Raw genomic sequence first — 144,179 nt, 5'->3', positions numbered from 1 at the left:
CGGTCACCTCTGGTCCCAGACGCTCAATAGTGTTTCAGGATGGGTTCGTTTATCAGAGAATTCACTTCATTCTGGGAACGGTTTCATTATGTTCCTTTCTCCTAAAAATAATGGAGTCCTTTTTAGCACCTCGTGGCAGGTGCCCAGAAACGAGTGTAGCGGAAAGACCCTTCGCCTCTGGGAACACGTGTACCCCAGCTGGCCTGGGATCAGATCTGAGGAAGAGCCTTGTCACTCGAAACATTACTGCCTAATACAAATTCCTTCAACGGGGGCTATTCGGTGTGAGGATCTACTTGTTCGTATCGTAACGTGTTTATGTGAATCCAGCGCCCGTCCTATTCGCTTGTTAAGTCGTGACGTATCGAGCTTCCTGTAAACCGTTTCCGAGGCCAAGCTTCCTGCGTCTGGTCTTTTCAACAGGACTCGTGTCCCTTGTTGTTTTAATAGATCTGAGTCATTAAAGAACTGTTTGGTGAACGTGCTCCTAGTATCTCCTGCTGTCTGGAGCGGAGTGTTTGGCCCCTGGACATGAATAATCATCACACGTGGCGCCAGACTTGACAACAGAATTGGGTATTGATTGGGATGCGTGTCTTTTCTCAAATTCACTACTGGGCTCAGATCCCAGCATATTAGGGGTGGGACGATACATCGATCCAGATCGATACATCGATGTAATTATCAACAATCGAATCGGATCGATGCGATGTAATAAGATCGATTCATATCGATACTCTTATTTTGAAAATCCTGTGGCGAGTCTCATATCCGCCCAAGAACAACAGCAGTAGCTCCGTGTGTGTACTAGATGTTACAGCATAGCATTCTCCCTTTCTGTGTGTGTGTGCGCGCGTCTTTGGAAAGACCAGATGAGGTCAGAGGAGTTTGATGTTTAAATGTTATTTAAACATAAACAATATAATACATAATAAATGTAGGCCTATACATGATCATGCAACATCAACAAATTGTTGTAGGAACGGTTTGGGAGAGGGAGGTAGGGAGGGGTTTTAGGTTGTAAGTTTTGAGTTCCAAAAAATTTTGCTTAAAGTTTAAAGCTCAATATATCAAAACGTGGCACTTTACAGTGAACAGGAGGTCTATTTGTATTAAAAACAATAGATTGATTTTCCTTTAAATGTCTGGAAGAGCTCAAAAATACAAATGTCAAATGATATTTTCATTACCTTTTTTTTGTTGATCTAAATGTTACTGATTGTGTTAAATGGGCATATGATATCATCTCATATCGATCGCAGGCACCTGAATCTAATCGTATCGTATTGTATCGTGAGAGACTTTGTGTTATCGGCAAATATCGTATCGTTGTCCAAAGAATCGATATCGTATCGTATCATGATGAAACTGGTGATTCCCACCCCTACAGCATATCCTTCTCTCCTGTGTCTCCGCTACTCTGCCTTCCTACTGTATCACAAACGTTTGTTTTACAAATGTAAACAAAGATATTGTCGAGTGGGGATTACCTAGTAAAACTGTATTATTATTATTATTATTATTTTTTTTTTAGCCATTGCAAGAGTAGATTGAAAGACTAGGCTTAGATATGACATTTGTTAATTGGTTTAACAATTTTACAATTTACCAAGGTAGGTGTTTCTCACTACAGCTTGTTTTCAGTGAGAGCTAGTGACCTGTGGCCTCCTCTCACACCACTCTGTTTACATAGTGATGCACTGAAATTAGGTCAAACGACTCTTTCTGGTGCCAGAGTACCAGCGTGTGTGTGTGTGTGTGTGTGTGTATATGTAACCAGAGCGCCTGATGGAGCGTGACGCCCAGATCGTGCAGAGCCTGACGGAGAAGCTGCAGATCTTCGCAGGCTTCGCGGAGGCCATGACGGGGCTTGAGGCCCCCCCCTCCAGACTGCTGCTGCGAGGAGACGCCTCCGACCTCCAGCAGGGGGAGACGCTGCTCAAAGGAGCCATCACAGAGGGTGGGGGGAGCGCACATACACACACACGCATACATATACACGCACACACACACACACACACACACGCATACACCCACATGCACACACCCACACACACACACACACATATACACACACACACACACACACACACACACACACACACACACACACACACACACTCACTAGGGCTGAGCCCAAGCGTTCAAACCTTCTTTCGTTACGTTGGCATTCGAATTCTAAATCAACATTCGATTTTTTCCGAAAATAATAATAAAACTTATATATATATATATATAAAAAAAAAAAAAAGTCTAGTCATTCTGTTTAAACCAATGTGGTTTTTCTTCACAGTTGCAGATAAACTACAGGCTAATATTATAGTATTAAAATAAACTGATGAGTTATATTCATTAGAAAGTTGAGTTAGTTGGGGTGGGGCTTCTCCCTGGGCTGGGTCTGGAGCTGGAAAGTTTATTTAATAATTTTTTTTTAAAAAGACAAATTTAATCAGATTAATCACTTCAAATTGAGGATTTAGTTTGAGGATATTTCTAAAAAAAAAAATAAAAAAAAAAAAAAAATGTAATCTACTTTTCTCACAATTTTTTTTGTATTTTTCTCCCATCCCAATTTAGTCGTTATGCCAATTCCCTTCCTGGTCGTTGCACGCATTTTCCCCCCACTTGCCGGTCTAGGGAGGGTTGATAGATACTATCGCATGTCTCCTCCGATACACCTGACAGCGAGGGCTCTCACTGGGGGAGCGTAACGCGTGGGAGGATCACACTACTTCCCCCAGTTCCCCTCCCTGCTGAACAGGCGCCCTGACCGACCAGTAGGAGTCGCTGTTTACAACGACCAGGACACATACCCCACCGGCTTCCCACCCGCTAACACTGCCAATTGTGTTAGTATGGACAACCGACCAAGCCGGAGGTACCGCTGACCGCTGGATTCGATACCAGTGTCTGTGGTGGTAGGCAGACGCTTAGTCCGCTGCGCTACCCAGCCGCCCTGTTGACGGTTCACTTTAAATATTAAATCAAATAAAAATGTAAGAAGGAAACTGAAAATAGCCTATTGGTTCCAGTCCAGAGGTAGATCTGAATAGATTAAGGTTGAGTTCAGTACGTTTGATAGAAAATCCACTTCCTGTGTAAATGTAATTATCATATAATGACTGTAAATAAAAACATAATTGATAATAATACAATTAAAAAGATATTGTCAAAAAACGTGTTCCGGCTATTAGTCCTGTAACAGTTAAATGCATCAATCTGGTGCACTTTGAGAGCAAAATAAAGAGGCTAGATCTATGATGAACTTTGTGCTCAAAACACAAAATCGACTAGACTAGTGCTTTCTCCCTGCAGCCTTTTCCTCAGGTCAGTCTTTTACATTAAGCACCCCCCACAGCCCAAATTAAATGATTAAAAAATAAAAAATATTATTCTAATTTTTTTTTTGTATATATCAAAGCGCAGCGCCGCTGCTGAATGCATATAGGGCAGGGGTCTCAAACTCAATTTACCTGGGGGCCGCTGGAGGTAGAGTCTGGGTGAGGCTGGGCCGCATCAAATATTCCACAAAAAAAAGGGTTTCAAGTATTCAAAGAAAAAGTACAACTGATCCAATCTTCTCAATCTTTAGCAATAACATTTCAGAACATGAACAGTTCTTCAGAACATGAACGGTTCTTCAGGCTTCTCAGTGGTGTCAGTGGACTCATCCACAGCTATGGAAATGCACTGTGCATTTTTTTTTATTATATCACAAAGCTGTTTGTAAAAAAAATCTATAAATAAATGCCCCAAATTTTTTTATAGATTGGGGGCCCCACATTTTTTATTAGATTGGGGGCCCACAATCTCCAGCTACGCCCCTGGCTGGGACTTTTTCCGTCCATTCACCTTTGAATTGCAGTCGACTTTTCTTTTACTGACCATCTTTGAAAATGCCATTTTTCTGCTGGCTGCCTGCTGGCGAAAATAGGCTAATAGCTACATTTATCTCACAGAGATAAAACGGAGTGAGTTTACTGTATGCGCTTTCAACTCTGCTCCGATTTGAACTGAAAGAGAGAGACGACATGCAGTCCGTGAAGACCCGCCCTACTCCCCTACTCTGCCTCTGATTCGCAGACTGTGGCTGAGAGGGAAAAACGCTGACGGGACGCGTATGTGATTGGACCAGACCCGTATACACAGACAGACTGGCAGTGCAGGCGGACAGCGCGCAGCACTGCTCGCAGAGGAGAGATAGCGAGGATGCATTTGCTTCCACTTTACTTGATATCATATCACTCCGGAATCACGTTTCAACCAAGTCACTAACATAACGTTGCTGTCATGAGCCTGCGCTATGGTAGCCTACAAGTGATCAAATAAATAAAACGTCCAACTCTCGCGCAACGACTCGGCAAACAGTAGTGCACGGGCCGCATTAACACTACACTTTGATGTCCAGTAGGGGGCCGCAAAATATCATCCCACGGGCCGCAATTGGCCCGCGGGCCGCGAGTTTGAGACCCCTGATATAGGGGAAACACTGCCATTGAAAGGATCTCTAGAGTGTTGTGGGTGTTTATGTTTAACACTTGCCAGCGTGGCGTGCACTATTTATCGTTGAATGCCACCACCCACTTCAATGATAGCGCTCTAAACGCATAATCTATGTCTTAAATTATGGCTATGTGTCTAATCTGCCCGTCGCTTATCAATGACTTGTTTGCAGTCAACATTGTTGAAACGGATTGTTTTTTAATCGGTTCATTTCCGTTTGATAGCATTTTGAAAAGCCCTCGTTTTCTTGAAAGTTTCAGGAAAATATATAGATTCCGTGATAAACGGCATTTACTGGAATATTCTGGAATACACAAAAAACGTTGTAATTTTTTGGCCTATTTATGAATAGTTTTCAAATAAACGCTAGATTATCGATAGTATATGTGTACTTATGCACGCTAGAGAAGCGGGCTGAAAAATATATTCTCATTTCCTGATCAGCACACACACACACACACACACACACATGGGGCAAACGCTGATACCGGTATATAGGTGAAAACAGATCCGATTACCCCAAGACTGGTAAAATAAATTGCTTACCTCAGATCAGATGTTCTCCAAAAAGATGATTCCAATTCCTGATCGCCATTCCAAATATCGATCGCGTTTATTGATTCAGCGCTGGGTACTGTAAATATGTATTCCACGTTGTTTTGCGGCTCGGCAATCACTTCGATCCCTCAGTTGGCTTGACGGAAAAGTAAAATGAGGAAACTGGACCCCCCCCCCCCCATCAGTCTAATCCAATGGGGTGCAGTACCACAGGGAGAGACGATAGGGGTATTTTCCCAATGGAGCTCAGAGAGAGTCTGCAGCACTAGCGTGAGGCTTGATTGATGAAATATGAATTCAAATCGCTAATAAAAAGAAATGCGACAAACAAACGCTATATAGCATTGCTGGCATTCAACTGGCGGCATGAACTAACGACAAAAAGCGTCCGTGGCACTCAAAGTGTTGATGTTCTGTAAATGTTTTGATAATGTTTGTAAAGTAAAAAATGCTAATAAACTGATTTATTTAAAAAAAACATTCAGTGTAGGATAATGTTATTGTGGTTTTGTATCTTGTGTCACAGTGGAGAACCTTCAGAACATGTTGCTGTGGGGTATGAGAGACTCCAACCCCCCTCAGGAGGAGAGCCAGGGGGCGGAGGGGGCGCTCCGCAGGGCCGAGACCTTTGGAGGATTTGACAGTAACCCCGCCGTCACCCCCGAAGACGGTAAGACGGGCTCTAACCACTTGAGCTGATAGTGGCCTGATATGCATCCTCCATGGTGTGTAGAAGATGGGACAGTGCTGATATGCTCACACGGGAGCACAGGAGTGGAATGAGTTGCCTTTGACTATCAAACAGGACTTGAACCTGTATATAGTTTCAAGGTGAACGTTAGGAAACGGCTCCTAGAAAATGTCCCAGAATAACTCCGGAGACGGGACAGTGGAGGGAGGGCTTCCTGCTTTAGTGTATGAGATCTGTACATTTTGTACATTATTTTATTAACAATGTATTTAACTTTTAAAAATTTTACTTTTAGCAATATACTGTGTAGGCTGATGATGATACTGTTTATGTAAATACCATGTGCTGCTGAGACCAAGGACCACAATGGAAATAAATATTTTTGTGCCATCCTTTATAATTCTAGGATGCATGACTTGTATTTTAATAATTGTCAAATAAACTAAACTAAACAGTGGTTCAGGGGGTAGAATGGTCGTCTGGTAATCTTAAGATTCCGGCTCCTCCTGGCAACGTGTCGAAGTTTCTTTGAGCAAGACACCGAACCCCTAACTGCTCCCGATGAGCAGGGGTGGCACCCTGCATGGTTGCCTCCGCCATCAGTGTGTGAGTGAATGGGTGAACGTGAGGCATAAGTTATGAAACTGTATATAAATGCAGTCCATTTACCATACAACCTGTGTGAACTGATGCATTGCTTACCTTTAGGCGATGCTGTAAACATTGTTCTACTTGGGCTACACGCCGTGTGATCAGCCGTGTTCATGGTGTGTTTTCTCCAGATGAAGATGGAGAGGTAGACGAGAGGCCGGCCAGCGGCGACGGTCGTCCCCTAGAGGGCGCTCATCGCTCCTCCTCTGACCCCCAACTTCAGGAGCTGGACATCTCGGAGGGCCTGGAACAGTCTGTGAGTGACAGGGAGGGGGCGGACCCTAGTGATACACGACTCCTACATTTCTGGAGTCGACCGTGACTCCTTGACTCAAATGATCAAAGTGGGCACATTATTGGCTGTTTTGGTTACAAAGCTGCTACGGACTTGACCATATTCACACGGTGGCCATTTTTGCTCTCATGTCATGCTCTGGTTGGGATTCCTTTCCATCCAAGGTGGAATCCCAACCTGAGCATGACACAAGTGCAAAATGTCACTAACCAGGAATGGAGCCTGACTCTCTGGACTCCAGTCACTAACCAGGAATGGACTCTCTGGACTCTAGTCACTAACCAGGAATGGACTCTCTGGACTCTAGTCACTAACCAGGAATGGACTCTCTGGACTCTAGTCACTAACCAGGAATGGACTCTCTGGACTCTAGTCACTAACCAGGAATGGACTCTCTGGACTCTAGTCACTAACCAGGACTGGACTCTCTGGACTCTAGTCACTAACCAGGACTGGACTCTCTGGACTCTAGTCACTAACCAGGACTGGACCCTGACTCTCTGGACTGCAGTACTGTAGGACTTAAGGACTCGTTGGGTCGACCTCCCACCACTAGGGGAGCCTGGGTGCCGTTGATCATAACGGTAATGACGGGTGTAGTAATCCTTCTTCTTCTGTTCCCAGGCTGATGAGGAGACACTGGTGTCCAACGTGAACCCAGCCTCCTTCAACCCCTTCCCTGACGCGGAGGTAAGCCTCACCATCCTCATCCATGCTGAGTGTATAACAGCGCAAACACACAAGCCGCGCTCTCATGCACGCACGGGTTTCGTGCGAGAACGCACGCGTGGCCGGGCACACCGAGTCCGACTTCAGAGCGGGTGAGAAGTGCACGGAGGAAGGCACATTTACATTGGAACAGCTGCAAATGCCTAGTCCATATGCGAAGTCAGTCCCTGTTTGAAGATCTTTTTTAAGATTTCCAGTTCCAGTGTTCTATTGTCCATTTTGCATGTATAACCAGTTATTATATAATAAATTAGAATGTTAGAATTCATTTTAGAATGATGATCAGATCAGTGTGACTGTACTCCTGAAAAAGTATTAGTAATATGGTTTATTTGTATTGGGAAAGATACAGACACATTAGCTGGTTGAACAACATCTATCTGTGTGGTAATTATGCAGATATTGAGTGCATTTCTGTGAAAATGCGTGTGGCGCACGCCTCTGAATCCAACCAAAGCAAAAACGATCGCTTCCAGCCCTGCGAGTCGCGCGCCCGCTTGCGGCCGGTGGGCACAGCTACGTCCGTTTACATGGGAGCGAAAGTGAAGTGCTGGTCGCCCGCCCGCCTGCCTTTTGTGCGCGGCTGGTGTGTCTGCGCTGTAAGAGGGTGCCGTCATTAGAGCCTGAGGTTTGTTAAATTTTGTAATCATTGTACAAAGTGTCCAAATAACCTTGGAACTCTTGTCATCCGTTCACAGTTCTTTGACCGGGTGCTGCTGCTCTCACACAGGCTGTACAGTCTGCAGGTAAGACACCGTCCTCAGCCACACGGTGACACACTCGGCCCCTCAGAGATAATAACATAAGATATTTTTTTATTGATCCCCTTGGGGAAATTCGGGGGTCATAGCAGCATGGGGGAGGGGGGAGAGGAGGTACATGTGCAGGGTAATAGTAGAAAGACGTAAATATAGGCAATGCAATTGTAATAAAAATATACAGTACTGTGTGAACAATACAATTAACTCAGAATATGATAAAGTAATCTGTGTAAACAAAGGCGCAGATGAGGGTCTGTAATACCGTATGTTATATAATACGTTACAATGAATATGGGAAATAAAGAATTAGAATCTGAAAAAGTATATATATACTATGAGTAAAGTAAACGGTATACACCGGTGCAGTATAATACACAAGGTGCCCTAACTGGCATGATATACGTCCGAGAGTTTCCTGGGTTTAACGGTTGGTCTCGACTCTTCTGCCCCGCTCCCCCCCAGGCCTTCGTCTCCCAGCAGGACAGCCAGATGGAGCTGCAGCGCGCCTCCCTGTCGGACCGGGACCGGCCCTCCCGCCACCGTGGCAACGTGCTGCTGGAGCAGGAGAAGCAGCGCAACCTGGAGAAGCAGCGGGAGGAGATGGCCACCTTCCACAAGCTGCAGGCGCAGCACCGGCAGGAGCAGCAGCGCTGGGAGAAGGAGAGGGAGCGCCAGAGGGTCCAGGCGGAGGGCCTGGAGGCCCGGCTGCTGCAGAGGGAGGACCAGTGCCACGGCCTGGAGAGGAGGCTGGCGGAGGAGCGCGAGGAGCTGGACGGGCAGCGGGAGACCTACCAGCAGGACCTGGTGAGGCTGAGGGAGGCCATGCAGAGCGTGGAGCGGGAGAAGGAGCGGCTGGACATGCAGCAGAGGTTCAAGAAGCCCAAGACAGTCTCCAGCGCTTCCAACCGCCTCCGACACTTCAGAGAGGAGGACAACGCACCGGTGGGGCATCGGTCTGCTGGCTGTTTAGGGTTACATTGGATTAGATGAAAATACATTAGATTAGATTTGATAAATACATTGTATATATTAGATGAAAATACATTAGATTAGATTTGATAAATACATTGGATTAGATGAAAATACATTAGATTAGATTTGATAAATACATTGGATATATTATATGAAAATACATTAGATTAGATTTGATAAATACATTGTATATATTATATGAAAATACATTAGATTAGATTTGATAAATACATTGGATTAGATGAACATACATTAGATAATAATTAGATGAAAATACATTAGATTCGATTTGATAAATACATTGGATTAGATGAAAATACATTAGATATATTAGATGAAAATACATTAGATTAGATGAAAATACATTAGATTAAATGAAAATACATTAGATGAAAATACATTAGATTAGATTTGATAAATACATTGGATTAGATGAAAATACATTAGATAGATTAGATGAAAATACATTAGATTAAATGAAAATACATTAGATGAAAATACATTAGATTAGATGTAAATACATTATATTAGATTAGATGAAAATACATTAGATTAGATTCAAATGTATTGTCATCATACAGCACAAGTACAGTACAACAAAAATAAGTTTGGCATCCAACCAGAGTGCAAATGTAACACTAAAGTGCAACAGTAATATAAAATATACAGGTGATTAAACTGGGTATAAAATATATAAATTAGTACTACTGAGTATAGGCCTAATCAGATGTATGTACAGAGGTATAGTATTAATATGTACAGTGATACAGGTATAAAGACACTATGGTAGTAAGTCATACTGGCCAGCAGCGTAACTAGTAAGAGTAGGTAAGGGATATGTACAGATATAGATATAGTATCTATAGATATGTAAAAAGGATTATATGCATGTATGTACAGACTGATTTGGATATATATATATACGGTAAGAATAAAAAGATATATACGGTATATATAGCACTATTTTACATGCCATCATACAGAGTTCTATGGTTAGACTATAGTATGAGGTAGTTGTGATTGTTATGATGGAATCATCCAGTCAGCAGTACATCGTATCTGGTCAGTGGGCTGACAGTTTATCAGCAATTTCATACATATAGGCACAATAAATAAGAATAAACAATAAGAAATCGGCTAAGACGGTTACAAGTCGACACACAGTGGTCGGAGATCATACTTTTAAATGCAGCAAGAGAAGGAAGAACCTTCAGCTTCAGAGTCAGTCGGAGGGCATTCCAGGTGTTGGAAGCATCAAAGGAAAAAGCAGTTTTTCCTAGTTCAGAGCAAACTGGAGGAACCCTAAGAACCAACCAGTCATTTGAACGAGTAGAATATGTTCCAAGATTCCATTCCGACAGTGTTGTGAGGGAAGTTTACCAATAAGGGCTTTAAAAATAAACGAATACCTATGATGGTTACGCCTTTCAACCAGAGAAGGCCATCCAACCTTTTCATAAACGACACAGTGGTGGGTATCATACCTGTCGCCAGTAATAAATGTGAGTCCAGAGGTTTAAGAGTTGAAGTTGTCTATAAATCACATCAAATGACTGCAAATGACTGCCACATCAAGTGTACTCCTAAAGTGTACTACTACTAGGGGTGTAACGGTATGTGTATTCGTCCCGTCACGGTTCGGTACATCCAGCCATACGACGAATACGTCTCATATGACACTAGTTGAAACATTTTAAAAATGTATGCTCAATATCTTTACTTTACACTGGCTTACTTTGATCTTTAACGTTTAATATCAAGCTTGTATTGCCACATTTAATTGATGAATAAATGTTGACAAGCCAGCAGAACAATTTAACAACGTCGCACTCATGCACTGGGCTGTTTCTCCCCTCCTCCCCTCCCCCTTACTACATGTGTCCCTGAAACAAAACCATGAATGAATGGTAACACACAGGGTGATTACAATAGGCTGAACATTTCCTAAATAATGTTGACCAATGGAAAGACACACACACACACACACACACACACCAACCTTCTTCCACGCTACTTTCCCCTCACAGCCCCTCACAAAAAGAAATGCGCAAACGTACTTTTGTTGATCTGGACTGGTCCTCTGAGCTCCTCTCCAGTTGCTGCGGTGTTTAAATCCAAAATATTTATAAATCCTCTGCCATTGTTGTGTAACATGTAATCTCTTCTCTATAGTCTTCTATCTCTGCTTCATGTGAAGTTAAATCTAATCTAGAAGTGAAACTGAAACTTAAAAAGCATACACAGTGGGGGGTGGGGGCAGTAGGCAATTAATTTACTCAGTGGATTCTTGAACACATTAACACCGTTATCACTGACTGGCTACCACGGCAAGCCTAGGTGGAACTAAGTATAACTTAATAAAAAATTATTATATTTAATAATAATAAATATATAATCATTATAAATATGTGACCCCAAAACCGAGGTACGTACCGAACCATGGCTTCTGTGTACCGTCTTCAGGGTGCCCCGCCCCCAGTCGATCTTCAAGACAAGTTTTTCCACAAAATATGAACCACCGGTATTAACATTGAAGTTCATATAATCTACTTGTATCCTCAGTACCACCCGGTGTCCTACTCTCAGTCCCTCCGAGTCGACGTCAGGGGGAGCGGAGGAGACCTGATCATGAGCCCCAAGCCCAACATCCGGCCCAGCCTCAGCCCCATCCTTGACGCCTCCACCTCCGCCATCAGCGAAGAGCCCCCCATGGTGCCTCCGCGCAGGGAGAGCATCAGCCCTCAGCCGGTCAAGGCCGAGGTCCCCATCCACCTGATCAGCACCACCAACCAGGCCCACAAGCCCGGGGCGGTCCAGCAGCAGATCCCCACCAAGCTGGCGGCCCTCAGCAAGGGCAAGGACAAGGACAAGGGCTCCAAATACAAGGGCTCCCACCAGAGAACACACAGCGCAGGTCAGCTGGAGCTAATAAACCTTTCCCTGTTCACATTCTAAATCTAAGCAGTCTGAAATGAAGGGAAGGCAAGATACATTTAAGGGCTTGGGCCAACATCTGGATTTCAGGATTCACTGCGTCAAAATGACATCCGTCCTGTTTTCAGAAATAACGCCCGCGGATTGATGATGTCATTTTGACGTAGTGACCTCGATACCCGCCCGGTGGTTCTGCAGCCTGTCTGTTAGCCGCTAGCTATCTCGCTACTTTGTGGGTCCCCTCCAGCCTCAGAAGAGGCTGGAGCTCTCTGCTTGATATCGGTCCGTCTCGCTCGCTTCCCAAACTCTTCTGCCTCCCGGAAGAACCCACGGCTTAAGTAGCTCTCTGTCTGTGTGTCTGTGTGTCTGTCTGTCTGTCTGTCTGTCTGTCTGTCTGTCTCTCTCTCTCTTCCCTCCCCCCCTACGGCACTCCCGGCTATCTCGTCACCCTAGCAACCCTAGTTTATCTACTAAGGAATGTTGTTTTTACCTGCTTCTACAGAGACTGAAATGTCTGTCTTACTGTAGATTTTAACACACACAGGGTCCTATAGATATTCACATACATGCTGTTATAACCATATGAATACCAGTGACATCCTTCACAAGGTTCTACTAAATGAAATCTATGTTTTGTGGTGTCCTTCCTCGGATGTCTGTCCAAAGGAGGAAGATTAAGGATCTAATGAAAATCCAAAAGACTTCTTTGATGTCCATCTGTAGACCTGCTGTAGCACTGAGCCCGTCCTAATGTCCATCTGTAGACCTGCTGTAGCACTGAGCCCGTCCTAATGTCCATCTGTAGACCTGCTGTAGCACTGACCCCGTCCTAATGTCCATCTGTAGACCTGCTGTAGCACTGAGCCCGTCCTAATGTCCATCTGTAGACCTGCTGTAGCACTGACCCCGTCCTAATGTCCCTCTGTAGACCTGCTGTAGCACTGAGCCCGTCCTAATGTCCATCTGTAGACCTGCTGTAGCACTGACCCCGTCCTAATGTCCCTCCATGTCCAGCATCTATAGACATGACCCAGATGTCGCCCATACGAGCGACTGGGAAAGAGGGCGGCAGTCTGAGGGCCATGCGGGCCGCCAGCCCCCACCGCCTCATCCCCCCCTCAGGTACAGTGAGACCAACAGGAACCTCTTATGTTTACATTTGTGACCAGAAGCTTGGAGCTGTTTCTGTTAACAGTGCATGCTGCGCTACTTTACCCAAGGGCCATTGCAATACACATAAGCCCTCACCCACCTCCCAGGTGAGCTTCAGCAGAGCAGCCTGGCTTTGTTCTTATGATGAGAGAGATATCTCTCTTATTGTGATCTTATACCCCAACTACAGGATAAAGGAAAATAGAAAAGTAGTCCAGATTCAAGATTTTATCATTTAAAATAAAATACAAAATAGAGCTGGCTCATATTATAACTAGGGCTCTCAGTTTATTGCGTTAATTAGATTAATGAATTACACAGCTAATTATCGCGTTATGAAAATGAACTCAAAATTAATTACAAAAAAAATAATATAATAATAATAATAATTTTTATTTTTATCTCATTCATTCCATAAGAACGTAGAATACACAGTTACAGTTTTTTTTTAATATGGTCCATTTGCATGTTCTTGGTATCTGAATCTAGGGACATCTATGGATCTCAGGGAATGTATTCCCAGTGTCAGAAATTCTGTGTCTGTTACTAGGCTTGAGTAAATTGTAATGAACCAAATGAGAATATCAATAAAAAATGTTTTATCTTTGACTGTGAATAACACCATGCTCAAATTGACCAGACCTGAAAAATCTAAGCAAATTAATAGATGGAAGATGATTAACACTTTGACTGCCCATCACAAGTTTTCTCGTATTTTCTTGTTTTTTTTATTTATTAGCGATCTGAAATCATATTTAATCAACCAAGTCTACCGTTGGAAAATCAACCACTCCAGGCGCTCAGATGTGAAAAAAGCGCCCCCTATCGTCTCCCAGATGGTAATTCACCCTTTTGGATTGAACTCAATGAAAATGAATGAGGGAAAAAAAAACGGAATCCACGTTTTACTTCTCACTCATGCAACCGCCGTCGACCAGTTTCACTCAGGAGCTTCAGAGCAGCGGAGATTATGTGTTTTTACACTATACTCGGTGGATCAATAAAATGATAGATTTTTTCGAATGGCGATCAGGAATTGGAATAATCCATTTGGATACCATCTGATCTCAGGTAAGGAATCTATGTTACCAGGCTTAGGATAATCAGATCCGTTTTCACGGAGATATACGCTTTTATGTGATTACGTGATATGGCTGTTTCACTGTGCGAGCGGTCAGTAACTAGGATAATCGATTTTCAGCTCGCGGCACGAGCGTGCATGCGCACACATATACTATCGTTAATCTAGCGTTTATTTTAAAACGATTAAATAGGCCGAAAAATGACAACGTTCTAGAATATTCCAGTAAAGGTCGATTATCATAGAATGTCTTCTTTTTTCCGTGAAATCGAGTGCTTTTCAAAATGCTATAAAACGGAAATGAACCGATAAAAAAACAATCTGCTTTGACAATGTTGACTGGAAAATGAGTCTTTGATAAGCGACGGGCAGATTAGACACATAGCCATCATTTAAAACATAGATTAGGCGATATTAACGCTAACATTGAAGTGGTGCTGGGCATTCAAGGGGGTCAAATGGAATTAAGCTTGGGCAATCAAAGTGTTAAACAGAAGGTTTTGTAGATACAGTACTGAATTCTGCCATCCGGACACATGCAATTTGAAATATGATTATAGAATATAGAATATCAGGCATAAAATGGTTATGCGATTAAAATGCGATTAATTAGATTGATTAATTACACACAAAAAATGTATCGCCTGACAGCACTAATTATAATAAATGTGACCTGTATTAACAATAGCTCAGATTGACCACATGGTACTGTAAGACCAAACACTGAGCTGCAGGAGAGCAATCATGTGGCTTTGTTATGATGTGATGATATGAGAGACCGTTTGCAGCCTTTATTTATTGTAACTTATATTATAACCGATTGGGCACACAGACCCTCATCTGCATCTTTTCTCATATTTTTATATTAAAATAAAATGTTATTGCCTATAATCATGTCTTTCTACCATTACCCTGCCCATACCTGTACCTCCCCATGCTGCTATGACGCCCAGATTATAAATGAAGGAATATTGTCTTGTCTTATCTCTGTAGGACATTTCTACCCTCCAGGGTGTGTCATCTCTAACGTCAGGTACTCCCAGTCCTTCATGACGCACAGGAGGGGCAGCGACGACTCCCCACCAGAGCCGCCTCCGTTCCCCAAAGACGTGCTCAAAACAGACAAGGAACGCGTGATATTCCTGTAAACACAAACCACAGACTGCGTTCCGGGAACGACGACTTGGCGAGGAACTGTCCTCGACGCAATGAAGGACGACGGACCTTGAAATCCTTGTAATCGGTTGTCAGACTTGTTTGCAGACGACTTGATTCAAAAGAGATGTGTGTGGAAAGAAGAGCTGGGAAGAGGCCAGTGATGCATCCTCTCTGCTGAACGTGAAGCTGAAGCAGATGACTTCTTGTTGCACACATGTTTCATGAAGCACATCTTTTTACTGTGCACGACATTGTTATGCTATAAACGCATCTTTTTAGTGTGCACGACGATGTTATGCTATAAACGCATCTTTTTAGTGTGCACGACATTGTTATGCTATAAACGCATCTTTTTAGTGTGCACAACGATGTTATGCTATAAATGCATCTTTTTAGTGTGCACAACGATGTTACTGTATAAACGCATGTATTTAGTGTGCACGACGACGTTATGCTATAAACACATCTTTTTAGTTCATGACGCCGTTATGCAAGAAACACATCTATTTAGTGTGCACAATGACGTTTTGCAATAAACACATCTATTTAGTTCATGACGCCGTTATGCAAGAAACGCATCTATTTAGTGTGCACAATAACGTTTTGCAATAAACACATCTATTTAGTTCACGACGGCGTTATGCAAGAAACACATCTATTTAGTGTGCACAATAACGTTTTGCAATAAACACATCTATTTAGTTCACGACGGCGTTATGCAAGAAACACATCTATTTAGTGTGCACAATAACGTTTTGCAATAAACATCTATTTAGTGTGCACAACGATGTTATGCAACAAACGCATCTATTTAGTGTGCATGACGACGTTATGCAAGAAAACCGATCTATTTGGCACAACGACGTTATGCAATGAACACATCTATTTAGTGTGCACAGCGACATTATGCAAGAAAAGCAGACAATTGTGCTCAACATACAAGGGGATAGAATGTCGTTTTTCTGTTTTCCTTTACTAAGAAAATGCTAATGTTTTTAAAGATTTTGCTATTGCTCTTGTATTGCCAAAGACTTCCAAGAAGTGCTTGTCATTGAACATGGGTCATGGCCCCTTAGTGCATAACCCCTTAGGTCATAACCCCTTAGGTCATAACCCCTTAGCACTCAAAAGTCTTATCTTTGATAGCTTTGTTTTATTTCCTGAACGCTACGAAGCGTTGTGAGGAAACCACAGGTATCGTTTACATCTGCAGATCCCAAGTGCCAAGCGTTTGATTTTAGAACACATGAGACGCTCTTTTAATCTGTAAAGCAGACCTACTGCCGTCTTAATCACATAATAGAATCTATGGAAGAAGATGTATTTTATCTGTAGAGGGTGGGTTGGTAAAGGGGAGAGTTTGTAAATATGTTCCACTAATGGAAGACGACTAAATGAAGCCATTTCTGCTGTGGTACCAGTTTGTGCACTTCTTAATACAGTTGATACGAGTCGGGTTTTAGATTCACTGGACCAGCAGACGGGTTGTGTAGAAGAGAATGTAATGGGATTACTGAGCTAAAGGCTTGTTGTTAAACTTCTTAAACAAAGGCTGTAAATAATCTATATTATTCTATTGGGAGGAATGCATTAGATACTGTCGACACTTTGGTGCTTCTGTTTTGAAAAGCTACTAAAGCTACTGATGATATCCTGTTGACTTTCCCATCCCTGGCTGACGGGTTATGGAATAAAAAGATGATAGATTATGAAGTTGTTGTTGTTTTTTTTTACATTTTTTATCATGAATTGTGCGATTTAAGGAAAGTCACCGACGAGGTCTCAACCTCGTCATTTAATCAACTGCAGAAGGAAAAGAGGATTCACATGGCATATAAGGCAGGCTCCCAATGCACTGGGTCAAATAACACAGAACCAGGCTCCCAAAGCACTGGGTCAAATAACACAGAACCAGGCTCCCAAAGCACTGGGTTAAATAACACAGAACAAGGCTCCCAAAGTAAATAATGGTGCGATAAAAACCACCTGCAGCTAAATGTGGCGAAGACCAGGGAACTGGTGGTGGAGCTGGGGAGGAGAAGTGCACGTGTAACCCCCGTTTCCATCAGGGGAGTCGATGTGGACATGGTTGAGGAGTACAAATACCTCGGTGTGCACATCGACAACAAACTGAACGGGTCAAAACACGCAGAGGCACTGTACAAGAAGGGCCAGAGCCGACTCTACTTCCTCAGAAGGCTGAGATCCTTCAATGTCTGTACAAGGATGTTGAGGATGTTCTATGAGTCGGTGGTGGCGGGCGCCTTCTTGTACGCTGTGACCTGCTGGGGCAGCGGACTGAGAGCAGGGGACACAAACAGGCTGGATAAGATGGTCAGGAAGGCCAGTAGCGTGGTTGGGGTGGAGCTGGACTCCCTAGCGAGGGTGGCGGAGAGGAGGAGCCTTGCTAAGCTCCAGGCCATCAGGGAAAACCCCTCCCACCCACTATACACAGACTTGGCTGACAGGAGGAGCATGTTCTTTGCTAGGCTCACACTACCTAAATGCAGCACTGAACGGCACAGGAAGTCCTTCATTCCAACAGCCATCAGACTATACAATGCATCACTGTGCATCACTGAGCACAGAGTGACAGTTACCATCTTCCTGGACTCGGGACTCTTACTTTTGAAACGGCACTGTGCAATATTACACCTACTGTAGACTGTATATTTTATTCCATTTTTATTCTATTCTTATTGTAACTGAGGGGTACAATTCCCTGACTGTATTGATAAGTATGGTATCATTAAACCACTACCGCTTTATGTACTTTAACTACTGGCCACACAGTACATGATATAGATATGATGAACACTTTCCCACCATGAAACCAAGTCCACACAAATGTATAAGTCGAATATTTAATATATAGCAAAGGGTATATACAACGTTCACTTAATGACATTTATGATTTGAATGCACTTGTAAGGCAAATGAGTATTCGTAGGCAAATCAACATTGAATGTCCAATCTCTGGTTACGCAGGAAGCAAGTATACAACCTGGTTCTTTAGGGAACTATAGCGATGGTACTTAATGATTATAGCTGGATATACTAAAGGGGGGTCCTGCTGGTTGTAAGTCAGTAGGGGGGGGGGGGTTAGGAGAGCCGCCGGCGATATCCCATCTGGCCAACGATTTCTTGGGAGAATTCAGAGTGCTGAACACGGTGCCCACAGAACCTTGGTCCACAGATGAATACAGTTGGGCCCTCTTGTAGACGGTAGCTGCCGGTCCACAACGAAGAGACGTGAGGCGACCTCACTCGGGGTAGAGCGCCGTCTCACCTGGACTCCTCTCGGGGGGTAGTTCCAACACTCACCAGTGTTGGCTGTTATCCATGGCATAAATCAAAGCACCCAAAGCAAGTAGATAATCCAAGCCGTGTAGGGCTCGCCGTCGTCCGGGTAAGGTAATCCAATGTGCAGGTCCACTCGTCCTAGCCCAGAACTCCTCGGATGAAAGCACCACACGTGGTCTGCCCAGCCTGGTTAAGACTCTAGATAACGCGAGGAAACGATGGGGGTACTACTCACTGTATAACTCTAACCGAACGATGCACCATACATAATAGACTATTATTAACTTAATAGAAATACGTCCCACTCGACGGTATAGTGCCAAACTATGACAATCCAACTATTAATCCACACGATGTCTCAATGCCATTCTGAGGCCAAGTTGACCATACTGCACCACACGTGTATCGTGGGTGAGGCTTAACGTCTTGCCACTAGGTTGGAGGGTAAAGAACTAAGGGCTAAGGGACTAAAAGAAAGTTCTACTTTACTTGCGCCATATATATATGCGCTGTGAACAAATAGTACCATTCGTATTTCGCCAGACGTATTCCTACGCGGAACCGGGCTAGTAACGACATGTTCGTCGGCACGATTGAACTTGAACCAAGGGGCTTGGCTGCTGGCGCCAAGTTCTTGTCCAATGAGAGAATGAAACTATTATGGGCTGTTAGTAGACTAAAGGGATATTCAGTGTATATGTACAAGGAATATACAAGGGATATCAAACGATATACAAATACTATTAAATATATATCCATAAATAAATATATATATTCGGTTTAATCTGATCCTTCACAACAGCCGCCCCCTAATTAGTCCCACCTAATTAGCTAAGCAGAGACCGATTAACCGCACTGTCTACCACTCAAGGTCCGCTGTAAGGGTCAGTCAACTCACAAAGTCGTGGGGTCATGGTCATCATCGATAGTGTCTGGGAGTCTGGGCAGTTCTATTAGCCTCGCCACGGGTCGTGTGTAAGTTCGCCCTTGGACGAGCACCTCAGCTGCTCGGACCTTGCCATCGGCACCGGTGATCACTTTGCTTACGCGGCCAGCCGGCCACATAGCTCTGGGTAGTGACTGGTCGATAATCATGACGACTGTTCCTTCTGTCAAATTGTCTCTCTCTTTTACCCACTTCTGGCGGGTCTGTAGAGACGGTAGGTAGTGGAGTAGAAAGCTGTTCCAAAACTTGTCAGCTAGTACTTGACTGTACCTCCACATTCTTCGGCCATTCGCTTCTTCAGGCCTGTACATTGTCTGGGGTAGCGCGGGGTCCAGCCGCCCCATCAAGAGTGTGTTGGGGGTGACTGGGTCGACATCTGCTATATCACTGGAGACGTAGCCGAGGGGCTTGGAGTTCAATACTCCCTCGATCTCCGTGAGGACTGTCATTAAGACTTCTTCCGCTACAGTCTGGGCCCCAAGCACGGCGTACAGGGCTGTCTTTATAGAACGTACTTCTCGTTCCCAGGTTCCACCGAAGTGGGGTGCGTTCGGGGGATTAAACTGGAAGTCAATCTGGGATGGAGCGAGGTGGGTCTTAAGTTCTGGGCCCATAGCTTGGAAGCTCTCTCTCAGCTCTCTTTCTCCACCTTTGAAGTTTGTCCCGTGATCAGACAACAATGTAGACGGTTTTCCTTTCCGTGATGTGAATCTTCGGAAGGCCATAAGGAATGAGTCTGTGCTCATGGTTGGAAGGAGTTCGATATGTATCGCTCTGGTGGTCATGCATTTGAATACAATACCCCACCGCTTCTCGGTTCCTCTTCCTTTCTTTATATACAACGGGCCAAAACAGTCCATGCCTGTGGAGTGGAATGGCTTGTCGCCGAGTCGGAGGCGACAGGGAGGTAGGTCAGCCATCCGGGGTATGCTGGGCTGCGCGCGCCACTTTCGGCAGTCTAGACAGGTTCGCTGGAAGCGTCGCACTGCTTCTCTTCCTTGAAGTATCCAATAGCGACGTCTGATCTCCGCGAAGACTCTCTCTGCTCCTGCGTGGTGTACATCCTCGTCGTATTTCTTTATGATCAGCTCTGTGACCTTGTGTCGGCTGTTCAAGACTATCGGGTACTTAACGTCATCCGGTAGATTGGGGGCCCTCCGCAGACGACCACCCACTCTGATGAGATTATGGGCGTCGCTCTCGGGTGCAAGGTGGAGCAATCTGCTGTCTGATGGGACGGGCTTTCCTCCCTGTAGACAGTCTAGCTCGTCGGGGAACGAGTCTCTCTGGGCTCGTTGTAGTAGAAGAAGTTCTGCTTCTTCGTAGTCAGCTGCTGAAATGTCGGCAGTGGGCTGAATCTCTGGGTGGTGCCACAGAAATGTCTTTAGTTGCGCACTCTGTAGGGTGAGGCAATCATCTATGTTGGGGTCTGTGGAGGCGACTGTGCTCAGTCCACAGAACATAGGTTTCTTGTTCTCAGCCTCCTCTTTACTCGCCTCCCGTGGGGTGGGCGTAGGCCACTCTCCTTCCGGGAGCTTGAGGAACTCTGGTCCGTCACTGTAGATGTTGTGACGGGTGAGGTCATCTAGGGACATTCCCCGGGTGATGACGTCAGCTGGGTTGTGTTTGGTGTCCACATACCGCCAGCTCGCTGCTTCTGTTAACTCTTGAATCTCTGTGACTCTGACTCCCACGAAGACCTTGTATCTGCATGAATCAGACTTGATCCATGTGAGTACTGTCGTGGAATCTGACCACAAGATTGTTCTGTGCACCGGAATGGTGAGTTCACGTTGGATTAACGTGGCTAGATGCGCTCCTGCTAGGGCTGCGCAGAGCTCTAGACGCGGGATAGATTGTTGCTTTCGTGGGGCTATTCTTGAGCGAGCCAGGATGAAGGCGGTGTGTATCTCTCCTCCCTTCTCTTGGGCACGCAAGTAGGCCACTGATCCATAGGCTACTTCGGAGGCGTCGCTGAAGACGTGTAGATCCATCTTGCATGTCTCTGGCCTCACTGTGGGTGGGAAGTAGCTGCGGCGTATATTGACGCCTGGGAGTGAGCGGAGTTCCGTCTCCCACTCTCTCCATGTGGAGGCAAGGGGTGCGGGTATTGGGTCGTCCCAGCCCTGGTCCTTGTCCCATAGTGCTCGTACAATCATCTTTGCCCTGGTGGTGTAAGGTAGAATACATCCCAACGGGTCATATTGTCTGGCGAGTGTTCTGTACACACTCCGTCTGGTGGTCGGTATCGCCGTCGACCTTCCCTGCTCCGTGGTCAGGGGTTTGTGTCTATAGTGGAGCGAGTCTGTTTTGAAGCGCCAGACTATTCCTAGTGTCATTTCTTGGGCTTCTCCTGGGATTGTCGCCATCCAGGTCTCGCTGCTGGCAGCCTTGTCCGCGGGGGAGAGGTTGCGCAATACGTGCGGGTTGCTGCTGGCCCACTGCCTGAGATCAAAGCCGCCTTTGATCAGAGAGGCGCGTAGCTTGAGTAGGAGAGCCTCGGCTTCTTCTTGAGTCGAAACGCTTTGTAAACAGTTGTCCACGTAGAAACTGTTCTTCACACTGTGTCGGACCTCTTCATCTGCTGCTGGGTCCTCTGCGACGTGTTTCTGTAGTGCAAATGTAGCACAGCACGGGCTGCATGTAGTTCCGAAAGGGAGGACTTCCCATTGATAGATGGCGGGGTGCTCATCTCCGATCCTCTCTCTCCATAGGAACCGCAGCAGGGGCTTGTCCTCCTCCACTAGTCTCACCTGCAGGAACATCCCTTTGATATCCCCGCTGATAGCCACCTTGTCCTGGCGGAAGCGTAGTAGCACGCCTAGTAGAGAGGGGCCGAGTGTGGGGCCGGGCAAGAGCTCTTTATTCAGATTTTGGGATCCGATCTGGTAGCTGCAGTTAAACACAATGCGATCCTTGCCGTTGTGGTGGACCTTGTGGTGCGGCACGTACCATGATTCGGTCGTCTGATCGGCCTCTTTAATGTCAATCTTTGTCACGTGTCCCGCTGTGATTAGCTTCTCAATCTCAGCGCGGTACACACTCTCTTGAGCGGGGTCTTTGGCTAGGCGCCGCTCTGTGTTCAATAGATACCGCTCCGTAGCGTCTTTCTTTGCGTGAAAGGTGGGCATTCCCTCCCGCCTCAGGAGTGGAGTTGCGTATCTCATCACTCCGCTGACTGTGACTCTCTTTGTCCCCTGCTCGAGGAGGTTTATGGCGTAAATGTCTTCTTTAGAACGAATGTCTTTCTTTTCGTTCTTAAAGGGCATTGTCTCTAGTGTCCATAGCCTCTCGACATGCTGCAGGAGAGTGGTGTCTTCTTCTGTCACTCTGGAGTGGAGGCAGCTAGTGGCTGCTGTTCGGTTAAGAGATTTAGCGAGGGGGCCTTGTAATGTCCATCCTAGGCGGGTCTCGACTGCTGCAGGACAGCCTCTGGGTCCTGTATGGACCCGGTCTATCGGGACTATGAGGTCTGCATGGTCGGAGCCTATCAGCAGGGTCGGGGTGGCGCCGTCTATGAGCGGGATAGGTAGTTGACGCAGGTGCACATATTTATCCATCAGTTTGGCGATGGGGTAGGTGTACTGTGATAGTCCTATTTCTTGGCTGGTGAAAGCATTTGTAATCCTATACCGTCGCTCTGGCTGCCCGCTTGCTGCGATAGTGAAGGAGACATTCTCGCCTTTTATCGTCTTTAAATCTCTTCTTATTGTCCGAATCGTCATTTGGTTCTCGCTCCCCCGCAGTCCCAGCTGGGCCGCAGCGGACGCGAGCAGAAGGGTCTTCTCTGACCCGTCATCAAGGACGGCGTAAGTGTCCATGACTTTATCTTGGTAGCTCAATGTTACACGGACTACCTTTAAGAGCACTTGGGCGCCGCTGCTGCTGGCGGGGTCAATGTACATGACACTTGCCTTTGTGCTGCTCGATGGTGCAGGTGCAGGCTTTCTTCTGTTACTGTCGTGTAGGACATCTAGGTGGGCTCCGTCACACCGACTGCACCTCTTCTTTAGGCGGCACTCGGCTGCCATGTGACTGCGCGCACATCGGTAACGGCGCCTGTTGGACTTTATCCATTGACTCACTTCTTCTGCATTCATCTTTGTGAACAGGTCACATTGGGACAGCCAGTGTTCCTTCTCGCAGTACGGGCACACCATCTTCCACTTCTCTTTTCTCGAGGGGGTACTGTGGTTCTTACTGCTCGGTACTGATTCTGATTGGTGCATGACAGTCACCGATCTTCTTCCATCGTTTATTCTCCTGGGTCCCTCTCTGGAGCTTGGTGTGCTCCGCACAAACGTATCCAGTCGTAGGCTGCTGACTTCTCTCGCCAGGAAGTCGGCTAGATCGAGGAGGGATGGTTCGGGACCGTTAGGATCACGGTGGTCTCTCTGCCGCCTGAAGCGCTCTTGTCTGGCGGGTGGCAGCTTCTCTAAAATCCTCTCGACGTTAGAGTTGGCGTATAGCTCGTGCATACCCTTTTCTCGTTGCGCTCCCAGCATCCCTACCAGGGACTGCACTTTTATAGACAGGTCGTCTAATGAGCGATTGTCTGTTGCTGGGGGTAGGCGGTCAATATGCCTTATCTCTTGGATTACGTAATCCCATATACGTCCATATCTCTGGTCCAGCGCTGCTAGAGCCGCGGTGTATGGGGTCGTAGAGGTGGCATAGGCTAGCGCTATATTGTGCGCTCGGGGTACTTTCAGGTGCTTCAGTAATATTGCATACTTGTGGCGTTCATCAGCGACATCCACCATCATTGTCTCTAAGCACATCCGGAGCTCCGTGTACTGTGCTCGATTCTCATAGGTGAAGTCTGGAAACGTCGGTGTGCCAATGTATGACGCCGTGGATGGCTGATACATCGGCGAGCGTTGGGGGAGAGGCCTCCTAGGCGAGTCTCCTCTTGCGCCTCTCTGTGGGCTGGTACCGGCAGGGTACCATGGCCCGCTGGTCCAGGTGCTATTCCTCGGGGCTGGTCGTGCGTCATGCTCACCCGTGAATAGAGTCGGGGGTCTGTAGCGCAGCGCCGCGGGGGTATAGCCTGGGCTGTACTGGACCTCCTGGTCCGGTGGAGTACTGTGCTGTCGTCGGGCTTGGTTCTCCTCCTCTCCCTCTTCTTCTTCTATCAGGTCCTCTAGATCCTGTAGTCGTTTATTTAGCTTCTCCGCAGTGTATGCCGCTCCTTCCTTGTAGCTGGGTCTCGCTTGGACCGGTCGGGGAAGGGGGTCTGCGGGGGGTATAGGCTTGGTCTGTTGGTCAAGTTCAGGGTCGCTTGCTCGGTTAGGGGATGCTGCCCTTGACTGTTGTCTCGACGAGTTCCTTGAACCCCTGGCGGAGGGAGAGGGTGTTGCCTTGGTGATCAGCTGCTCCATTAGCTGCGCTTGTAGTCTGTCGCGCTCGCCCTGTAGTCTGTCGCGCTCGGTTTCGCGCTGGATGAGAGCGAGGTCGCGCTCTGCCTCTCTTTGGGCACCGTCAGCGGCGCGCTGGGTGTCTGCTCGGTCTCTTGCCATATTCTCTTCCGTCTGAAGGCGTCTCATCTCCAGGCGTATGTGCTCTTCTTCGCTCCGTTGCTGCGTCTGGAGTCGATCGCGTTCACCCTGAAGTCGATCGCGTTCACCCTGGAGTCGATCGCGTTCGGTAGAGGCTGTCAGGCTGACGAGGAACGCCTGTGATAGCATCCTCTCCGCTTCGCTGGGGGAAGACGGTTGTAGAGGTGAGCCGCTCCTGGCTGTACTCGTTGAGGAGTCCTGGAGCTCTATCTCCTCGGCGCTCTCCTCATCTTGTTCCGTGCAGAGTTCTCTCTCTGTAGGGTTGTCTTCCTCCCGGGGCTGGTCGGGGACTACTTCTTCGGTATTGGCGGGGGGTAAAGGCATGTCAGCTCCCTCCTGGTCCCCACCGTGAGCTTGGTCAGTTACATTAGAACCCACTAGGGCCTCTGTGGTCGGGGTAACCTGGTCGTTAAGGTCAGACATAATTTTACTTTCTACTTTTACCGCGTTTACCGTTTGTCGAAGGCTAGGTAGTTGACTGACAGCGTAATCCTCTAAGTACTGAGGTGTCTGTCGTCTGCGCCGCGGGCGTTCTACGTTAGGAGGACCGTTTCGTGGAGTGTTCATCATAGGCCATTTCAATATTAATAACACTATATTAATATTACACTAGTTACCCATCCGGCTCGAAGGACCAATTGTAACTGAGGGGTACAATTCCCTGACTGTATTGATAAGTATGGTATCATTAAACCACTACCGCTTTATGTACTTTAACTACTGGCCACACAGTACATGATATAGATATGATGAACACTTTCCCACCATGAAACCAAGTCCACACAAATGTATAAGTCGAATATTTAATATATAGCAAAGGGTATATACAACGTTCACTTAATGACATTTATGATTTGAATGCACTTGTAAGGCAAATGAGTATTCGTAGGCAAATCAACATTGAATGTCCAATCTCTGGTTACGCAGGAAGCAAGTATACAACCTGGTTCTTTAGGGAACTATAGCGATGGTACTTAATGATTATAGCTGGATATACTAAAGGGGGGTCCTGCTGGTTGTAAGTCAGTAGGGGGGGGGGTTAGGAGAGCCGCCGGCGATATCCCATCTGGCCAACGATTTCTTGGGAGAATTCAGAGTGCTGAACACGGTGCCCACAGAACCTTGGTCCACAGATGAATACAGTTGGGCCCTCTTGTAGACGGTAGCTGCCGGTCCACAACGAAGAGACGTGAGGCGACCTCACTCGGGGTAGAGCGCCGTCTCACCTGGACTCCTCTCGGGGGGTAGTTCCAACACTCACCAGTGTTGGCTGTTATCCATGGCATAAATCAAAGCACCCAAAGCAAGTAGATAATCCAAGCCGTGTAGGGCTCGCCGTCGTCCGGGTAAGGTAATCCAATGTGCAGGTCCACTCGTCCTAGCCCAGAACTCCTCGGATGAAAGCACCACACGTGGTCTGCCCAGCCTGGTTAAGACTCTAGATAACGCGAGGAAACGATGGGGGTACTACTCACTGTATAACTCTAACCGAACGATGCACCATACATAATAGACTATTATTAACTTAATAGAAATACGTCCCACTCGACGGTAGTGCAAACTATGACAATCCAACTATTAATCCACACGATGTCTCAATGCCATTCTGAGGCCAAGTTGACCATACTGCACCACACGTGTATCGTGGGTGAGGCTTAACGTCTTGCCACTAGGTTGGAGGGTAAAGAACTAAGGGCTAAGGGACTAAAAGAAAGTTCTACTTTACTTGCGCCATATATATATGCGCTGTGAACAAATAGTACCATTCGTATTTCGCCAGACGTATTCCTACGCGGAACCGGGCTAGTAACGACATGTTCGTCGGCACGATTGAACTTGAACCAAGGGGCTTGGCTGCTGGCGCCAAGTTCTTGTCCAATGAGAGAATGAAACTATTATGGGCTGTTAGTAGACTAAAGGGATATTCAGTGTATATGTACAAGGAATATACAAGGGATATCAAACGATATACAAATACTATTAAATATATATCCATAAATAAATATATATATTCGGTTTAATCTGATCCTTCACAACACTTATCCTAGGCTATTTGATTTGTTATTCTTATTCGTGACCTGTTCTATCTAAATGTTTAATGTTGAGCGATTTGCAGTGTCAAACTTCCCTCGGGATAATAAAAGTACTGTATTTCTATTCTATTCTAAAGCACTGGGTCAAATAACACAGAACCAGGCTCCCAAAGCACTGGGTCAAATAAAACACAACCAGGCTCCCAAAGTGCTCCCAAAGGAACCCCAGCCCAGTGCATGAGATCAAGTGCATTAGACTTCCATTTGCTTGGCCTCGGTTAGCTTCATTAAGCTTGGTCATCGCTCATCGGGAAGAGCAGTGGTGCTGCGGAGCTAATGTGACATGATAAGATAAGATAAGATATTCCTTTATTGATCCCCTTGGGGAAATTCAGGCATCATAGCAGCATGGGGGGGAGGGGTACAGGTAGTAAAACAACACAGTATACAGGTAGTAAAAGACAACACAGGCAGTGTAAACAATTTGATCAATATGGTCAATATAATTTACTATCTGACTAGCTGAGGAATATTCACATTATTCACAGTGTCACATGAGGTGCAGTATGCATGAGGTAGTGTTATAATTTACTATCTACTGAGTATACATTAATCAAAGTACCAGGGTAGTCTACTTTGTCCCCCTTGGGTTCCTATAAGTCCCAGGTCAATGTCTGGTAGCAGTCGCTGTCGCTGCCCCCTGTTGTGGGGCCTGGAGGCTGCTAGTCGCTGCCCACTGTTGTGGAGCCTGATGGCCGCTGGTATGAAGGACTGTCCGAGGCGGTTAGTTGAGTGTCGGGGGGGGGATGAGTCTGTGGCTGAACGAGCTTCTCATCTTGACTAGCTCGTCGTAGAGGGGGTGGTAGGGGTTCTCCATGATGGCATCCAGCTTCCTTATCATCCCCCTCTCTACCATCACCTCAAGTCTAGGTAGCTCGACTCCCACCACGGAGCTAGCCTTCCTCACCAGCTTGTTGAGCTTGTTGGTGTCCCTTGAGTTGATGTAGCCTCCCCAGCATGCCACAGCATAGAAGAGGATGCTGGCCACAACAGACTGGTAAAAAGACTGCAGCAGTTTGTTGCACACATTGAAGGACCTGAGTCTCCTCAGGAAGAACAGCCTGCTCTGTCCCTTCCTGTAGAGGGCCTCTGTGTTGTCCGACCAGTCCAGTTTATTGTTCAGGTGTACCCCAAGGAACTTGTATGAGTCCACCATCTCCACATCCACCCCTCGGATGGAGATGGGAATCGGGGGGGGCCTCTTCTTGCCCCTCCGGAAGTCCACCACCAGCTCCTTGGTCTTACTGGTGTTGAGTTGGAGGTGGTTGCTGTCGCTCCACCCCACGAAGCTCTCCACCAGGGCTCTGTACTCCTCCTCATCATCGTCGGTGATGTAGCTTACGATGGAGGAGTCGTCTGAGAACTTCTGCAGGTGGCACCCGCTGGAGTTGCGGCAGAAGTCTGAGGTGTAGAGGGTGAAGAGGAAGGGTGACAGCACAGTTCCCTGGGGGGCGCCGGTGTTGCTCACCAGTACGTCAGACTGACTGTCCTTTAGTCTGACGTACTGTGGCCTCTCAGTGAGGTAGTCCTTGATCCAGGCCACCAAGCCGTGCTCCAGCTGCATCGCAGAGAGCTTCTCCGCTAGCAGTGACGGCTGGATGGTGTTGAAGGCGCTGGAGAAATCAGCTACTAGGGCCTGTTCAGACAGCACCACAGCCTGTTCAGACAGCACCAGGGCCCGTTCAGACAGCACCACAGCCTGTTCAGACAGCACCAGGGCCCGTTCAGACAGCACTAGGGCCCGTTCAGACAGCACCACAGCCTGTTCAGACAGCACCACAGCCTGTTCAGACAGCACCAGAGCCCTCGCTCGTACAGCTCAGTCTGTCATCCATGCGCTCACTCCCCCTGAAAGGAGTCGGGGCTTATTCAAATGTTGGCTCTACTGTGTGATTTAAAGGGACGTTCTAACGAGTCTTTGGGAAACATGCGAGCTGGAGGTCAGAGATGTGGAACTATGATATTCTTCCACAGCGCTCTACTCCGAGTGACCGACTTGTGTCCCTTTATGAAGCTACAGGAGTCTCTTTGTGAGGCTGGCGTTTAAACGCCAGTCGACCGACTGGAAGACCGGACTGAATGGAATTTCAAAGCCAACAGTTTGCCCCAAACCACAGCAAAAGGCCAAATCATACTGTGCGCCAGTGAGAAAACACTTAACATTGGTGGTTTTGTTTTTCAGAGGGCCCTGTTGAGTTGATGAGAACTTGTGTTCAAGTCACTTCCACAATGTTAAGCAAAACTAGTTTATATTTAACCTACTATAGGCTACTGGCCTGCAGAAGCTAACCGCAGTAACTATACTGGCCTGCAGAAGCTAACCCCAGTAACTATACTGCCCTGCAGAAGCTAACCGCAGTAACTATACTGGCCTGCAGAAGCTAACCCCAGTAACTATACTGCCCTGCAGAAGCTAACTGCAATAACTATACTTCCCTACAGAAGCTAACCACAGTAACTATACTGCCCTGCAGAAGCTAACTGCAGTAACTATACTTCCCTACAGAAGCTAACTACAGTAACTATACTGCCCTGCAGAAGCTAACTGCAGTAACTATACTTCCCTACAGAAGCTAACCACAGTAACTATACTGCCCTGCAGAAGCTAACCGCAGTAACTATACTGCCCTGCAGAAGCTAACCCCAGTAACTTTCACAAGAAAAAAAAACTATTGTTGTAAACTTATAACTTAAAGACACCATAATAAATAAACACCACGTAGTCGAATACATAGTTTCTTTATTATACTCAAGTCCTCAACAGAGGCACTAAAAACCCACTTGGTGACATCAAACTAGCATATACTGGTGAATAATCTCATCCCGGAAAACATTGTGCTCTGTTGAATGAGTGAGGACGACACTCACCCAGACAAGTCGGCTGCTTTCTTTCACCTCTTGAGACTAAGCTCTTTCACCTTAAAATTTTTGATAATGAGCATTAGAACTGAAAGAACCAAAGAAATCACAGATCTATAATCCTGGACCTTCTTCCTACTGGAACGTATCTATTCTATACCCATTTGACTAAGAGCATGAAGTATATTGCACCATACAGTATGTTACAAATGAAAAATCTTTGGGTCACAAAGGAACAAAGGTAAAAAATAAAATAAAAAAATAAAGCTTAAGGAATACCATATACATTGATGCCATTAACTTCAGTTTCTTCAAATCTGATGGGTAAACGGATATAGAGACAAGAATGAACCAACATAGTCATGTTAGAAGAGGTGCACCGATACCAGGCTAATATACTCGTACCCGGTATCGATGGACAGCTACAGATACCAAGAACTGAGTACTAGCACAAAAACATATGTGACGATAATGACAGTTTGTCAATTCCATCACAAAATAAGACATGGGAGGTTGGGATTTGATAAGAAATGCAGTCGAACACGATTAATATCGTTTTTCGGTACTTGGTATCATTGAGTACTCAAAATGAAAGGTGCTATAGATAAGATTCAGCTACTAGATGTTGCACTAGAGCACCAGCAGTTGTCATTTATCCAATCGGGTACATTTCACCTGGGGGACAACATGGCTGAAACATGTAAACATTCATTTTGGATCCGCAAGTTTTTTTTTTTTTTAAATGATAACTTCATTCATTAATAGTTTTTTTTGGGGGGGGGGGGGGGTACTTTTATTCCGCACCTTCTAAAAACATTTTTTTAAGATTACTCTACAAAAGTGTTACCTATAGCAGCACCTTAAGTACTCAATACTTTTACTTCAGCAAAAAAGTGGTATCGGTGCACCATGACTCATCAGCCTCGTCAAGTAAGAATATTGTGCAAATGTTGAATACAAATTTAACTAAGAGTTCAGGACCACTGGTCACAGATCAGCCATTCACTCCTCTGCTGCTCAGACGCATGTCAAGCTGCAGCACATAGTTTTGAGTAACAGTACTCGTGTTTTTCAATAGTCATTTTTACACAAACACATACTATCTCCAACCATGGACACAGTTAAGGCCAAAACCACATTTCTTTTAAGACAAAATGATGTAACAAAAGAAATCTACTGGAGTAAAACATTTCTAAAAAGAAAAATGTGCAGGGCAACATTGTATCCGTCGCTCCGCCTGTACAGTATAGAACATAGATCACACACTGTATTTAGAATATGTTTAAAAACCAAACTTATAGCATGCAAAACAAAATATATCCAAAGGTAGGAGAAAAGGAGAATACCTAATAATGCTTTAGGTACAAAAAAAACTGATACCTTTTTGGCTCAGTGAAATAACCACGATAGCACCACATTTTTTAAAGAGTATGAACTTCTTCAGCCATGATCGTTCTCATGTAACATAACACTGGCTAGATTGATGGAGTTAACAGAGAGGGGGGGGGGGGTGTGTTTAATGTATTGGACCGGAGAAGTCTCTGCTGAGTGGAACGGTGGTTTAGTTTAGTCGCTTCCACATGTCCGCGTTTCAGTCCCTTCTTCCAGTTAGTCGACCAAATGAGCGACGGGTGGGGGGCGTGGAGGCGGTGTAGTCTGGGTGGAGCAGGTGTAGTCTGAGAGGAGCAGGTGGAGCAGGGAGAGGGTGGGGTCGTGGAGGCGGTGTAGTCAGAGAGGAGCAGGGAGAGGGTGGGGTCGTGGAGGCGGTGTAGTCAGAGAGGAGCAGGGAGAGGGTGGGGTCGTGGAGGCGGTGTAGTCATAGAGGAGCAGGGAGAGGGTGGGGTCGTGGAGGCGGTGTAGTCAGAGAGGAGCAGGGAGAGGGTGGGGTCGTGGAGGCGGTGTAGTCAGAGAGGAGCAGGGAGAGGGTGGGGTCGTGGAGGCGGTGTAGTCAGAGAGGAGCAGGGAGAGGGTGGGGTCGTGGAGGCGGTGTAGTCAGAGAGGAGCAGGGAGAGGGTGGGGTCATGGAGGCGGTGTAGTCAGAGAGGAGCAGGGAGAGGGTGGGGTCGTGGAGGCGGTGTAGTCAGAGGAGCGGGTGGAGCAGGGAGTGGGTGGAGGCGGTGTAGTCATAGAGGAGTGGTTGAGCTCGTTGATCACGTGACCAGCGGCTTCTCCCTCAGTGTCCCCGTCAGTCCAGCCCTGTGTGGATGTTCTCGGCTCGTCCTTCACACCAAGTGCCTTTTAAAATGTCCTTTACCAACCGACACGAGTTCGATTGAGACATTATGTAAAAAAAAAATTATAATAAAAAATAAAACATGAAATGAAATAGAAAATGCCGCTACTAGTAGTCCTTTTCTTTTTTTTCTTATTCAGATTTGTTTTCCTCTCTCTCTGAAGGGGGCGGGTCCAGAGCAGAGTACGGGGGCGGGCCCTCGCTCTGAGGGGGGGCCACTGTGCTCTGTGGCTCAGGGTCGGTCAGGGCCTTCTCTGTGGACGGCGGCGGCAGCGGGGGAGGAGTTTGTGTACAGTTGATTGGTGCGAGCACTATGGCAGGCTGCAGGGGACAAGTCAAAAGAAGGGGGAAAGAAAAGCATTGCAATGAGATACATGTGAAGTGAGTGTCTGACAAAACACTTGACGACGAAGAACAAAAGAGACACCAAAGAGACACGCGTGAAACAAAAGACGAAAAAAAATCATAGTCATTCCTCTGTTCACAAGTAGAACTGAGCTCTGCTCCAATAAATGAGCTTTGATTGGCCAAGGTATTTGTTGTCAGGTATTACTGTATACTGATTGGCCAGGTATTTGTTGTCGGAGGTATTACTGTATACGGATTAGGGATGAGTTAGAATAGAATAGTCGATGCCAGTCTCCACATTCGATTTTCATGTCAGACTTGAATTTGTTTTTTTTATATATCATTTAAAAAAAGATTACATTTTATTTTATTTTTTATAAATACTTTTTTTTTATTGAAGCAAACCATTCGTATTTAATTCCTTTTTATATTTAGAGGCAGCCTAATTTTCATAGCCTAATTGATCTAAAAGATGCACATGCTACTAGGGCGGCTACGTGGCGTAGTGGGCAAGGCGCTCGCCACGAAATCTGGAGACGCTGGGCTCGGCTGTTCGAGCCCAGCGCTCCACATTTGCTTTCAGTTTAGCTGGTCGTCCGTACTAATACACATTGGCCGTATTAGGGGGTGGGAAACTGATGGGTGGGGATCGGGCGTTGTGGACAGCGACTCCTACAGGTCGGTTGGTGCGCCTGCGCAGTAGAATCAGGAAGTGTCGGGGGCAGCGTGAGCCTCCCACGCGTTACTCCTCGCCACTGAGAGATCGAGCTGCGCAGGTGAAAAGATGAGACTGCTGTTACCTCAAGTACCGGAGGGGACTTGTGCTATGTATGACTTAGTCCACATTGCAGCCGGCTTGTGGGAGGCAAGAAACAGCGTTCGTGACAGGGGAGGGTTGAATTGGATGATACGAAATTGGGATGGGAGAAAAATATAGAAAATGGGAGAAAAAATGGATACAAAAAAAAGATGCACATGCTACTGTTTGTTTATTAAAACCGATTGATAGGCCAATGCAATGCTGTGATTATAGGCTACGATGGTGAATGGTGTCATTTTGATTTATTGTCGGGTCAGCTGAGCCGATCAACGTTCTGAAGGATTATCTGAACTTCAGATTCTGAAGTGCCTATTTATGTGCAATACCCTTTGTTTTTGTTGTCAGAAGTATTACTGTATACTGCCTGGCCAGGTATTTGTTGTCAGAGGTATTACTGTATACTGACTGGCCAGGTATTTGTTGTCAGATATTACTGTATACTGACTGGCCAGGTATTTGTTGTCAGATATTACTGTATACTGCCTGGCCAGGTATTTGTTGTCAGAGGTATTACTGTATACTGACTGGCCAGGTATTTGTTGTCAGATATTACTGTATACTGACTGGCCAGGTATTTGTTGTCAGAGGTATTACTGTATACTGACTGGCCAGGTATTTGTTGTCAGAGGTATTACTGTATACTGACTGGCCAGGTATTTGTTGTCAGAGGTATTACTGTATACTGACTGGCCAGGTATTTGTTGTCGGAGATATTACTGTATACTGATTGGCCAGGTATTTGTTGTCGGAGGTATTACTGTAGTAGACTGCTAGAGAACACCTTAGAAACACAAAGCAGAGATGACATCTTAGAAGAAATCCCCAGGCTGCCTGAGTCGCTCCAAAGCAGTACATAGAAACATGCTACCAACGCTACAGAGCAGTATCAATATCTACCTAATGACAGGGAAGGGAAGATTGACTAGTCTACTTGTCACTGTATCTGTTATGGGTGTAACAATACATACAGGGTATCTGCAGGTTTCAACAAGTTACATGCAAGACCTTTTTAATACCACGTAGAGCTAAATGTAATACCAATTTCATGACTATACTAGCAAAAAATAAAAAACACATAGCGACACTGAACTGGCGGCTGCACTTGTGCGCCAATTTAAATGATGTATGCGTTCCATACAAGCTCTCGCCAGACGCACCAAGCTCCCGGTAGCCCCGCAAAAAACAACGACTTCAATACAAAAAACAGTTCATATATTTAATATTGTTTCATCTCCCGAACAATGTAATACCTGTGCAAATTAAATGTAATACTTTTTAATACCCCGCAGATACCCTGATATAGATTCAATACAATCAATGCAATATATAGTATGTATATATTGATTCAGATCACTAATATCGTAAAACAAATGTGATTCAAAGGAATTGTGCGTCAGGTTTGTCATTTGAGTGTTAAGCAGAGCTTAATAATAGAATTGCACTCCCAAACCGAATTTCAGCTGTACGTTAGTGACTTGATAGAAATGTTGATCAGTGTGTATCGTATCATACCGACCATATGGTACTGAATGGAAGCAAAATGTGCGATTTGACCAAATATCGCTGCTTTAAAGGGATAGTTCCCTTTTCTTTTTTACCCCTAGCCCTATTTCCTACTTACCAATGGTGTTGTTGACCGGTGAAGTCCTTTCTCACCACAACCCATGCTGTTCCTCTGGATATATAGTGAGTATATCTCTGGATGATTAGCCACAAACCAATACAAAGTCAATGGGGGTCACGCCTGAGTAAGTATCTGGAGCTAGCATGAGGAACAACCGACCATATGAATGATTAGCCACAAACCAATACAATGTCAATGGGGGTCGCGCTCCTGTATCTCCAAGCCGACTAAGTATCTGGAGCTAGCATGAGGAACAACATGGATCAAGCCGACTAAGTATCTGGAGCTAGCATGAGGAACAACATGGATCAAGCCGACTAAGTATCTGGAGCTAGCATGAGGAACAACATGGATCAAGCCGACTAAGTATCTGGAGCTAGCATGAGGAACAACATGGATCAAGCTGACTAAGTATCTGGAGCTAGCATGAGGAACAACATGGATCAAGCCGACTAAGTATCTGGAGCTAGCATGAGGAACAACATGGATCAAGCCGACTAAGTATCTGGAGCTAGCATGAGGAACAACATGGATCAAGCTGACTAAGTATCTGGAGCTAGCATGAGGAACAACATGGATCAAGCTGACTAAGTATCTGGAGCTAGCATGAGGAACAACATGGATCAAGCTGACTAAGTATCTGGAGCTAGCATGAGGAACAACATGGATTGTGCTGAGGACTCTGCGGTCTCTACCAATCAACAACCGTATTGCTAGGCAAGAAATACGGCTCAATCAGAAGTATCCCTTTTAAGGTTTCAAATCGTGGTAAAGCCTGAGGTTTTACCCCACTAGTATCCACTAGTATGGTTACTAGGCTAGCTAGCATTGATGCATGTACACAGAAGAATGGAAACAAAATACAAACAAAAAAATTAATGAATAAATCAATTAAAACTCTAAAAGGAACCTTGAACATGAGCAGGATGTTGTAATGGCAGTGTGGAAGGAAGAGATAGAAGCAAGGATGAGATACCTGCATCGACATTCACAGACAGCTGAGCCCTCAGCGCCAGACTAGACCACACCCACAGTCATTAAAAAAGGGGGGCGGAGCGGCGATGGAAGGAGGGGGGGGGGGGGGGGGGGACAGCAAGAACAGAAAGAGGCAGTTGGAACGGGTTGGAACTGGTTTTAAAAAATTTTAAAAATAAAAAATGTACTCAACTTGAAATTCTACTTTACTGTGCGCGTTAACTCTAGAATTGTGCTTTGTTTTGAGGGGAGGGGGGGGGGATTAAAAGTGCTTTTTCACTCCACGGTAGGCACTCATATCAAACAGGTATTCACCACAAATCCACTTCCTGTCCAGAACTGGGGCAGCTCCCTACGCCACAGTGCCACCGCCAGGCAGGTGAGCAGAGTGCAAGGCACCAGGTAGAGCAAGGCCGGCTGGCCCATCTGCATCACGGCCAGCGCCACGAAGGTGATCAGCAGGCCGATCCCGTAGGCTGGAGAGACCAGAGGAAGTAGAGGGTTAGGTCACATTAATACATCCTGTTCCCCATCATCAGCTATAGGCTGGAACAGAGACCAGAGGAAGTAGAGGGTCAGGTCACATTAATACATCCTGTAGCTATGGATATAAAACTATTGCCCATTTGACATCGAGTATCTATCGTTCAATTTGTGAAAAAGAAATAATTGTTTCATCCATACAGTCCCGTTTTATACCGTGGTGAATATGAGTATAGTTTTAGAGTAATTCTGTGTAATCCCAGGAAATGCCACTAAGCAGCGTCGACTCTAGTGCATTCACTAGAAACCGTGCCATTCCTCGCCTGGATCAACAATCAATCTGAAATCAATGCTATATTATCGATATTATGTTTCATCATGCATGCATAAAAGGGTGGGGGGGGGTTTCTATGCTTCGATCGTCACCAACAGAATATGTTACACAGTACATTACAGAGACACGCTCTGATCGCAGGGAAGGAATTATTGGATCAACGCAAGATTGATACCATATAGCACTTACCTTGACTAGGATGTACTGCAAAAAGAATATTCCAATTATCTGATCGCCATTCCAAGTATTGATGTTGATAGTGTTGCCAACATAATCCACCAAAGAACATGAACCGGCGGTGCTTGATTCTCCCCAATCCATGTGTTATAAACGTTACTCCTGCCAGACAAGGAAAACCCGGACCGGACTTTTTAGATCGACGTACAGGCCAAGCCAGAGAGATTCCAAGGATGTGCAATACCGGCCGCAAGGCGTTAGGCGGCGGTATTGGACGTTTGCAATATCAGACCCATTCCCAATGATAACATCAGGCTCCCTCGATGGATTATGAATGGAAATAGCGAATAAAATAAATAACGACCAAAACCCGACTTTTCTCAGGTTTGGCGCTCAAGCGATGGCGAGTTAACCCGACTTATCTCGGGTCTGGCGTCCAATGTGTTAATCAATCATTTTGGGGGGAAAAGCAATACTTTTATTCTGCACCTTTCTAAAAGCTCCTATTTTTTTTAATGATTACTCTACATAAAAGCGAATTCAGGTCTTTGAAAAGCGCTATACAAAATAAATGAATTATTATTATTATAAAAATTATCTAATGCACCTTATGTTACCTAGCGAAATCCCCATTCATTATACTGTAAAATGTACTCATACGAGATTTCTCGTCCTAACTCGCCATGCGTTGAGTGCCAATGACGAGTTCTCGTTATTTAATCGTTATTTCTTTTATTAGCGATATCCATTCATTTTTCATCCATCCAGCCTGATGTTATCATTGGGAATGGCTCTGAGCTCGAAAAGGGCAAATACTGCCTCCTATCGTCTCCCGGATGGTAATGCACATCATTGGATTGGATTGAGTGGCCATGTGCATCAGAAAAAAAGTCCAGCCCATCTCTGGCAAGCAGTGTCTGTTACCACATTCACTGGGGAGGCTCGGAGCAGCTTTTGACTGTGTTTCAGACTATAACGTTGGATCAATAAATGCGATCAATATTTGGAATGGCGATCAGGAATTGGATTAATCTTTTTGCAGAACATCTGATGTAAGGTAAGGACTCTATTTTACCAGTATTGGGTTAATAAGATGTTTTTTTCATAGCGATCACAACGTTTCTGTGTGTGTGTGTGTGTGTGTGTGTGTGTGTGTGTGTGTGTGCGTGCGTGTATGACGTTAGCGCTGACCAGGTCATGGATAATAGATTTTTCAGCCCGCTTCTCTAGCGTGCATAAATACACATATACTATCGATAATCTAGCGTTTATTTGAAAACGATTCATAAATCAGCCGAAAAATTACAACGTGTTTTGTGTATTCCACTAAAGGGCTATTATCGCGGAATTTCTCTGAAATTACTAGAACTCTCCGAAACTATACTTGTATTCAAACCGGTATAAAGCGGAAATGTACCAATGAAAAAACAATCTGTTTCGTACATGTTGACTGCAAACAAGTCATTGATAAGCGAGGGGTGTTTTAGACCCATAGCCATAATTTAAGATATAGTTTAAGCGTTCGCAAATATCCCCGACCTCCCATTGACTAAAGCGCTGGCACTCAAGGGGTTATCTGGGCAAAGGGGCGTGGCAGGGGGGGGGGCAGTCCGGCCTCCACCAGACCTAGGTGTTCAGCAGTCTGATGGAGGTTGGCACGGAGCTACCTAAGCCCCTTTTGTTTAATGATGAAGCTCTGTATCGACGGCCTGAGGGCATTAGTTTGTAATGGGTGTGAAGGGTGTGTGTGTTGTCTTCAACTATTTGGGAGGCCTTTTTAACTTGTGGATGCTGCTGAGTGGCTCCTGGTCCTTCCCAATTATCTTGCCGCTGATCTTAACAACCCTGTCAAGAGGTTTCCGGTTGATGGCACGCATCACTCCAAACCATGATGTAATGTTAAAGGACATTATCAATTCCACAAAGGAGTTGTAGAAAGCCTGCAGGATTGATGGTCGGACCTGAAACTTCCTCATCTTCCTGAGGAAGAACAGTCGCTGTTGCCACTTGGAGTGGATGTTATCTGTGTTGGTCTTGAAGGTGAGCTTATGGTCGATGGTGGTGCCAAGATATTTGTACTCCTATTTTCTGGCCATTTATCTCCAGAGCCGGGGGAGTTGTGGGGTCACGCCTGAAGTCCACCAGCAGTTCCTTCGTTTTGCTGGGGTTTAGGTCCAGGAAATTTGATGAATAGCATCTCAGGGTCTGAGCTGCTACAGTCGTCGGTGTACAGAGTGAACAGGACTGGTGAGATGACAGGCTGTGGTGCCCCGGTGGATACCGTTCTGTTGGAGCTGTAGTTGCCGTTGAATCTAACGGTCTGGTGTCTATTTGTGAGGAAGGAGAGAATGAGCAGTATGAGGTGGGGGTTGACATTCATCCGGAGGAGTTTCTGTCCCATCAGATGAGGTTGCACGGTGTTGAATGCACTTGAGAAGTCCACGAATACCATCCTGACAAAGGACTTGGGCTTCTCCAGCTGTGTGTAGATGTGAGGCAGCAGGAGCAGGGTTATCACTGCATCATCCACACCTCTCTGCTGCTTGTATGCAAACTGGAGTGGGTCTGTGTGCCCACTAACCTCCCTCTGTAGCTGAGGTAGAATGAGCCTTTCAAAGCTCTTCATCACCAGAGATGTTAAAGCTACAGGGCGGTTCTAATTATCATATTGGAATTTCATTCAAAGTAAAACATCTAAAAAGAAATGCAATGCACTATATGAATTTAACTACCAAACTGCTAGTCAAATGTAAATAAAATAAATAAATAAAACATTATTGACATGAGGTGAATGACTGGTTTCCTACTGGTACCACCTATAACGGATAATACAACACAATAAATGCATTTTGACGTGGGAATAATGTGAACATTTTATCATTTATTAACATTCAAATTTAATTCAGATCTGCCTCATTTCAGCCTAATTCACTGTCAAATGGCCCCGGAATGATCCCACTGTATGTTCACTGAGTCGCGTCAGTCACCTACCAATAGTGCAGGCCACAAAGTAGATCCGGGAGGACTGCGTAAGGATATCAAACCTGTGGCAGTAGGCTACCAGCAGCCCTGAAGGAAAGACGAGACAAAACAGAAGACTTCAAGTCGCTGCCAAGTAGGCCAGATACTTAACGTGTCCTTCATCTCCACAACACGAGACCGTTTACACAAAATAACCGATAACCGGTGTTAAGCATCAATTGAACTATATCAAACCCGCCCTCTTTTCTTGATCCTCCAATCACGACTGTTGCTTCCCCCCTCGGGAAGAAAAGAGGGCAGGCTTAAGATGGGTCCATTTGATTCTATTCAAATTTCTTGTCATTATACAGCAAGTACAGTACAATGAAAAGACGTTTGGCATCCAACCAGAGTGCAAATGAGTTTTATTATTAGTATGTATAGTGATACAGGTATAAAGACACTATGGTAGTAAGTCATACTGGCGAGCAGCGTAAGTAGTAAGACTATATAAATGCACCATTTAATTATTATTTTAATTGCATATGTACAGAATGATATAGATATAGTATTTACAGATATGTAAAAAGGATTATATGCAGGTATATACAGCATTATTGTACATGCCATCATACAGATGGGTTATAAGTAGGTATATAGAAGAATTATATGCAGGTATATTCAGACAGATATTTATATACACATACACGTATTAGGGCTGTCAGTTTATCGCGTTAATTACACAGCAAATTATCACGTTATGAAAATTAACTCAAAATGTATTAAAAAAAAATGTATCTCATTCATTCCATAAGAACGTAGAATACACATTTACAGACTTTTTTTTAAATATGGTCCATTTGCATGTTCTTGGTATCTGATTCTAGGGACATCTATGGATCTCAGGGAATGTATTCCCAGTGTCAGAAATAAATACTGTGTCTGTTACTAGGCTTGAGTAAATTGTAATGAACCAAATGAGAATATCAATAAATTTTTTTTTATCTTTGACTGTGAATAACACCATGCTCAAATTGACCAGACCTGAAAAATCTAAGCAAATGAATAAATGGAAGATGATTAAACAGAAGGTTTTGTAGATACAGTACTGAATTCTGCCATCCGGACACATGCAATTTGAAATATGATTATAGCATATAGAATATCAGGCATAAAGGGCGGCTAGGTGGTGTAGTGGGCAAGGCACTCGCCACCAATGTGGAGACGCTGGGTTCGCGTGTTCGAATCCAGCTCTCCACATTGTTTTCAGTTTGGCTGGTCGTCCGTACTAATACAATTGGCAGTATTAGAGGGTGGGAAACTGATGGGTGGGGATCGGGCGTTGTGGACAGCGACTCCTACAGGTCGGTTGGTGCGCCTGCGCAGTAGAATCAGGAAGTGTCGGGGGCAGCGTGAGCCTCCCACGCGTTACTCCTCGCCACTGAGAGATCGAGCTGCGCAGGTGAAAAGATGCGACTGCTGTTACCTCAAGTACCGGAGGGGACTTGTGCTATGTATGACTTAGTCCACATTGCAGCCGGCTTGTGGGAGGCAGGAAACAGCGTTCGTGACAGGGGAGGGTTGAATTGGATGATACGAAATTGGGATGGGATAAAAATATAGAAAATGGGAGAAAAAGTGGATAAAAAAAATATATATATATAAAATATCAGGCATAAAATGGTTACCGGTATGTGATAAAAATGCGATTAATTAATTACAAATCCTGTAATTAATTAGATAATAAAAATGTATCGCCTGACAGCACTAACACGTATATGTATATGTATATGTATATGTATATATATATATATATATATATATATATATTAGAGCTGGGCCGTTAACGGCGTTAACGTGCTGCGTTATCGCGAGACTAGTGTCGCGCGATAATATAATTAACGCCGTTAACATTTTTTTCAGCGTTGGGTCTCGTCTGGGACATTCGCGGATGTATACCATACCAACCTGGTCGAACTACTCTGTGTGTGTGTGTGTGTGGGGGGAGGGGGAGGGGCGTGAAGTTCGTGAACACGTGAGCGGGGCATGCGTGAAGCTCATTACCATCAGCTGAGCTGCATGACAATGGCGGACGCTGTGAGCAGAAGAGATATCTATGGTAACATTAAGCACAGTTTGCTTCAGGGGTATTTTATTTTCAAAAAGCTTCCAGATGGAAACCTCGACAAGACGAAGGTGATTTGCACTTTGTGCAAAGCGCAAATGACCTACTGTAGGAGTTCCTCGAGTCTTAAATACCACCTGAGCAAGAAGCATCAAATTGATGTTATGAAGGAAGGTGCCGCCGCGGCCGGACCAAGCACAGCTGCACCGGGGAAAAGTGCTCGTCAAACTACACTGTTTTGAGTGCAACCAAGGCAAGCCCGTCAGCACAGCTGTATCAGCCAAGCTGACTAACCTCCTAGCCCAGTGGATTGCCATCAATTGCCGGCCTATCAGCGTGGTTGAAGATGATGGACTCGAGCTTCTTCTCCGGGCGGCGACAGGCGACCCGTGTTACAAGCTACCTGCGAGGCGAACTATCATGAGGAGAATTCATGACCAACACACCACAGAGAAAGTTGTGAAGGAAAAGAAGTTGGCCGCGGCGTCGTGTGTAGCACTGACTGGGGACCATTGGACATCGGTCAGCAACGATAATTACCTAGGCGTTACTGCACACTTCATCGATGCCAGCTGGGAACTTCACTCGTTCGCCTTGGGTACGTTTGTTATTTAATTTATTTAATTGACCACGGTTAAGTTGGTTTCAGGGGGGACCCTGATGTAAACAAGACAAACGTCTTTCTCTGGTCTGCATCCCCTTAACAATTGTGTGTATTGAGCTGTACTGTATTGTACCCATTCTGCAATCTGTTAATAACATTTTCATTAATTCATTCATTCATTCATTCATTCATTCATTCAGGCTGGATACCCAGCCATCCAACCATATAACCATCCAACTGGCTGAATATTCATTCCAACCTGAAACCAACCCACCGTGGCATGTAGTATTAAATAAAATTAATAAACTTAAACAGATGTGTCCTTCAGTTATTGGTGTAAAGGTTTGGAATTCTCTCCATAGCGAGCTTAAGGGATGTAATATACATTTTAAAAATTGTCAGTATGAAAGTCAAATGTGATCTGAATAGTGAGATATTTTATTTTATTTTTATTCTTTATTATTATTATCATTTAATTTGTTCTTGTTTAAACTGTGGATTGTTTTTCTTGTATATGGTATACATTTTTTACTAGCAAACTTATTCTGATCTACTTTGTCTGTACTAGGTGTGATTAAAACAGAGGAGCGCCACTTTGCAGAGGCGTGTGCCAGGCAGTTTCTGGACGTCGCTAATCAGTGGGAGATAGCCGACAAAATCACCACCATTGGGACAGACAGCGCTCCCAACATGATAGCAGCAGGGAGGATACTGCCATTCGAGCACATGCCCTGCATTGCGCACCTCATACAGAGGGCCATTGTAATGTCCCTTCGGGATAGTGGTTTTGATGGTGTCCTGGCCAAGTGTCGAAAAGTGGTCGGACATTTCAAACACAGTCCGGCCAACACAGATGAGCTGAATGTCCAGCAAGCATCCTGTGAACAAGAGCCAGAGTCACTCGTGCAAGATGTTCCAACACGTTGGAATTCCACCCTTGCAATGATCAATCGTTTGAGGCGCAACAGAGTCCCAGTGCACGCAACGCTGGCCCAGCATAAGCACAAGCTGGTCCTCCCAACAGATGCTGAATACGAGAAGCTGGCAAAGCTGGAGAAACTGCTGGAGCCATGCAGGTACTGTATGGTCTACAAAGATAGCGTGTTCTTAAATTGGCATACAACTTCTTTTAAAAGTCACTTTGTATTTAATTAAGAAATGCATGCCCTTAAATACTATAAATGATTCAGAATCAGAACTTATAAAAGTGTAATCTTAGTTAAAGTGTGTGTGTGTGTGTGTGTGTGTGTGTTTCAGAACTTTAAAAAAAGAGTGTAATCTGAGTTAAATTAATTGGCCATATTTTGTGTGTGTAGGTACATCACTGAGCTCCTTGGTGGGGACAAGTATGTATCCTGCTCTGTGGTTCTACCTGCCCTGCGCCACCTTGAGCACGCAATGAAGATCTCGGAGGAGGATCCTGCCTACATTGTGCGATTCAAGAATGCCTTCACCCAGGACCTCAACCAGCGGAGGGAGAAAAGTAACCTGGAATGGCTGAAGGTATGTGAGACTGACTAGAAAATAACTGTATTGTCTGACCATTATAGACTGTTAAGCCAGTAGATTGATCAATGGATAGATGAATGAGTCATGAAGAAATATGGTGGTTGGATTTGCAAAGTTACTTTAATTTTTATTTTTTTCATCATCAATTAATTATTATTTATTTTTGTTCATCAAAGGTAGCTACTGCTGTGGATCCACGCTTTAAGGACCTCAAATGCTTGCCCAAAGCAGAGAGGGGGCCAGTGTGGGCAACACTGAGTGGGTTGGTGAAGGCAGAAGAACCTGCTCTGCAGCCCCCGAGGGAGGAGAACCCTGAGCCACCTAAAAAGAAAACACTAGTGATGGGATCAGACTCGGAGTCTGATGACGACTCACCAGTGCCCAATCTTGTGGAGAGGTACAAGGTAGAGCCAAGTGCCAGCTTGGATCAGTGTCCACTGAAGTGGTGGTCAGACCACACTGCCGCCTACGGTAAGCTGGCCCACATTGCCCTGAAGTACTTGGGGAGCCCTGCCTCAACTGTCCCATGCGAGAGACTGTTCTCTTTATCGGGCCATATTGTGCAGAAGAGGAGAGCTAGTTTGTCACCAGACAATGTCAACAAGCTGGTCTGCCTTAGTGACTGGTGGAAGAAGGAGAAATAGAGACTGATTGAGTCAAGCCATTTGTTTTGTTTTTGTTTAACCTTTATTTACCCAGGGTAGGTTCGCTGAGCACAGATGCTCTTTTTCAGCTACGCCCTGCTTCAGTCACACAGTTCCAATCACACCTGGGAGCTGCCCAGTACAACCACAGTCTGACACTGAGTAACTCCACTGGAGCAGTTGGGGGTTAAGTGCCTTGCTCAACATTTTGTCATTTAGCTGACGCTTTTGTCCAAAGCGACTTACAAGTTCTGTACGACAGGTCAGCAGGAAGGACCAGCAGCAGTACTTTCATGCACTTTTAATTCCCAAGATAAATATATGGCATTGCTTTTGTTGTTCATTTAATTGAGGGATTTGTTTAAGCTGTCTTTATGTCCGCTGATGCATAACAAAGTGCTCTTCAGTGCTGACTATTAGTTGATAAACAACACACTGCTATTCAATGCAGACTATTAGTTGATAAACAACACACTGCTATTCAATGCAGACTATTAGTTGATAAACAACACAGTGCTATTCAGTTAGCTCTTGAAACGGGCCTCCAGATGCTTAAGGCCACCCCTGGTTGGCATGTTCCTTTAACACACATTCTGTCAGATTATATTAACTGATTTCCAGTTTGGTAGTTTGTCACATCACTGGACCTGTCTGTATAGGCCCCTACATGCTCTACTCCACTGTAGTCTACAGACTGATATGTGCTCTCTACTCCACTGTAGTCTACAGACTGATTTAGCCTGCAGACCTGTCTATAATGTGCTCTCTACTCCACTGTAGTCACAACTGAGTAACAATGTTCATCAAAGAGTGCTGAAACTCTCTCTCTCTTTGAAAGTTTGAAATGCGGTACTGTTCTGTACTGATAATATTATTTATTTGTGTGAATAAAACAACACTGAGTAACTCCACTGGAGCAGTTGGGGGTTAAGTGCCTTGCTCAACATTTTGTCATTTAGCTGACGCTTTTGTCCAAAGCGACTTACAAGTTCTGTACGACAGGTCAGCAGGAAGGACCAGCAGCAGTACTTTCATGCACTTTTAATTCCCAAGATAAATATATGGCATTGCTTTTGTTGTTAATTTAATTGAGGGATTTGTTTAAGCTGTCTTTATGTCCGCTGATGCATAACAAAGTGCTCTTCAGTGCTGACTAGTAGTTTATAAACAACACACTGCTATTCAATGCAGACTATTAGTTGATAAACAACACAGTGCTATTCAGTTAGCTCTTGAAACGGGCCTCCAGATGCTTAAGGCCACCCCTGATTGGCATGTTCCTTTAACACACATTCTGTCAGATTATATTAACTGATTTCCAGTTTGGTAGTTTGTCACATCACTGGACCTGTCTGTATAGGCCCCTACATGCTCTACTCCACTGTAGTCTACAGACTGATATGTGCTCTCTACTCCACTGTAGTCTACAGACTGATTTAGCCTGCAGACCTGTCTATAATGTGCTCTCTACTCCACTGTAGTCACAACTGAGTAACAATGTTCATCAAAGAGTGCTGAAACTCTCTCTCTTTGAAAGTTTGAAATGCGGTACTGTTCTGTACTGATAATATTATTTATTTGTGTGAATAAAACAACACTGAGTAACTCCACTGGAGCAGTTGGGGGTTAAGTGCCTTGCTCAAGAGCACTTCAGCGGCATATTTTTTTTTCATTCAGTTAACCTCAAGTTGAACCGTTCAGTCTGCTGCTGTTCCCTTCTGTCACCACTTGGTGTCTCTGTTGCTGCTGTCTGAGAGATGGGAGAACTGCAGAAACTCAGAGGCTCCCTCTCCCTCTCTCTCTCTCCTCTCTCTCTCTCTCTCTCTTTGAAAGTTTGAAATGCGGTACTGATATTATTTATTTGTGTGAATAAAACGATTTATTAAACACAAGTACATCTTATTGAACATTATTTTGATATTTCATTACCAATTATCATAGCAAAACAGCTTTTTCAAACAGTCTGTAATGCATTTTGGAAACGGGAGATGGGCTCATGGTGTAATGGGCCACCTGGCCTGAGAAACGTAAGGAGGAAAGTAAAAGTAAGGACTTACTTCTGGTCATTATTTGGGTAGAACACACATATTTTGAATGCCTTAGGCAGACCTTTTTTTTTTTTTTGAGCCATTTTAATCTAGATTAATCTAGATTAATTCCAGGATTGCATATAGATTAATCTAGATTAAAAAAAATTAATCTATGCCCAGCTCTAATATATATATATAGATATATATAGATATGTGGTCAATATAAATGTATATATATATACACGTATATACAGCACTATTGTACATGCTATCATACAGTTATACGGGTAGACTGTAGTATGAGGTTGGTAGTTATGATTACTATGATTACAGTGTAGGGCAGTTGTAGACAGTGAAAGCAGTAGGTAGGTATAAGTTTGAGTATAGGCAATAGAGATCAAAGTTGAGTATAGCTAACAGAGGTCAAAGGTCAGAGAATGCATTACCTGGTACCAGGACATCGCCGAAGCCCAGCAGGGAGAAGGGCCGGTCACACAGAGCCAGGGGGGAGGAGTTTAATCGAGGCACTTTGAGCACCATGGGAAGCTGAAGCAAACACATTACATTACATTAGATTACATTACACCTCATTACATTAGATTACATTACACCTCATTACATTACATTATACCTCATTACATTACATTATACCTCATTACATTAGATTACACCTCATTACATTACACCTCATTACATCCACGCCTGACTGCGCTGTGAGAGGAACTGGTTTGAAAGAGGAGGAATAGAGTGCACTGTGCACCAAATGTCAGCGCTACATTATTGTAACTAGACCCCTCCCTCACCCACAGGGAACGCTGGAATGCTGAAAACAAGCGCACCTTTTCATGTGTAGAGGAGTCTGAGGGTCCAGCTGCTACCTCCACCATTATGCTTTCTCCACTCTGTAGAGAGAGAGGTAGAGAGAGAGAGAGATTGGATCGACAGTACTCAGTTTAAAGACACAATCCCAGACTTTCTTTGATCATCTAAACAGTACACTGTTTATATTCACAGTATGTCCTGTAGAGTGTTCAGGAACTCATGACTCAAAATACAGGTCTGCTGTAATCTCAAAGTTGCAACCGTCTATATAGCTTTGAAAGTTATGTGAAGATCATGTACAATTGTTACATACTTTTGAGTCCCACAATATTTAAAAAAAAAATTTAGGAAAAGAAAGTAAAAAGGGGTACACAGAAGACACCACACATGGGTTTGGGAGGAAGGAGGGACATTGGAACAGATAAGCCACATTGAGAGGGACCTAGGAAATGGGGGTCTTTGATCAGAATGAAGGACAGAGCGCTTTTGACCAGGAGCTCGACAGCAATAAAAACAGTAAGAAGGCTGGACAAATATGACGAGCGGTTGGGGGTAAAGGTTTCAAACCCCCAAGCCGTCAGGAGGCCTCTCACTAGGAGAGCAATTACTCCTCACCCACCAGCAGGGGACAGGGGGGGACACAGGGACCCCCCGAACGCCTTGGGAGCACTTTATGTAAAGTTTATGTTTTTTATTTATGTTAATCATTATATGTATTCGGTGAAGAGAGCGGAGGCTACAACCGGAGGGGGGAATGAATGTGACATGGGGGGCACTGACAGACGAAAGAAGAAGAAAGATGACAATGGTTAAAGGTATAAAAATGATGTCGTTAAACGTTAATGGAATGAAAAATACGATAAAGAGGGGCAAAGTGATGTTGAAGTGTAAAAAAAGTGAGATGGAAGTGATTTTTCTGCAGGAGACACATTTGGTAGCACAGGATCATGAGAAACTGAAGAGATTTGGATATGAAAATGCATACTATAGTTCCTTTAAACGGAACCTGAGGAGAGGAGTAATCACGTTAATCAAAAACAGTCAAATTTGAATTGATCAAGGAAGTAAGAGACAAGGAGGGAAGGTTTGTTCTGGTGAAGGGAAAAATGGAGGGTCAAATGATTACGTTAGTGAATGTTTATGCACCCCCAGAGAGTGAGAGGGATTTATATGAGACCATTTTTGATATGATAGTGATGGAACTAGAAGGGATATTGATATGCGCGGGAGATTTTAATGTAGTACTGAATCACGACCTAGACACCACGAGTACTAGAAAAGGACGGGCACCAATCAGTAGATATATGAATATTCAGATGACGGAAATGGGAATTACAGATGTTTGGAGGGGGATGCACGCCATGGACAGGGAATACACACATTACTCACACCCACACGTGACATATGCGAGAATAGACTACTTTTTGATGACGACGGGGGACAGTTACAGGGTACGGGAGAGCAGAATAGGAGTAGCGGACATATCGGATCACAGTGCCATATATCTGACAGTAGATCTAGAAGGGAGACGGAGGAACACGATCTGGAGACTAAATGTAGGAATATTAAATAACAAGGGGGTGGTGAGTCAGATCAAGGAGGAGATAGCCAGGTATAAGGAAGAAAATGACAACGGGGCGGTAGATCCGAACATTATATGGGACACACTGAAGGTGGTGATAAGGGGGAAATTGATGGAGAAGACAGCAATGCTGAAGAAGGCCAGAACGGAGACATATCACAATCTGATAGGGAAGCTGAAGAAGCTAGAGGGGAGACACCAGATATCAAGAGAACAGGAAACGCTCGGAGAAATCAAAGAAGTAAAGGCCAGGATAAATAGGGAATTATTGACGGAAATAGAAAAGAAAGCGAGGATCATGAAACAAACGTACTATGAAGGGGGACCAAAAGCGACCAGACTGTTGGCTAGGAGAATTAGGACGCAACAGAAGTTGAACACGATACACACAATAAGGGATACAAAGACTAATGAAATATTGAGAGACCCAGCTGAAATAGAGAGGACATTTAGAGAATACTATGAGAAACTATACACACAGCGAAAAGCAGCGGGAGAAGAGGAAATAGAAGCATATCTGGAGAAGCTAGAGTTACCATCAATAGGGAAAGAACAGAATGAAGAATTAAATAAAATAATTACGGAACGAGAACTGGAAGAGGCAATTAGTAGAGCTAAAAACAACAAATCTCCGGGGAGCGACGGATTCCCATCGGAATTCTACAAGACATTTAGAACGGAATTAGCACCCATGTTAGGGGCGGCGTTCAGACACACGATGGAAGAGGGCAAAATGCCCCCCTCGTGGAAGGAAGCCATAATCACCACGATACCGAAGGAAGGGAAGGATAGAGAATTATGTAGTAGTTTCAGACCTGTGTCCATACTCAACGTGGATTACAAGATGTATACATCGATAATATAAAAGAGATTTGAGACGTTTATGCCAGACATTATAGATGAAGATCAAACTGGATTTATTAAAGGGAGACAGACACAGAACAACGTGAGAAAGACATTACACATAGTAGAGGAGATACAAAAACAAGGTGGTAGCGCGGTACTGATTAGCCTAGATGCAGAAAAAGCATTCGACAGTGTGAGCTGGACATTTTTATATAAAACATTGATGAGGTTCGGACTGAACGGGAGGGCGATGAAGATGATCAAGGCGCTATATCAAGAACCGACAGCGAGGGTTAAGGTGAATGGCAGCCTGACGGATAGAATCAGATTAGAGAGGGCTACCAGACAGGGATGTTGTCTCTCACCAACGCTCTTCGCCGTTTTCATAGAACCACTGGCACAACTGATCAGACAGACCGAGGACATTAAGGGAGTAAGGATAAAGGGAACGGAATATAAACTAGGACTATTTGCGGACGACGTGATAGTATACATGAGGCAACCAGACAAGAGCTTCCCGGCACTGATGGATCTACTGAAGGAATATGGCCACTACTCAGGATACAAACTAAACGTGACAAAGACACAGACCTTAGCATGGAACTATACCCCAACGACGGAAATTAGGGAACAGTACGGGATAAGATGGGACATGGACAAGATTAAATACTTAGGGGTGAACATCACGAGAGGGGTGGGGAAACTGTTTGAGGCGAACTATACACAGATAAATCAGAACATCAAGAGAGACTTAGAGAGATGGACAGTAATGCCCTTGGACTTCAATTCAAGAATAGAGGTCATTAAAATGAACATACTATCAAGGTTACTGTACCTATTCCAGTCACTACCGATACAAATACCACAGAATCAATTCAGGGAGTGGGACAGACTGATATCGAGGTTCATATGGGCGGGGGGAAGACCACGGGTCAGATATAAAACACTACAACTACCAAAGGAAGAGGGAGGGATGGCAGTACCCAGCCTACAAGATTATTACTATGCAGCACAACTGAGAGCAGTGACGTGCTGGTGTAACGACAGATATGAGGCAAGATGGAAAGACATTGAAAAAGAAGGGGAGGGATACAAGGTACAAGCTCTGGTGGGAGATAGGGAACTGTTCAAAGAAAAAGAGGGACTGTTAGATCCTATCACCAAATGCACCTTGACCATATGGAACAGAGTAGTAAAAACACACAAATTAGAGAAGCAGTCAGGGGTTCTGAGATGGATAGCACATGACAAGAGATTCAAACCAGGGAGGCTGGACCATGGATTCAGAAGGTGGGAGAGGGGGGGGGGGGGCAACAGCGATATGCAAAATGATAGAGAAGGGGGAAATGCAAACACTACAAAAATTAAAGGAGAAATTTGGACTAGAAAACAAGGACCACTTCAGATATCTACAAATTAGAGATTACTATAATAAAGAAATAAGAGGGGACAAGGAAGAAGAACAGAATGGAATAATTAGGATGATAGTAAAGGCATACGAAGGAGGGAAAGGAAGGGTAATATCAGCACTGTACCGGGCTATAATGACCAGCAAGGGACACACGACCGATTATATAAGGGAGAAATGGGAGAGAGAACTAGAGATAGGAATAACAGGGAAGGAATGGGGGAACATATGCGAGGTGCAACATTCAACAACAGGATCGAGGATATGGAAAGAGTTTGGATGGAAAAACATAATCAGATTCTTTATAACCCCAGAGCTGAAGGGAAAATATGCACCAACACAAAGAGCATGCTGGAGGATGTGTGGGAAGGAGGGGGCAAATCACACGCACATATTCTGGGGATGTCAGAAGCTGAAGGGGTATTGGGAGGAGATAGGGGAGGCAATGATCAGAATATTAGGATACGGGTTACCACAAACAGGACTGGTGCTTTACTTAGGGGACCTGACACACGAGGGAATACAAGGGGGGGACAAATATTTAATAAAGATAATGTTGATAGCGGCCAGAAAAGCAATAACAAGACTGTGGTACAAAGAAGACCCACCGACAATAGCACAATGGGTAGGAATAGTGGAAGAGATACAGGATATGGAGAGGATAACACACATGCTGAGGTTACAGGAAGAGAAATTTGGAGAAAGATGGGGAAAGTGGGAGGATTACAAGGGGAACGAAAACGACATCACAGAGGAAGAACCAAATACATCACAAGAGGGCGAAGGGTAAAGGAGGAAAGAGGTTCAAAGAGGGTCTCTGAACCCATGTCACACACTTAATGTTTTCTAATTTTATTTTTGTTTAAGATATGACAATTGTTTTATGTTTTTTCCACTTCATTATTTATGTATGTGAATATTTGCTTAAGTCAGTATTTTTTATTTTTAGTCTTTTGGGTATTACTTTTTTTCTTTATTATTTATGTCTGTTTAATAGTGTTGTTGATGTTATTGTATATGTTGTGTTGTTTGTCTATAAATGTTCAATACAAATTTAAGTTTAAAAAAAAAAAAAAAACATTTTCAATCCGATATGTTTCTCTGTAAACAAACCCAGTATTGTTGGCGACAACATACTGTGATTGTGAATTGTGCCTTTTCTAAACATGCCTCCCTGTGTGGCCTGACGAGCGCTGCTGACTTACCTTCGTGAAGAGCGGCGTTATAAATACGAAGAACACATCGTAGACGAAGAGCACCACCAGGAGCATAGTGCACGCCTGCATACACACACGCAGACACACACACACACACAGACAGACACACAGACACACAGACAGACACACACAGACAGACAGACAGACAGGCACAGACAGGCAGGCAGGCACAGACACACACGCACACACACAAAACACAATTAATTACTTTAATAATAATAATAATAATATATAATTACGACGTCTAAGCCAAGCACATTTATTATTTACATATTTATTTATAAAACAATACGCAAAAAAGGGGCGGCTAGGTGGTGTAGTGGGCAAGGCGCTCGCCACCAATGCAGGAGACGCTGGGTTCGAGCCCAGCTCTCCACATTGCTATCAGCTTGGCTGGTCGTTCATACTAATACAATTGGCAGTATTAGGGGGTGGGAAGCTGATGGGTGGGGATCGGACGTTGTGGACAGCGACTCCTACAGGTCGGTTGGTGCGCCTGCGCAGCAGAATCAGGAAGCGACAGGGGCGGCGTGTCCTTCCCACGCAGACCCCCGCCGCTGAGAGATCGCGCTGTGCAGGTGAAAAGATGGGACGGCTGCTTCCTCGAGTACCGGAGGGGACACGTGATGTAAGGCTTCGTCCACATTGCAGCCAGCTTGTGGGAGGCATGGCCTAACAGCGTTCGAGACAGGGGAGGGTAGAATTGGACGATACGAAATTGGGATGGGAGAAAAAAGTAGATAAAAAAAAAAAAACGCAAAAAAAATACTAAAAGTGAGTAAACAAACAAGGATTCGCCGTCAAGAGAGAAATTTAAATGATGTGTCCAAAAAAACAAACAAAACCTAAAACCCTGAAATTAGAAGAAACGTCAAATCACATCCATGGTTCCTGGTGCATAAATGTGCCCGACCCACCTTGAACGTGGGCAGTCTGATTGTTTTGAGCATGTAGAGACAGAAGGCGATCCCCAGGGCGTCCTGTAGCACCCACGCCCACCTAGAGGACACACCATATGGAACAGCAGCACCGTTAAGTCGTCCTTAATCATCTGTCCCCAACAACAACCTTAAGGGTTCATTCCCCAAAACCCTATTTAAGCCTGGAATCGGCCGGGGTCCCATGATAGTGTGTGTCTGTACGGGTATTCCTAAATCCAAGACACTCATCTGATGAAGAAATAGTTCCCTTGTTCAGTTACGTTTCCCAGGAGGAGGAGAAAAGCTTATTAGACATCATGATAATCACATTGTGTCCTTAGTAAAACCAGCAACACTAAGTAGTCTCCATTAACTCATTGAGCACCACGCTGTTTTTCCATCTGCACTGCCTGGCGCCAGCGTTATTGACAATTTGCACGATGTTTGCGGACCCATCGTATATTCTATATTATAGCTATGGAGACAATAGTATGGCTCATTTGACAGGCACTATTTATAGTCCAACATTGACAAACCAGTTAATTTCTATTCCACACTAAATATTTCTTTCTATATCTGTATATATTCGTATCCCCCTTTTATAAACATTTCCCGAGATATGTTTAACTTGAACAGCAATGCTAATTGTAATTATTAATGTAATAAAGGGATTAATAAATTATCTATCTACCTACCTAAAAAGTTGTGACAGCCCGAGGCCCAATGTGTGTGTGTGTGTGTGTGTGTGTGTGTGTGTGTGTGTGTGTGTGTGTGTGTGTGTGTGTGTGTGTGTGTGTGTGTGTGTGTGTGTGTGTGTGTGTGTGTGTGTGTAACAGTGTTCAGGCACCTGGGGCCCAATGTGCGCACGTGTGTGTGTGTGTGTGTGTAACAGTGTTCAGGCACCTGGGGCCCAATGTGTGTGTGTGTGTGTAACAGTGTTCAGGCACCTGGGGCCAATGTGTGTGTGTGTGTGTAACAGTGTTCAGGCACCTGGGCCCAATGTGTGTGTGTGTGTGTAACAGTGTTCAGGCACCTGGGGCCAATGTGTGTGTGTGTGTGTAACAGTCTTCAGGCACCTGGGGCCAATGCGTGTGTGTGTGTGTAACAGTGTTCAGGCACCTGGGGCCCAATGTGTGTAATTTAAATTTAATAATTTTAGGACCTGCTCAGAGGTCATTAATCGGCATGAATGCGATTCGTCTCTGCGATTAACCCATCCCGTCGTCCTTCCCCCCCAAGGGCAGCCGGGAGCAGACAGCGCGTGTGTGTGTGTGTGTGTGTGTGTGTGTGTGTGTGTGTGTGTGTGTGTGTGTGTGTGTAACAGTGTTCAGGCACCTGGGGCCCAATGCGTGTGTGTGTGTGTGTAACAGTGTTCAGGCACCTGGGGCCCAATGCGTGTGTGTTTGTAACAGTGTTCAGGCACCCGGGTGTGTGTGTGTGTTTCCACTCACTGGTCCTCGTTGCGGAACACCACCCAGGTGACGCTGACGCCCAGGCAGAAGGCGGACAGCAGCAACATGCGGATCTGGGGCCTCTTGTGGAGGTACGGCAGGTTGTTCTCTGGGATCCTACAGTCACAGTGTGGGACACATCGCCAAGCATGTCTTAACGTGATGCTACACATTTGAGGAGTATTAGGAATGTCTGACGACTAAATGTGATTTTTTTTTTTTTTTTTTTTTTTTTTTTAACTTAAATTTTTTAACACTTATGGACATACAACATAACATTTATATTGACGTCCATAACTTAACGACATACATATATGGGTACTTTCATGAAAAACATATCATAAAACAACACTGTTCCACAGACCTAAATAATACAGTACAAAAATCATAAAATAATTGTCATACCCAACATAAATAATAATAGAAAAAACTAACTAAAGCAAAGGTGTGTGACACGGGTTCAGAGACCCCCCTTGAGCTTCTTTCCTCCTTTATCCTTCGCCCTCTTGTGTTGTATTTGGTTCCTCCTCTGTGATGTCGTTTTCGTTCCCCTTGTTATCCTCCCACTTTCCCCATCTTTCTCCAAATTTCTCTTCCTGTAACCTCAGCATGTGTGTTATCCTCTCCATATCCTGTATCTCCTCTACTATTCCTACCCATTGTGCTATTGTCGGTGGGTCTTCTTTGTACCACAGTCTTGTTATTGCTTTTCTGGCCGCTATCAACATTATCTTTATTAAATATTTGTCCCCCCCTTGTATTCCCTCGTGTGTCAGGTCCCCTAAGTAAAGCACCAGTCCCGTTTGTGGTAACCCGTATCCTAATATTCTGATCATTGCCTCCCCTATCTCCTCCCAATACCCCTTCAGCTTCTGACATCCCCAGAATATGTGCGTGTGATTTGCCCCCTCCTTCCCACACATCCTCCAGCATGCTCTTTGTGTTGGTGCATATTTTCCCTTCAACTCTGGGGTTATAAATAATCTGATTATGTTTTTCCATCCAAACTCTTTCCATATCCTCGATCCTGTTGTTGAATGTTGCACCTCGCATATGTTACCCCATTCCTTCCCTGTTATTCCTATCTCTAGTTCTCTCTCCCATTTCTCCCTTATGTAATCGGTCGTGTGTCCCTTGCTGGTCATTATAGCCCGGTACAGTGCTGATATTACCCTTCCCTTCCCTCCTTCGTATGCCCTTACTATCATCCTAATTATTCCATTCTGTTCTTCGTCCTTGTCCCCTCTTATTTCTTTATTATAGTAATCTCTAATCTGTAGATATCTGAAGTGGTCCCTGTTTTCTAGTCCAAATTTCTCCTTTAATTTTTGTAATGTTTGCATTTCCCCCTTCTCTATCATTTTGCATATCGCTGTTGCCCCCCCCCCCCCCCCTCTCCCACCTTCTGAATCCATGGTCCAACCTCCCTGGTTTGAATCTCTTGTCATGTGCTATCCATCTCAGAACCCCTGACTGCTTCTCCAATTTGTGTGTTTTTACTACTCTGTTCCATATGGTCAAGGTGCATTTGGTGATTGAATCTAACAGTCCCTCTTTTTCTTTGAATAGTTCCCTATCTCCCACCAGAGCTTGTACCTTGTATCCCTCCCCTTCTTTTTCAATTTCTTTCCATCTTGCCTCATATTTGTCGTTACACCAGCACGTCACTGCTCTCAATTGCGCTGCATAATAATAATCTTGTAGGCTGGGTACTGCCATCCCTCCCTCTTCCTTTGGTAGTTGTAGTGTTTTATATCTGACCCGTGGTCTTCTCCCCGCCCATATGAACCTCGATATCAGTCTGTCCCACTCCCTGAATTGATTCTGTGGTATTTGTATCGGTAGTGACTGGAACAGGTACAGTAACCTTGATAGTATGTTCATTTTAATGACCTCTATTCTTGAATTGAAGTCCAAGGGCATTACTGTCCATCTCTCCAAGTCTCTCTTGATGTTCTGATTTATCTGTGTATAGTTCGCCTCAAACAATTTTCTCACCCCTCTCGTGATGTTCACCCCTAAGTATTTAATCTTGTCCATGTCCCATCTTATCCCGTACTGTTCCCTAATTTCCGTCGTTGGGGTATAGTTCCATGCTAAGGTCTGTGTCTTTGTCACGTTTAGTTTGTATCCTGAGTAGTGGCCATATTCCTTCAGTAGATCCATCAGTGCCGGGAAGCTCTTGTCTGGTTGCCTCATGTATACTATCACGTCGTCCGCAAATAGTCCGAGTTTATATTCCGTTCCCTTTATCCTTACTCCCTTAATGTCCTCGGTCTGTCTGATCAGTTGTGCCAGTGGTTCTATGAAAACGGTGAAGAGCGTTGGTGAGAGACACAGACGGTAGTCATTTTAAGTAGCCTTTTGCACTTGGTTGTCTGTTTTTACTTTTACTTTTACTGCTGGATTGTGTATCACATGGAGTGTTTCTCTTTTTATTTGCCGTGTTTGTTTGTCTTTGTTGCTTGTTGGTGAAGCTGCAAATATGAATTGCCCCACGCGGGATCAATAAAGTTGTCTGAATCTGAATCATCAAGTCTGTAATGTAATTTCTTTCTTTTATTTAACCAGGAAGTCCCATTGAGATACAGTACATCACAAAAACGTAATACATAACAACAGAAGTGCATGGCTGGAAGCGCTACAGAAGTAATCATCTGGGACAAAAATCACAGAAAGTAACAACACTCTTCCTGCAAGGAGCTATATAAATATTTTAATTCTCCAAGTGAGAGCAGGGCATCCAGGTGGATGAACTCACGCAATTAATTCCATGCCAGAGGTGCAAAGTGGGAGAACGATATCTTTCCTGGTAGCTACTAGAGTTTGTATTACTTTCATTGCTTTACTGTGTTTTAAATTTTATATCTTGTGAAAAAAGTAGTAGAACGCGCTCACCTCACTAGACTTGACACTGGGTGCTGTAACCTCTGATATCATACAAAAAAAATAGGGAAACAATGTCCGGGCACGCACTCCAGGTTTTTCCAAATTTATTGGCAGCCTGTAATCATGATCTGCCAATAAATTTTATATCTTGCATCGTATTATTTTGTTTTTATCAACCTGCCTGTGAAGCACTTTGGTGCCAGCTACCGCTGCCTGGAAATGTGCTATATAAATAAAATTGACTTGACTTGACTTGACTAGAGGCAAAAGAGAGTAAGCTATAGAGGTAGCTTCTTTAGTAGGGGCAGCATGCAATAATCAATGATAATCAATCACGGCTAAAAACATGGCTTGAGCCAGTTTGAGTTTCAGTTGAGATGTCAGTGTTTCCCTTATATGCAGCTGTGCCGCTGCTGAATCAGGACCGCCGCTGCTATGAACTAGACTACCCCCTGAATGATTTTTTATAATAAAACAAAAATATTATTCTTATATTATTCTTATATTATTTTTGTATCATTCCATTTGGGCTGTGTGGGGTGCTCAATGTCTGAAGGAGTCGACTGAAGGCCTCTTGTCCTCTGCGAAAGCATGCAATTGGTCCACCAGATGGATACATCTTGATATTTGTCTAGTGTGTTCATTAGATGGGTGAAATCCTCTTTCAGTGCCTCTGTGCCCGTTTTCTTAGGCAGTTAGCCTCGCTGGTATGCGCGCCATTAGCGTTAGCCACGCTTTGTAATCAGATTTGTTATTTGACTTGCCACAAATCTCACCCCATTTATTGTCTAGTGATTGATTCCGTATTTACAGGTGAAGACTGACCTGAGGAACAGGCTGCAGGGAGACTATCTGGCCACTTGTATGCGTCTCAGCATCAATGGGCCCCCTACCAGTGAATTCCCTACCAAAGAGCCCTGGAGCTTTTCTTTCAAAAGCCCAGGAAAATGAAATGCTCTAAGGCAGAATGTAGCCTATACCACTGAGACGTCTTAGGTGTAACGTGCTGTTGTAGTGTTATGATTTGTGTATGTTAGACAGTTAGTATGTTCTATGCATCGATGTCTATGTTTTCTATTTATATTATCTATTAAATCATCTATATCTATGTTCAATACAAATAGTGTACATTTTCTTAAGTGTTGAGGCATGTCATTAATCTTGACATTTAACCTGATTACAACTACACTGCAAAATGTCTTTATCTTATCAAGTGAAAATATATTGTATTTGGTACAATAAGTCCAATATTGTGTAGAATTATCTTGAATTATCTTATCCCACTGGCAGATAATTTAGTTTATTTTCTCCTGATTTGTCAATTTAATCTTGTTTTAAGAGTTCTAGTGTCAGCGGACACACCAAAAACATCCTAGCAAATTCACACGCACATGACTCCATGAACATGAATAACTCCCGAACAATTCTTTTTTATTTATTTTTTGTATCTCTCTTTCTCCGATTTCTTTCTCCGTTTTCTCCCCGTACCAATTTTTTGTTGTTGTGCCAATTCCCCCCCTCCCCTACCTGGTTGTTGTGTGCATGTTCTCCTACTGGTCGGTACAAGGGAACCCTGAAGTATCCGCACGCTTCCTCCGACACGTGCGGCGACAGCCAGTGGCTCTCTTCTCACCTGGCAGTGAGGGCTCTCATTGGTGAAGTGTAACGCGTGGGAGGTCACGCTGCCTTCCTCAAGTCCTGCCTCCGCTGAGCAAGCGCCCAGACCTGACCTGTAGGCGTCGCTGTCCACAACGCCAGTTTCCCACCCACGGCTTCCCTCCCCCTAACCCAGCCAAACGGGTTAGTATAGCGATCAGCCCAAGCCAAGGCAATGCTGACTCCGGAAGTCGAGACCGCAGTCTCTTGCATTGGTGACGAGCGCAATCTACGCTCCGCCCCTCTCTCGAACAATTCTACGGTCGCTTTAAGTTATTTCTCCGGCAGCGTGCACAGATATGGACTCCGGCAGCGTGCGCACAGCACAGCACAGCACCGCTGTTGAATTTCTTTTCAGGGGAAACACTGGATGTGATATCTGGAGTTGCTCCATATAGATCATGAATGAGAGAGTGACTGATGTATTCTTATGGTGGTGGTGTTGTTGGTGTATATGTACATGCAATGTATACCTGGGAGGTTTGTGCAGAGACACGTTTCAAGTTAAAGTTGAAAGCAAAGTAATCCGCTGAACCTCATTATCTTTTTAATGATTTTTTATTTATTTCTTTACATTAATGTCTTGCTCAAGGACACTTTGACACACTGCCCGGGAGTAACCGACGGCCGCTCTTATCTCCTGAATCACTGTAGCTTCTCTCCCAGAGTTTGATATCCTTTAGTTCTGATTCCAATACTGGAGTTCTGTCCAAACAGAATGAACAGCGTTAGCTGGGAGTGATAAGCTTCTGCTGACGAACGCTGGATGCATGTCCTGTTGACAAACCCCCTGTCTTTCTTCTGCAGATCATTCATTCACTGTCTTTCTTCTGCAGATCATTCCTTCACTGTCTTTCTTCTGCAGTTCATTCATTCACTGTCTTTCTTCTGCAGATCATTCATTCACTGTCTTTCTTCTGCAGATCATTCATTCACTGTCTTTCTTCTGCAGATCATTCATTCACTGTCTTTCTTCTGCAGATCATTCATTCACTGTCTTTCTTCTGCAAATCATTCCTTCACTGTCTTTCTTCTGGAGATCATTCATTCACTGTCTTTCTTCTGCAGATCATTCATTCACTGTCTTTCTTCGGCAGATCATTCATTCACTGTCTTTCTTCTGCAGTTCATTCATTCACTGTCTTTCTTCTGCAGATCATTCATTCACTGTCTTTCTTCGGCAGATCATTCATTCACTGTCTTTCTTCTGCAGATCATTCCTTCACTGTCTTTCTTCTGGAGATCATTCCTTCATTGTCTTTCTTCTGCAGATCATTCATTCACTGTCTTTCTTCTGCAGATCATTCATTCACTGTCTTTCTTCTGCAGATCATTCCTTCATTGTCTTTCTTCTGCAGATCATTCCTTCACTGTCTTTCTTCTGCAGATCATTCCTTCACTGTCTTTCTTCTGGAGATCATTCCTTCACTGTCTTTCTGTGTGCATCTCTACATGCAGTACATGATCATCAATCTACCTCCTGGTAATTACATTGGAACCCGAGACCTTTTCTTCTTCCACACATCTTTCCCAATGCGTTCACTATGCAGCAGCTGGAGGTGTTGCATCACAATGACATCACAGGGTCAAAGTTCAGGTTCTCCGGGCTCTCTAAACAGTGGCATAGGGGCGCAGCACCACTGTGACAACACGCCACCATGTGTTGTAAATAAAATAATAATAATTTTGCAGTGAAAGCTTGGGGCCAGCTTAGAAACTGATTAATCATTGTCTAATAAATAATACATGATTGCTCGGTCCTCTGTTCCAATGAGTGTGTGTGTGCGTGCATGTGTTTTCGTGTTCAACATGAAACTATTATGCAACCTTATACACTGTACTTAAATAACTTACTTATTTGGAATGTACCCTTGTGTTTGCCTTTTTATTGAAATTATGTTTTTAAGGTGCAGGAAATTACAGCATATGGCTTTCTTTATTGCAAATTATTATGTCTCCCCGACGGGGACCGCGGCCCACCTCAGGACCAACCCCAAGCTGAGAACATCTGGTTAGAAAACCCTGGGTAAAGCCCTGGGAATAACCCATGGCTTCTTGAATGGAGAGGAATTCCTCCTTTTGACGGTAAACATGCGCCAGGCTTGATAAGAGTCTCACCTGCACTTGCAGAACGGGAGCCGTCGGACAAAAGGCCAGAGGCAGCTGTAGAGGCCGACCGACGAGGCCGCGCAGAAGATCCCTATGACCCAGATGGCTGCAGGGAGGAAGCACAGGAGACACGTTCACCTCCTCTATACAGTACCTTCTATACAGTGTGTATACAGAATACAGTGTTTATACAGAACAGTGTTTATAGAGAATACAGTGTTTATAGAGAATACAGTGTTTATATACAGTATACAGTGTTTATACAGAATACAGTGTGTATACAGAATACAGTGTTTATACAGAATACAGTGTTTATACAGAATAGTGTTTATAGAAAATACAGTGTTTACAGAATACAGTATTTATACAGAATAGTGTTTATACAGAATAGTGTTTATACAGTATACAGTGTACAGTATTTATACAGAATAGTGTTTATACAGAATGATGTTTATAGAGAATACAGTGTTTATATACAGTATACAGTGTTTATACAGAATGGTGTTTATAGAAAATACAGTGTTTACAGAATACAGTATTTATACAGAAGTGTTTATACAGAATACAGTGTTTATATACAGTATACAGTGTGTATACAGTATACAATATTTATACAGTATAGTGTTTATACAGAATACAGTGTTTATACAGAATACAGTGTTTATACAGTATACAGTGTTTATACAGAATACAGTGTTTATACAGTATAGTGTTTATACAGAATACAGTGTTTATACAGAATACAGTATTTATACAGTGTTTATACAGAATACAGTGTTTATACAGAATACAGTGTTTATACAGAATACAGTGTTTATACAGTATACAGCAGGATATTCTCTGTCCTCGCTCCACAATGGTGGAAACGAACTTCCCACCACAGTCAGAACAGCTGAAACCCGGACAACTCTGTCGACTAAAAACACCTCTTCAAACAATATCTAAAAAAGAATTACAAATAAAACACTAACCTTCTTACGGTCTTTTTTGTATTATGTACCTTAATGCTATACTTATACTACTACCTATGATGCTAATATGTCTATAATACTATGTTACTATACTTATACCACTACCTATCATGCTAATAGGTCTATACTATGTTACCATACTTATACTACGACCTATCACACCAATATGTCTATTACTATTGAGAGAAAATGGTGGTTTTTCAATGTATGTGATGTATAGATTGGGGAGAGATGACAGCTAAAATGGTAGATCGAAATGTGCATGGAAGCAGGAGACGGTGATATTGACGGTGGTGGAACCAGTGGTTTCACAGGCACAGGCCGCGTCAGTGAGGGTTTTGTTATGCATTCCTTGGAAGAACATCTGAGATAAGACGGAGTGTCTCCCAGAGAGGGAGAGCGGTTCACAGTGAATGAAAGTTTATTAGTGTTAAAGGTTATGCAGTTGTCATGACAACACGTCGCATGACAACCAGAAGGCGGGGCCGTCGTTGCGACGACGAACCTCTATAAGTCGAACGGTGTTTCCGGGTGTAAGGCAGACGATAATCTGACCGAGAGCGAGTAGGACTGAGATCACACAGAGGACTCTCTCTCTCCTCTTATCACGAGAGAGGGGGGGGGGGGAAGGAGGAAGAATGCCACGACATCATTAGCTTCGGCTAACACGAGGAGGGTTCAGGCTAACGACTAGGCCTGACCACTATTGGACTGAATAACAAAAGGACAATTCTGAACACACCGAGAGATCATTAGAATAGACTCTTCAAGGACGATACAATTTGATAACATCTGATAACATCTGATTATGAGGTTCTGTTTATAGCAATAAAACAACGCTTCTCCTCATAAGGTATCTCACAGTGTCGAAGTGTCGAATTCTTACGGAAGTGGAGAAGTATTATGGTTTATGGATTGCACTAACGGGGGAAGATAAGGATCTTATCTACCAGTATCGGAGACGTCAGGACCATTAAAAGTACACAACGCAGAGGAATTGGATGGAGAGCCAAACAGACGAAGACGTGATACTGGCCAGTTTGATCAGAATCTTACAGTTGATGCCGTTGGGACCCGGATTTGCAAGAGATTAAAACAACGGGAACAGTTGGTTGTTGATGACAGCCAGAAAGCAAGAGATAAGAACAACGGATAAAGACTTTTTCAATAATGGGGCGACAGTGGACAACAGTCATCAATGTGTGGGAGAATCATGATCGAAGCAAAGCCGGCCAGCCCTGGGAGAGAGCGGCGAGTCGAGCGGTCAGGAGGCGAACCAGCGCTGTAGGGGAAACAGCGCTCCGATCAAAAATGTGAGTTCACTGTGCACACGGTTGTTTTGATCTTTTATAGCCAAATAAAAACGAACAGATAGTGAATCCGTAAACGTAAACATTTCTAGTTTGACACAGAGAGAGAATGCCAGCTGTAATAATATGAGCAGAGAGCCATGGTGAAAATCGAGGGTGTTATCTACAGAGAATGAAAAGCAAATGAGGCAGGCTGCACAGTTTTGGTTTAAGGAGGGTAAATGCGAGATGAGGAAAGGGGGGGGGGGGCGCTTGAATCAGATCGAAAAATTGTTATGGCGGGACTGTTTTCATAACAGAAGGAAAGTCGAAAGGAGATTGTACCAGTGTGTATTATGTCCGATCAGGCAAGAGTATTAGTCTGAGAAAGCGTCCCCTGATAATGGATAGGAAAGAGAGGAAAAACAGCGGTGTTTTCAGGCCTTGGAAGGAAGGGCAGCGTTCGTTTGTTGAGAGAGTAGCCATTTGCACCGAGTCAAAATGGCCGCAGAGCCACGAGGGGTTTAGAATCAGGAAGTGACACGTCAACTAAACCACCATAGAGGAGGAGTAGGTCGCCACCTAGTGGTGGAGGGGGGGTAGTGCTCGGGAGTTTTCATTACCCATAGGGGAATATTTAGCACAGAGAGTGGATTATTATTAGAATAATAATATTAGATATAGAGTTTAAGCATACAATGGATTAAATAAGAATTGCACAGACAGAGGAGGTGCAGTTATAAGAATGGGTTAATTATGGAATAAAGAGGGAAGTCCAGTGGGGCCTTCTCACACCTAATAAATAGGCAGAGTCTTGAGGGGACATGTCACCAGAAAGAACTGGCGCGCGCTGGGGGTCAACCGTGGGACAAACGTAGAGCGCCGAGTGGGTATCGTTTAGCTGCTGGTGTCACGCCGGAAGACAACAAAACAGGGAACAGCCCTGTAGGATTAGATATGGGTGTTGAGAAGGTGGGGGACTAATAGAGAACAAATAGCGCCATGGGCTGTAGGACACTCACACCGTCCAACAGTCTGAAAGGGCGTGGCCATGGCAGGGGCTTGCAGAGGAAAAAAATATATAGAGAACGAGCTGCAGGCCCCAAAGCCACGGTAGACTAATAGAAAACACAGGGTCGAGTGTACAGAAAGACTGCCGGGGTTGTGTTTCTGCTTTCAAGGGGGGAATGACACCGACAGCGATGGAGATGGCCAGGAGACAGACTGGAGGAGGAGGAAGCCGCAGGGGCCAGGCACGGCAGCCTGGTACACAGATCGTCCACGACGAGAGAGAGGGCCGACAGCGGTGGAGATGAGCCTCAACCAAGATGACCGACAGGGCGGAGATGACCGACGGGGCGGAGATGACCGACGGGGCGGAGACGGCCGACGAGGCGGAGTCCAGCGGTCGCAGGCGGTGTTTGCCCAGGGGAGAACGAGGCGGACATCGGAGGGGGTTTCCCTGCGGAGACGTTGTAGAGAGCGTACAGAAACAACAGAGCACGGGCGGTGAATCATGAACAAACAGGGACTTCCTTTCAGAGTCAATCAGGAGATCGAGAGACGAGACAACAGCGAGAAGTCCTGTGTTCATTGATTAGGAGTATGAGATATAAATGGAGGATTCATATATAAGATATATGTATAGAAGGATATATATATATATAGAAGGTAGATAAGAGGGAGAACAGTAGAACAACAGGATATAATTATTGGGAGCAGACAGGGGGGCTCCAATGGTTATGAGTCGTTGGATGTTGTTGGTTTTGGTGGTCGGTTTCGGTTCCCTTTGTGCACGAAGGGGGGCGCAAACAGACATCAGGCAGCAGGATCACTGGGTTGACCGTGGGCCGTCTTCGTTTCTTGTGCACGAGAGACGAGGTTGGTTTGCTTCAACCACAGGCTATTTTTGGCATAATTAATTAAAAAACCAAATAATGATTTATGATTCTGAAGGGGTGATAAGAATCAAGGGGGGATTGAGAGAAAATGGTGGTTTTTCAATGTATGTGATGTATAGATTGGGGAGAGATGACAGCTAAAATGGTAGATCGAAATGTGCATGGAAGCAGGAGACGGTGATATTGACGGTGGTGGAACCAGTGGTTTCACAGGCACAGGCCGCGTCAGTGAGGGTTTTGTTATGCATTCCTTGGAAGAACATCTGAGATAAGACGGAGTGTCTCCCAGAGAGGGAGAGCGGTTCACAGTGAATGAAAGTTTATTAGTGTTAAAGGTTATGCAGTTGTCATGACAACACGTCGCATGACAACCAGAAGGCGGGGCCGTCGTTGCGACGACGAACCTCTATAAGTCGAACGGTGTTTCCGGGTGTAAGGCAGACGATAATCTGACCGAGAGCGAGTAGGACTGAGATCACACAGAGGACTCTCTCTCTCCTCTTATCACGAGAGAGGGGGGGGGGGGGGAAGGAGGAAGAATGCCACGACATCATTAGCTTCGGCTAACACGAGGAGGGTTCAGGCTAACGACTAGGCCTGACCACTATTGGACTGAATAACAAAAGGACAATTCTGAACACACCGAGAGATCATTAGAATAGACTCTTCAAGGACGATACAATTTGATAACATCTGATAACATCTGATTATGAGGTTCTGTTTATAGCAATAAAACAACGCTTCTCCTCATAAGGTATCTCACAGTGTCGAAGTGTCGAATTCTTACGGAAGTGGAGAAGTATTATGGTTTATGGATTGCACTAACGGGGGAAGATAAGGATCTTATCTACCAGTATCGGAGACGTCAGGACCATTAAAAGTACACAACGCAGAGGAATTGGATGGAGAGCCAAACAGACGAAGACGTGATACTGGCCAGTTTGATCAGAATCTTACACTATGCTACTATAACTATATTACTACCCCGGGGCGGCTACGTGGCGTAGTGGGCAAGGCGCTCGCCACAAATGCAGAGACGCTGGGCTCGCCTGTTCGAGCCCAGCGCTCCACATTGCTTTCAGTTTAGCTGGTCGTTCATACTAATACACATTGGCCGTATTAGGGGGTGAGAAACTGATGAGTGGGGATCGGGCGTTGTAGACAGCGACTCCTACAGGTCGGTTGGTGCGCCTGCGCAGTAGAATCAGGAAGTGTCGGGGGCAGCGTGAGCCTCCCACGCGTTACTCCTCGCCACTGAGAGATCGAGCTGCGCAGGTGAAAAGATGCGACTGCTGTTACCTCAAGTACCGGAGGGGACTTGTGCTATGTATGACTTAGTCCACATTGCAGCCGGCTTGTGGGAGGCAAGAAACAGCATTCGTGACAGGGGAGGGTTGAATTGGATGATACGAAATTGGGATGGGAGAAAATATAGAAAATGGGAGAAAAAGTGGATAAAAAAAAATAAAACTATATTACTACCCATCATGCTAATATGTCTATACTACTACCTATCTTGCCAATATGTCTATACTACTATGCTGCTACCTAACATGCTAATATGTCTATACTACTACCATTCGGTGTAAAACAGGGAGATGTGCTTTCTCCCACTTTGTTCACCCTTTATGTTAATGACCTGGCGCATAAAATTAAGCAAGCCAATCTTGGTATTCCAATCGATAATATAATCCTAAGTATTTTATTGTACGCTGATGATATTGTTCCGTTTGCAGAAAATGAAGCAAATTTACAAAACATGTTGAATATTATGGGTTCTTGGTGCAGGAAATGGAGACTTGCGATTAACACATTGGGTGCCACGTTGTTTCCGGGGCCCATCTATTCAGTGCCAGCAGTAAACTAATGGAGTCCGTCACCTTGTTTGTAGAGCTATAACTATATTCTATATTATAGCTATGGATGCAATACTATGGTCATTTGACACCGAGTTTCTTCCGGTCAAGATGCAAAAAAGAAAAAAATGTCCATCCATACGTTCCCGTTTTATACCCTGGTGAATATAAGTATGGTTTTAGAGCGGTTTAGGGTAATTCCTGGGAGGCTGGTAATAGCATGCAACGTGTATTATACTAAATGCATTGGCATTTCGTCCCTACACATGCTACAATTAAAAAATCAAATGCATATGATAGGTATTATGTTCCATCATGAATGCATGAAAGGGTGGGGGGGGGGTCGTTTTTTGATGCTCTGATCGCCACCAACGGCATATGTTGTGGAGTAAGGTTACAGTAACACTTTCGGATCGCAATGAAGGCATGCTCAGATCAACGCAAGATTGATATCATATAGGGCGGCTGGGTGGCGCAGCGGACATTGCGCTCGTCACCAACGCAAGAGACACCGGGTTCGACTCCGGCTGTCGGCGTTGCCTCCGGCTTGGGCCAGCCGTCATACTGACTCAATTGGCAGAGTTAGCGGGTGGAAGTCGATGGGTGGTAATCTGGACGTTGTGGACAGCAACTCCTACAGGTCAGTTGGTGACGCCTGCACAGCAGAGACAAGAAATGGCGGGGGTAGTGTGAGCCTCCCACACGTTACACCTCGCCAATGAGAGTCCGCGCTGGCAGGTGAAAAGATGTGACAGGCTGCCTCCTCGTGTATCGGAGTGGACACGTAACGCAAGGCTTCTGTCCTCCCTACAACCGGCCAGTGGGGGGCATATGCGAGCAACGTTCAAGACAGGGGAGGGGAGAATTGGCACCGTGGAATTGGGATGGGAGAAAAATAGAAAAAGAGGAGAAAAAGTGGATAAAAAAGATTGATATCATATAGCCCTTACCTTGACTAGGATGTGCCCCAAAAAGAATATTCCAATTATCTGATCACCATTCCAAGTACCGTAATTTGCGGACTATAAGCCGCGCCTTTTCCCCCCATTTTTCGACCCTGCGGCTTATATAACGGTGCAGCTTATATGTGACTCGACGTGACCAAACCCGAAAATGTACAAATCTAAATATTGCTTTTTTGACTGCATTTAAATGTTATTTATCTGTTCCCTTATTTGCTAAACTTAATACAACTTGTAAATGAGTTAATTCTTGTTATTTGTCCGACAGTATTGTGTCCCAATGCTAATTACATATGGTAATTAAACATTAAAACAGTCCAGTGCGGCTTATATATGTACACATCATTAAATGTAGCTGCTGCGGCTTATATTCAGGTGCAGTTTATAGTGCGAAAATTACGGTAATTATGTCCATCGTGTCGCCAACATAATCCATCACAAAACACGGATCGAGAGTACTTGATTCTTCTCAATCCGATCGGGACAACCGCTCGACTTGCCCAACAAAGAAAAGTCTGCCCAGACCCATATAATCGATGCACAGCCCAAGACACAATGTTTCAAAGGGTGCTCGATACCGCCGTCTGGTAGGATGCGGCCGGTACTGCACCTTCGGAGTCCCAGTATGTCTTTTACAGGCAACACACAGTTCCCTGACATTGAATAGGGTATTAAAATAGAAAAATAAAATAAAACGACCCAGAAACGTGTTAACGCGTGATTGGCACTCAACGGTCGGGCCTCAGAAACGTGTTAATCAGTGATAGGCACTGAATGGGTCAGTGAAAAAACACAGATTATGCACTTCAGGAAAAAACATGAACAGCAGAGTAACCATAAGTTTCTATTTGGACCAATGCCCCTGATTTACGCATATTCCTTCTTATAAATATCTTGGTTTTATCTTTTTATTTATTTTTTATTATTATCTTTTTCCCGTTTTTCTCCTTCCTGGTCGTTGCGCACTCTACCCCCTACCGTCGGTCCGGGAGGGCGGAAACTATCACATGCTTCCTCCGACAAATGTGTACCCAGCCCACCACTTCTTTTCACCTGGCAGCGAGGACTCTCGCTTGGAGAGTGTAACGTGTGGAAGGTCACACTACCTCTCTTAGATCCTTCCCTTGCTGTGCAGGTGCCCCGACCGAACTGTAGGAATTGCTGTTTACAACGACCAGGACGCGTGAATACTTTCCCCAAGGCAGTTAGCCCTACTATCGCCTAACTACTCGCTCAATATACTACTATCACTCAACTCGCTACCGCCGTGCATCATATACTACTAACTATCACTCAACTCACTATCACTCAACTCGCTACCGCCGTGCACAATATACTAAAACTGCTACCGCCGTGCACAATATACTAAAACGAACTAACTATCGCCTAACTCGCTACCGCCGTGCACAATATACTAACTCAATAGCTACCGTGCTGGAACTTTATTCTGTCAACCTTGACAATGTGCTATTGATGTAGACTAATCAAAGTATTTTTAAATGCTTTATGTCTAATAAACTAGACTAAATATAGCCTATAGAACAGATTTTTACAGGCTAACGTTAATATAGAGAGATGAAAACAATACGTTATTTATATATTGATGTGATGTCGATTGATATGAATAGCGCGTTACGTTAATATAGAGAGATGAAAACAATACGAGGAAATGGGTGAGGACCAATGTTCCCTCTAATTTTTTTTCGGTCTGAGCAAACACTCAAACCTCCTGAGCAGACATCAGCAACTACTGAGCAACATACGTCACCTGCCGATTAACCGGTTAGTTGATAAGCGGCGGTTTGTAAAAAATCTGAGAATCTTAATTTCCCTCAATGTCTAACATAAAAATATATACATTTTGCTGATACACAGAGAAATAATACAAAAAGGCATATTATATTCCTTAATCAAATATTTATTTGACCATTGATTGACGATACAGAGCAAAGTCCTTACTTTGGCGGCGGCGGTGTGAGTCGCGTCACTAACTTTTGTCTTTTTAGGAGGCTGACTCGTCATTATTTTATTAAGTGAATTATAATGCGACTTCAAGGGTGACCATATTGTGATTTTTTTTTTAAGAGGACACTCTGCCTTCAGCCTCAAGATACTTAATCAAAGTTTACTCAAAGATGCCTTATCATTATAATATATTTAAAGTATGCCTCCTCTGTATGGATATACAATTATTGTTTATATTATTTTATATAACAAAATAATATCTCTCTATAACCAAAGTTACTCAACATGCTGTATTATGCCTAAAGTAATCTATCTGACAAATCTCAAGAAAATAACTAAATCAACCTATGACAAAAAAATATATATTTTCAAGTCTTACTGGACAAAATAAACAACAAGAAAAATATGAAGTAATGTTCTAAATAATACTTCTTCTGTATTAGAAAATCCAGCTTAAAAAATATATCTTTGTATCTTTTCAATGTAATGTAAATTATAAAACAGTAACCTCACAAAGATACTAATTTAAAAGTGCACTATGCAGTTTCAGATTTGTTGCAATTAGTGTACTAAACTAATGTATTACACACATAATCCTTAGAATGATTGTATCATAACAAGCATCTTATCAAACCAAAACATCATTTTGAGGCATCAAAATAGTTTTCAATTATTTTCTTTCTCCCTCTGTATAGCTGCATACTTCAATCAATTCGGTCAACTTTGCCATCAAACTCTCGCCTTGCACTGCTTTGTTTGTAATGTTTTTCTGTGTCCATGTGAGCTTTGAGATCGCCACCACTTTTATTAGACACAGAAACATATGGTCAAGCTTTGCACGCGTTGCACTCCGCTTCCAATTAGTCTCGACCAGGACGATAACTTGGGAATTTTCTCTGGAGTTAATCTGTAATGTACATTTTCGCGTTGGCATTGGAGGAGCCAGCGATGCTGGTCGGATCTGTCCACTTCCTCATCTGTTGTGTGTGTCTGTGTGAGCGCGCAGTAGCGACGCCCACAAAGCGAGGCTTCTCTTGGTGACGTCACACGCAACAGGTTACCGTAGTATTCGGTGCAACGCGCCAGTCAATTTAACTACATGCATATTTTACACAAACGCTTCTGTGCGCGACAGATCTCAGATGTGCGCGGGAGCGTTTTGCCATGTGCGCGCGCGCACGGGCGCACCTTAGGGGGAACATTGGTGAGGACAATTGTTTGATCGCCATCTGGTACATCCAATGTCCATTTGGTCCACGGCATAATCCACCAGTCAAGTCAAGTCAAGTCAAGTCAAGTCAAGAGTTTTATTTGTCACGGCATACAAGTATACAGTGAAATGGATCAGGGATATTTGACATGCTTCAATGGAACCAGGAGAACCGTTCGCCTCGCCCGACAAGGAAAAATTAAACCCGAGACATTTGGCCGTTCCACAGGCCAAGATACAAGGTTACAAAGGGTGCTCGATACCGCAGTCTAGTGTGATGCGGCCGGTATTGCACTTCTCAGGATGATTCCCCATGTTAACCCCGAGTCCATGTGCCTGTAATGAATAGAAATATCGAATAAAAGAAATAACAATCAAATAACGGATATACGCGGTTGGCGTTCAACGGTTGTTGGCCAAACGCATATATGATCGTTGTTTGGCGGCCATTGAGTTAAGGAGGAACACAGTACATGGCTCCAAGTCTGAGTGAACCAGATCATTGGTGTGTGTGTGTGTGTGCATGAGTGTGGGTGCGTGCGTGCATGAGTGCGTGTGTGTGCGTCGTACCCAGGCGGTCGTAGAAGAAGTAGAGTAGCACCAGCATGCTGCAGCACATGACCACGAAGACACAGATCATGATGGGCGTGACGTCAACCGTCTCCTCGTCCTGCTTCTCTGTGCTGTCGTCCCGCTTGTGCTTCATGTAGCGCCTGTCAGAGGAGAGGAGGAGAGGAGGAGGAGAGGAGGGGCAGTGTGAGGCGAGGAGGAAAGAATAGGTTTGAGAGTCTGAGCTGTAGGAATAAAACCAAAGACTACTGATCTACGGTTCCTCAACCCGGCCAGACCGTGTCAACTTCTCTGACCTTGTGAGTCACTGTGGCGTCTCAAGTCAGTAAGGAGGGACTCAGATTTATTACTGGTGGCAGGTATGATACCCGCACTGTGTCCTTTATGACAGGTATGATACCCACCACTGTGTCCTTTATGACAGGTATGATACCCACCACTGTGTCCTTTATGACAGGTATGATACCCACCACTGTGTCCTTTATGACAGGTATGATACCCACCACTGTGTCCTTTATGACAGGTATGATACCCACCACTGTGTCCTTTATGAAAAGATTGGGTGGCCTTCTCTGGTTGAAAAGCGTAACCACCGTTGGTATTTGTTTATTTTTAAAGCCCTTATTGGTAAACTTCCCTCTTACATCACGAAACGGAAACGGAATCTTGGAACCTATTCTACACGTTCAAATGACTGGTTGGTTCTCAGGGTTCCTACTTTTTCCTTTGATGCTTCCAAGACCTGGAATGCCCTCCAACTGACTCTGAAGCTTCTTCCTTCTTTTGCTGCATTTAAAAGTATGATCTCCGCAGATTTTTCATTGTTTATTCTTATTTATTGTGCCTATATGTATGAAACTGCTGATAAACTGTCTTGTTTTGAACATAAGAGTAACCTCAAGTGTCTTACGAGTTGAAATAAAGGTTTGAAATTTAATTAAATTAAATAGAATTTAACACAATTGAGTCACTCTGGTGGCCTCGTAATGACAGCACTGCCCTCAAGCAGAGACACAGAGATTCAGTCCAGACGGCTCTGTTTGAAGAGACATGTGTACATACGCATGAGAGGGAGGGGGGGAGGGAGCGCACTCATACACACGCCACAAAGACAGGACTAACCAACTATTTCCTGTGCTCTGCTCTTAAATAGCACCTTGTCAATTAGACCGTGACGAATCTGCCCCCCGGAGATGATTCCCCTGATAAATTAACTTTGCTTTAAATTTAGCAGCTGCAAGCGTGGCACGTATCGACGGAGAGCAAGACGACTTTGGATTCCGTTAGGAACGGCTACGTTCAAAGCTGCTGTATAAATTATAAATGGCTGCATTTATATAGCAGCTTTTATCCAAAGCGCTTTACAATTGTGTTCCTCACATTTGACCCGTTCACTCACACATTCACACACCAACAGTGGACCATGCAAGGTGCCGACCTGCTCATCGGGGGCAGTTAGGGGTTAACTTAAGTGTCTTGCTCAAGGACACTTCGACATGCTGCTCGAGAGAAGTGGGAATCAAACCGGGAACATTCCGATTAACAGATGACCGCTCTACCTCCTGAGCCACTGTCGTTCCTGAAGCATCGAGCATTGAGCATTCCAACCGCACAGAGACGGGATGCCGGTTTCTAACGCCGCCCGCCCGCCCCCTTCTCTCCCCCCGCCCATCTCACTTCTTGCTGTCCCTGCTGCCGGCCCAGTAGCCTCCTATGGCCACCGTTCCCACCGCCATGGAGAAGATGATGACCATGTTGTAGTCCATCACCGGCTCGTTGGGGGCGTACATGGCGACCTCTCGTCCCTCCTCGACGAACTTCTGCAAAGGTGATGAGAACGGCATTAGGCCTCGGGTCTGGGACGGTGTGGTGACATAGTCATCACGCATGTACTTAAAGAGAGTCAGCGGTGACCTCTGACCTTACTGATGTCCAACATGTCGGAGTAGCTGAGCAGCGCCACAGGAATGTCGATCTCCTCGTACTGACTCTTGTTTCCCGCCGGCGGCGTCTGTGGCAAGAGGGAAGACAAGTCAACTGACCATATTCACCCGCGCCATTTCGCTTCCAAAAGGAAAGATTAGATTAGATTTCTTCCTGTAATACTTTTTAACTCATCTTTCTTCCAGTAATACTTATTAATTCCTTTCTTAATTTTTCATTTTTAACAACAACAAACAACACAATATCAACATCAACAGTAACAACAAATAATAAATACAGATCTAAACCTAACTAATAAATACAAAATACAAATATACCAAATAAAAATAAAAACACAAAGGACATTAGACAAACCCACCCCCCCCCCAAGACCGCCGCATTCCCCAGGACCAACACCCTACCCCCACTCCGCCGCTACATGGAGCTTTTGACCAACGTGACCGCCGACTCATCTTTCTTCCTGTAATACTTATTCATTCATCTTTCTTCCTGTAATACTTATTAATTCATCTTTCTTCCTGTAATACTTATTAACTCATCTTTCTTCCTGTAATACTTATTAATTCATCTTTCTTCCTGTAATACTTGTCTTTCTTCATATAATACTTATTGTTACGGACGGTGTCCTTATGTATATATATATATATATAGGGATGTTATCTGTTGTTGTTGTCTTTTGTCTCCCTCTTGTGCCTACATATCTATTTCTCAGGTGTCTCCCAGTTCCAGCAGCCAGCTGGTCAATCAGCAACTCACCCCAGTGCAACGGCAGCTGAAGCTGATCTGCAATCAACATCCACTCTCCCTTTATATATCCCATTGTGGGCAGTGTTAGTTAGCTCTTTTGGCTCATTGTGGTGGTGGGTGTCTCTCTGTGTCTTTGGTGATAATTATCTTTGTGTCGTTCGGTATAGAGCCGTGGCTCTTTAGAGGGATATAGAGCAGTGGCTCTTCAGAGGTAAATGCTCTGGTTCTTGGGGATATAGAGCAGTGGCTCTTCAGAGGTAAAAGCTCTGGTTCTTGAGGTACATTTGGTAGAGCTGGTAAAAGCTCTGGTTCTTGTTAGTATAGGAAATATCTTTAGCGGTTCATGGTACATTTGGTAAAGCTGGTAAAAGCTCTGGTCATTATAGTTTGTGTACATTTCTGTATTAACCCTTTGTATATTGGTTCCCTTGTTCACCCAGCCTATGGTGACTACTTTTCTTGTGTATTAATCTTTTGTTTCGCACACAGGGACATTGAGGACAGGAAGATACCCTGGGTCTACATTTTGCATCACGTAGGTGACCTGATGTTAAAGACACCAGCTTTAGAGTGAGCACCACCACCTGTACTTTTGGGCGTTCAGTGCCTGTAAAGGGGAGGGTGGGTTTTCATTTCCTTTTGTATTTTATTTGGTGCCACTAGGAAGTCCTCCTTGCTCTCTGTTGCTGTGTTTTGATTTTGTGAAATAAATACTATTATTTTGCTAATTGTTTCTGTGGTTTTGTGTCACTGCACCCTCACCTACCCTGTCTGTGGCCTTGTGTTGCATACCCTTACTAATTCATCTTTCTTCCTGTAATACTTTTTAACTTATATCCAAATATAAGTTGAAACAACTTGTGACTTTTCTTCTCTCCTCAGTGTACTTGTGGATGTTGTTCGCCTCACCAGTCTGTCCTTGCTGACTATGAGCAGGCCCTTGGCGCCGTTGATCTGGGCCAGGCGGACCTTCTCGTAGAAGGTGCAGTTGCCCCTCATCACCATGGGGATGTAGTTGGGGAACCCTCCCTCTGGGACATCCGACGGGGAGCAGAGCACCGACGGAGTCAAGTCATAGATCTGGAGATGGGACTAGAACACACACACAACATGAAATTAAATCAAACACCAGGGCTTTCCCTAAACAATGGTATAGGGGCGCAGTGCCACTATGACAACGCGCCAGCACCACCATGTGTTTAACACATTGAGTGCCAGCAACGAGATTTATCGTTAGTTCATGCCGGCCATTGAGTGCCAGCGACGATAAATCTCACTTTTTTTTTGTAGCGATTTGAATTCATATTTCATCAATCTAGTCTCACGTTAGTGCTGCAAACTCTGAGCTCCATTGGGAAAATACCGCCCCCTATCGTCTCTCCCTGTTGTACTGCACCCCTTTGGAATGGATTGCATGAAACACATGGGGGGGGGGATCCAGCTTCCTCATTTTACTTCTCAGACAAGTCACCCGAGAGGATCAGATTCATTGCCGAGCCCCAAAACAGCGTGGAATACATATTTCCAGTACCCAGCATTGGATCAATAAACAATAAATCGATATTTGGAATGGCGATCAGGAATTGGAATAATCTTTTTTGAGAACATCTGAGGTAAGGAATCTATTTTACCAGTCTTAGGTAACTTTTTTCACAGAGATATCAACGTGTAATTAAGAATTATAGTTCTCACGGGGTGCTCGTTTAGAGCACAGGGTGCACAAGGTTAGCTGTAATGCTAGGCACAGTCAGTGTTACTATGGCTGTGAGTAGTCACGCCCCACGGGGATGTGAGAGGGCGTTCTATGTTTGTTTGTTTTTCATTGCTAATATTCAGTGAATAATTTTGTCTATTTTTGTTTATTGTTTTTTGTTTCTATTCTTATGACTTTTTCTCATCTTTAATTGTAAGCACCCTGGACCATCACTCTGCCATCTCAAATGTCATGAATATTTTTTCACTTTGTTATGCCAGTGTTTAATCCTAATAAGGGGTCAGGGGGCAATACTAACATTAGTTGGAATGTAAAGGGTGTAAATAACCCCTTGAAACGTACTAGGATCCTTACTCACTTACAGCAGCTTGGGGTTGGCATCGCCTTTCTGCAAGAAACTCACCTCCGGCGAGTAGATCACCGTCGAATACACAGAGCTTGGTTAGGTCAAGTGTTCCACTCTGGTTTTCAGAGCAAAGCCAGAGGAACAGCCATTCTGATTAACAAAAACACACCCTTTACTCCATGTGATCTCTGACCCTAATGGCAGATTCATTATAGTTTCAGGAACTCTCTATTCCACAAAGGTAGTGTAATAGAATAATTGTGATCGAATATCAATTAATATGCTTGCTATACACACCTAAGAAGACATTGCCCTTGGACACAACTAACACTGTCTGCCGTCATGACATCCTGTGTTTTATCTTGTTGATATGCCCATGATAACCCCATTGTACAACGTAGCAGGCCTGTCTGCGACCAAGGTCTGTTTTATATTCACATGTTAAACACATAATCACCTTTGTTTCCAAAGGCCTGATATATGTCCCAAGAGTTTCAAACTGATGACACGAGACTCACATTGCGACACAAAGGAGACAATTGACCCTTCTGTGAGACTCACATTACAACACAAGACACTTGACCTTTTTACAATCTCTGCCAAGCAGAAACATTCTACGAAACCCACTGACTACAAGTGTTTTTACGACCCTCCAACTGTCAAGTTCACAGTTTTCACATTGGGCCACTTTCACTTCCTGAAAACACACACACATAGACACGCACACACATGCACACACATGCATGTGCACGACAATCGACCCTTCTGCGATCTCTGACAAACAGGGACTTCCTCTATGAAACTAACTGACTACAAATGTTTTACGACATGTCAACTGTCTCAAGGTCACAGTTCAAGCGATGTTGCAAACAATGCAACACCTCACTTCCTGAAAACACACACACACACGCCCACGCATATGCAAGCACACACACATAGCCGTGCACACACGCACATACATACACAAGCACACACATGCACGTGTAAGCATAACACACACACACACACACTTTCACTTCCTGAAGTCACACTCACACACACACACACTGTTGGAGAATGCTATATAAGCTCTGAAACTCCATCTGTCTACACACATGTTGGCATCTCGCTTTGCTGTCTGTCAGTGTGTGTCCAGCCTTGTGGCTGCTCAAATTAAAACCAACGAACGTCCATTTGTTTCCGTGTTAATCTTTATTTCAACAGCTACACTTAAATATTCCAATACAGTAGTCCTAGTCAACGTATATGCTCCCAATTTTGGTGACACGCATTTCATCAATAAACTTATCTCTTCACTCCCTGACCTGAACTCTAATCAACTGATTATGGGAGGTGACTTTAATTGTGCTCTTAACCCAGCCTTAGATCGATCATCATCTAATCCAGCTCCACAAGCTCAGACTGCTAGAGCCAGTGTCCTTCCTGAAGCAATACGGTATTTCAGATGTCTGGCGCTTCCTTCACCCCACCGCCAAACAGTACTCTTTCTTTTCACCAGTTCATCATACATATTCTCGAATTGATTATTTGTTTATCGGCAACACATTTCTATCTCAAGTGCGTTCCTGCTCTTACGATAGCATTGTTATTTCAGACCATGCAGCAATAGTCTTAGAGCTAGCCTTCCCGGACAAATGTCCATCATTCAGGCCGTGGAGACTTAATCCACTATTGCTATCTGAGGACTCATTCTCGTCGTTCCTGTCCACTAAGATCAAATTTTTTATTGAGGTAAATTCTACCCCTGGCATGTCTATGTCCATCATTTGGGAAGCTCTTAAAGCTTTTCTCCGTGGAGAAATTATTTCTAACTGTGCTCGACGTAATAAACTGCGCAACAGCAGACGCGCTGAACTTTCAGACCAAATTCTTAAATTGGATTATTCATATTCAGTCTCTCCGACACCTTCACTTTATAATGAAAGAGTGACTCTACAGACGGAATTTAACCTCCTCTCCACCAGTCATGCCGAGCAGCTTCTACTCAAATCACGCCAGTCCTTTTTTGAATTTGGTGACAAACCTAGTAAAGTGCTGGCACTACAGCTAAAACACTGCACCACTCAGAACTTGATCACGCAAATTAACTCTGCCACTGGAGAGATCTATACGGACCCATTGGAAATAAATGGTCAATTCAAAACATTTTATTCTTCACTATATACCTCTGATTCCCCTAAAGACCCCTCTCTCATTAAAAAAATATTCCACCCAGTTATGTCCCATTATGGCTTCAATGTTTGAGGATGTTTCAATCCCGCTCGCTTCCTCCGACTCTCTACCAAGCCTCAATATCCCTGCTCTTAAAAAAAGATAAGGACCCGAAAGACTGTGGCTCATATCGTCCTATTTCTCTCCTCAACAATGAAGCAAAGATCTTGGCAAAGGTACTCGCTCGACGACTGGAATCTGTTATACCAAGTATTATCCATCCAGATCAGTCTGGTTTTGTGAAGGATAGAATGGCTTTTTTCAACCTGCGGCGCCTTATGAATATAATTTACTCTTCCACCGAGTCTCCCGTTGCAGAGGTCGTTGTTGCGCTAGACGCAGAGAAGGCCTTTGGCCGGGTTGAATGGGACTACTTATTCTATACTCTGCAGAAATTCGGTTTTGGCGAGAAATTTGTGTCCTGGGTCAAACTTTTATACTCCTCTCCAGTGGCATCAGTTCGAACAAATGATGTGACTTCGGAATATTTCCCCCTACAACGCAGTACAAGACAGGGTTGCCCTCTCTCCCCGCTACTATTTGCGCTAGCGATCAAGCCACTAGCTATTACCTTTCGCATGGACCGCCATGTCCAAGACATCATTAGAAATGGACAAGAACAAAGAATCTCGCTATATGCGGACGATGTCCTGCTGTATATCGCGGATCCAGCGGCCACACTTCCACGTGTCCTTCACATACTACACGAGTTTGGTGTCTTTTCTGGTTATAAATTAAACTTAAGCAAGAGTGAACTTTTCCCCATAAACTCCTTAGCTAGAAATATCCTCCCCTCTATGTTCCCCTTCAAGCTTTCCCCAAGCAGCTTCCGTTACCTTGGCATAACGATAACACATAAACATTCTAATCTCATAGCGTCCAACTTCACCCCTCTACTGGAGCGCACCAAGCAGGATTTTATCAGATGGTCATCACTTCCTTTATCACTTTATCATTTTTCAAAGCCCTCGACAAGGCAATATCAGATTTTATTTGGAATAAACGCCCAGTCCGAATAAATAAAATGGCCCTCCAGAAGCCTAAATCGCAGGGAGGCTTTGCACTACCCAATTTCTTGGTCTACTATTGGGCTGCAAATATTCACAGCATTCTCTATTGGAGTCATTCCCATTACGGACTCTGTCAGTGGGTACCGGCATGGGTGGACATGGAAAGGGCATCTTGTTCTAGAACATCTTTGCAATCCTTAGTTTGCTCTTCGCTCCCAGTCACAACCGCCCAGTACACCAACAACCTCTTAGTACAACACTCCCTCCGGATCTGGTCCCAGTTCAGAAATGGTCTCCACGCCATGTCACCGTCGTCACCTGTCCACAAAAACTTCCTTTTCCCTCTATGGTGGATGAAACCTTCAGCAACTGGTTTAAGAATGGCATTCTGAACATTTATGATTTGTACCAAGACAGTTCATTTATGTCTTTCACACAACTGTCCCTAAAGTTTAACTTACCAAAAACTAATTTTTTCAGATATCTACAGATACGTGATTTTGTTAAGAGCACATTTGCCCAGTTCCCCCATACACCTCCAAAAACTGATCGACCACATCTTGGAGGTGAAGGTTGTAATCAAAGGCTCAATATCTAAACTATATAACATCATATCCCTATCCCTACCCTCCTCAGTATTGGCTATAGGGCTGGGCGATATGACGATATTATATAAATATCGGGTACAGTTCATTAACGATACACTTTTTAAACGTATCGTGGATATCGTGATGTTTTGCCCAACTGTCGCGTCAATCTGGTCCACACGTTGAAACTTTTGAACAGTGCCGCCCCACACACACTACTGCATCAAAGTTACTACTTATGATAACAAAGGCATTCGTTTTGTGGAATTAACGTTATATAGTTACACGTTCAATAACATCAGCGTATTTACATAGCAACGTCCGAGGTCGACCTAGATATAGCAAGCATTAGTCGTTCATATCTCAGCCCGTGCTGACTCAGTTGTGCCCATTCTGCGGTCTGTTAATAAAGTTTTCAATCAGACAGATGTATGGAAAGGCTTTTATTATAACATCCGTTGCAGTAAAATCATTATGCCTCCAGTCGTTTAGTCATCCTGCGGAGCTAAAAGCTAAACGTCGGCCGCGGGGAGCTACCGCTACCATTGTTGAACTTGTTGTCATTGAGCTCTCCAATGGCGAAAGTAAAAAATGTATATGCGCTTGCCGATTGGTTCTAAGAACAGCAGGGCGGGTGCAAGCGGTGTGACGTAATTGGCAGACTCGACTGTCAATCAAAATGATTCTGTTTGCCGTCTGAATGAATGAAAACGTTATTAACAGATTGCAGCATGGGTACAATACAGTACAGCTCAATACAACAACAGTGGACTGGAGGATGCAGACCAGAGAAAGACTTTCGTCTTGTTTACATCAGGGTCCCCCATTTTCAATTAATCATATTTCATATCTAAATCATATAATATCTCATTGCTAAATATATGCAATATATAATCTAATAATCCAATAATCTAAATCTAATATATAATATAAAAATGCTAAATGCATGGGTATTTTATTTTGTCTTTAATGTTAACTCAAATACTGTCTTGGTAAGCCTCATAATGAATTGTTTGGGGGAAAAAAGAAAAACATCGTGATGCGTATCGTGTATCGCCGAAAGGTCAGAAAATATCGTGATATCATATTTAGGCCATATCGCCCAGCCCTAATTGGCTATAAGACAAAACTGGGAGTCCGATCTAAATCATCAATTTACAGACAAAGAATGGGAAAATGCTCTTGCCCGAATACACTCTTCTTCAATATGTGCCCGCCATTCACTGATACAGTTCAAGCTCCTCCACCGTCTATATTGGTCAAAGACTAGACTTGCGAAGATAAATCCTGGCATGGATCCCACATGCGACCGGTGCCACCAAGCCCCTGGCTCACTTATTCATATGTTTTGGCATTGTCCAGTACTGGCCCCTTTCTGGACTTCCATTTTTAAATCTTATTCAGACATATTTTTTATGAATATTGACCCATGCCCTCTTATTGCATTATTTGGTCTGACACCGGAGAACGCTGCAATATCTATTGGGCAATCCAATGCCATGGCCTTTGCCTCACTCATTGCCAGACGCCTCATCCTATTCAACTGGAAGGCAGCCACTCCCCCTTCACACTTACACTGGATGAGGGATGTCATGTCTCTTATATATATAGAGAAAATCAGATTTACAACACAAGGCCACACAGATACCTTCCACAAAACATGGCAGCCCTTCCTATCTCATTTCAAAACCCATATGACTCCTTCCAAACTTGGGACCCCATGACCCCCCTCCTCCCCCTATCTACCTTCCTGACAATGCTAGCCCACGTATGGCTGGGGAGATGGCATTGTGGTGGTCTGCTAAGGGTGTTAAATTTACTTTCCATTTTATTTGTTTTACCATCTGGAAATCACGCTACTAAAATGGAGAGTACTACTTATATTATATATTATTATTACGGTCTTTCCTATTTATATATATATGTTTTTTTCTATTTTTTTTCTCTTTTGTTTTCTTTTAATTTTACTTTATTTCTTTTTGCGTAGCTTTGTCTGCCACATCTGTACTTATGTTTAATCATTTAAATTTCTTTATTTTTTATTTTTATTTTATTTCTTATTTTTACATGTATGTTTGTCGTCACTCTCACTGGGTGGGATGGGGTGGGATTAGGGGATAGGAATGGGGAAGGAAATGGAAGTTGTATAATTTGGATAACTGAAATGTATAAATATGTACCAATTCTTCCAATAAAAAAAGATAAACCTAAAAAAAAGAGATATCAACGTCAATCAATCAATCAATTCAATCAATCAATCAATGCCCTGTGTGTGTGCTGATCAGGAAATGAGAATAGATTTTTAAGCTCTCTTCTATAGCGTGCATAAGTACACATATAATATCGATAATCTAGCGTTTATTTGAAAACTATTCATAAATAGGCCGAAAAATTACAACGTTTTTTGTGTATTCCAGCATATTCCAGAAAAGGACAATTATCACAGAATCTTTATATTTTCCTGAAACTTAAAAAAAACGAGCGTTTTTCAAAATGGTATAAAACGGAAATGAACCGATTAAAAAACAATCCGTTTCGACAATGTTGACTGCAAACAAGTCATTGATAAGCGACGGCCAGATTAGACACAACCATAATTTAAGACATAGTTTATGCGTTTGCAAATATGAGAGCTCCATCATTGAAGTGGACGCTGGCATACGGAGGCTTTTAGCGCTCCGCATGGCTGGCAATCAATGTGTTAAAAGAAGATTTAAAAAGGGGGAAAAAGGCTTGGGGCCAGCTTTAACACATTGAATGCCCATAACGAGATTTCTCGGGTTATCACCCCGCGGGTTGAATGCCCATAACGAGAATTCTCTTTTTTTTTAATTAGCGATCTGAATTCATATTTCATCAACCGAGTCTACCGTTGGTAAGCCTGCCCCACCAGGCGCTCAGATGTGAAAAAAGCGCCCCCTATCGTCTCCCAGATGGCAACGCACCCTTTTGGATTGGACTCAATGAAAATGGGAAAAAAAATCCGAAATCCACATTTTACCTCTCACGCATGCAACCGGACCGATCAGACCCATCCTGGACCCTCAGCACAGCGTGTAATATGTGTTTTAGAGTATACGCGTGGGATCAATAAAAGGATCGATTTTTGGAATGGCGATCAGGAATTGGAATAATCCATTTGGATACCATCTGATCTCAGGTAAGGAATCTATTTTACCAGTCTTAGGATAATCAGACCCGTTTTCAAGGAGATATAAGCTTTTCCCCTATAATGTGATATGGCTGTTTGACTGTAAGAGTGATCAGGAACTGAGAGAATCGATTTTCAGCGCGCGGCACCAGCGTGCACACGTACACATATACTATCGATAATCTAGCGTTTATTTGAAAACGATTCATAAATAGGCCGAAAAATGACAACGTTCTAGAATATTACAGTACATCTGATCAGCGTTTATCAGGGATTCTTTTTTTTTCTCTTGAAAACGAGGGCTTTTCAAAATGCTATAAAACGGAAATGAACCGATAAAAAAACAATCCGCTTCGACAATGTTGACTGGAAAACAAGTCATTGATAAGCGACGGGCATATTAGACACATAGCCATAATTTAAAACATAGATTAGGCGATATTAACGTTAACATTGCAGTGGATGGTGGGCATTCAAGCACTAAATGTGCGCCCCCTGCTGGGCACTGAAAGTGTTAACAGTGATTCTGTTTGGTCCTCTGTTCCACTGTGTGTGTGTGTGTGTGGTGAGTGCGTGTTTTCAGGTTCAACGTTAAACTATTGTGCAACCTTATACACTGTACTTAAATAAATCACTTATTTGGAACTTGTGTTTTTAAATTGCAGAAACTTAAACCTGCAGAGCCGGGGGCGACAGTGGCTCAGGAGGTAGAGCAGTCGTCTGGTAATCCGGAGGTTCCCAGTTCGATTCCCGCTCCTCCCAGGCAGCGTGTCGAAGTGTCCCTGAGCAAGACACTTAACCCCTAATTGCTCCCGATGTGCAGGTTGGCACCTTGCATGGTTGCTTCTGCCATCGGTGTGTGAACGTGTGAGTGAATGGGTAAAATGTGAGGAACAAATTGTAAAGCGCTTTGGATAAAAGCGCTATGTAAATGCAGCCATTTACCATTTAAACCAAATGGCTTTCTTTATTGCAACCCCCTAGTTTGAGACTCAACACCATCTAGTTAGAACATCCTGGGGACACAGCCCTGAACACATGACTAAACATTTTGTTTGAGACTCAGCACCATCCTGTTAGAACATCCTGGGGCCACAGCCCTGAACACATGACATTTGTTCAAAGTGAAGGCAGGGCGGGGAGACAGGAAATGGCCATTTAGTTCCGACATCTTTTCCTATTTTAATGACGTGGTGTATAAGTCTCTGTGGCTGACCAGCAGACCAGTGGAGCCGTGGAGGTGATGTATATAAGTCTCTGTGGCTGACCAGCAGACCAGTGGACGTGATGTATATAAGTCTCTGTGGCTGACCAGCAGACCAGTGGACGTGATGTATATAAGTCTCTGTGGCTGACCAGCAGACCAGTGGAGCCGTGGAGGTGATGTATATAAGTCTCTGTGGCTGACCAGCAGACCAGTGGACGTGATATATAAGTCTCTGTGGCTGACCAGCAGACCAGTGGACGTGATATATAAGTCTCTGTGGCTGACCAGCAGACCAGTGGAGGTGATGTATAAGTCTCTGTGACTGACCAGCAGACCAGTGGACGTGATGTATATAAGTCTCTGTGGCTGACCAGCAGACGTGATGTATATAAGTCTCTGTGGCTGACCAGCAGACCAGTGGAGGTGATGTATATAAGTCTCTGTGGCTGACCAGCAGACCAGTGGACGTGATATATAAGTCTCTGTGGCTGACCAGCAGACCAGTGGACGTGATATATAAGTCTCTGTGGCTGACCAGCAGACCAGTGGAGGTGATGTATATAAGTCTCTGTGGCTGACCAGCAGACCAGTGGACGTGATGTATAAGTCTCTGTGGCTGACCAGCAGACCAGTGGAGGTTATGTATATAAGTCTCTGTGGCTGACCAGCAGACCAGTGGACGTGATGTATAAGTCTCTGTGGCTGACCAGCAGACCAGTGGAGGTGATATATAAGTCTCTGTGGCTGACCAGCAGACCAGTGGAGGTGATGTATATAAGTCTCTGTGGCTGACCAGCAGACCAGTGGAGGTGATGTATAAGTCTCTGTGGCTGACCAGCAGACCAGTGGCAGCGCTTCATCAATAATTTACCCCAAAAGCAATCGGGAGCTCAGAGAACAAGACAGAGTCACAGGTTGCTCCTAAGTTTATCGAGTACATGGCGGAAAATATATACGTTTGGCACATACACTATAGGTAACACATCACACGGGAAACTTAATCGACATGACTTATCCGAATGTAGAGAGACAGGCGGGGGAAACTGTCTCCTAGCAGTTAGACCACAATGGACTATTGATCCTACAGACAGACGCCAAGGGACAGGCGCCTTATCTCCAGCGCATTAAGATGCTCATGTAGGTGTGTACAGTGACAGGAAGATATTGCGGTATAGAACAGGGGTACACCTTTTTAGAACCCCTTGACGCACACAATTTCACGTTGCACGTGAGGAGTTTCACAGAATCACAGAGCCAAAAGGCCAGCGTATAATACAGAAAGGTACCACAAACAGTTAACGTCTTTGCTGGAACTAGGATGAAGTTTAAAAGGGATAATCTCTATTGTGGGCCTTCTAACAAGCCCTTAGCCTAAATACGGTGTATAACTCCTCACTTACCGCTTTGGTGAGGTCCTGAGGTAGAAGTGCCCATTGTGGGTTGAAGAATATGCAGTAATCCTTCCCTTTGCTCTTGCCCTTGTCACTGACATGGGCCATGCCATACTCCCCCACCACCTGTCACAAGCAACATCCATAGCATACGATGAATGAATGAATGAATGAATGAATGAATGAATGAATGAATGAATGAATGAAAACTTTATTTAACAGATTGCAGAATGGGTACAATACAGTACGGCTCAATACACACAATTGTTAAGGGGATGCAGACCAGAGAAACAAGAGTTTGTCTTGTTTACATCAGGGTCCCCCATTTTCAATTCATAGTGACATTTATGACATACACAACATACATGACATCATGACATTTATGGCATAGGGACATACATGACATACAGGTATATAGTACTGTTACAATGAGATACAGTAGCTGACGGGAAATAAATAGGGGCCAGAGCTGTTCCCCTGGCAATGGAATTATTCCGTTTCAAAGTGACAACAATAACATTAAAAAAGGACCCACGTTTATTTCCTCTCGCAATGTTTGCGATAACTGACGGGAAATACACTTGGGGTCCAAACGGTTCCCTAGCAACATAATTCCAGTGTAACTAACACTCTAACAGTCTATAGGGAAACAAGCCCGTAAGTAGTGACGTTAAACGTGTACCGTGTTCCTGATGTTCTCTAATAATGATGAAACGCTGTGTTTTGATCTCTTGTTTTTTTTATTATGATTATTATTTGCAATACACTGCAGCTGAATTGCCACACCCGATCACGAATCATCACTGGTCCGAACAAGATTGACCTTATTTCCTAGATGACAAGAGTTTGGTGAGTCAGCATAATAATCACGTTTAGCAATTTCTCAAAAAGCTATAATAAACTACACCGGATAACGTTCCCGGGGCCCTGATCTCTGCAAGCTAACAGTCATATAGCATGCGAGCTAATCTGTCCGCAAACAAAAAAACAATCTACGCTCATCGGGCCACGTGTAGGGTGTGATATAGATGGTCATAAAATTACTCGGCGTAGACAAAGATAACGGCCTTCCTCACCTTCTGGAAGAGAAAAGCAGCCCAAAGCAGGGTTATTGTTGGTGTTATTGGTGCCCTCATCATGATGCCTAACGTGTTGTTATTTTTTCCCCATCAACCGCACTGCTCGCTCCTCCACACAGTCAGTGCGGCCACCAGCTGTTTCGACATCGCCCGCCCCATTTTCTGCAGTGCATTTGCTATTGGTTGTTTTTAGTATCAGTAGCATGAACACGCCTCGTGATTGGCTCACATCAAAGTCAGTCAAAAGAAAACTAATAAAGCTGAAGACTTTGGATAATCTCATAGAAAACATACGTGTATTTTTTATTGCAAAGTAGTGGGGTGTAAAAAGTACCCAGAAATTATACTTAGGTGAAAGTATGGGTACCGTCTCAAAATCTGACTCAAAACACACTTGAGTAAAAGTCAAAAAGTCCTACTTTTAAATGTACTTAAGTACTAAAAAGTAAAAGTAATTTTTTTTAAAGGGATACACCAGGGGTCTCAAACTCATTGCATCGTGGGCCAAGTTTTCATTTTAACTACACATTGAGTTAGTTGAAGAGGTGAGCCAATTAGTGAAATCATCAGCTGGTGTTTAGGCAATGCTGGAATGAAACCAAGCATACACTCTGCCCACAATGTTCTGCGATAGACAATGCTGAAATGAAAGTACAGAGGACACTTTTTTTGCATTAAAATTATTTAATGCACTTCTCCATTGAAGGTAAACTAACATGGACGGCATTCACACCACAGCATGAATAATATCACAATATTAAAATCAGAATGGTGTATCCTGAATAATATCACAATATTAACCACAGCATACTGGATTATCCTGAATAATATCACAATATTAAAGGCAGAATACTGGAGTACCCTGAATAATATCACAATATTAAAGAGAGAATACTGGATTATCCTGAATAATATCACAATATTAAAGACAGAATACTGGAGTACCCTGAATAATATAACAATATTAAAGACAGAATACTGGAGTATCCTGAATAATATCACAATTTTAAAGACAGAATACTGGAGTACCCTGAATAATATCACAATATTAAAGACAGAATACTGGAGTACCCTGAATAATATCACAATATTAACCACAGCATAATGCAGATCTGGCTGTCTATTATTCTGATAGCAGGTGTTTAATCAAAGATCCCCGCTTTCTAGTGTTGCACAAGGACCAATCAGCATGGGTATGGGCGGGTTCATTTTCCATTGATGGGGATTTGATTGGCTGTTTACCTGTGGTCGCAGGATTAATAACGTTAACGTTAGTTCGGCCAGATAAACAATTAAATTATTTATTTATTTATTTGTTTATTTATTTATTTATTTATTTATTTTATTTATTATTATTATTATTATTATTATTATTATTATTATTATTATTATTATTATTATTATTATTATTATTATTATTATTATTATTATTATTATTATTATTATTATTAAACAAATTAAATTAAAATGGTTGGACCTGTGAGATTTGTACTTTGTACTTTGTAGGTCTGCATTTTAAATGTAAGGTGTAAAAAGTATATATTTTTTTCTCTGAAATGTAATGTAAAAGTACAAAGTATACAAACCTAATAATACTTGAGTAAAGTACAAATCCCCCAAAACAGTACTTAAGTATTGTAACGAAGTACAATTACTCAAGTACTTTACACCCCTGATAATGTGTACAACCTGATACAACTTGCTCTAACTGCTTTAAATATCCCCTCTCCAGATGTATTTGAAACCCTTGAAATTGTTTCTATATTGAATGATAATTTGTATACAATGTGGTTTTTCCATCAAATTGTTCAATAAACGACTGAAAATGTCTTAGCAGCATCTCTACACCTTTACCCCATTGAGATGCAAGATCTATGGCTATGCAATTCCAACTCAGCAGTAAATATTCTTTCAAGACATGTTAATGCATACTCAGCTTTCTGTGTATGATTAAGGTAAATGTGTCAAGTTACCACATAGTGGGTGGCTACGTGGTGCAGTGGGCAAGGTGCTCACCACAAATACTGGATATGCTGGGTTCGCCTGTTCGAGCCCAGCGCTCCACATTGCTTTCAGTTTAGCTGGTCGTCCGTACTAATACACATTGGCAGTATTAGGGGGTGGGAAACTGATGGGTGGGGATCGGGCGTTGTGGACAGCGACTCCTACAGGTCGGTTGGTGCGCCTGCGCAGTAGAATCAGGAAGCGATGGGGGCGGCGCCCCTCCAAAGCGCAGACCCCTGACGCTGAAAGATCGTGCCGCGCAGGTGAAAAGATGCGACTGCTGTTACCTCGAGTATCGGAGGGGACTCGTGCTATGTATGACTTAGTCCACATTGCAGCCGGCTTGTGGGAGGCAAGAAACAGCGTTCGAGACAGGGGAGGGTTGAATTAGATAATACGAAATTGGGATGGGAGAAAAATAGAAAAATGGGAGAAAAAGTGGATAAAAAAAAAAGTTACCACATAGTGGACCATGAGAGGTTTGACCTGTTAATGACATACTCATCTGCACATGTTTACCCTGTTTATTTTTATATTCAGAGTTAATTATACTGATTATACTGTTTATTTCTTCTCATGTTTCTATATTCAGATCAAATTGTATTGTTTATATTTATGTCTTTCTACTATTACCCTGCCAATACCTGTACCCCCCCCCCCCCCTCCACATGCTCCAAGGGGATCAATAAAGGAATATCTAATATTATCTTATCTTACACATGCAATTCAGGGATTTCAGTCATGTACAAAGAAGGTATCCTTCTCCAGGGGATGTGAAAGGGGCACTTTGGTGACAATATCTGCACAAATAACAATATGTATAGTCAAAGTCATGCCTCCAAGAGGAGTCAACCATAAAAGAAAAAACATTTCTGAGTGGAGGGGATGGGATGGGATGGGGTAAACCCTACGAGAGGTGTGGTCAAGCATTTGTATTGCAGTAGGCATCTTCGGAGAAATTAGAGTGAATGAGTTTACCTGCTGGATGCAATCCTACCTGGAGGGGAGAGAACAGATGGTAGAGGTAAACGGTACCCTGACAGAGTACAGCAACTTGCAATGGGCCTGGTCTTCAAGATACACTACACCACCAATGGTACCCATATACATGTCGAAATACTTCCCAAAGGTCAGTGAATACCACGACCACAACACCAGAGGGAGTTCCACAAATCATGTTAAACCCAGATTCGACTCAAACAAGGGACTAAACACGTTTCGCAATTATGCCACATCAATGTGGAACGCCCTACCCACAGCCATAAAAAATGTGAATCCCTACCCACCTTCAAAACCGCTCTCAAAGAGCACCTACGGGAGGCTGCAATTCGAAACTGGCCCCCGTAAATGTACAAACCCCCCTCCCTATGCTTGCACCCGACCCCACTCACCCACCCCCTCCCAGTGTACAGTCTCCTCCCCCTCGTATATTCTGTTAGGATCTCTGTAAATGTCCGAACACCCTCCCACCCACCCACCCCCTCCTAATGTGCATTTCCCTCCCCCTCGTATGTATATATTTACTGTTCTGCAGTTTACAGATCTGTTTAACAGTACTGTATATTTGCATATCTTGTATGTCACAAATGTAATGTCAGTACTGTATATCTGTATGTCATGTATGTCATAAATGTGCAAAAAGAAGTCAGCACACCGTCTGTAGTGTTCCCAAGTTTTATTCAAATAAACACAACGTTTTGGGCCTTTGTCAAGTGTCACCAACATGTGAAAGGGGTGGGGTATATATACATAGGGGATGAACCAGGTCAAAGTTTGAATCAATTAGCCTATAGGCTACAAATTTGCAGAAAAAATTGTACAGCTTAAATGTTAGAACATACATAGTTTCAATAACAGTAGTAGCTAGATGTATCACACTTTCACATGTAAAATTGAGAAAAATATAATGAGAAAACTTAAAAACAGAACCAGAGACAGAATGTGTGTTTTCAAGGGGGGTTTGATATCAAACTCTTCATTAAGTCCAAGAGGGGCCATAGTCATGGTGGCGTAGTGGTAACACTGCCGCCTCACAGCAAGAAGGTCCAGGGTTCGGTTTTGGTAGTAGTATTGGTGGTGTTGTTGGAATTTGTGGTGGTGGTTTTGGTAGTGGTTTTGTAATAGTAGTGGTAGTAGTATTGGTGGTGGTTTTGGTAGTAGTATTGGTGGTGTTAGTGGTGGTGGATGTTTTGATAAGTCCAAGAGGGGCCATAGTCACGGTGGCGTAGTGGTAACACTGTCGCCTCACAGCAAGAAGGTCCAGGGTTCGATTCCCGCTTGGGGACCAGGTTTCCGCGATGCCAGGTACCCAGGTGGGTGATCTCCCAGGCCTTTCTGTGTGGAGTTTGCATGTTCTCCCCGTGCTCGCAAGGGTTCCCCCTCCCCCCTCTCAAAATACTTCCCAAAGGTCAGTGAATACCACGATCACAACACCAGAGGGAGCTCCACAAATCATGTTAAACCCAGATTCGGCTCAAATAAGGGACTAAACACGTTTCGCAATTATGCCACATCAATGTGGAACGCCCTACCCAAAGCTGTAAAGGAATGTGGATCACTACCCACTTTCAAAACCTCTCTCAAGGGACACCTACGGGAGACTGCAATTCAACACTGGCCCCTGTAAATATCCTAACCCAACCCCCTCCAATGTACAGTCATTTACCTAGTATGGTTTTGTCAATAGTTCAATGTACAATTTTGTTTGTTTGTACAGTGTCTCCTCCCCCCCCCCCCTCAATGTACAGTATTACTTGTTTATACAGTGTGCCCCCGGCCCCCCCCCCCCCCCAACCACCTCCAATGTAAATTACCCAGTATGGTTGTCAATATCCCAATGAATGAATGAAATGAATGAAAACTTTATTAACAGATTGCAGAATGGGTACAGTGCAGTACAGCTCAATACATACAATTGTTAAGGGGATGCAGACCAGAGAAAGACTTTCGTCTTGTTTCCACCAGGGTCCCCCATTTCCAATTCATCGTAACATATATGACATACATGACATACAGATAGACAGTACTGCTACATCTATACATTTATGACATACCAGATTTGCAATTACAGTACTGTATTTGTGATACAAAAAGAGTCCAGAAAGAAAAGAGTATATACATTAGGCGTAGAAACTGTACATTGGATTGGGTAGGTGGGGGTGGGACTGTACATTGGAGGTGGTAGGAGTGGGGGGGGGGGGGGTGTTGGCGGGGGTTGTGTTCGGACATTTACAGGGGCCAGTTTCGAGTTGCAGTCTCCCTTAGGTGTTTTTTGAGAGTGTTTTTGAAAGTGGGTAGTGATTCACATTCCTTTACAGCTTTGGGTAGGGCGTTCCACATTGATGTGGCATAATTGCGAAACGTGTTTAGTCCCTTGTTTGAGCCGAATCTGGGTTTAACATGATTTGTGGAGCTCCCTCTGGTGTTGTGATCGTGGTATTCACTGACCTTTGGGAAGTATTTAGTCATGTACATGGGTACCTTGGTCGTGTAGTGTATCTTGTAGACCAGGCCCATTGCAAGTTGCTGTACTCTGTCGTCTACTCTAAGCCATCCTAGGTTGTCAAAGTGGGCAGGGGTGAGGTGGGTTCTAGGAGTAAGGTCAAGCAGTAGTCTGACCAGTTTGTTTTGAGATGTTTGTAATTTTGTTTTTAGCGCCTTTGAGGTGCTTTGGTACCATGAGGTGCAAGCATAGTCGTAGTACCCTTGAATGAGTGCTCCTGCTAGAGTCTTCAGGGTATTCTTGTTTACCAGTGAGGAGATCCGGTACAAGAAACGAGTTCGTTGGTTGACTTTTTTTATTACATTGGATGCCATTTTGTCACAGGAAAGATTTGCCTCTAGGATGGAACCCAGGTAGGTAATATCTTCTTTCCTTGTGACAATATTGTCACCCACTGTAACTGAGAAGCCGTCGGTCTTGCTGAGTTTGTTATTTGAACCGAAGAGAATGGACTCTGTTTTGCCCATGTGTAATGATAGTTTGTTATCAGCGAGCCATATGCAGATTTTGCTTAGTTCTGAGCTGAGGGTTTTTTCAACCTGTAATTTGTTCTTGTCAGAGACCAGCAGGGCTGAGTCGTCCGCAAACAGGAACAAGTTGCAGTCACAAGCTGACGACATGTCATTTGCATAAATTAGGAACAGTAGCGGACCTAGTATGCTTCCTTGTGGAACACCATGTCAATGTACCCAACCCCCCCCACACAACCTCCTCCAATGTACAGTTTCTACGTCAAATGTATATACTCCCTTTTCTTGACTCCTTCTGTATCACAAACAGTACTGTATTTGCAAATCTGGTATGTCATAAATGTATAGATGTAGCAGTACTGACTATCTGTATGTCATGTATGTCATATATGTCCTGATGAATTGAAAATGGGGGACCCTGATGTAAACAAGACGAAAGTCTTTCTCTGGTCTGCATCCCCTTAACAATTGTGTGTATTGAGCTGTACTGTATTGTACCCATTCTACAATCTGTTAATAAAGTTTTCAATCAATCAATCAATCAATCAAACCACATCTGATGTTACTGCGGTGTTTGCTGATGCGTGTTTTGAGTTGCCGGTTGGTTTTGCCTACATAGCTCAGGCCACACGGACATTTTATGAGGTAGATGACATGAGTGGAGCTGCAGGTGATGAAGCCGCGAACTCTGAGGGTTTTTACCATTATGTGGATGTGTGTAGGTCTTGCTCTTGATAGTGTAACCACATTGCGCACAGTAGTCTACAAACGCCCCCCCAACCTGAGAAACCAACTAGTGAGATCCTACAGCCCACCCACTGCTCACAGACCCAAGCAAGCAGTGCAAAAATTCTTCCGCATTCGTCACCGCACGCCACTACGGTAAAGCGCCTTTCTTTTCAGGCCCGCTTTGGGAGCTGTCGTGCGGAAATAGGCTGTCTATTGCCATTCTCTTTGACAAACTCTAACCTTAACCAGCTCCTTAACAGCGCCTAAACTTAACCGTTCTAACCTTAACCAACTCCGAAACAATGCCTAACCTTAACCTTAACCTTAACCATGCCTAACCTTAACCATAGAAATTATATTGCCATTCTCTTTGACAAACTCTAACCTTAACCAGCTCCTTAACAGCGCCTAAACTTAACCGTTCTAACCTTAACCAACTCCGAAACAATGCCTAACCTTAACCTTAACCTTAACCATGCCTAACCTTAACCGGCGAAAGAATACACGTTAAAAAAAAAATCACGTTAAAAAAAAAATATTCGATGGGATTCGAACTCGCCAGCAAACGAGCCATAGGATCCACAGCCATGTAGTCTTGCCAATTGAGCTATTTCTAGATACTGAATAAGGGGCGGTGACTTATATATATTGAGCTCCGCTCGTGTCGAACCAAGGCGGGATCTCATGCGCATGCGCGGGCACCTCGCGCGAGCACGCCGGCGCACGCACGCACCTGAGCGAGCACGCCGCCGCCGGTGCACGCACGGGCGCTGGGCGGCGGAAAATGAAAGGCGCATTACCGCACGACACTACGGTAGAATTGCTTCCGCATTCTTGCACTGCTTGCTTATCATTAAGGAAAACGCTTCCTGCGTAACACCCCGGATGGGAACTACAAGTGTGGCAACTGTGCGCAATGTGGTTACACTATCAAGAGCAAGACCTACACACATCCACAGAATGGTAAAAACCCTCAGAGTTCGCGGCTTCATCACCTGCAGCTCCACTCATGTCATCTACCTAATAAAATGTCTCTCTGTAGTAGTGGTTTTGGTAGTAGTATTGGTGCTGTTGTTAGAATTTGTGGTGGTGGTTTTGGTAGTGGTTTTGTAATAGTAGTGGTAGTAGTATTGGTGGTGTTAGTGGTGGTGGATGTTTTGGTAGTGGTAGTAGTATTGGTGGTGTTAATGGTGGTGGTTTTGGTAGTGGTTTTGGTAGTAGTACTAGTAGTGGTGGTGTTAGTGATGGTGGTGTTAGTGATGGTGGTTTTGGTGGTGGTGATGAATTTGACATGTCCAGAGAATTGATGCATTTTGTGAGCAACCCATTTGCCAATGTAGCTGCTATTTCCACAAAAGGACAAGAGTTCCTTGCATCACTTCACATTGATGAAGGTCTCCTGCAACTTGAAATAATTGACATGCAAGCATCATCTGCTCTGAAGCAGGCACTTGAGAATGAATCCACCACAACATTTTGGATAAAGTGTATTCATGTCAAGACATTCCCCAAAATAAAAACGCTGGAAATATCTGTGCTAACAATGTTTGGCTCAACATACACCTGTGAATCCAGTTTCTCTCACATGAATGCCATTAAAACAAGCAACGTGCCTCCTTGACAAATGAGCATTTGCATCACTGTTTGCGGGTAGCCCTCACTTCCTATGAACCCTCTTTCTCTGCCATTGCCCAGTCAAAGAAGTGCAATCGCTCTCATTAGATGTGTGTATGTAGGCTAGGCCTGTCTGCCCCCCACCCCCCTGATGTTTGAGAGTTAAGAGTGGACAATAAGTGCTAATAAGATGCTGTGATTTGCTGTTGTTGCACAGACATGAAGCACTTTTTCATAAGCTCAGCTGCACTATAAATGTGTTTTTTTGTTCAAGTGTTGATGTTAGAATGTTCAGATGCACATCATGCACTTGTTTGTTTTTTATTTTATTTTTATATTGAAATGTTGAAGAGGAGATGTTGCAGTTGTTGCACAGTCATAAATGAAGCACTTTCTGCAGGAGATGTTGCAGATGTGGCACATAAATGAAGCACTTTTTTTGAAAAGTATACTACTTTTGCAATGTAGTTAAATAAAAGTTGTGAAAATGTGGTTGCGTGTTGTGTCAAGTGTACATATATTCATAGCACAGGGAGGCGCCGTGGCAGTCCGGCCCCTGGCCCCTTGGGTTTCTGACAATGTGGCCCCCTGAACAATTTAGTTGAATAGCCCTGATGTTAGGACAGGCCTAAAGAGCTCAGTCTGCAATCACACACACGCACACAAAAAGCTGCTAAAGTTAGTTGCTAAATTATTATGCTTTTAAATGCTAAATGATCTGGTCTATATGAAATGCAAATGGGGGACCCTGATGGAAACAAGACAAACGTCTTTCTCAGGTCTGCACTCCCTTAGCAATTGTGTGTATTGAGCCGTACTGTACAATCTGTTAAATAAAGTTTTCAATCAATCAATCAGTCTCCTGAAACGGTTTCCAGTTCAACTCTATTCAATTGTGTTGTAGCAGTAGCAGCACAAATATTAAACTTGCCTTTCGTAGAAAATGTCTAAATATAATCTAAGTCGCGTTGACGATGTTATCTTGGTGGTTGTTAGTGTAGCTTGTAACTTTTTACAAGTTCTCCGTTTAACCAGCAGAGGGCACACTCACCATGTTGGTCAAGTATCTAAATATCTGATAAAATATAGTTTAATCTAATCCTAGGTTTGGGGATTTCAATTTGTGAGAATAATACAATTATAATAATAATACAAAATTCTAAAAAGGTCTAAGAAAGACGGCCGGTGTAGAGTGGTCCACCACATTCCTCCCTGCGTCGAATCTGGCCACGACAGTATCTGGGACAAGCTCAGTTACCAACCAGCCAAGGTCAGGGGGACATTAATAATGTAAAATAAATACATTTTATTTTAGAATTCTTCAAATTATATTAAAATTTGTACTATGCCGTTTCGGAGGACATTGACTGTGATCCTTAGTTATTATATCTTTCTTTTAATTTTATTCATATATAAATTAAAACAAAATATTATTTAGGCATTGTGAACCAAATCTAAGCCTAGAATATATTTAACAAAATAGCAGGCCCTGCCTTTGTAAATGAAATAGTAACTTTTCAGTTCAAACTGAGGATCCAATTTTCCTCTGAGAAAAGTTGGTTTATTCAGTTATGAAAACATACCTTCTCTGACTCACTAAACTACATAGTGCACCTTTATTAGCCAATCAATAAGACAGATGTATGACGATTTGATAAGAAAACATTCTACTCAGTAAAAGTGAGACATGCTTGTTTTGACAATACATTTTATTACAGGGAGCGGAAGAATGAACAATTTCACGCATATTCAAGTAAACTTTCAGCAAACAATATAAATGTGTTCCTTCTGGCATCATCAGGTCCAGAAGACATTTTGGACACATTTTCTGACGATTTTATAAACCAGTTGTGGGATGGCATTTTGAGGAAATTATATATATGTAACGGTTGTGACAACGTCACCTCAAACTTCGAGGCTTCAGAAACTGGCTGAGCGCTGACATTTGGGTTTTCAGGTGGAGGTCACGGGGTCCTCAGTGGGGGGGGGGGTCCTGAGAGGAGGCCGGCGGGGGGGCCGCCTCCTCGCTGAACACGACTCGCCGGAGGACCCCCGAGTAGAAGGGTCCGTAGACCCGCTTGTTGTGGTTGACCAGGCCGGTGAAGACGGTGGAGGACCCCCGAGTAGAAGGGTCCGTAGACCTGCTTGTTGTGGTTGACCAGGCCGGTGAAGACGGTGGAGGACCCCCGAGTAGAAGGGTCCGTAGACCTGCTTGTTGTGGTTGACCAGGCCGGTGAAGACGGTGGAGGACCCCCGAGTAGAAGGGTCCGTAGACCCGCTTGTTGTGGTTGACCAGGCCGGTGAAGACGGTGGCCAGAGCGGTCAGCTCGGGCTTGATGGCGCTCAGGCCGGCGGGGACCTGGGGAAGGACGGTCAGGTGGTTCTGTGCGGAGAGGAGGGCCATGAAGTACTGCTGGACGCGCTCCTCTGGGGGGGAGAAACCAGACAGAAGAGGAGGTCAGGATAGTTCCACAAATCATGTCCCAACCCAGATTCGGCTCAAACAAGGGACTAAACACGTTTCGCAATTATGCCACAACGATGTGGAACGCCCTACCCACAGCCGTAAAATAGTGTGAATATCTACCCTCCTTCAAAACCGTGCTAAAAAAAAAAAAGCACCTACGGGAGGCCGCAATTCGAAACTGTGTTTCCAATGTGTATTGAGCCATACTGTATTGTACCCATTGTGCAATCTGTTAATAAAATGTTCAATCAATCAGTTCCGTCCTGGTAGAACATCTTCGTAGTTGAATCAGTGTTGGTTTTTCTCCCAACTCGGTTTGTTTGTGTGAAGACAGGTTTAGTAGTTTGGGACTCAAAGCGCGTACGAACACGAACACACACACACACACACACCAGGGCCCTGTTTCTTGTACCTGGATAACTGAGTTAGCCGGATAACTTTAACTGGATAACTGAGTTAGCCGGACTTTCCGGTTCCCTGTACGTGGATTCTCCAAATCACCATGACAACAGATCCAAAAGTTTGAGCCTGGTCGAAAGCAGAGTTTAAGTTCAAGTTAGCCGGATGAAGCACAGCCACGCCCCCGCAAAGAAGTGACAGCCCGTTTCCTGAAACTATTCCCACAGTCTACGATCTGCATTATACCATTCTGAATTACGTTTTTGTGCTCCATTCTTCCAGAGGGGGCTTTTGAAATGTAAAATAGACCCAAAATGCTGATACTAAATTCACTTTGTCCTAAATAATGCACGTTATATATACCGTGGCGACGGTGGCGCTCGCTCGTGCGATGTACACATTATGTGGTTATTTTAATTGTAACTGGGATTAAGATGTCTGATGAGATGCGCTGTTTGACGGATTTGAGAAATTGAATGAGCCGTTGACGTCACATTAATGAATGAGGATAAAGAGATAAACTTCATTCAAAACAAAGGATATTCTAAACACGGGTCTCTCGTTCATTAATGTATAAACAATGAATTTATCCCATCTGGCACAGTGGTGCAGCGGTAGTGCTCAAGCCTGCCAACCCAGCGACCGGGGTTCAAAACCCGGTGTTTCCAATATGATTTTTTTGAATATAATATTAATGATTATACGCCAAAGTAGCCTGGTTTTAAGTTAAAATATTATAAATCTACATGCATTGAGGATGTCATTCTTTATATAGCTCTCAACGTGCACCAAATTGAATTATTCCTATATTGCAAAAGGAAGGAGACGACTAGGGTCTCGAACCCCGGTCGTCTGTGTGAAAGTCAAAAGAACAACCCGTTAGACCACATTGGAGATAAGTTAAAGATTGACTATACATCAATCAATGGGTAAGAGAGCCGTATCGTAATTCTGTATAACAGTTAACTAATTATTTTCGCTAGCAAGATCTCATTTGATTATTCAATCCAGCAGGCAAGTTTAAAGAAATATAATCTGATTGATTGAGGTAATGAGGGACTTAAAATTAGCCTATAGATAACGCATTTAACTTGTCGGCGAGGCGATTGAGCCGTATTGCAATCTGTCAATAAAGTCTTAAATCAATTAATCAATCAATGCCGTTAGAGAATCAGGATCTCTGCCATCGATACGTGCTGGCTTTTCACCTAAAGCGGCCGCGCGCATTTAGCCTGAGTCGCAAGTCTGGCTTGAGTTAACGAGACTGAATCCACCTTCGTGGAACAGGAAAATCCCGGCTTCAAACATCGGGTTAACTGAAGCTGGATAATGACATCTTGATCGACTTAGTTGAACCACGTACAAGAAACAGGGCCCTGTGCTTACATTCCTCCAGCTCTTGTGTTTTTGTAAAGTAGGCTTAAAGGTGCTATATATATATATATATACACACACATCCACAGAGATTTTAGAAAGGTGTGGAGTAAAAGTAAAAGTATTGCCCCCCCCCCCCCCCCCGCAAAAATGATTGATTCATGAATTTAGCATTTAAAAAATGTTTATGGGTCCAAAATAAATGTTGTTGTTTACATGTTGCGTGCATGTATCCACTCCCTAGTTCCCATGTAGAATACACCCGATTAGATACATGACATGCTAGTGCCACATGTAGTGGCTGAATGGCAGGTGGCACGGTGGTGTAGTGGTTAACACTGTCGCCTCACAGCTAGAAGGTCCAGGGTTCGATTCCCGCTTGGGGACCAGGTTGCCAGGTACCCAGGTGGGGTATCTCCCGGGCCTTCTGTGTGGAGTTTGCATGTTCTCCCCGTGCTCGCAAGGGTTTCCCCCCCGATAAGATAAACCCAATGGAAAAACATGCACAACAGATCGCTTCCCTGACGAAGATGGACAGGAGCACTTGGATTGGTCCCGGGGGTGCGGCCCCTATCTGCTAACGACTTTTCTCGTGATTGGCGCTCAACCACCGGCGAGATAACCCTACTTTTTTCGTCATTGGCGCAGAATGAGTTAAGACATAATACCCGTAGCCTTATTCCAAAAACAAACTGGATTGGGCCCGAGCGTGTGAGTGTCAGGGACAGGTAGAGTGTCTTACCCACGAGAGTGCAGATGGGGTTGTCCTTCCTGGTGATGTCACAGACCAGGCCTTTCAGAGTGGCCTGCTGGGTAGTTCCTCTCGGTAAGAGACTTGTTGAGCTCACAGCAGATCTGGGTATTGGCGCCATCTAGTGCCTCGTCTAGGTTAAAGTCCCTGCAGATTGAGAGGAGAGTTCTTGGTTTCAAGACGAGGTTGTGTGTGTTGGTGTGTTCCGATTGTTGAATGTGTACATTTAGCGTATGAGGAAGCATGCACATATACAACAGGGTATGCATGAGCCTAAGTGTGTCTCAAAGCTCCTCTGTAATTTAAAAGATTAAAAAAAGAATATTCATAGAACAATCATTTGGACATTCTCAGTATTAGAATCATCATCTTAGGTCATTGGGAATCAAAAGATACATCTTTTTGAGACAGTGTGAACTACACATGTAAGCCTAGAAGATACCTCTTTGTATAGTAAATATATGTATTAGAAACTAAAGTTGTAGGCCCAGCACATGTAAACAATACGGGAAACTGTAAGCAAACAATCAAACTTGAGATGAATATTTTCATCTCAGGGCAGCTAGTTTATTCAGTTGTGAAAAATTTGATCGATTAATTCGAATGAATGATTTAAGACATATTTAAAAAAAAAAAAATGGAAATCGGTTTAAAAGGTTAACCCTTTACCATCACCGTGAACCTTCTGTAGTGTGGTAGTGAAGGGGTTAAATAAAGGGTTTGAGCTGACGGGCTGTGCATCCCCTCCAGCAGCGCACCGGTCATCCTCTTGGGGCGCGCGGCCAGGCAGGGCAGCCCCTGGATGGGGCCTCCGACGCTGCTGTACACCATCAGCAGCTCCTCGTTCACCACCTGCAGCAGCTGCAGCCGCCTCTGGATCTCCCGCAAGAGCACCTCGTCCGTCATCAGGGTCTGCAGGGAGGGGGAGGGGCGTAGCGGGGGGGGGGGAAGGAGGGGCAGAAAAAGGGGGGGGGGGGGGGAGGGGGCAGAAAAGGGGGGGGGCGGAGAAGGAGGGGCAGAAAAGGGGGGGGGAGGGGCGGAGCGGGGGGGGGGGCAGAAAAGGGGGGGGGGGGGGGCGAAAAAGGAGGGGCAGAAAAGGGGGGGGGGGGCGGAGAAGGATGGGGCAGAAAAGGGGGGGGCGGAGAAGGATGGGGAGGGGCGGGGGGGGAGGAAAGGTGGAAAAGGAGGCGGAGGGGTGGAAAAGACAAGTTGTTTAGAAACCAAACTCTAATCCTAACCTTAACCGACTAGAGAGATGAAAATAATGTTGTTTTAACCGAATGCGGACACATTCTAGACACCACAGAGTGATAGGAATAATAATAAATTCCAACTGTATAGCCATTTTGTTTGTGGCGAGAGTGAAAGGCCTCTCCTCTGTCCTGATTCTCCTAGACCTATCTGCAGCCTTCGACACAGTCAACCATCAGATCCTCCTTGCGGCCCTCGCAGGAATGGGAGTGGCTGGCTCTGCGCTGACATGGCTGACATCATACCTCAATGACTGGCTCAATTGGCAGAGTCAGCGGGTGGAAGTCGATGGGTGGTAATGTGGACGTTGTGGACAGCGACTCCTACAGGTCGGTTGGGGGACGCCTGCACAGCAGAGACAGGAAATGGCGGGGGTAGTGTGAGCCTCCCACACGTTACACCTCGCCAATGAGTCCGCGCTGGCAGGTGAAAAGATGTGACAGGCTGCCTCCTCGTGTACCGGAGGGGACACGTGATGCAAGGCTTCTATCCTCCCTACGACCGACCTGTGGGGGGCATATGCGAGCAACGTTCAAGACAGGGGAGGGGAGAATTGGAAACAGCGAAATTGGGATGGGAGAAAAAAAGAGATCCTGGAAGTCGTGGCTGTAGGCCCCCTGGTGGTCAGGTGGAAGTCGTGGCTGTAGGCCCCCTGGTGGTTAAGTGGTCTTGGTCCACCGTCTTCCCTCAGGTCCACGTCCTGGATGCACACAAACAAACAAACACACACACAGAAGCCAGGTGAGTGAGCGACAGTGGGTCAGGAGGTAGATCCGGAGGTTCACGGTTCGATTCCTGCACCTCCCGGGCAGTGTGTCGAAGTGTCCTTGAGCAAGACACTTAACCCCTAACCCGATGAGCAGGTTGGCACCTTGCATGGTCGCCTCCGCCATCGGTGTGTGAATGTGTGAGTGAATGGGTAAAATGTGGGTAAAATGTGAGGAACAAATCGTAACGCGCTTTGGATAAAAGCTGTTATATAAATGCAGCCATTTACCATTTTAGTAGACATGAAACAGGAAATGCCCTTTGAATGGTTAATAAGCTACATGTCATGCATATTAAAAGGAACACGCCAACATCATAGGAAATGCGATTACCGTCTTCTCCAGAGTCAGACAAGAAGATAGATATACATTTCCTCTCTGTGCGTTCGGTAGAAAGCTATCCGGCTGCAAGCTAGCCTAGCTTAGCACAAATGAATGGAAGCGGATATGGACAAACTAGCCCAGCTGTTGGCCAAAACACCTCTCACTGAGTTTTATGCTAGGCTAATGGTCAGTATCTGCTTCTATTCATTTGTGCTAAGCTAGGCTAGCTTGCAGCCGGATAGCTTTTAAGTTTTAACCCTTGTGCCTCCTTAGCAACTATTTCCTGTATTTAGCCTTTTTGTTGTGTGTGTGTGTGTGTGTGTACAACGGTGGCTGTGTTGATGATTATGTCATGAAATTGGGTCTGTTTGCTTATTTTGTATATATTTACAGAATTTGAGAAGATTATATTTTAAAAACTTCTACAAAAAAAAGTTACCAATATTAGAGGACAAAACGACCCCAGTGGTTTATTTCATGCATTAGGGGTTAGGGTTAAGGTTAGGGTTACCCTATCCCTAACACAAACGGGAATATAAGGGGTTACAATTCTGAAATCTTTGGAATCTTTTGATAGATATGTTGAGTTAGGTTCATAGTGGTATTCATAAAAAAATTATTGGAACGAAATATTACAAATGACGTTTGACCTTGAACGTGATGCAATCTTTTCATGCACTGATGTGCCAACTCTGTCAGTTACCTAACAAGGCAGAAGGGTTAAATCAATTCAAGGGTGGCTAGGTGGCGCAGTGGGCAAGGCGCTCACCACCAACGCCGGAGATGCTGTGTTCGAGCCCAGCTCTCGGCGTTGCTACCAGCTTGGCTGGTCGTTCATACTAGGGCTGGGCGATATATCGAGTATACTCGATGTATCGCGGCTTGTTCTACGTGAGATGTAGTAAATTACTATATCGTGAACATCGAGTATATGTTGTCACGTCGCGGCTGATATGAGACTTGCTTTAGTGCAGAGCGTTCCTCTCATTATAGACAGACCAGCGCGGACCTTAAATGACATGCAATTGTAATTTCATTACACAGACCAGCGCGGACCTTCAATGACATGCAATGGGCTAACGTTAGCTGCTAAGTTAAACCATAATAGGCTAAGCTAACTAGCATTAGCTCTTAGCTGCTAGCGTTAGCTCAAAGCGGACTCCACGACACTGCCTACGGCAGCTTATACACTCAAAACGCAAACGTCTCTCTCTCTCTATTCAATGATTTAAAGTGGCCAAACGTTACAGTATAGATACTAACTGGATAGTTGATGATATAAACATTTCATTTCATTATCTGAAATATTCTAAAATCATTAAGTCTGCTATAAGCCATTATCCCTTTGTAAGGCTTTGTGTGTGATTATTATTTTCTCACAGTAGTGTGTATATATATTATGTGTGTGTGTTTGGCTAAAGTGGATAGAAAACACAGTACTGTGCAAAAGTCTTAGGCACCCAATAGTTTTTATATAAATTGTCTTAGATGTAAATAATTTTTTTTATTAGTGTGTCAGTAGACTACTCTTAGTACATTTTCATTTAATTATTTTTTAAAGCATCTTCATGGTTTAATAATGGAAACATATTTCGCAGGGACTTATTATAATCATCATATTGGCGTGACTGTATGCATCAAAGGGTTAAATCAAGCATTTTTAAGTGCTTTAGAGGAAATGTCAAAATATCGCGATATATATATATTGTGTATCGTGATATGACCAAAAAAATATCGCAATATCATTTAGAGGCCATATCGCTATTAGGGGGTGGGAAGTTGTGGACAGCGACTCCTACAGGTCGGTAAATAAAATGTCTTGAACATTTTTATCATGGATGAACAAAACGTTCAATGCGAATGGTTGATTTGAATTTCAAGGACTTTTTAAGCACCTCGTTAAAAATGGGCTGTTCAAGGAATTCCAGGCCTTGACTTTTTTTTGTATCAAGCACTTTAAGCACTTCAAGGACCTTGTGCAAACCCTGCCTACCGTGCCTGCTGGCTGGGAAGACCGGGGCACATGACCACAGCACCATTCAAGACGGCACTAGTCAAATGGTTGGAACACGGCCTTTAGGAACGGCTTTTATGCAGGGTTTCTGCAGGGTCCTAAAGTCTTAAATTGAATCAGAATGTTAGGCCTTAAAAAGTATTTTAAAAAGTCTTAAATATGATTCTGATATATATATACACATACAAAACCTAGAGGTGTGAGAGCTCACCTTCACACTTGTGTTTCTTCAGATTGTTAGACCGGCTGAAGCTCTTCCCACACTGGAGACACTGGTGGGGCTTCTCTCCTGTGTGGATCCGGTGGTGGGCCTTGAGGTTAGACAACACACTGAAGCCCCTCCCACACTGCTCACACTGGTGGGGCTTCTCTCCTGTGTGGGTCCGGCGGTGTTTCTTCAGGTCAGGTAACAGACTGAAGCCCCTCCCACACTGCTCACACTGGTGGGGCTTCGCTCCTGTGTGGGTCAGCATGTGGACCTTCAGGTGACCTACCTGACTGAAGCCCCTCCCACACTGTTTACACTGGTGGGGCTTCTCTCCTGTGTGAGTCCTCCGGTGTTTCTTCAGGTCACCTGACTTACTGAAGCCCCTCCCACACTCTTCACACTGGTGGGGCTTCTCTCCACTGTGGGTCAGCTGGAACAGAAAACAAGGAGGGGTCAGATTAATAGGAGCAGAAAACAAGGAGGGGTCAGACTGCTTCTCCTCCAGGAGCCACTGCATGGCCTTCTCCTTCTCCTCCCCCGTCTCCTCCCCCTTCTCCTCCAGGAGCCACTGCATGGCCTCCTCCAGGATCCACTGCAGGGTCTCCTTCTCCTCCCCCTTCTCCCCCTCCTCCTTATCCTCCTCCTCCTTCTTCTCCTCCTTCTCCCCTTCCTCCTCCTCCTTCTCCTCCCCCTTCTCCTCCAGGATCCACTGCATGGCCTCCTCATCCAGGAGCCACTGCAGGGTCTCCTCCTTCTCCTCCTCCTTCTCCCCCAGGAGCCACTGCAGGGTCTCCTCCTTCTCCTCCTCCTTCTCCCCCAGGAGCCACTGCAGGGTCTCCTCCTTCTCCTCCTCCTTCTCCCCCAGGATCCACTGCAGGGTCTCCTCCTCTAGGAGCCACTGCAGGGTCTCCTTCTCCTCCCCCTTCTCCTCCTTCTCCTCCTTCTCCCCTTCCTTCTCCTCCTTCTCCCCTTCCTTCTCCTCCTCCTCCTTCTCCCCCAGGAGCCACTGCATGGCCTCCTCCTCCAGGATCCACTGCAGCTCCTCCTCCTTCTCCTCCCCCAGGATCCACTGCAGGTCCTCCTCCTTCTCCTCCCCCAGGATCCACTGCAGGTCCTCCTCCTTCTCCTCCCCCAGGATCCACTGCAGGTCCTCCTCCTTCTCCTCCCCCAGGATCCACTGCAGGTCCTCCTCCTTCTCCTCCCCCAGGATCCACTGCAGGTCCTCCTCCTTCTCCTCCCCCAGGATCCACTGCAGCTCCTCCTCCTTCTCCTCCAGGATCCACTGCAGCTCCTCCTCCTCCTATATGAACATACATTAGAACAGGTTAGAGTAGTCAGATTCCTTGGTGTGTTATTTGATGAAAAGTTTACCTGGAAACAGCATATGATCAAGTAAAAAATAAATGTAAAAAGGTCAATAATCTGTTAAGATGTCTGTCAGGGAGAGATTGGGGAGCAAACAGAGCATCATTGTTTAATGTGTATCAGGCATTGATGAGGGCCTCTTTAGATGATGGATGTTTAGTGTGTCAGCAGCAGTAAGTCACCTGAACAAGTTGGATGTGCAGCAAACACAAGGACTTATCTATTTAAGGCGAGACACTGCAGGTGAATAGGCAAATATACTTTTTTTGTTGATTTTGAGATTGTTATATTTTGCTTCCTAAACATGTCTTCTATGAAACTAGTGACAATAAAACGTCAATAACACACATTTAGTTGTTTATTTTACTTCATTTTGCCTTATTGCATCCATAAATGTGCACATATTTAATGGGGAAGTGCCTCATTTGCATATATAAACATAAATTTCAGAAAACTTGCAATATATTTTTTCTTAGTTTATATGTACATAACAAACTGGGAAAGTTTCATAGTGATATCTATTTAAATATGTTTTGCCTATTAGGGGGTACTACACTGTACTACACTGTTTGTAGCCTGTGTGTAGTTCTGTTCAGTTCAATAACATCATTATTATTATTATTATTATTATTATTATTATTATTATTATTATTATTATTATTATTCAGTTATCAGGCATGTGTTTAGGTTGTCTATTACTAATGGTTTGATTAGGTATTGTGTTTGTAAATAGCTGTTTAAAAAAAAAAGTATGGCATTTTACAATACAGAACTTTGAAGGCGTTTTCCCAAAAATGAGTTTTAAGAGTTTTTCCTCATACTCTGAGCCAGAAATCTCCACTTCAGTAGCACTCACATACACCAAACCTTCCAGTTCTATTCATATCTATGTTCTGAAGGTATTTACAGAAGGGTTTGTTGATATCGCATTCATACCCTGATTTATATCACATTTTATTCCTAAAAACATGGCGAAATATGGAATTTTACCATAAAAATTGACTGAATGGAGTATTTTCTGATTTATGGAGTGATAAAAAGAGATATCCAAAATCCCCTCTGTAATAACCTTTGGCTCTAATATGTCAACAAAATGAAACAATAATTTTGAAAATGGCTTTATCCAATGTTCAGATTTCTGTCCTGGAATTATATGCAAATTAGTGCATATTTAAGTAGATAATGTCTCATTTGCATATTTAAACATACAATTTCAGAAAACGTGTAATACAAAAAAGTCTTGTCTTAATATAAGTAATCAACTGGGGAAGTTTCATTGTGATATATATTAGTTAATCTTTTTACCCTATTCACCTGTAGTGTCTCCCCTGGCTTAACTGTATTAAACAATATAAAACGAATTGGCCATAATTGACTGAGCAAACTAATGCTTACTGCTGTAACCTACTAATAACACTTAAGTAAATCTGAAGATTATTATATAGTAGACAGATGCCTTGGAGGATAAGTCGTGGACAACTGTAGCGTGTGCTTGTTTATACATAACCCCTTTCATGACTGTGATGCTTGAATACAGGGGCAGGGCTTGCATCACAGTCATGAAAGGGGCTAGTTTATAGAGCTGGTGGTATGACTTGCTGGCTTAAATACGGACAGGGAACTAGGTAGCGGGGCTATATTACTTTTAACATGTGCTTAAACCCAGTGTTCTCGACAACGGAGTATGGTCGCAGATCTGCTGCTATAAAAACACCTATGGCGTTTGTTATTGCGTTGGCCCGGTCTGAATTAATAGCGAGATGCTTCTTGAATGCAACAGGGAATCATTCGGGTGATGCCGTTTCAAATGCGTGATCGCAATAAAGTTGAACAATGACATGGCTCTGGCTTGTCAGTTAGTATTGACTCGCCATACTAAAGCTAATATGCTATTGAATTACAGCTCTCGTTCAGTGTAGCTGCGCGCTGTAGTCAAAGGTTTTGTCAGAATACGATCAAGTGGGGTGTTAAACTGTCGTGAACGATTCATCTCTTAGCTGGTGCTAATAAAGGATGATCGCTTCAGTCAGTGTCACGTGAACTACAATGCAGGTGTATCAGTCCGAGGCTCGAGTCTAGACCTGTGCTGCTCGTGGCTGCGTTGGTAACGGGGTTAGAAGATGTCAACTGAACTGATGACGTTAACTTTGTTTGCAAACGTTAACGGCCGTTAGCATAGTGACGTTAGCTCTTAGGCTAGCTCGTTATTAGCTATCTATAACATTAAACATTATCCAACATGTTTAAAATACCGCGACAGCCCTAAATTATAACGTATATTGTATTTAGCTCCCAAATGTAAAATAAATGTAACTCACTTTTCCACAGATAAACGACATCTTGCTTGTCAGTTCAGTTCTGTTACCAAAAGCTGGTGTATATTCAGTTCCGTTAAGTTCTGAATACTAGATGAGTTAACGTTGACACTTATATACCCACACTTCGCAAAGCCACGCCCCTAAATTCCCGTCATATTCGATCACGTGACGTCGTCCCTTACGTAAAGCATTTTAAAATTCATAGGAGGGCATCCGAACAGCCAATCACGACACGGCGTTCATGAAAATCCCCCTAACCTCGTTCACAGCTTTATCTCATCCGCGACGTCATCCCTTACGTAAAGCATTTTAAATTGGCATCCGAACAGCCAATCACGACACGGCGTTCATGAAAATCCCCCCAGAAACAAGCTCGTTATCGCCGCGTCGTCCAGCCTCGCGATACAATTGCTGCAAGAAATCTGCTATTTCTGGATTAATAAAGCATCCTATATGACAAGCATGTTCTTGAATAATTTGTGTTTTTTAAACTCAATGCCTCTTAACCAATGTTCTTCCCCCTAAGGTGCGCCCGTGCGCGCGCGCGCACATGGCCAAATGCTCCCGCGCACATCTGAAATCTGTCGCGCAGAGAAACGTTTGTGTAAAAAAAAAAAAAAAAAAACGTTTGTTTGGATGCACGTAATTTACATGTTCTGGGTTGGCTAGCTCTTGGATACGATCCAACCTATTGCGTGGCACCAGTGGCACCACAGAGAGACGTTTTAGTATCGGCGTCTGTGATTTGCCTAAACGTTTGGCCCTTCCTGAATCTGCAGCAGCCGACGCGGAAGTGAAAGCGTTTTAGGGAAAATATACACGCGGACGGGCGAGACGCGACGACAGGAATAAGTTGCAAAATAACAGATCTGACAGCCAGCAAGTGAAAGTGCTCATTGACAATGTACTACTCGGCATACAAATGAACGCATCGATGCTGTCTGTTCAACAGATCTATGATCATGTGGCAAAATATGTGAGTATCCCAGAACACTGGCGGAGCAAGAACTATGCCTTTGAGTTTGTGAAGTCAATCAGTGCAATTGTAAAGAATGAGACTATGTGCAATATTCGAAATGCCCCGTTTCATACTTTGATAGTAGATGAGAGCACAGACATCACAGTGTACAAAATGCTAGTTCTGTATATAAAATACAGGGAGGAAAATGATGTCAACTACAAAACTGAGTTTGGTGGCATGATGCATCATTCAGTTAATTAACGTCATGCACTGCTCCAGCTATTGTTGAGGCCATCACGCAGTTTTATTCCAAACATGAATTAGACATGCAGAGAATGGTGATGCTGACCTCTGATGGTGCCTCAGTAATGCACTTTAGGGAGTGCAATTAACACTCCCAAATAGTAAAAATGTTACTCTGAGCAGTGTTATTTGTCTAATCCCCTTAGTGTTAATTTAACTCTATTTTTGAGTTAAAGAAGGAACTGGCATAGTGTTAAATGTTTAACTATTTTACAAGTGGATTTTTATATTGGAGCTATATAAACCCTGAAAAAGAGTTGAAAGTAACTCTGGGAGTTAATTCAACACTGGTCTGTGTCACTGCTGCAGACAGTCATTCTAGTATGTAGTGGCCAGCATCCTCTTCTATGCTGGGGGGGCTACATCAACTCAAGGGACACCAACAAACTGAATAAGCTGAGCTCTGTGGTGGGAGTCGAGCTGGTCAGACTAGAGGTGATGGCAGAGAGGGGGATGAGAAGGAAGCTGGCTGCTATCCTGGAGAATCCCTCCCACCCCCTCTACGAGCTAGTCAAGAGGATAACCAGTAGGATAACATTGATGTGTGCAGTCACTGCAGTGAGTTTGGTGACACTACACTCTATAAGAGTGAAGATTAATGTTTTTTCCTATACAAAATCCCCAGATTTTGGAAAGAGGAGTAAACAAGTGACTCTTTTCTGATGTGCAGTGTTCTGATGTGCAGTGTGCACTGTGCACACAGACTAACAGAAAGGACTAGGGATGCCCCGATCACGTTTTTTGCCACCGATACCGATCACAGATCGTCGTGATCCATATCGGCCGATACCGATCCGATACCGATTGTTTTTGATTAAAAAGAAATTAAAAATTGTTTTATATAAAAAAGTTTTTTTTTTTTTTTTTTATAAAATATATATATTATATAATTAGACTTGTACTTGTATTATCTGCGACTGCGAGACATCGCCACCACGCAACAAGTCAAAATGCTCACTATCTGCAAACAGCTCCACTGTCTGTGTGTACTCTAGTAGCCCAGCTCAAAAGGATTCTCCGGCGCTGCAGCGGGACCCCATTGGTAACGTTAAGTGCTTTGGTCATTTCACATTCAGCAAGCCCTCAGCTCGAATACGCATTAAATCAATGTTATAAGACATTGATATCAAGAGCTATCTGTAGCTACTGCTAGCCGGCTAGATGACGTTAAGACAGAACTTTAGTTCAATGGGACATTTCGTTTTGAACAGTAAACGAACGTCAGCTAACGCAAGCTAACTGAGGTATGAACATGAACTACTAGACTTTCTGGATCATTTGTTGATATCAGGAGCTATCGGTAGCTAGCCGGCTAAATACCGTTAGACAATGCCTACTAAACATGAATAGTTGACTGGGTAATTTTGTTTAAACAGTAACGATAGCTAGGTAGCTAACGTTAGCGCAGGTCGAATGCAGTGCACTACAGACTCGAGCAGAGGAGCCGCACCTCTTTGTTTACAAACTCTACACGGGGGCGGGCGGGGCTAGGGAGGAGGAGCAGCGGCAGTTTGCAGGTCGTGTGTGTCTGAGACAGACAGCGAGTGAGATCTTCGCTTGATCGGTTTCCGCTATCGGCGAATATGACTAATTATCGGAATTCACAGATTGCATATTTATACTGAGTATCGGCCGATAACGATCGGTGGCCGATCGATCGGGGCATCCCTAGAAAGGACTAAGTAAGAGCTAAGACCAGACCAGAGGAGAAGAGCTGCCTTTGGATTATTTTATTTATTATTTTTTGAGGAACAGAGGAGTAAACAAGTGACTCTTTTCTGATGTGCAGTGTTCTGATGTGCAGGTGTTCTGATGTGCAGGTGTTCTGATGTGCAGTGTTCTGATGTGCAGTGTTCTGATGTGCAGTGTTCTGATGTGCAGGTGTTTTGATGTGCAGGTGTTCTGATGTGCAGGTGTTCTGATGTGCAGGTGTTCTGATGTGCAGTGTTCTGATGTGCAGGTGTTCTGATGTGCAGTGTTCTCATGTGCAGTGTTCTGATGTGCAGTGTTCTGATGTGCAGGTGTTCTGATGTGCAGGTGTTCTGATGTGCAGTGTTCTGATGTGCAGTGTTCTGATGTGCAGTGTTCTCATGTGCAGTGTTCTCATGTGCAGTGTTCTGATGTGCAGTGTTCTCATGTGCAGTGTTCTGATGTGCAGTGTTCTGATGTGCAGTGTTCTGATGTGCAGGTGTTCTTATTTGCAGTGTGCACACAGACTAACAGAAAGGACTAAGTAAGAGCTAAGACCAGACCAGAGGAGTCTGGAAACAAGTGACTTTCTTTTAATGATGTGTATCTGAATAACAGAAAGGAGGAATGAAGCAGAGGGGAAGGTGAGAGGTTTAGACTAGAGGACGAGAGGGAGGGAGAGAGAGAAGAGGGAGGGAGGACGTTGCTCTGTATCGTCAATGGTCAAATACATATTTTGTGTATTTCTGTGTATCAGCAAAATGTGTAGATTTTTATGTTGGATATTAAGGTAAATTATTTTTTACAAACCGCCGCTTATCAACCAACCGGTTAATCGGAAGGTGACGTATGTTGCTCAGTAGTTGCTGATGTCTGCTCAGGAGGTTTGAGTGTTTGCTCAGACCGAAAAAAAATTAGAGGGAACATCTTAACACCTCTCTGTGGGGGGTGAGTGGGCTAATCAATTATATTGTGGTACAGGTATTATGCTAGCTAAACAAAACAGCGATAATGACACGTTTGAATGGTGTGAATTGAGTCATTGTTAGTGTAACTGAGGGGTACAATTCCCTGACTGTATTGATAAGTATGGTATCATTAAACCACTACCGCTTTATGTACTTTAACTACTGGCCATACAGTACACGATATATGAATATGATGAACACTTCCCACAATGAAATCGGTTCCAGTCAAAGGTATTAATCAAGTATTTAATGGAGCAAAAGGTACATAGGATACTTTACATTATTCTTTGAATGCACTTGTAAGGCAAAGGAGTATGCGTAGGCAAATCAATAACGAATGTCCATTCTCTGGTTACGCAGGAGGTAATTATACAACCTGAATCTTAGGGAATTATATCTATGGTACACTAGTAATAGCGGGAGATACTGGAAAGGGTTCCCACTGGTTGTAAGCCAGCAGGGGGGGTAGAAGATCTGTCGGTAGTAGGACGTCTGGTCAACGATGACTAGGGAGACTTCAGGTACAGAAGCCGGTGCAGTAGCCTCTTGATCCACAGACGAATACAGCTTGGTTCTCTTGTAGACTGTAGCTCCACAGGGAAGAAAGCTAGTCGGCCTCAGGCTCTCTGGGCGCCGACTCGACTTGACTCCTCTCGGGGTAAATCCAACACGTGCAGGCGTCTGCGATTATCCACTCCATAAATCACAGGACCAAAGCAAATATATCCCAGCCGCAAAGGGCTATGCAGTCGTCGGGTAGATTAATCCAGTGCACACGTCCACATGGTTCTCATCCAGGTCTCCTCGGGTGAAAGCGCCATGCGGTCGGCCCAGCCTGGATAAGAACTCTAGCTAATACGAGAAAGCGTTGGAGATGCTGGTCACTGTAGCATTCTAACCGCACGATACACTATACACAATAGACTATTAAAGACTTAATAGAAATATGTCGCACTCGACGGTATAGCGCCAAACTCTGACAATTCAGTTATTAATTCGCACGCGGTCTCGATGCTCTATTCTGAGGCCAAACAGGCCATACTTCACCGCACGTTGTATCGTGGGTGAGGCTTCAACTTATCGGTAACATACTAAGGAAGGTAAGGGTACGGAGGTAAGGGGCTAAGGGGCTTCTACATTCACCTGCGCCGTATTTATACGCACAGTGAACAAACTAGTTCCACTCTCATTTCTGTCGCGTATCCCTGGGCAAGGGCGGGCATGTCCAGACACATCTTGACGGTGACTTTGAACCTGGCTCCGGAGGCCGGTCTCTGGCGCCGGTGGACCGCTGTCCAATAGGAGAATGAACGATTATGGTCTGGGCTAAAGGGATATTCCGTGTATATGTACAAGGAATATACAGGGGATATCAAACGATATACAAATACTATGCAATATATATCAATAAATAAATATATATATTCGGTTTAATCTGATCCTTCGTAACACCCGCCCCCTAATTAGTCCCACCTAATTAGCTAAGCAGAGACAGATTAACCGCACTGTCCACTACTCAATGTCTGTTGTGAGGGATCGGTCAGTTCACAAAGTCATGGGGTCATGGTCGTCATCGATGGTATCGGGGAGCCTTGGCAGTTCTATTAGCCTCGCCACGGGTCGGGTGTAGGTCCGCCCTTGGACGAGCACTTCGGCTGCTCGGACCTTTCCGTCGGCACCGGTGATCACTTTGCTTACGCGGCCAGCCGGCCACATAGCTCGGGGTAGTGACTGGTCGATAATCATGACGACTGTTCCTTCTGTCAAATTGTCTCTCTCTTTCACCCATTTCTGGCGGGTCTGTAGAGACGGTAGGTAGTGGAGTAGGAAGCTGTTCCAAAACTTGTCAGCCAATACTTGACTGTACCTCCACATTCTTCGGCCGTTCGCTTCTTCAGGCCTGTACATTGTCTGTGGTAGCGCGGGGTCCAGCCGCCCCATCAAGAGTGTGTTGGGGGTGACTGGGTCGACATCTGCTACATCACTTGAGACGTAACCGAGGGGCTTTGAGTTCAATACTCCCTCGATCTCCGTGAGGACTGTCATTAAGACTTCTTCCGCCACGGTCTGGGCCCCAAGCACGGCGTACAGGGCTGTCTTTATTGAACGTACTTCTCGTTCCCAAGTTCCACCGAAGTGAGGTGCGTTCGGGGGATTAAACTGGAAGTTAATCTGGTATGGAGCGAGGTGGGTCTTAAGTTCTGGGCCCATAGCTTGGAAGCTCTCTCTCAGCTCTCTTTCTCCGCCTTTGAAGTTTGTCCCGTGATCAGACAATAATATAGACGGTTTACCTTTCCGCGATGTGAATCTTCGGAAGGCCATAAGGAATGAGTCTGTGCTCATGGTTGGAAGGAGTTCTATATGCATCGCTCGGGTGGTCATGCATTTGAATACAATACCCCACCGCTTCTCGGTGCCTCTTCCTTTCTTTATATACAGCGGGCCGAAACAGTCCATACCGGTGGAGTGAAAGGGCTTGTCGCCGAGTCGGAGGCGACAGGGAGGTAGGTCAGCCATCCGGGGTATACTGGGCTGCGCTCGCCACTTACGACAGTCTAGACAGGTTTGCTGGAAGCGCCGCACTGCTTCTCTCCCTTGCAGTATCCAATAACGACGTCTGATCTCCGCGAAGACTCTCTCTGCCCCGGCGTGATGCACATCCTCGTCGTATTTCTTTATGATCAGCTCTGTGACCTTGTGTCGGCTGTTTAAGACTATCGGGTACTTGACGTCATCCGGTAAGTCTGGGGCTCTCCGCAGACGACCACCCACTCTGATGAGACCATGGGCGTCGCTCTCGGGGGCTAGGTGGAGCAGTCTGCTGTCTGATGGGACGGGCTTTGCTCCCTGTAGACAGTCTAGCTCATCGGGGAACAAGTCTCTCTGGGCTCGTTGTAGTAGAAGAAGTTCTGCTTCTTCGTAGTCAGCTGCAGTAATGTCAGTAGTGAGCTGAACCTCTGGGTGGTGCCACAGGAATGTCTTTAGCTGCGCACTCTCTAGGGTGAGGCAATCGTCTATGTCGAGGTCTGTGGAGACGAGTGTGTTCAATCCACAGAACATAGATTTCTTGTTTTCTGCCTCCTCTTTACTCGCTTCCCGTGGGGTGGGTGTAGGCCACTCTTCTTCCGGGAGCTTGAGGAACTCTGGCCCGTCACTGTATAGGTTGTGACGGGTGAGGTCATCCAGGGACATTCCCCGGGTGATGACGTCAGCTGGGTTGTGTTTTGTGTCCACATACCTCCAGCTTGCTACTTCTGTTAAATCTTGAATCTCTGTGACTCTGACTCCCACGAAGACCTTGTATCTGCACGAATCAGACCGGATCCATGTGAGTACTGTCGTGGAGTCTGACCACAAGATTGTTCTTTGCACCGGAATGGTGAGTTCACGTTGGATTAACGTGGCGAGTTGCGCTCCTGCTAGGGCTGCGCAGAGCTCTAGACGCGGGATAGATTGTTGCTTTCGTGGGGCTATTCTTGAGCGGGCCAGGATGAAGGCAGTATGTATTTCTCCTCCCTCCTCTCGGGCACGCAAGTAGGCCACCGAACCGTAGGCTACTTCGGAGGCGTCGCTGAAAACGTGCAGGTCCATCTGGCACGTCTCCGGCCTCACTGTGGGTGGGAAGTAGCTGCGGCGTATGTTAACACCTGGGAGTGAGCTGAGTTCCGTCTCCCACTCTCTCCATGTGGATGCAAGGTGTTCGGGTATGGGGTCGTCCCAGCCCTGGTCCTTGTCCCATAACGCTCTTACAATCATCTTTGCCCTGGTGGTGTAAGGTAGAATACATCCCAACGGGTCATATTGTCTGGCGAGTGTTCTGTATACACTCCGTCTGGTGGTCGGTAGTGCAGTCGACCTTCCCTGCTCCTTGGTCAGGGGTGTGTGTTTATAATGGAGCGAGTCTGTTTTGAAGCGCCAGACTAGTCCTAATGTCATTTCTTGGGCTTCTCCTGGGATGGTCGCCATCCAGGTCTCGCTGCTTGCTGCCTTGTCCTCGGGGGAGAGGCTGCGCAATACTTGCGGGTCGCTGCTGGCCCACTGCCTGAGATCAAAGCCGCCTTTGATCAGGGAGGCGCCGAGCTTGAGTAGAAGGGCCTCGGCTTCTTCTGGCGTCGAGGCGCTTTGCAGACAGTTGTCCACGTAGAAACTATTTTCTACACTTTTTCGGACCTCTTCATCAGCTGCTGGGTCCTCTGCGACGTGTTTTTGCAGTGCAAACGTAGCACAGCATGGGCTGCATGTGGTTCCGAAAGGGAGGACTTCCCATTGATAGATGGCTGGTTGCTCATCCCCGATCCTCTCTCTCCATAGGAACCGCAGCAGGGGCTTGTCCTCCTCCACTAGTCTCACCTGCAGGAACATCCCTTTGATGTCGCCGCTGATGGCCACCTTGTCCTGGCGGAAACGTAGTAACACGCCTAGTAGGGAGGGGCCGAGTGTTGGGCCGGGCAAGAGCTCTTTATTCAGATTTTGTGATCCGATCTGGTAGCTGCAGTTGAACACAATACGATCCTTGCCGTTGTGGTGGACTTTGTGGTGCGGCACGTACCATGATTCGGTCGTCTGATCGGCCTCTTTAATGTCAATTTTCTTTATGTGTCCCGCTGTGATTAGCTTGTTAATCTCAGCGCGGTACACAGTCTCTTGAGCGGGGTCTCTGGCTAGGCGCCGCTCTGTGTTCAATAGATACCGCTCCGTCGCTTCTTTTGGGGCGTGGAAGGTGGGCATACCCTCTCGCCTCAAGAGTGGAGTTGCGTATCTCATCACTCCGTTGACTTTGACTCTCTTTGTCCCTTGCTCGAGGAGTGCTATGGCGTAAATGTCTTCCTTGGAACGAATGTCTTTCTTTTCGTTCTTAAAGGGCATTGTCTCTAGTGTCCATAGCCTCTCGACCAGGGGAGGAAATTAGGCCACTTTACTGGCCAAATGCTAGTATTTTTTACGTTTGGCTGGTAAAAAAAATCAGATACCCGCCAGTTGGCTGGTAAGCCAAAAAGTTAGTTTCCTCCCCTGCTGGCGAGTATACAAAAAAATAAAACATTCTGCAATCACTGCACTGGCAAACGGTGCGCGTCTTCTGAGTGTTCGCTTTAGTTGACAGTGCCACGAGAGCACTGCACAAGACCACCCGCGGACATATGTTTAATAAACGTTTGCGCAGTACTGGCCAACCCGCGGACATATAATAATAAAAGTCCTGCGGTACTAGGCTAGCCATCAGGAGCACTCGCAAACAGATAACGTTTAACACAGCAGAAGATGGAAAACAGACAGACTGACCAACGGGGAACTGCATCCAACCCTAGTACAACCCTTGAGTATAAGTTACTAAGGACACATTTAAATCACAGAGGTGTAATGTTAGTCTACTGGAACTGTATACAGTGGTTAGCTTCTAGTTAGCGTTTTAGCTATAGCTGCTTGCTAGCTAACGTTAGCCCCGTGTGCTCAAAGCAGCCAGCTAGGTGTATCTGTTATGACTATAATGTTTCCAAAAAAGCACCGGACTACGACGTAAGGTTAGACATTTTATTTCATGCTCAAAAGCCCCTGTCTTGCACATCGCAGTCACGAAAGGGGCTAGCTCAACCAGTGCACTGTGCACAACAGCACACCAACCCAACTGACGTTACCACAACACTTGACGGTACTTCACAGCACTGTCGTAAGACCACTGTGCTGTCTTAAAGGCACAGTGTGCCTACCCAGATGGCGCATACACAACATTGACGCGGCTTGACATACAAAGAAGTAATTATCACAATTAGCGATTTTTTTTGTCTGGTAAAAAATCTGTTTGGCTGGTAAAAAAAATCAGATACTCGCCAGTTGGCTGGTAAGCCAAAAAGTTAGTTTCCTCCCCTGCTCTCGACATGCTGTAGGAGGGTGGTGTCTTCTTCTGTCACTCTGGAGTGGAGGCAGCTAGTGGCTGCTGTTCGGTTAAGAGACTTAGCGAGGGGGCCTTGTAATGTCCATCCTAGGCGGGTCTCGACTGCTGCAGGACAGCCTCTGGGCCCTGTGTGGACCCGGTCTATCGGGACTATGAGGTCTGCATGGTCGGAGCCTATCAGCAGGGTCGGGGTGGCACCGTCTATGAGCGGGATAGGTAGTTGACGCAGGTGCACATATTTATCCATCAGCTTGGCGATGGGGTAGGTGTACTGCGACAGGCCTATTTCTTGGCTGGTGAAAGCATTAGTAATCCTATACCGTCTCTCTGGCTGCCCGCTTGCTGCGATAGTGAAGGAGACATTCTCGCCCTTTATCGTCTTTAGATCTCTTCTTATTGTCCGAATCGTCATCTGGTTTTCGCTCCCCCGCAGCCCCAGCTGGGCCGCAGCGGATGCGAGGAGAAGGGTCTTCTCTGACCCGTCGTCAAGGACGGCGTAAGTAGGGCTGGGCGATATGGAAAAAAATCATATCGCGATAACTATATGATAATTTTATTTTATTTCTCGATATCGATAATTATCGAATTGTTATAAGTATAATTTTTTTTTTTTTTTTTTTTTTTTTTTTTAACAACAGATGTATGTTTATTTTGCAGCAATTCTTTGTCATTGCCGCCATCTTTAGTGTTACATCCCCTCACACTCCAGTTATCAGGCTGCAGCTGGTTTAAAAGCTAAAGTAAACCGGCTTCTCTGCTGGCTGTGGCTCCAGAGGAGTTAAACAGTTCTGGCTCTGCTAGTTTATTTTCGATCTTTTGGTGCTTTTTTGGTGGACAAACCACCGCACATGTGCACTGTGACTCGTGACTGGAGTCTAGTTCTGCTAGCACACATAGCCTACTGTGTACAGACGGTTTCAAAATGTATTTTAAATTAGAAAGCAAACAAAATAAATGGACAAGAGAAAAAGAAATCTGAATTTGGTCAGTGTTGTGAAGGATCAGATTAAACCGAATATGTATATTTATTTATATATATATATTTAATTGTATTTGTATATCGTTTGATATCGCCTGTATATTCCTTGTACAATATGCATTGAATATCCCCGTTTCTACTAAACAGCCCATAATAGTTTCATTCTACCATTGGACGAGAACCTGGCGCCAGGTTGCCATACCCCTAGGTCCAAGTTCAATCGTGCCGCCTAACATGTCGAGGCAACCCCCGGTTCCGCGCAGTAATATGCCGGGCGAGATACGAATGGTACTATTTGTTCATAGCGCATATATATATGGCGCTCGTAAAGTAGAATTTTCTTTTAGTCCAGTTCTTTACCCTCCAACAGAGTGACAGACGCAAAAGCCTCCCCACGACGCACGTGCGGTGTAGTAAGGCCTACTTGGCCCAGAATAGGCATTGAGATATCGTGTAGATTAATAGTTGAATGGTCATAGTTTGGCACCATACCGTCGAGTTGGACGTATTCTATTAAGCGAATAATAGTCTATTTATGTATGGTGCATCGTTCGGTTAGAGTTCTACAGCTATCAGCACCCCCATCGTTCCTGACGTTATCTGGACGCTTAACCAGGCTGGTCAGACCCCTAGTGGTGATTGCATCCGAGGAGCTCCGGGCCAAGAGCGACTGGACCTGTATATTGGATTACTCTACCCAGACGACGGCGAGCCTTCCACGGCTCTTGGATTATGCTTTGTGTGCTTTGATTATTCCATGGATAAAGGCCAACACTGCCGAGTGTTGGAATTACCCCCCAGAGAGGACTCCAGGTGAGGCGGCGCTCTACACGTGAGGTCGCACCACGTCTCTCCGTTGTGGACCGGCAGATACCGTTCCACAGAGGGTCCAGCTGTATTCGTCTGCGGCCCGAGGTTCTGTGGGCACCGTGTCCAAGACTTTGGATTCTCCCAAGACACCGTCGGCCAGATGGGATACCGCCAGCGGCTTCTCTAACCCCCCCCTCCTACTGTCTTACAACCAGCGGGACCCCCCCCCCCCTTTAGTGTATCCAGCTATAATCATTTAAGTACCATCGCTATCGTTTCCTAAATATTCCAGGTTGTATACTTACTCCCTGCGCAACCAGAGATTGGACATTCAATGTTGATTTACCTACGGATACTCATTTGCCATAAAAGTGCATATTCAATATTTCAAATCATAAATGTAATTAAGTGAATGTTGTATACACCTTTTGCTGTATTAAATATTCGATTTGGTACATTTGTGTTGGTTCGTTTCATCAGGTGGGAAAGTGTTCATCATACTTATATCTTGTACTGGGTGGCCAGAAGTTAAAGTACATGAGGTAGTGGTATTAAATATCATATCTAACAATACAGTCAGGGAATTGTACCCCTCAGTTACAGTCAGTATTGTCATTTGGACAAGCAAAGCCATTACTTTAAGTTGCAGGCAAGAAAGACAAGTCTGTCCACTGTCTCTGGTTTTAAAACTGCCCTGTTGCAGGTAAAAAAAAAAAAAAAAAAAAAAACGATTTTTCGATTTTTTTTTATTTCGATATTCGATATCGATTATTAAAATATATCGCGATATTTATCGTTATCGTTATATCGCCCAGCCCTAGGCGTAAGTGTCCATGACCTTGTCTTGGTAACTCAGTGTTACGCGGACCACCTTTAAGAGCACTCGGGCGCCCCCGCTGCTGGCGGGGTCAATGTACATAACACTTGCCTTTGTGCTGCTTGAGGGTGTGGGCTTTCTTCTGTTACTGTCGTGTAGGACATCTAGGTGGGCTCCGTCACACCGGCTACACCTCTTCTTTAAGCGGCAGTCGGCTGCCATGTGACTGCGCGCACATCGGTAACAGCGTCGGTTGGACTTTATCCATTGACCCACCTCGTCGGCGGTCATCTTCTTGAATGTGTCACATTGTGACAACCAGTGTTCTTTTTCGCAGTACGGGCACACCATCTTCCACTTCTCTTTCATCGAGGGGGTACTGTGGTTCTTGCTGCTCGGTACTGATTCTGATTGGTGCATGACGGTCACCAATCTTCGGCCATCGTTTGTTCTCCTAGGTCCCTCTCTGGAGCTTGGGGTGCTCCGCATGAACGTATCCAACCGTAGGCTGTTGACTTCTCTCGCTAGGAAGTCGGCTAGGTCTAGGAGGGATGGCTCGGGACCGTTAGGATCACGGTGGTCTCTTTGCCGCCTGAAGCGCTCTTGTCGGGCGGGCGGAAGCTTCTCTAAAATCCTCTCGACATTAGAGTTTGCGTACAGTTCGTGCATACCCTTTTCTCTTTGCGCCCCCAGCATCCCTACCAGGGATTGTACCTTGATAGACAGGTCATCTAGTGAGCGATTGTCTGTTGCTGGGGGTAGGCGGTCGATATGCCTTATCTCTTGTATTACGTAATCCCATATGCGTCCATATCTTTGGTCGAGTGCTGCTAGAGCCGCTGTGTATGGGGTAGTAGAGGTGGCATAGGCCAGCGCTATATTGTGCGCTCGGGGCACCTTGAGGTGCTTCAGTAGGATAGCATACTTGTACGGTTCGTCTGCTACATCGGACATCATTGTCTCTAAGCACATTCGTAACTCGGTGTACTGTGCTCTGTTCTCGTGGGTGAAGTCCGGAAACGTCGGTGTGCCAATGTATGATGCCATGGATGGCTGGCACATCGGTGAGCGTTGGAAGAGAGGCCTCCTAGGCGAGTCTCCTCTTACGCCTCTTGGTGGGCTGGTACCTGCTGGGTACCATGGCCCGCGTATCCAGGTGCTATTCCTCGGGGCTGGTCGTGCGTCAAGCTCACCCGTGAATTGAGTCGGGGGTCTGTAGTGCAGAGCCGCGGGGGTAGAGCCTGGGCTGTACTGGACCTCCTGGTCCTGTGGAGTTCTGTGCTGCTGTCGGGCTTGACTCTCCTCCTCTCCCTCTTCTTCTTGCTCTGGCAGGTCCTCTAGATCCTGTAGTCGTCTATTTAGCCTCTCCGCGGTGTAGACCGTTTCTTCCTTGTAGCTGGTCCTCGCGTGGACCGGTCGGGGAAGGAGTTCGGAGGGGGGTATAGGCTCTCTCTGGTGGTCGGGCTCAGGGTCGTTTGATCGGGTAGGGGAGGGTGCCCTTGACCCGTGTCTTGACGAGGCCCTGGAACCCCGTGCGGAGGGAGGGGGTGTCGCCCTGGCGATCAGCTGCTCCATTATCGGCGCTTGTAATCGGTCGCGCTCGGCTTCGCGCTTGGTGAGAGCGATGTCGCGCTCTGCTTCTCTTTGGGCACCGGCAGCGGCGCGCTGGGCTTCGGCGGCGGCGCGCTCTGCTTCGGCGGCGGCGCGCTCTGCTTCGGCCCGGTCTCTTACCATATTCTCTTCCGTCTGAAGGCGTCTAATCTCTAGACGTATACGATCTTCGTCGCTCCGTTGCTGCGCTTGAATGCGTTCTCTTTCCATGGAAGAATGTTCGCGCTCGCTAAGCATCTGTGCTTGGAGTCGATCGTGCTCTGTAGAGGCTGCTAGGCTGGCGAGGAATGCCTGTGCCAGCATCTTGTCCGCCCCGCTGGGGGAAGACGCTGGTTGAGGTGATCCGCTCCTGGCAGTACTCGTTGGAGATCTGCTCTCCTGTGGCGAGTCCTGGAGATCCATCTCCGGGGTCTCTTCTTCTTGTAGCGGGTAGAGTTCCATCCCTGGAGAGCTGTCTTTATTCTGGAGCTCTCCGGGGACTACTTCTTCGGTCTTGGCGGGGGGTAAAGTCGTGTCAGGTCCCTCCTGGTCCCTACCGTGAGCTTGGTCAGTTACGTTAGAACCCACTAGGGCCTCTATTGGCGGGGTAACCTGGGCGATAGGGTCGGACATAATTTTACTATCTACTTTTTCCGCGTTTACCGTCTGTAGAAGGCTAGGTAGTATATTGGCAACATAATCTTCTAAGTACTGAGGTGTCTGCCGTCTACGCTGCGGGCGATCTACTTTAGGAGAACCGTTTTGTGGAGTGTTCATCATAGGCCATGTAAATATTAATACCGCTATATTAATATTACACTAGTTACCCTCCGGCTCGAAGGACCAATTGTAACTGAGGGGTACAATTCCCTGACTGTATTGATAAGTATGGTATCATTAAACCACTACCGCTTTATGTACTTTAACTACTGGCCATACAGTACACGATATATGAATATGATGAACACTTCCCACAATGAAATCGGTTCCAGTCAAAGGTATTAATCAAGTATTTAATGGAGCAAAAGGTACATAGGATACTTTACATTATTCTTTGAATGCACTTGTAAGGCAAAGGAGTATGCGTAGGCAAATCAATAACGAATGTCCATTCTCTGGTTACGCAGGAGGTAATTATACAACCTGAATCTTAGGGAATTATATCTATGGTACACTAGTAATAGCGGGAGATACTGGAAAGGGTTCCCACTGGTTGTAAGCCAGCAGGGGGGGTAGAAGATCTGTCGGTAGTAGGACGTCTGGTCAACGATGACTAGGGAGACTTCAGGTACAGAAGCCGGTGCAGTAGCCTCTTGATCCACAGACGAATACAGCTTGGTTCTCTTGTAGACTTAGCTCCACAGGGAAGAAAGCTAGTCGGCCTCAGGCTCTCTGGGCGCCGACTCGACTTGACTCCTCTCGGGGTAAATCCAACACGTGCAGGCGTCGGCGATTATCCACTCCATAAATCACAGGACCAAAGCAAATATATCCCAGCCGCAAAGGGCTATGCAGTCGTCGGGTAGATTAATCCAGTGCACACGTCCACATGGTTCTCATCCAGGTCTCCTCGGGTGAAAGCGCCATGCGGTCGGCCCAGCCTGGATAAGAACTCTAGCTAATACGAGAAAGCGTTGGAGATGCTGGTCACTGTAGCATTCTAACCGCACGATACACTATACACAATAGACTATTAAAGACTTAATAGAAATATGTCGCACTCGACGGTATAGCGCCAAACTCTGACAATTCAGTTATTAATTCGCACGCGGTCTCGATGCTCTATTCTGAGGCCAAACAGGCCATACTTCACCGCACGTTGTATCGTGGGTGAGGCTTCAACTTATCGGTAACATACTAAGGAAGGTAAGGGTACGGAGGTAAGGGGCTAAGGGGCTTCTACATTCACCTGCGCCGTATTTATACGCACGGTGAACAAACTAGTTCCACTCTCATTTCTGTCGCGTATCCCTGGGCAAGGGCGGGCATGTCCAGACACATCTTGACGGTGACTTTGAACCTGGCTCCGGAGGCCGGTCTCTGGCGCCGGTGGACCGCTGTCCAATAGGAGAATGAACTATTATGGTCTGGGCTAAAGGGATATTCCGTGTATATGTACAAGGAATATACAGGGGATATCAAACGATATACAAATACTATGCAATATATATCAATAAATAAATATATATATTCGGTTTAATCTGATCCTTCGTAACAGTTAGTATAAATAAGAATAATACATTTTGTAATGTTGGGCAATATGGCATAACAATAGAGCCTCTTGAGAGATATTTAGAGAAAGAATATAGATTTGGGGGGGGGTTAAGTTAATTCTACTTAAACTTAATGCAACATCTATAATATAGTAAATATAGAGTTCTATTCTATTCCTTTTATTACCCTGCCCATACCTGCACAGTAATTACAGGCCCATTTCCAAGCTTCCTTTTCTGTCAAAAATACTTGAAAAGGTTGTTCTGTGCCAATTGTCTCCCTACCTGCACCAGAACAGCATCCTGGAGACATTTCAGTCAGGGTTCAGGACTGGCCATAGCACAGAATCAGCCCTCCTTAAAGTGTCAAATGACCTACTCCTCGCCGCTGACAACCGTGACTGCTCTATTTTAATGCTGCTTGACCTCAGTGCAGCCTTCGACACTGTTGATCACACCATTTTATTAGATCGTCTCCAACATGGGGTTTGTGTCAGTGACACTGCATTAGCATGGTTTTCCTCCTATCTCACAAATAGAAGCTTTGCTGTCAACATCGCCAACTGCTCCTCCCCCTCAACCTCCCTCTCCTGTGGGGTCCCACAAGGGTCCATCCTTGGCCCGATCCTGTTCTCCCTTTACATGCTACCCCTTGGTCCAATCATTCAGAAGCACAACATCTCTTTTCACTGTTATGCTGACGACACACAGCTTTATGTTTCCCTGAAACCCAACAACCAGTCTCTACTTAACAGTCTCATATCCTGCCTGGATGATGTTAAATGTTGGATGGCACAAAACTCTCTACAACTAAATCAAAACAAATCCGAAATAATCCTCTTCGGTCCCCCAGACGCTGTCACCACCCTTACCAACAGCCTTGGCAACCTGTCCTCCCTGGTCAAGCCGTATGTCAAGAACCTAGGTGTCATTTTTGATCCACAATTTAAATTTGACAGACAAGTAAACTCAGTGGTAAAGGCATGTTTTTTCCAACTACGCACCATTGCCAAACTCAAAGCCCTTCTCTCCTCTGCAGACCTTCAGAGAGTCATCCACGCCTTCATTTCATCTAGATTAGACTACTGCAACTCCCTCTATATAGGCATTAACCAGTCTTCCCTGTCCCGCTTACAACTGGTACAAAACGCTGCTGCCAGACTGTTGACCGGAACCCGCAAGAGAGACCACATCACCCCTGTCCTTGCGTCCCTTCATTGGCTCCCAGTACGCTACAGGATAGATTTTAAGGTTCTCCCATTTGTTTTTAAAGCCCTTAATGGTCACACACCCTCCTACATCTCAGACCTCCTATCCCCCTATTCCAACACCAGGTCCCTCAGGTCAGCCGATCAGAGGCTCCTGACAGTCCGGAGGTCTAACCTCAAGCTCAGGGGGGGCCGTGCCTTTGCTATCGCAGCCCCTGAACTGTGGAACAGCATCCCCACCTCCATTAGGCTCGCCCCCTCGATAGATGCCTTCAAATCGAGGCTCAAAACCCACTTCTACCTACTAGCCTTTCCCGTTCACTGACTCATGCCCTGTTTTTCTATGTGTTTGCCTGTGTGCCCTCCCATAAAACGGAGTGTGATTGTTGTCTATATGTATCTTGTGTATTTACCCTCTGTACAGCACTTTGGTTGACACGCGTCATGTGAAATGTGCTTTATAAATAAATTTGATTGATTGATTGATACCTGTACCTCCCCTCCCCCATGCTGCTATGACGCCTGCATTTCTCCAAGGGGATCAATAAAGGAATATCTTAGCATGTCCATCAGAATATGCAGGTAAACTGGGGAAGTAAAAGTGTCAGTCAGCAGTGAAGTCAGACGAGGGAGACTTCTGCCCCCAGTTCTCTGAAAGCCTGTAATACTGGGTGCATGACTGGTGATACTCTAGTGAACCATAGAATGTAGCAGATGATCTTGTGGTCTTTAGTCCAAGTAGCCACAGTGGTTCAGGAGGTAGAGCAGTCGTCTGGTAGTCGGAAGGGTTACCGGTTTGATTCCCGCTCCTCCCAGGCAGCGTGTCGAAGTGTCCCTGAGCAAGACACTTAACCCCTAACGGCTCCTGATGAGCAGGTTGGCACCTTGCGTGGTCGCCTCCGCCGTCGTTGTGTAAATGTGTGATTGAATGGGTGAATGTGAGGAACAGAAATTGTAAAGCGCTTTGGAGAAGAGATATATAAAATGTACCAGCAGCTCCTTACTATAATGTTCTGTGTCTGGTGTAGAACATGAAATCAAATACAGTGTTCTGTGTCTGGCGTAGAACATGAAATCAAATACAGTGTTCTGTCTCTGGCGTAGAACATGACATCAAATACAGTGTTCTGTGTCTGGTGTAGAACATGACATAAAATACAGTGTTCTGTGTCTGGTGTAGAACATGACATCAAATACAGTGTTCTGTGTCTGGTGTAGAACATGACATCAAATAGTGTTCTGTGTCTGGCGTAGAACATGACATCAAATACAGTGTTCTGTGTCTGGTGTAGAACATGACATCAAATACAATGTTCTGTGTCTGGTGTAGAACATGACATCAAATACAGTGTTCTGTGTCTGGCGTAGAACATGACATCAAATACAGTGTTCTGTGTCTGGTGTAGAACATGACATCAAATACAGTGTTCTGTGTCTGGTGTAGAACATGACATCAAATACAGTGTTCTGTGTCTGGTGTAGAACATGACATCAAATACAGTGTTCTGTGTAGAACATGACATCAAATACAGTGTTCTGTGTCTGGTGTAGAACATGACATCAAATACAGTGTTCTGTGTAGAACATGACATCAAATACAGTGTTCTGTGTCTGGTGTAGAACATGACATCAAATACAGTGTTCTGTGTAGAACATGACATCAAATACAGTGTTCTGTGTAGAACATGACATCAAATACAGTGTTCTGTGTAGAACATGACATCAAATACAATGCCTGTAAGTGTCGGCATGACCTGTAGAACCAAAGAGGACAAATGTCTGCTTGGAAAGACGGCTGAGAGGAGGGAGTAGACCCCATCGGGGATGGCATGGTTAGCGCCCCATTACAGTGGTGGGTTAGCACCTCATTACAGCGGTAGTGCAGACGGTAAACACTTTGGCTGCACCCAAAAAGAGCTACGACAAATACAGGAATAATTCCCCTAGAGCAGGGCTATTCAACTGGCGGCCCGCGAGCCAGATCCGGCCCGCGGGATGATTCTGACCGGCCCGCCAAAGATTACATGATAATAAATTTTCTTTTTTTAATATATTTTTCTTTTCTTTTCATGTCAACGTTAACACGCACAATTGAGCCAAAAGTCACTCAATTAATGACAGATTTCATTGATAAATTGAGGGAAAACTTTGCAAGTCGATTTGATGAATTTGACATGTCCAGAGAATTGATGCATTTTGTGAGCAACCCATTTGCCAATGTAGCTGCTATTTCCACAAAAGGACAAGAGTTCCTTGCATCACTTCACATTGATGAAGGTCTCCTGCAACTTGAAATAATTGACATGCAAGCATCATCTGCTCTGAAGCAGGCACTTGAGAATGAATCCACCACAACATTTTGGATAAAGTGTATTCATGTCAAGACATTCCCCAAAATAAAAACGCTGGCAATATCTGTGCTAACAATGTTTGGCTCAACATACACCTGTGAATCCAGTTTCTCTCACATAAATGCCATTAAAACAAGCAACCATGCCTCCTTGACAAATGAGCATTTGCATCACTGTTTGCAGGTAGCCCTCACTTCCTATGAACCCTCTTTCTCTGCCATTGCCCAGTCAAAGAAGTGCAATCGCTCTCATTAGATGTGTGTATGTAGGCTAGGCCTGTCTGCCCCCCACCCCCCTGATGTTTGAGAGTTAAGAGTGGACAATAAGTGCTAATAAGATGCTGTGATTTGCTGTTGTTGCACAGACATGAAGCACTTTTTCATAAGCTCAGCTGCACTATAAATGTGTTTTTTTGTTCAAGTGTTGATGTTAGAATGTTCAGATGCACATCATGCACTTGTTTGTTTTTTATTTTATTTTTATATTGAAATGTTGAAGAGGAGATGTTGCAGTTGTTGCACAGTCATAAAGAAGCACTTTTTGCAGGAGATGTTGCAGATGTGGCACATAAATGAAGCACTTTTTTTGAAAAGTATACTACTTTTGCAATGTAGTTAAAGGGGAACTATCTTATAAATGGCCTTTTTCAGTGTTTAGCATTGTTTCCTAGCTATGTGGACTTAATATATTAATATGATCTATGTCTCTAATTCTCATATTGGCGCATTCTTCCAATTCTCCTCTCACAATATTCACCCTCACTGAACTGAGTCATCTGAAAATGTGCTGATTTGTGATGTCAGAGAGACACCGCTGCATGATAATCAGCTGAGTTTCCACACAGTTCCCACTGTGGTTGGAGCCCAGGCTCAAAACGGCTTAAGATCTTGAGGTAGAAAAATGCTGTTTTTGAGTACTTGATTAGAAATACAAAACAACGAAAGAAAAAAAAAAAAAAATTACAGAGGTGTTCCATAAACCCACAGGAATTGTGTAAAAGTGCCCAAATAGTGAAAGAAATAGTAAAATAGTTCCCCTTTAAATAAAAGTTGTGAAAATGTGGTTGCGTGTTGTGTCAAGTGTACATATATTCATAGCACAGGGAGGCGCCGTGGCAGTCCGGCCCCTGGCCCCTTGGGTTTCTGACAATGTGGCCCCCTGAACAATTTAGTTGAATAGCCCTGCCCTACACTCCATCAGTACATGCCCCACTGATTCCTCCTCCTCCTCACACCCCTCACAGAGCCCACTCTGATGCTTCCCAACCAGCTTCAGGGTTTTATTAATTTGCCATTAACTGCCCTCTCCTTATCTCCAAGGGCATCTCCCCCATCACCACCTAAAGTGCCTGAACTGGAGTGGACTTGAAAGCCCCACTACAAATCCTCAACGCCCGTGCCTGAAGCACATCCACCTTTCTCAAATGCGACTGGGCCGCCGACCCATACGCCATGCACCCATAGTGCGACACAGCGGCACGCGGTGTAGTGGTTAACACTGTCGCCTCACAGCAAGAAGGTCCAGGGTTCGATTCCCGCTTGGGGACCAGGTTTCCATGATGCCAGGTACTCAGGTGGGGTATCTCGCAGGCCTTTCTGTGTGGAGTTTGCATGTTCTCCCCGTGCTCGCAAGGGTTTCCCCCCCGATAAGATAAACCCAATGGAAAAACATGCACAACAGATCACTAACGCTGTGGCGTCCTTGACGAAGACGGACAGGAGCACTTGGATTGGTCCCCGGGGCGCGGCTCACGTTGAAGGACAACGGGATGGGAAAAGTGCAGAGAGACATTTCCTGTGGGTCGCCCATCTCGCGTGTGTGTGTTGAACTGCATGACAAATAAAGACTTCTAGTCTAACAATTATTATTATAGTTCAAGTTCAAGTTCAAGTTTCTTTATTAGTTGTCATACAGAAGTACAGAATACTTTTATACAAAATGCTTCTTTCTGTTACGCTCCAGACTGTGCTAGACAAAAATAGATAAGTATAAAATAAAATAAGTATAGCAAGTATAAAATAGAAGTCACGTATGTAGGCACAAGTGTTCAGTATGTACATTATGTACAATGTTCAATGCAGAGTAGAAGTAACTGAGTTACCATACAATATACTATACAATATACTAATATACAATATACTATATATATAGTGCAAAGCAGAAATGGGATGAGGTACAATTTAGGTACAATTTACAGTAAGGTGTAATGAGGTATGGGTTGTAGTGCAAATTCTTTACCAATGAATATAAAGTGTGTTTAGGAGTCCTAAAGTGTGTAAAGTGGGTGCTGCAGTGAGTTGTTTGTTTAAAGTGAGTGTGTGCGTGTGGATGTGTGTGCTGTGAGTGCATTTGATGGTTGTTACATAGTGTTATTGTTCGTTGAGCATCCTGATGGCCTGGGGATAGAAGCTTCTTCTGAGTCTTTCTGTGCTTGCCATGAGACTCCGGTATCGCTTGCCTGACCGCAGAAGTTCAAAGAGGCAGTTGTTTGGGTGGCTGGAGTCTTTGATCATTCTCTTAGCCTTACCCATGCACCGCTTGTTGTAAATGTTCTGGAGAGTGGGAAGCCCCCCTCCAATTGTGCGTTCGGCTGAACGGGCCACTCTCTGTAGTCTGCTACGGTCTTGTGCAGTGCTATTCCCAAACCAGGAGGTGATATTGCCAGCCAGGATGCTCTCTATTGTACATGAGTAGAAGTTCTTAAGGATCTTCTGACTAACTTGGAACTTCCTTAGGCGCCTGAGGAAGTAGAGGCGTTGTCGTGCCTTCTTCACAACACTGTCAATGTGTGTGGTCCATGTCAAGTCCTCGGATATGTGGACTCAGAGGTACTTAAAACTGTTCACTCTCTCAACCGGTGCCCCGTCGATGTTGAGGGGGCTGTAGTCCCTGACCCCCGACCTCCTAAAGTCCACAATCATCTCCTTTGTTTTGCTGACGTTCAGGGAGAGGCTGTTCTCTTGACACCATCCCGCTAGGACCTTGACCTCTTCCAGGTAGGCCCTCTCATCGTTTGCAAAGATCAGGCCCACCACTACTGTGTCGTCAGCAAATTTGATGATTGTGTTGTTGTTCCGCTGTGCCACACAGTCATGTGTGTACAGGGAGTAGAGGAGGGGACTCAGAACACAGCCCTGGGGGGCCCCTATGTTGAGAGTGATGGATGAGGAGGTGCAGTTGCCTGCTCTCACCACCTGGGGTCTGCCCGTCAGGAAGTCCAAGACCCACTGGCAGAGGTCATAGTTCAAGCCCAGGTCCCTGAGCTTGGCTATGAGTTTGGAGGGGACTATGGTATTGAATGCTGAGCTGTAGTCGATGAACAGCATTCTCAGTCTAGCATAGACCTCACTAACGCTAAATATACTGTCCTCAACGCCTCACTACTACTTCCCCAGTCCCTACCAGCCAAGCACTTCATTACACTCAACACCCTTTCCCCCTTTCCCCTATCCTCTTCACATGACCCTCCCAAGTGAGATGGGAGTCAAAGACAACCCCTAGGTATTTGAATGTTACAACCCTCTCCAGCTCCTGCCCATACAGCCTTGAACCCTTCCTGCACCCTCTTCCTTGTAAAGAACATGGTCTTCGTCTTTTCCACTGAGAACCTACATCCCCAATCTAACCCCCACTGCTCTACATCTATTGCTTCCTGAACCTTGCATACCCCATACTCTAAAAAACTCCTCCCCCTCTTCCACAAAGCGCCATCATCCGCAAACAGGGATCTTCCTATTAGTAGTATATTGCAACTATACTACACAAAAACGTGAGTACACAAGTTCAACTCATGTTCAGCCCTATGTTACTCATTAGCACTAAAAGTGATTTTTCTTTATTGTGTACGAAACTTCAGAATGTTATCTTTCAAAAGAGACCAGGCTTATGCATGTGCTATAAGCATAATGTATAAAGATAAGCTTTGCAAAAAAAGTATGGAGTCCTCAAGTTCAAGTATAGAAAAAAAATTGCCGCTTTTCTGGGTGCATGTTTCCAAGCATATGTTAAAACAATAAAGGCATCTTTGAGTAAACTTTGAGTAGAGATTCAAGATTCAAGAGGTTTATTCATCACATACAGTACAGTACACAAGACATAGTGAAATGAAGGTGGCCATGCCCGCTTCGATTGTGCAAAGTATCATTAAGTATCTCGAGGCTGGGGCCAGCATGTCCTCTTTTTTGGAAATCAAAATATGGTCACCCTACACAACATACAGATATAAGAATCTAATCTAATCATCTAAACTAATCTAATCATGACATTTAAGACATGCATGACATACATATATAATATATATATATATATCTCTGAGCACCTGAAGACTGTGCTATTAAACCAGGAAGTGCAGCACTGTTGATAAGGCTGTAGCCTCCACTACTGTAGTGCCCTGCGCTGCAACACAACTAACACAAGAGTGAACAAAAAACGCTCATGGACCCACGGTCTGTCGTTGACTGCTCACTTATGTTGTTCATTGGATTAGTTTTGGATTATTTGGGCTCGCCAAACAAACTATCAAAACGTACACGGAACCGAGGTCTGTTGTTGACTGAGTCGCTTTTGTTGTCGCTGTGTGTCAGACTCTGGATTCTTTCGAACACCCGCCCACCTCTACCTCTGATTGGCTTACCATGACATTTTACTCAACCTCAGCCAATCGCGCATTGCCCACTAACCAAGGAAAAAAAGTATTGCTTCTCGGTGCAGAGCTCTGTCTGATGAAAAAAACAGCTTCAATCATAGTAACGCGCCACAACAGCGTTATTAAGATTGGCAAAGTAATCCGTACTCGTTACTGAAAAAACTAACGCCGTTAGTAACGCCGTTATTCCCATCACTGGATGTCACAGTATGGTGTCATAATAGAACATTCTAGACCATTTGTGATGTCACAGTATGATGTCATAATAGCACATTCTAGAACATTTGTGTACAGTATTATTCAACAATTCTCTCAGAAGATCTCAGATCTCAGAAGACAAGTGAAGATCTCACTTGTTGTTTCTGGCTATTTGTCTGTAAGCTTGAATATATTTTGTAGATACAATTTAAAATCCCCACATGGAAAAGGAAACAATGTCCTGTACAATCCTTAATGAGCTGCGTCTGGAGGGAAGGTTCTGTGATGTGGTTATTAAAGTCAACAGCACTGAGTTGAATGCCCATAAAGCCCTCCTGTGTGACTGCAGTGACTATTTCAGGTAAGTTTAGCTTGGTTCAGGTTAGCTTGGTTCAGCTTAACTTGGTTCAGGTTAGCTTGGTTCAGGTTAGCTTGGTTAGTAAACAGATACCATACTGTACTTTTACTGTAAACAGATACTATACTGTACTTCTACTATAAACAGATACTAGGCGGCACGGTGGTGTAGTGGTTAACACTGTCGCCTCACAGCAAGAAGGTCCAGGGTTCGATTCCCGCTTGGGGACCAGGTTTCCATGATGCCAGGTACCCAGGTGGGGTATCTCCCAGGCCTTTCTGTGTGGAGTTTGCATGTTCTCCCCGTGCTCGCAAGGGTTTCCCCCCTGATAAGATAAACCCAATGGAAAAACATGCACAACAACAGATCGCTAACGCTGTTGAGTCCTTGACGAAGACGGACAGGAGCACTTGGATTGGTCCCCTGGCACGGCTCACGTTGACGCCTGTCTGCTCCCGGCTGCCCTTGGGGGGAAGGACGACGGGATGGGTTAATCGCAGAGACGAATCGCATCAGCGATCCTACAGACAATGCATGCGTGTGTGTTCCGGTGTGTGTGTGTTGTGGATAATAGCCAATGCCAATTAAAGACCTCTGAGCAGGTCCTGCATTATTATATACTATACTGTACTTCTACTGTAAACAGATACTATACTGTAATTCTACTGTAAACAGATACTATACTGTACTTCTACTGTAAAAAGATACTATACTTCTACTGTGCTAAGACCCTATACTTCTACAGTGAAAATATATTACTACACAGGACAGAATGTTGCTTACTGTTTACTCATCAGATATCTCTATACTCTGCGTCCCACAGAGCCCTCTTCACTCGCTGGAGCGACTCAGAAAAAGCAGTCTACACTATCCCTGGGGTGTCCCCGGGTATGATGCAGCTCATCATAGAGTACGCCTACACACGCTTTGTGCCAGTGACAGCAGAGAACGTGGAAGAGCTTCTGGTGGCTGCAGACCAGCTTCTCGTCACTGGCATAGTAAGAGTGTGCTCTGACTTCCTAGAAGGCCAGCTGTCTCTGGAAAACTGTGTCGGCATCTGGAGGTTCGCGGACATCTACTGCTGCCCTGACCTGAGGCGCAAGGCCCATCTCTTCATCGTGTGCCACTTTGAGGAGATGTTGCACGTCTCACAGGAGTTTGTGGAGCTGTCCCTGTAGTAACTGGTGGACATCATCGAGAGGGATGATCTGAACGTGAAGAGCGAGGAGACGTGTTCGAGGCCGTCCTCTGTTGGATTGACCACTCCTGTGAGGAGCGTAAAACACACATCCCTTTGCTGCTGCCCAAGGTAACTAATTGTATTACTGTGCATTACATTAAAACAACACTAGGTTCCCTAGTACAGTGGTTCTCAAACATTTGGGTCCAAACTGTTCCCTAGCAACAGAAACCGTCTACAACCGATGTATAAGTTGTACCCGCTGTCTGCTTGTCTCTTCCCAGGTTCGCATGGGCTTGATGAGGCCTGACTACTTGCTGAACAACGTCCAGAACAACCCTGTGGTGAGGGACAGCCACGACTGCAGGCCCCTCATCCTCACCGTCCTGAACCCCCTGGCTCCGACAGGCTCCCAAACCCCCTGATGCGTCCACCCCTGCCCCAGGAGGTCCTATTGGCCATCGGAGGCTGGGGTCCAGCACGACCATGATGGAGGCTTACGATATCCGAGCCGGTGGATGGATGGACGTGAGCGTTGAGGCGGAGAGTCCCCGGGCCTTCCACGGCACTGCTTATCTCCACGGTCTGATCTACTGCGTCGGCGGAAAATCCGGCGTAGAGCGTCTCAACAGTGTGCGCAGGTTCAACCCCGTCACTCGCAGCTGGCTGCAGGCAGCTCCCATGCACTCACGCCGCTGTTACGTCAGCGTGGTCGCGTTGGACGGCTGTATCTACGCCATGGGAGGGAACGACGGAGACGTGGTACTGAACACCGCCGAGCGCTACGAGCCTGAAACCAACCAGTGGACAGTGATCTCACCCATGCTGGAGCGCAGGAGCGTCGCCGGGGCAGCAGCCCTCCACGGCAAGGTGGGTGGAACTGAGGAACACAAGGTGGTAGATAAACCCAAGGAACGTGTCTTTATTGCCAAGTAAGCTTGCACATACAAAAGATGTGTCTGGGTCCTTTGGTGCATCAACATTAACAGACAATTAAAGTAGAATGAAATCAAATGGAATATATAAACTAAATTAGAATATTCTTTCTTATTACAGGTTTACATCTGTGGTGGCTTCAACTGGAGGAGGAAGAGTCTGCTCACAGCTGAGTGCTACAGCCCAGACACTAACCAGTGGACTCTGATCGCCCCCATGAGCAGCAGGCGTAGCGCAGTGGAAGTCGCTGCGTACGGAGGACAAGTCTATGTGGTAGGTGCACACAGAGACAAATGCTTTATACTAGATATTTTTATAGATATGTATCATTTGACTTTCAATGCTTCTGTGATGCCCTCATTTCCCTAAATGGATTAATACAGTGTCTGCCTGCCTTAACCACACACTAAAACATTCCTCTCATGTGTCCTGGGAGGGTTTGACCGTGAACACCGCCTGCGTAGCGTGGAGGCCTACAGCCCCTTGACAGACTCCTGGCGCGCCCTGCCCGCCATGCTCACCCCCCGCAGCACCTTTGGCATCGCGGTGCTGGACGACCTCCTCTTCGTGGTCGGAGGCTACAGTGACTTCACCCCCATCTCCAATGTGGAGCGCTACGACCAGAGCAGCGACAAGTGGACTGTAGCCGAGGACATGAAGATCCAGCGCAGTGGCCTAAGCTGCTGCATAATGCATGGCCTGCCTAACATGAGCCAGTACGCCGCTCCCCGTGGAGGAGGAGCAGGAGGAGGAGCAGGAGGAGGAGGAGCAGGAGGAGGAGCAGGAGGAGGAGCAGGAGGAGGAGGAGCAGGAGGAGGAGCAGGAGGAGGAGGAGGATTAGGAGCAGGAGGAGGAGGATGAGGAGGAGGAAGAGGAGGAGGAAGAGGAGGAGGAGGAGGAGGAGGAAGAGGAGGATTAGGAAGAGGAGGATTAGGAGCAGGAGGAAGAGGAGGATTAGGAGGAGGAGGAGGAGCAGGAGGAGGAGGAGGAGGAGCAGGAGGAGGAAGAGGAGGATTAGGAGCAGGAGGAGGAGGAGGAAGAGGAGGATTAGGAGGAGGAGGAAGAGGAGGAAGAGGAGGAGGAGGAAGATGAGGAAGAGGAGGAGGAGGAGGAGGAAGAGGAGGAGGCAGCAGGGGATCCATCTAAGAACCTTAAACATTTATTAGACCAAAAGAAATCCTAAGAAATTAATAAATTACTATCAGCCAAAGGTGGTGCATTTCTTTCTTCTAGTAATTCCGACAATATCGGTTTTTAGTTTGTGTAATGTAATATCTGTTTTTAGTTTGTGTAATGTAATGTAATATCTGTTTTTAGTTTGTGTAATGTAATGTAATATCTGTTTTTAGTTTGTGTAATGTAATGTCTGTTTTTAGTTTGTGTAATGTAATGTAATATCTGTTTTTAGTTTGTGTAATGCACATAATATGGGAACTTTTATCCATATGGTTGAACCTGTTAGGAATTGCACCCCCAACCCAAGCAGATTGCAGATCACTCTCTCTATATGGAGGTAAAAAAGAAAATATGGTAAAAAATTATTGGCATAAAAAGGGCACTTTTTTATGAGGCACAAAAGGGCAGGTGCTTGTACACCCGTTGGGCTCTATGTGTGCACGTGCCTGCTAGCTGTGCCCTTGAGCAAGGCACCTCAGCTTTAACCGCTCCAGTGTTAGCTGCTCAGGGGCCAGTAGTAGAGTGCCTGACCATAGTGTCTTTATACCTGTATCACTGGACATATAAATGCATATTAAATCAAATCAAATTGATTTGTAAAGCCCGAAATCACAAGTTAATGTCCCCATGGGCCGGACAAGTCTTCTTTAAACTATTCAAGAAGAAACATCCCAGGGTGGCTAAGTGGCGCAGTGGGCAAGGCGCTCGCCACTAATGCAGGATATGCTGGGTCCGAGCCTAGCTCTCTGCATTGCTACCAGCTTGGCTGGTCGTTCATACTAACATAATTGGCAGTGTTAGGGGTGGAAAGCTGGTGAATGGGGATCAGACGTTGTGGACAGCGACTCCTACAGGTCGGTTGGTGCGCCTGCGCAGCAGAATCAGGAAGCAACGGGGGCGGCGTGACCCTCCCACGCAGACCCTCGCCGCTGAGAGATCGCGCTGTGCAGGTGAAAAGATGTGACGGCTGCCTCCTCGTGTACCGGAGGGGACACGTGATGCAAGGCTTCGTCCACATTGCAGCCGGCTTGTGGGAGGCATGGCCTAACAACGTTCGAGACAGGGGAGGGTAGAATTGGACAATACGAAATTGGGGATGGGAGAAAAACGAAAAAAATGGCGAGAAAAAGTAGATAAAAAAAAGAAGAAACATCCCAATAAATCAAGAACAAAAAACCCACCATGAAATCCAAAATAAATGTAAAATAAATAAATGCAACACTCCCAGACATACCGCAGCGAAGGTAAGGAAAAACCTATAGCAATAGGAAAAAAGCACCACAGACGATGTGGAGGAGAGAAACCTTAGAAGGGCCGTTCAAGGGGGGATCTCCCTTCTTGGATGTAGCCGGTGATAATAGTGTTGCTATGGATGGGTGGAGAATAAAACAGGCGAATAGTTGGTATGTATGTATGTACATATACGTGTAAAATATTTTGGTCCGCCAAAGGGGGGCCTGACAGAAAAAGTTTGAGAAGCACTGCTCTATTCCGATGATTTCTACAATATAATATATATATAAATAACTGTCTTTTACTAGTACCTTACTACTATGTACTATGTTACTATCCGTATACTACTACCTACCATGCTAATATGTCTATTATACTATGCACTCAGGGTGTAACACTCAAGTTCAACACTATTTGACGAACAATGCCACTGACCATAAGCTGCCAGAGATGCACATCTCCTGCTGACCAGAAAACCACACACTTTTCTGATAGTGGGGTGCCTGGACACTCAGTCATTTAAAATGTATGTGCGAAAGTTTCGTTTTCACTTCTAATTTGAAGATAAGGATCTATAGAGTGTCAAGGAACCAGTTGAATTTAATAAAAATTTATCCAAAATGGCCACAATCTAAATCATGGATTCTTTAAAAACGTCTTAATGTTCACACAATTGCTGTGTAATATAATTTTGTATTGCTATTTTAAGTTAATACTGTGCGAGGAATCAACTGGAGTTCAAATATTGATGTTTTGAATATTCTGGTATGGCAAAAATGGCTGAAATTTTTGTATTTATTTCGAATTACGCTTCATAACTTTTATTCTATTGAACCAAGAATGGTGATGTTGGTGCCTGTACCTAGGTTTTCATGAATGAGTAATTGAATAAAAATAAAATAAACATGATTGGAGCATATCTTATATGATATTTCACACAATGAGACAATAAATATGTGGAGAACTAGAGTTAGATATGAGAACTGTAAACAACAGTTGATTGTGAAGAACAAACGATGATTGTGAAGAACATCCTCATCACAAGAAAGGATCTGCATCTCAGCACCAATGTCAACACCATGCCAAAGACCTGATGGAGGTGTTGCTGAGCAATGGGAATCCCTTTGAGGAGGGTAGTAAAGACCTGGTTACATTAGACAATAAGGTGTGTGAGTCTGCGGCTGCTGCCGTATCTGTCCATCAACTCGAGTCTACGGGACAAGAGCAGTACAACAATTTCAGGAAGAGTGCTTGAATAAAACGACAGACTTCTGACAGCACCGATTAAGCGAAATAACTTACTGTTGTTCCATGAGAAGAAAACACAGAAGAAGACAGCAAATAAGCTGAGAATGCAGCACTTCAATCATCATGCAGAGCTCTATGGGAACGCTTTTATTGTGCTATAGACACAATACACATCAAGTAGAGATATTTCTGTTGATGAGGAGTTAGTTGCGCCAGGTGTAACAAGACATTTTCTCATTCCTGTCAAATAAGTTGTTAACAGATGGACAGTTCCCAGATGACAAGGATGTCTACATCACTGCAGGTGATCAAGTCCACCATGTTGGAAACAGTCCACCAATGGATCAATGCAACCATGAGGAAGCTGACACTCTTGTACTATAATACATCTCCTCCACGCCCTCCAAACATCATCACTTGGGAGGGTGCATACTGGAGATACAGATGTTTGTCATAATCCTTCTGACTAATTTACATCACATCAAGCCACTAACAGATACACACCCACTCAGGGACGTGCACAGGACTTTAGAGGGGCAGGTGCTCAAAGGCTGAAAAGGGCACTATACCTGTGTGTGTTTTAACTGAGCGTGCGTAGAGCACAAGCCCGATTTTTAAGGGCCCTTTTCGGCCGGGGGGGCCCCCTTTTTATGCTTTTTGGGGGGTTTTGGTGATCAAATATTGAATATTAAACTATAATAATCAGTGCAGGAGCTCACTTATCCTTGAAAGACACTTTTATCACTGACTTAAAAGGCCCATACATCTCCATAAATGTTCAGGGGGGAGGGAATAAGTGCTTACCCTACAGACCCCAAGAAGTGCTGTATATTCTGTATTGTTAATATAAATGCATTTTTTATTCCAATCCCGATTTGTATTTGAGATTCCCAAATCCCATCGGACTTGACTTCTTCGTGTCCCTCAGTGAGTGTAATACCACCATTCAACTGTATGCGCCACAGTGGTTTCTATCATCATCATCATCACCACCCACGCTGTGCATAAAATATATAGGTCCGCGGAGAGGCACGCTGAGGAGGCCGTGCAAACTGCAATGGAATATGGGGCATCTCTCTATTTACCTAATATTTTGATTCTATCCTGACATTTTTCAGTTGGAAGGGCAGTCTATATGCGTAACAAATTATTTTTCTTCAAAAAGGGCACTTTTTTTATGAGGCTCAAAAAGGCAGGTGCTCAAGCACCCCTTGGGCTCTATGTGTGCACGTGTCCACTCTCTGTAGAACCTTCCTGTCCTGGGCAGTGCAGTTTCCAAACCAGGCAGTGATGTTCCCAGTCAGGATGCTCTCTACAGCCCCGGTATAGAAGGAGTGGAGTATCTTCCCCGATACTCTGTACTTCCTTAATTGTCTCAGGTGGTAGAGGCGCTGCTTTGCCTTTTTTACCAGTGTCTGTGTGTTGCCCATGTCAGGTCCTCTGTGATGTGGACTCCCAGGTACTTAAAACTGCTCACCCTGTCCACAATAGCCCCCTTAATCCACAGTGGCGTGTGTCCCCTGCTGTGTTCTCCTAAAATCCACGATCAGCTCCTTGGTCTTACCAATGTTCAGGAGTAGGGCGGCTATGTGGCGTAGTGGGCAAGGCGCTCGCCATGAATGCGGAGACGCTGGGCTCGCCTGTTCGAGCCCAGCGCTCCACATTGCTTTCAGTTTAGCTGGTCGTTCATACTAATACACATTGGCCGTATTAGGGGGTGGGAAACTGATGGGTGGGGATCGGTCGGTGTGGACAGCGACTCCTACAGGTCGGTTGGTGCGCCTGCGCAGTAGAATCAGGAAGTGTCGGGGGCAGCGTGAGCCTCCCACGCGTTACTCCTCGCCACTGAGAGATCGAGCTGCGCAGGTGAAAAGATGCGACTGCTGTTACCTCAAGTACCGGAGGGGACCTATGCTATGTATGACTTAGTCCACATTGCAGCCGGCTTGTGGGAGGCAGGAAACAGCATTCGTGACAGGGGAGGGTTGAATTGGATGATACGCAATTGGGATGGGAGAAAAATATAGAAAATGGGAGAAAAAGTGGATAAAAAAAAAAAAAACTGTTCAGGAGTAGGCTGTTATCCCGGCACCAGAGTGCCAGGACGCAGGACGCGTGAATACTTTCGGCAAGCAACAAGCCCTTCCGCGTTGCTCTGATTGGCAGAGCGCGCGCATGAGCAGCGACACGCTCCTCAGCCAGGCAGGAATACTAAGCTCGGCTTAACGCAATTTATACAAATGGAAGTATTGATTTCGCCGTAACGAATCATTAAAAAAATATACCGTTGTGCCTTTACACATTGGTCCTGTATGCAAACTGCAATGGGTCCATGGCACAGATGTAATCCTTGACCAGCCTCTCAAAGCATTTCATGACCAGAGGTGAGTGCCACCGGACTGTAGTCATTTAGGCCTGCTGGGGAGGAATCTTTTGGTACAGTGGACCAAAAGTGGACCAAAAGTATAGTGGACACCTTGAAGCAGTCGGGCTGCAGAGTTTTGGATTAGCTGAAGCTCTCTGTGGTTTTCTTATGGAGACCTGTGAAAAGTGCATTACAGTAGTCACTTTGTTAATATGAAAATTGAAGTTCAGTTCTGAATCTATGATAACCCCGAGACTAGTGACCTCAGATTTGATCCAAGGGGTTAGTCCTCCCAGGTTCTTTATTAACGTTTCTTTTTTTGTTTTTGGGCAGATAATTAGAATTTCAGTTTTGTTCTCTTTTAGTTTCAGGAAGTTCTTACTCATCCATTTATTTATTGCCAGTAAGCAGTCTGTAATGGAGTTAATCGCTGTATCATTTGGTTCAGCAGATATGTACAGTTGTGTATCATCCGCATAGCTATGGAAACCTACATTATGTTCTCTGATGATATCACCCAGTGGTAACATGTAAAGGGAGAAGAGTAAAGGACCTAAGCAATTCCCTTGTGCAACTCCATAGTTGTTGTCATATATCTCAGACATGTAGCCTCCTAGTTTAACACAGAATTTCCTCCCTCTGATGTATGTTTTAAACCAGCTTAGCACATGTTCTGGGACCACAGACTCGGCCAGGGATAGGTTGAATATAGTGGTGAACACTGGGGCTAGCTGGTTAGCACAGGACTTAAGTATTCGTCCAGTTATCCCATCTGGGCCTGCAGCTTTCAATTCAATACAAAATGTGACATTTCCTTTCAAATGTTCCAATTTCTTTTGTCGTTTTATGGGTTTTGAGTTATAGAATAAATAATCTATGGGGAGGTTAGATTCTGTGGCATCATTGAATTGCATTGAAGAGTGTAAATAGCTTGGCCGAAATTTTCCATTGTAACAATTTGTTAAAACAACTTGCCCATAAGATAAGATAACTTTGCCCACACTGGCAAAGTTTGGGTTGTGAATGAAGTGTGTTCCCCCTTCCTTGGAGAGATCACTTCTTACACAGTACTGTATATTTTTAGGTCTTGTATGTCATAAATGTCCTGATGAATTGAAAATGGAGGACCCTGATGTAAACATGACTGGTCTGCATCCTCGTAGCAGTTGTTTGTATTGAGCCGTACTGTATTGTACCCATTCTGCAATCTGTTAATAAAGTTTTCAATCAATCAATCACTCACGCGACTACATCGGTGAGAATCATCAAAGTCATCCGTAGTCTTTTAATACTGGAAGTCATACGACCTCCGTCAAGGGCCATGGGGAGTTCAGAGAACAGCTGTCCACACGACCGACATTTACACAATCAAGCCCAAACTA

The 144,179-nt window shown here is 44.7% G+C and overlaps 2 protein-coding genes across 4 annotated transcripts in view; one reads left to right on the top strand and one right to left on the bottom strand.

Moving 5' to 3' along the window:
• The window catches only part of LOC311239522 (rho guanine nucleotide exchange factor 18-like), a 123,239-nt gene extending 106,063 nt beyond the window's left edge, over positions 1-17,176 (top strand). For all 3 annotated transcript variants that reach the window (XM_084327842.1, XM_084327841.1, XM_084327843.1), the window contains exons 13-21: positions 1,781-1,960; positions 5,588-5,731; positions 6,535-6,659; positions 7,323-7,388; positions 8,126-8,173; positions 8,651-9,130; positions 11,723-12,074; positions 13,109-13,216; positions 15,321-17,176. In XM_084327842.1, the coding sequence (XP_084183968.1) occupies positions 1,781-1,960; positions 5,588-5,731; positions 6,535-6,659; positions 7,323-7,388; positions 8,126-8,173; positions 8,651-9,130; positions 11,723-12,074; positions 13,109-13,216; positions 15,321-15,475 (1,658 nt within the window). In that variant the 3' untranslated portion in view covers positions 15,476-17,176. The remainder of the gene's footprint in view (positions 1-1,780; positions 1,961-5,587; positions 5,732-6,534; positions 6,660-7,322; positions 7,389-8,125; positions 8,174-8,650; positions 9,131-11,722; positions 12,075-13,108; positions 13,217-15,320) is intronic.
• A 15,001-nt stretch (positions 17,177-32,177) lies between these two features.
• Positions 32,178-88,235, bottom strand: sppl2 (signal peptide peptidase-like 2). Its single transcript, XM_084328116.1, has 15 exons — positions 88,120-88,235; positions 87,053-87,169; positions 76,336-76,518; positions 74,657-74,746; positions 74,413-74,555; positions 72,736-72,878; positions 62,021-62,117; positions 55,358-55,474; positions 53,904-53,985; positions 52,975-53,049; positions 47,951-48,013; positions 47,558-47,657; positions 40,230-40,307; positions 36,560-36,720; positions 32,178-32,798 (listed from the first exon to the last, which is right to left on the bottom strand). Exons 1-15 carry the CDS (start codon positions 88,180-88,182, stop codon positions 32,610-32,612), a joined length of 1,701 nt encoding a protein of 566 aa, XP_084184242.1. The 5' UTR covers positions 88,183-88,235; the 3' UTR covers positions 32,178-32,609.
• Between the last annotated feature and the right edge of the window lie 55,944 nt (positions 88,236-144,179).

This window comes from Notolepis coatsorum (assembly GCF_963971535.1).
Source record: "Notolepis coatsorum genome assembly, chromosome: 13".
Classification (NCBI taxonomy): Eukaryota; Metazoa; Chordata; class Actinopteri; order Aulopiformes; family Paralepididae; genus Notolepis; species Notolepis coatsorum.
This window is presented reverse-complemented; position numbering and strand designations above follow the sequence as displayed.

Bases quoted from the DNA above. Each gene is read 5' to 3' on its own strand.
- sppl2 (XM_084328116.1), bottom strand. From the start codon at position 88,182: ATGATGAGGGCACCAATAACACCAACAATAACCCTGCTTTGGGCTGCT. The intron at 74,747-76,335 runs GTGAGGCGAACA...CTCTTGCCACAG, and splicing joins TAGTCAGCAAGGACAGACTG to ACGCCGCCGGCGGGAAACAA. The intron at 40,308-47,557 runs GTAATGCATTCT...TCTTTCCTTCAG, and splicing joins CGGCGATGTCCTGGTACCAG to GGCTGCTGGTAGCCTACTGC.